Source organism: Moschus berezovskii, chromosome 11, assembly GCF_049115385.1.
Source record: "Moschus berezovskii isolate FMDL1 chromosome 11, NW_MosBer_1.0, whole genome shotgun sequence".
NCBI classification, from domain to species: domain Eukaryota; kingdom Metazoa; phylum Chordata; class Mammalia; order Artiodactyla; family Moschidae; genus Moschus; species Moschus berezovskii.
This window is the reverse complement of record NC_142470.1, coordinates 74,426,066-74,570,244: the sequence shown is the minus strand read 5'-3', so window position 1 is coordinate 74,570,244 and position 144,179 is coordinate 74,426,066. Positions and strand designations below refer to the sequence as shown.

Genomic DNA, 144,179 nt, shown 5'->3' with positions numbered 1-144,179 from the left:
CTGTGCCAAAATGTATTCCAAACATACTCAGGGGTTTGTGCTGCTATAAGATTTTTAATAAAGAATGAAAATTACCATAACCGGTATGTTTAACCCATGCCAATTGATTTACACACACAGTTTTACTTAAATTTTACAATAATTCTAAGCTGTGAAATCATAGGCAGATAGAGGTTCAAAGGTTTAAATTTATAAGAGAGGATAAAATTTAAGTTGCATATCTATACAGCGTTTGTGTTTGAGCCACGGTTTGTCCACCATCATTTCTTTAGCACATAGGGTATAAAGCTTCCATTCCTAGAGAGCACTGGGGCTCAGCTCTTTAGCTGCAGATAACATCACAGGGGGCTTCCCAGTGATAAAGAATCCACCTGACAAGCAGGAGACACTGGTTTGATCCCTGGGTCCAGACTATCCCCTGGAGAAAGAAATGGCAACCCATTTCAATATTCTTGCCTGGGAAATCCCATGGACATAGGAGCCTGGCAAGCTGCAGTCCATGGGGTCACAAGAGTTGGACATGACTTAGCGACTAACAACAATAACATCACAGTGAGTTTTTCTTCCTGTCTGATGTGTTGGAGACAAACCAACATATATATAAAAAGACTTGATGTGATTAGACATAAGTCCCCAGTTACAAACAGTCTTTAATATTCAGTACATATTAACTCATAAGTGAATACATATCATAATTACTTTGTACTTACATACAAAAATCATTTCCTTTGTATGGTATGTTCATTCTTTCCAATGTCTTCATAATTCTAATCCATCCTAGTTATTTATCTCTGTAAAAATACAGCCACAGGCAGCCTTCCCACATCTCTTCCTCTACCCCATTCACATATTAAGAACTTTTATGAGTTCACATTTGTCTTCAAGTTTTGTGCCAAATTCCAATTTTCTTTCTCAGTTTCATGCTGACCCTAAGACCTGGTGTACTCTTGGTGTGTTTATCTAGGTCTTTCCCACCTATCATAATTGCTTTTACTGATAATTAATTTTTAAAAATATTTTAAAATGTTACCCTTGATTCTGGCTAGTTATCTAGTACATATCTTCCAAAAATAATATGTGTACAAATTTCTGGGATAGCTCGATAAAACGTAGATTGTTTTTCAGTATGAATGGGTTGAACATTAAGATTCTGCATCTTTAACAAAATCTCAAGTGATGTTGATGTTTCTGCCTTCTGGACAACACTTTAAGGAATAAGCACTAAAAAGCACTATCAAGAAAAAGTTACATATAAGCTGGATTCATCATTTGTTTTTATATAACTCATCTATATCGCTCAAGGGTGCAGCTATTGATCTAATTCATATGGTGGCTCAGAGGTTAAAGCATCTGCCTCCAATGCGGGAGACCTGGGTTCGATCCCTGGGTCGGGAAGATCCCCTGGAGAAGGAAACGGTAACCCACTCCAGTATTCTTGCCTGGAGAATCCCATGGATGGAGAAGCCTGGTAGGCTACAGTCCACGGGGTCACAAAGAGTCGGACATGACTGAGCGATGGAATGGAATGGAATGGAATTGGTTATGAACAAAGCTATATATTTAGCTACAGGACTATGTAAGTTCTAGACAGATATATTAAAAAGAAAGAACATAATATAATAAATTTGGATTCAGCTATACCATTTGGAGAATTTTGAGCATTTTGAGCATGACTTTACATGCTCAAAATTCTCCAAGCCAGGTTTCAGCAATATGTGAACTGTGAACTTCCAGATGTTCAAGCAGGTTTTAGAAAAGGCAGAGGCACCAGAGATCTAATTGCCAACATCTGCTGGATCATGGAAAAAGCAAGAGAGTTCCAGAAAAACATCTATTTCTGCTTCATTGACTATGTCAAAGCCTTCGACTGTGTGGATCACAATAAACTGTGGAAAATTCTGAAAGAGATGGGAATACCTGAGCTGCCTCTTGAGAAATCTGTATCCAGGTCAGGAAGCAACAGTCAGAACTGGACATGGAACAACAGACTGGTTCCAAATAGGAAAAGGAGTACGTCAAGGCTGTATATTGTCAACCTGCTTATTTAACTTATATGCAGAGTACATCATGAGGAACGCTGGGCTGGAAGAAGCACAAGCTGGAATCAAGATTGCCGGGAGAAATATCAATAACCTCAGATATGCAGATGACACCACCCTTATGGCAGAAAGTGAAGAGGAAAACTAAAAGGCCTCTTGATGAAAGTGAAAGAGAAGAGTGAAAAGGTTGGCTTGAAGCTCAACATTCAGAAAACAAAGATCATGGCATCTGGTCCCATCACTTCATGGGAAATAGATGGGAAAACAGTGGAAACAGTGTCAGACTTTTTTGGGGGGGCTCCAAAATCACTGCAGATGCTGATTGCAGCCATGAAATTAAAAGATGCTTGCTCCTTGGAAGGAAAGTTATGACCAACCTAGATAGCATATTAAAAAGCAGAGACATTACTTTGCCAACAAAGGTCCGTCTAGTCAAGGCTATGGTTTTTCCTGTGGTCATGTATGGATGTGAGAGTTGGTCTGTAAAGAAAGCTGATTGCCGAAGAATTGATGCTTTTGAACTGTGGTGCTGGAGAAGAGTCTTGAGAGTCCCTTGGACTGCAAGGAGATCCAACCAGTCCATTCTAAAGGAGATCAATCCTGGGTGTTCATTGGAAGGACTGATGCTAAAGCTTAAACTCCAATACTTTGGCCACCTCATGTGACGAGTTGACTCACTGGAAAAGATGCTGGGAGGCATTGGGGGCGGGAGGAGATGGGGACGACAGAGAATGAGATGGCTGGATGGCATCACCGACTCGATGGACGTGGGTTTGAGTGAACTCTGAGAGTTGGTGATGGACAGGGAGGCCTGGCGTGCTGTGATTCATGGGGTCACAGAGAGTCGTACACGACTGAGCGACTGAACTGAAATGAACTGATACCATTTGGAGAAAAGCTCAGTCAGATTCTCATAATATACTCAGTGAGATCACACATTTTGCCCAATAATTCTAGTACTGAGTTTGGTGTCTACTTGAGAATAAATGGTATCGAATGGTGTTCCATACTCTGGGCATTTGTGGTACTGAATCACAGTCAGTAAAGGGAGGTTTTATTAATTCCTTTCCTAGGAAGAAAAAAAATGCCCTGTGTCTACATAGGGACAAACATATTTTCCACGGAGGAGGGTTTATTCTTATATATATCATCTGCTACATTTGAGAATCTACAAAATTTTATTAGTTATTAATTATAGCTGAATACAATTTCCAAGTAGGCTTGATGATTAACAAAAAATAAATTAAATTTTAAAAAATAAAGGCAATGTAAGAAATCCAAAGCATTTGAAGAACAAGCTCGCATTTGCCCTTAAAGAAGTTTTTTAACATATAAAGAAGTGATTCTGAAAATACTACTGTTTCCTAAGGTAACAAAATACTCACATCTTTACTTATGTTGAGAGTTCCTCATACTCATATAAAATAATAATTGGAACATATTCTATACTTCTGTTTTGTTCCACAATTAGGATGTTTCTGTAGTTAATATTAACCAAAGGCCTGTGTCCCTTCAGCTTATAATTACCTCTATCACTGTTTTTCATATCCGCCTTCTGACTAAAAGTCTGAGTATCTTCCTGACTCCCCTGAGGTCACTGTTTTCTTTCTTCACAGTTTCTTTCTTCACAGTTGCCAGGCAAACTTTATGCAAGTGCTTTAAAATGCCAAAGCAATTCAGTGATGGAGAATCTTTTAGTATGCATCATGGAAACTGAAATTTAAATCTCCATACATCACAGCTTCTAAATTTGTTAAGTTTTCTTTGCATCCATAAACCCAGTTTTGTTTACTTTGATTTCCCAAAGGAATTGTGTTCAAGCCACTGGGACCTACATCACAAGCTTCACAACCATTACTGGATCTCACTGTCTTTTAAGTTTGCTTTCTTGTGTCAGTAGTGACTTAAACATTAGTTTTGCCTCAGAAATTCTATTTCTGCTATAGATTTTGTCTTCAGTATTTTCAAATTTTCATGAGTGTTGACTGTAAAAACAATTTAAGCTTCATCAAGAAATCAAGTATACCAGTTAGTATGTTAATCTTTTGCTCCCACGTGACCTCAATTTTCAAACCACAGGTGAACTCTTCCTAAGATTTTGCTCATTATCAGTCAACCAGAATAAGTTTTGTATACTCAGCCCTGTAGAAGACATGAGAGAGAGGCAAAACACAGCGAAAATAATCAGAAATGTACAAAGATGGCTTAATCCTGTTATCTGAAATTACACAGTGTCTAAGATAGGTTATATAAATAATTATTTCACAACATATTTTTTTCCCAAGGAAAAGAAATTCTGTTCCCTTCACATTGAGTAAATGAGTGTAGCCTTATTTGTATTCTACATTGACTGAAACATATGCTGCAAGTGCAGAACTCTTTTGCTGTACTTACATCTGACACATCTGACTAGGAATTGCCAATTTAATCTGTTGATTTTAACTTCACCACAGCACCTGCCTGGATGCTCTTATCCATTAAGATTGTTCCAATATTGAAGAAAGTAATGGCCCAGACCCTATCTATCTGAAGGAGAATGATTACATTCTTTTCTTTGTACTTTCCTTCTCTCCTGGCTTCATGACAGCCTTTCTCCTTTTCGGTCTCTCTCTTTCCTTCTTTATTCCTTTCTCTCTCCCCTTCTTTCTTTCATCTCCTGAAGACATCTTACAGTGTGAAAATATACAATTCCTCTAATTCATCTTTATTATGCAGTACTTCCCCCATCTGTTCACCAACAGCCTTATTTATAATTTCTCTTTATTTCATCTTACAAGCATAGAGGACTGAACCATGTGATTACAAACATGTGACATAGAAATTCTTCAGTGATCATTATAAATGGAGATACTGACAGTCTGCATAAATGGGGTACACACAGGCACTCACATGGATGTCTCAAAAGGCAATATATGGTGATTTTCCCCCCACTATTATATAAAGTAGCAGAGAGACTGAATAGGGCCTTACTGTTAAACAGGCACCTCTAGTTTGTTAATGAAAAATTATGTCTTCCCAAAGAAAGTTTATGTTTGAATCAATGGCTATCTTCTATTTATTAAATAGTTCTGAGCCTCTTTCTGTTTACCTTACACAATGCCTTGTAAATATTCAACAATTAAGATTTATTTAATGAATTATTCAATCCCTGCACTCAGCATCATGTCAGTTTAATCTGAGCTCAAATGAATGACACCAGACCAAATAAATTCCACTGCTGTTCTCTTGATAAAAAAAAAAAAAAAATAGAGCAATCCATTCATCAGAATCTCACTTTCTGACTACTATGCAAAAGAATTGGGAATGAAGATACTAAGATCCTGCTATGGTATTTCACCAGGAATCATTATAAAATCCTTGTCATCTGAACTATTGCTACATTTGAATTTGTCCACTCAGTCTGCAAGTTCAGACCACACCAAGAAAAAACCCTTATCTTATTAATCACTTCAAACTTTCTGTCATTCCAAGTCCCATTTTAAAATAAAAGTCAATTATTTTCTCTCATTCTGAGGTTGTCTTTTCTTGGTTACAATTAAGCTATCTTGTTTATGGTTTCCTGTGCTGTGAAAAGCTTTCAAGTTTAATTAGGTCCCATCTATTCATTTTTGCTTTTATTTCCATTACTCTAGTTGGTGGGTCAAAAAAATCTTGCTGTGATTAATGTCAAAGAGTCAACCTATATGTCCATCAATAGATGAATGGAGAAAGAAGCTGTGGTACATATCTACAATGGGAAGTTGCTGCTGCTGCTCCTGCTAAGTCACTTCAGTCGTGTCCGACTCTGTGTGACCCATAGACGGAAGCCCACCAGGCTCCCCCGTCCCTGGGATTCTCCAGGCAAGAACACCGGAGTGGGTTGCCATTTCCTTCTCCAATGTATGAAAGTAAAAAGTGAAAGTTAAGTCGCTCAGTCGTGTCCGACCCCTAGCGACCCCATGGACTGCAGCCCACCAAGCTCCTCCATCCATGGGACTCTCCAGGCAAGAATACTGGAGTGGCTTGCCATTGCCTTCTCCGACAATGGAAAGTTACTCAGCCATAAAAAGGAACAAATGTGAATCAGTTGAACTGAAGTGGATGAACCCACAGCCTGTTATACAGAGTGAAGTTAAGTCAGAAAGAGAAAAACACTGTATATTAATACAATATGGGATCTAGAAAAATGGTAGTGATGAACGTATTTGCAGGGCAGGAATAGAGATGCAGACATAGAGAATGGACTTGTGGTCGCAGAGGGGGAAGGTGAGGATGGGACAAATTGAGAAATTAGCATTGACATATATGCACTATTATATGTAAAACAGCTAGTGGGATGCTGCTGTATAAAACAGGAAGCTCAGCCTGGTGATCTGTGATAATCCAGAGAAGTGCAATGGGGGTGGGGGTGGGAGGGAGGTTCAAGAGGGATAGGAGATATATATATATATATATGATTTGTATAGTTATATGGCAACCAATACATTTTGGAAAGCATTATCCTCTAACTAAAAATAAAATACAGGGCAAGAAGTATTTTATTTTAAGCAATGAGAAAGAAACTTGCAGTCACCTTTAAAATGAATCCATATGTGTCAGGTGACCACTAAATGAATATATAGGTCCCAGTGATTCTGTTAATAGGCTGAAGCACAGAAATCTGCATTCTGTTCATACGTTTCCTTTAAGATGGAGAACACAAAAATTAGTCTGGCTTTCAGTTAAAAGAGAACAGATTTTTCCTTGCCATCAAATGTGTGCTTTTAAAAAATAAAACCTAATTTACAAGTATCCAAATGTATCAAATAATTGTGATCACTTTGTCTCCGAAAGAATTTTACAGTTTGTAAGAAAAGGCACATTGATTTTTTTTTTTTTAACCCAGTTTGGTATCATTCATTTTACATGAATTTGATTGACAACTTTTCATTTAGATACAATTTGCTTCAGGGATGATAATGTGGCAGCTATTCAAAAATGCTTTATTTCGGGTAGATTTTTACCTTAAGGTACATTCTCACATAAGAACACTGTTACAAAATCAGGAATTAAATCTAGTCAGATTCCAACTTCCATTAAGGCATTTAAGAGAATAGTCCTATTGATGTTTCTATGACAGCTAAATGTTCTTTCTTAAGAGAGTTAAAGACAAAAAATAGGCAAAATATTTGGGAGCTTTTGTTGAACCTGGGTTATTCATTTTAAGATAATAAAGAAATAATAAACATAATTTTCAGTTTAAAATTTTACTTTTAAGAGCTGAGAATATAGTGATATGTACTTCTCATCGAACAATGGAAATAAGAATGCATGTGCTCTAAATGTGTATGTGCACATGTATATGATGTATATGTTTATGTTTAATATATTTCATTTCAGTGAAAGACACTATAGTTTTGGGGGCTATATGAATGGAAAATATTAGTTATGCTAATATAGAAAACTTAGAAAAACAGAAAAATAATGCATTGTCCTGAAATAGAGTATATCGTGTTTACCGATCATTTGTACAGGTCTCAGCTTTCAAACTTGCAGATAAAATTCTTTGACAGCTTTCTGCATAAGACTTTTTTTTAATAATGATTATTTCAAATTTATGTTTTTAATTGACTTATTAAAATTTAAGTATTTCGAAAGTGGCTTACAATGATTATCTAATAACCCAGATTACATTTATTTTTGCCTGAATGGTTTAAAAAGCTTTGCTTTCTCGAAGATTTTATGAATCTGTAAAATCTTTTGTGGATTTCTTTGATGTCATGTCAGATTATTGGTTAGCTAAAAGCTATAGTTTTCAAGGCTGACAAGAAATTAGTGTCAGACTTTATTTTTTTGGGCTCCAAAATCACTGCAGATGCTGATTGCAGCCATGAAATTAAAAGACGCTTGCTCCTTGGAAGGAAAGTTATGACCAACCTGGATAGTATATTAAAAAGCAGAGACATTACTTTGCCAACCAAGGTCCGTCTAGTCAAGGCAATGGTTTTTCCCGTGGTCATGTATGGATGTGAGAGTTGGACTGTGAAGAAGGCTGATCGCCGAAGAATCGATGCTTTTGAACTGTGGTGTTGGAGAAGACTCTTGAGAGTCCCTTATACTGCAAGGAGATCCAACCAGTCCATTCTAAGGGAGATCAATCCTGGATGTTCATTGGAGGGACTGATGCTAAAGCTGAAACTGCAATACTTTGGCCACCTCATGCGACGAGTTGACTCACTGGAAAAGACTCTGATGCTGGGAAAGGTTGGGGGCGGGAGGAGAAGGGGACGACCGAGAATGAGATGGCTGGATGGCATCACCGACTCTGTGGACATGAGTTTGAGTAAACTCCAGGAGTTGGTGATGGACAGGGAAGCCTGGTGTGCTGTGATTCATGGGGTCGCGGAGAGTCGGACACGACTGAGCGACTGAACTGAACTGAACTGAATACATTTTATGTATGAACAACCACAATGATACAGTCAAAGGAAACAAAGCTTGTAATATAAGAAAAATATTAAAATATTAATATTAAAATATTAAAATTTTATATAAAAAGTAAAATAGAACTAGTTAAAATGGAACTCAGTATTTATGTTAGTTTTAGGCTTTTTATACAACCATACAAAGTTTTAGTTTTTTACATTTATATGGAACTTCTTTGATGCCAATAAAGGATCTAACATTACTTTTGCATATCATGTTATCTTCTCTCCCACAGAATTCTGATTTTCAATTATTTAAAGTTACACTTACTAAAAATGTAGATTTTTAAGATACTAGAAACTGATACAACATTAGCTTTTGCATATTATTTTTCTTAAATATCAATGAGCAAATAAACTCACCTAATTTTTTTAACTTTCTATAAATTGCCCAGTTATTCTGAACACTTACTATTCAGTACTTTTTGAAAATTAAAACTATATTTCAAATTCATGAAACTCTAAAGCATTTATGCATTTTATTCATATGTGAGCAAATTACATATAAATGTATATATATACATTTACATATAAATGTATATATATATATACACACACATACACATACACACACACACAAGAGTACATATGATTCTTTGCTACTATGAAATGTTAGATGCTGGAAATTCTTAACAGAGCTGCATATAAACCAATTAAATCTTTTGCAAGGCGCCACCCTAGCTTTTCCCCCAATCCCAATAGATTTTTTTAAAAAAATCGAAAACTAATAACATCTACAATTAACAGCATTCTTGTAGCCTGTAGGTCTAGCCTGCTACTTAGTTTTCCCCTGACAATAATGGAAGGCCTTATTATTTTGCTTCCCCTGGGCATTTATTAGACATGATGAGGAAAAGGTTACATCTTCTCTGGAAAAGAGCACAATCTTCAACTATCTTCTGCATATGAGCATCTTAATGGGCATTACATTAGAAAGGCATTCAGTGCTACTATTATGTTACTTCTTCCCAATTAGAATCTCTATTTTAATGTGATTGCCAAAAATTTTAGTGCCTGTCATTAGATAAGATTGAGAGTGGGATTTGCTAAACATCAGTTAATAGAAAATGTGAGACAAATGTTGCATGAGTACACTGGCTTCCAGTGGGAAGAAATGAATGGGTGGTAATGGAAATTAATGGATGGGGGATATCTACTTCAATTTCCTTGGAAAATGTACTGTAACTGCTTTGCATTAATAAATCAAACTTCTATTGTTTAAAAAGTTAATAATAATATATTTTGATTTAACAGGATAACACCTCCTCCTAAACACATAACTGTATTAGCTACTGCTCTGTTGGATATATTCAAGCCATATGCTTTGCTTTGGTAGATCATCTTTTATGATGCTTGGCACTAAATCAGATTAAGCTGTCAACAACTAAGAAAAAGAGCTATTACAACATTATCTTCAAAGTTATTGCTTTAAATAATTAAAATTGTTTTCAATAGGTCACTCTTCTAATATCTAATTTAAAAATTTCTTCTCTATTTTAATCCCATATTAAGTTTTGACCTTTTGCTAATACTAAGTCAGATACATTACTTAAATTTCTGATAATCAAATGGAGATATAAGACACTTGAATTTAAAAGGAAATATAAGCTTACATGGACTATAAAATATAACAAATATACTTATTCAAGCGCATTTAAAATGCTTTATATTTATGTGCCTCCTCCAACATTTTCTTTTGGAGAAAATCTAGTTAAATCTATCATTTCATCCGAATACTGCATTTACTTTTAACTACTTAAATTAAATCCATCCCCCACACAGTGCAGGTAAACCATCAACAGAATATTTCTTATTTAAAAATCCAGAGCTAGCCAAGTTTTTCTAAAGGAACATGCCTGATGATGATGTTGGGAAAACTAGAAGAGGTTCACTAATCACAAAAAGTCCAAAATGCAGAAAAGGAAATGTGCATTTAAAGAGCTGTTATGATTTCAAACAAATTGATTATCCTAAACTAAGTGCAAAATGATAAGAGAGTTTAAAGGACTGGGATAGAATACCTTCTTCTTCTCCTTCTATTGCAATTAAAGGGATTGATGTTAAGTCATTTCACCCTCTGGGCTTTTTCTTCTTTCACAAAAGGAGGTAACTTGCATCATTTCTAAAGTCTTTTCTAGCTCCAGAAATTTGATGAGTCCATACTATTGCAGTTGGTTTTTCTGCTCATTTATTTCACAGTAGGCTAAAATTATGGAATGAAAATATCAAAGGCTAAACTTAGCGTAGCGATAATAGCAATGCATGGAGCTCATGAGTAATGATTACACCTGTCAATGAAATAATTAAGGAACTCCCTGGGGGACAACTTCTTACCTAAGAAACTAAGTAGTTCTAAAAGAAGAGATTTGTTTAGGAATTCAAAATAAAAATAAAATAACACAACGCTACTAATAAATCTTCCTGAATAAATGAACAAAGAGATCTGGAAAGAAAGATGACAAACTTTCTCAAAATGTATGGCCTTAAACATTCTCTTTGACTCTCTCTGCAAAAAGGCTTTTCATTCTGTACGTGATCAAGTCAAAAGATTGTGATCCACAGCTCAAAGTTTCACATAATGGCTGAAACAATTCATTATTAATTGATATGCCTAGTGATGATGCTGAAACCTTTTTACCTGCTTTTCCATTCTTCTCAAATCTGCTATCCCCAGTCCACTCACTTATTCTCAGTTATTATTTACTGAGAAAATGGAAGTGAACTACCTACCTTCTGACCACCAACTTTACAACTATACCTCTATGTGTACCCTCTGATCGCTACATTCCTCTTGGTATGGTAGATAATTTTTATTTATTTATTTACCCATCAGAGGTCAAGGTCAGCTCCTCTAATGGTGATCTGGATTTCCCAGCTCTTTTCTTTGAATCAAAGATTTTGTTCCAGGGACTTCCTTGGTGGTACAGTGGTCAAGAATCAGCCTACCAGTGCAGGGGGCATGGGTCTGACCCCTGATTGCAGAACTAAGATCCCACATGCTACGGGGCAACTGAGCCCTCGATTACAAGGAATGTGTGCCACAACTAAGACCTGACACAGCCAAAAACAAATAAATATTTTTTAAAGAAGATTTTGCTCCTGAGAAGGTGGAACCATTCATTTGAATCACAAATTCTCACTTTTTACTAGATCATGCACACCTACATTCAGAAATGTATTTCTTTCATTACAAAGAAGAAACTACTTTGAACTTAAATTCCCCTGGTGCTGCCCTCTTTGTTGCTCCTCTTCACAGATAATTTTCTGTAGATACTATTTCTACTTTCTCTTATTCTCTTCTCAGTTTGCTTCAGTTGGGTTTTATCTCCATTACTCCCCTAAGCCTTTTAAGTTTCCAATAACCTCTATTTTAACTTCACTGGTCATTTCTTTGTTCCCTGTTGAATTACACCACTCTTCTGCTTAGAATTTGCCAAAGAATTGGCACACCAGTTAGCTACCAGAGAAGCCCAATTTATTAATCACTTACTATATGTATGACATATATAATACAAAGATGAGAACATAAATTAAATGATATTTCAAGGATCTGCTATGTTCCAGGCATTCCTCTAGGCTAAAGGTACAGAAGTAAAATAAATAAGATTACTTCTTTTATGGGTCTCACATCCTTAGGGAAGAAAATCAGTCAGATTAATTACCATATTAATAACCATATTAATTTAAATACCTCAACCTGGTCTATATTTCTATTTCTATTCTGCTTTTATTTCCTCTCTCTCTCTCTGTATCTCCTGCTCCATTTTAGTCCCAGGAACACTCCAAGCCCTTCCCCATCTTAGTCGCCTTGCACTGTGTGTCTCCTCTGATGAAATGCTCTTACTCTGGAACTGCACATGACTGACTCCTACCTCCCTTACAATTATCATGCCCTTATGGAAATCCTGCCAGAATTATTCTTAATTCAAACTTTGACTTTTATTTATTTTTTATTTATTTATTTATTTTTTTTATTTCTAAAAAAGAATTTTATTAAAAAAGCACAAATGCAAAGAAATGAACAGAGGAAAATTTATGCGTCGAACCTGGACTGGTCACTTATGATAATATACATGCTACAATTCCATTCTCTCCAATCATTCCACCTTCACCCTCTCCCACAGAGTCCCAAAGACTGTTCTAAATGCCTATGTCTCTTTTGCAGTCTCTTATACAGGGTTCAGATTACCATTTTTCTAAATTCCATATATATGCGTTAATATACGGTATTGATGTTCTTCTTTCTGGCTTACTTCACTCTGTATAATTGGCTCCAATTTCATCCACCTCATTAAAACTGATTCAAATGCATTCTTTTTGATGGCTGAGAAATACTCCATTGTGTATATGTACCAAAGCTTTCTTATCCATTCATCTGCAGATGGACATCTAGGTTGCATGAATCTTTTATACCACCAAAAATATCATTAAAATCAATTAAAGAAAAATAAATAAATTTTGAAAGATCACTACCTTGACACAGATGAAAAAAAATAAACCCAGGGTTGTCATATTTAAATCAAGTTGTGGGCTTTCTTTGTATAAGAACCTGTTAATCTTTGCATTTTATGCTATCAGATACAACAGAGCTCTTTTAATAAACTTCATCATTCCACAGTCTAAAAATGGACATAATCAGATTATTTCTGTTTCCAGAAATTGTTTCCGCTGAACTTTGCTTTTTATCACAATTACAATTTCCTTCTAGTGCAATCTAAATTATTTGAAGATCAGAATCTTTGGAGTTTCTTAAATTATCCAGTAAAATGGATTATAATATACTACCTTAACCTGATAATTGCACCTTTCGGATCCAACTTTTCATCCCATTTACACACACATACATACACACACACCTGGAGAATGGGCCTGGAGTCTTCATAATGTTCTACAAACATTATACAGCTGATATTTACATTTTGTTCTTCTTAAAATCCCTTCCCAAAATAATATAAATACAAATTAACTAATTCATGAGAGAATTATTTCTCTCATATATACCTTTTAATGGCAATGTCCATGTCCACTGGTCACCCTACTAGTTTACTAAACTGGAGTGGTTGATTGAAAATATGCACATTTTATTTTTCCAAAGAGAGTGGTAATATTCCTTACTTCCTTCAATGAGAATTTCAGTAAGAGCAGAGAGAAGATATGCTGAAGACTCAAAATATCATTTGTGTGTATTATGCTCAGTTGCTTTAGTCATGTCTGACTCTTTGTGACCCCATGGACTGTAACCCACCAGGCTCTTCTGTCCATGGGATTTTCCAGGCAAGAGTACTGGAAGGGGTTGCCATTTCCTCCACCAGGGGATCTTCCCAACCCAGGAACTGAATCCAAGTCTCCTGCATCTGATGCATTGCAGGTAGATTCTTTACCTCCTGAGCCATCAGAGAAATCTCCAAATATCATTAATTATAAATAACTGTCTCTGTAACTTATTTTGCTCATAATAATTTTTTTTGAAACAAATAATTATTTTTAGGAACTCTTAACAATGTGAACACTATAAACAAGAATGTAAAACATATTATTATACACTTCATCTGAAAATATCCATACTCTTAAAAAGTCTTAAGAGACTTATGTTGCTGAGTAAGGAGTGAGTGATAAATTAGAAAAACATGTCAATACTATTGCTTTATATTGGCCTGAAACATGCTTCACCATGGCTGTGATCTACTTTTATGCCAAGGCTACCACTAATCTATAGTCCACCTTTGGGTAATTGATAAATCAGCCACCTCCATGTAGAGACTTGATAAACTGAATACTAGCTGGAAATCAACTGTCATTTGCCTTCTTAGCTAGATGCCCTCATGCAGGCACAATCTGCGCAAGTGCATGTTGTAGCCTTGCCTTTTGCATATATATATCCTCTTCTACATGACAGTTCATCCTGAGGATTTCAGTCCTGGTGCCTTTCATGTCTGATTCCTCCCTTTTGATTGACCTCCTACCCAGTGATCTCTAACAGAGAGCTGGCTACAGATGAAACTAGAAAGTAGGGACCTGATCCAATTGCATCTCATCTAGAGGTGGGCTAGCAAATTCAGCAGTAGCCTGGGATGCAGCACTGTATCTCGAAAAGGCCATAATTCTACCTGAACTAATCAGACTGGCTCCCTCAAAAGTAGTGGCAAAGAGCAAGTGTCCAGAGAGGTGCAGAGAAACACATGAACTACCTCTGTACAAGTCTTAAGAGGGAAGCCAGGCTTCCAAGGGCTAATAATTTTCTAATTGCAGTCCCTGTATAGTAACTCCCATTGGTCTTAAAGATATCTGAGTTTAATCTCAGCCAAAAACCCCACTAAGCACACACTCCTTTTCAAGCTCCTGCTTTAGGAGTCATGCATTCCTTACACTCAACATTTCTTGTTTCTTCAATAACTAACTGTATATCAAGATTTTTTTTTGGTAATTAATTTATTTTTTATTGGAGGCAAATTATTTTACAATATTATATTGGTTGGTTTTGCCATACATTGAAATGAATTCACCCCGGGTTTACATAAGTTCCCCCTCCTGAACCCCCCTCCCACCTCCCTTCTCTATCCTCCCTCTGGGTCATCCCCGCATGCCAGCTCCGAGCATCCTATAACATGCATTGACCCTGAACTAGTGATTCATTTCACATATGACAACATACGTGTTTCAATGACATTCTCCCAAATCATCCCACCCTCACCCTCTCCCACAGAGTCCCAAAGACTGATCTATACATCTGTGTCTCTTTTGCTGTCTCGTATACAGGGTTATCATTTGCATCTTTCTAAATTCCATATATATGCGTTAGTATGCTGTATTGGTGTTTTTCTTTCTGGCTTACTTCACTCTGTATAACAGGCTCCAGTTTCATCCACCTCATTAGAACTGATTCAAATGTATTCTTTTTAATGGCTGAATAATACTCCATTGTGTATATGTACCAGAGCTTTCTTATCCATTCGTCTGCAGATGGACATCTAGGTTGCTTCCATGTCCTGGCTATTATAAACAGTGCTTCAAGATTTTATAGTACCTTCATTATTCTGCCTGTTTGAATCATTTGTAGAGCTCCTGCTAAAGAGGGTACCAAAAACACACAGAATGTAATGCTCTATTTGAAGTGAAACTAACTCGAAGTAGAGCAAAACCATCATCTCCTTCACCTCTTTAAGATCTGCTTATGTAGCAAAATAATTTAAGTATAAGAGAATCTGCATTTCAGCTACAACTATAAGCAACTGTGCTGTCTTTGGTGATTTATAAGGCCTCTGAAATTTTCTAGGTGTCCTAGGGGCAACATAAGAAAAAATTATCTTTCTTCATATCTAACTAGGTATAAAATGTTGATTTAATCAAATCTTTACATACCACATAAGTATTAATGATGTTAGCGTCATATTTTCTGCCATTTATCTCAATCATTATTAGTGGATTTCAAGGGGGAAAACATGGTTATTGAGGCTCTTTGGTTTCTCATATTGAACAAATTGATTAACATGTGCTAACTGAGCCTTGTATGCTCAAAACTATGGCATGTGGTTTAAAAGTAGAAAAAGAATCAAATATGAGGTCCTTGCAAGCATGAGATGACCCATCTGGTGTGGAGAGACACTATTTATCACTACTGAGATGATTTACAGAACAGCCTTCCCAGGCGGCGCATTGGGAAAGAACCCGCCTGTCAATGCATGAGATGTAAGAAACTCGGGTTTGATCCCAGAGTTGGGAAGATTCCCTGGAGGAGGGCATGGCAACCCACTCCAGTATTCTTTCCTGGAGGATACCTTGAACAGATGAGCCTGGCCAGCCACAGTCCATAGGGTCGCAAAGAGTCGGCATGCATGAAGCAACTTAGCACACACACACAGAGAACAGCCTAACGAGTGCCCTCCACTTCGAGTGATTCAAGTTACCCAAGAAGAAAGTGAGGTTCAGTTCAGTTCAGTCGCTCAGTCGTGTCTGACTCTTTGCGACCCCATGAATCACAGCACGCCAGGCCTCCCTGTCCATCACCAACTCCCGGAGTTCACTCAAACTCATGTCCACAGAGTCGGTGATGCCATCCAGCCATCTCATTCTCTGTCGTTCCCTTCTCCTCCCGCCCCCAACCTTTCCCAGCATCAGTCTTTTCCAGTGAGTCAACTCGTCGCATGAGGTGGCCAAAGTATTGCAGTTTCAGTGTAAGAGTCATGCAAAACCCTGTAACTGACGATCACGGAATTATTCAAACTGCCATTTTTTTCTCATGATGTGAATACAGTCTGACTATTTCAATAAACGTTGTAGTGAATAATAAGGACTTTTTTATACAAAATGCCAGACAAGGAACAGGAAATGAGCTTCCATTCCAGATTATTCTCATTTTGACTATGATTCACTCACATCTATAGGACATACACCTGACAGATCTTTAGGCTTAAAAAGCAAAATGAGACCAGTACCTGGGGATTGTGCTTTTCAAGCTTACGCAGCAGGATGTGAAGAAAAGAGGTCAGGATTTGTGCTAAAGGAGCTGCAAAGAATAATGTATTTGTCAGAATGTGAGATACAGTTACATTTAAGGAAAAGTTGACCTAAAATTGCTGACCATATTATTGTCTGATAATGCAGCTTTTGCTTCACTCTAAGCACTCAGACTTCATTCTTATCACAGATATCTGAGAGCTCTTCCTTTTTTGAACAAGTTTGTTATTCATGTTCATGCCATTTTCTTAATCAGTCCCTTGATGCCATGCCTAAGTAACTAGTCTCCTCACTTCTGATTCTTTTTTCCTCCTGAAATCTAATCTTCATACCAATACTGAATATATCTATCATAAATGTAACTTTAAAAGGTGATTTTCAAAGTTTTAAAACTAAAATCCCTAACAAGAAAAATATTTTGCATTATGACAAAATTTGGCCTCATACACATAAATTTCACAAAATATTGTATCTTCATTGCATTCACATTTCCACTGCTTTTCATTATGTTTCATTTTATTTAATTCTACTCCACAAATACTAAATATGAACCACTGAATTATATCATGATCCTCCAAACTATGGTTTCTAAATGTAAGTCCAGGGACCCCTTGGTGTACCCACGACAATTTCAGGAGATCCACCAGGTCAACATTCTTTCTCAATAATGCCAAAACACATTTGCCTTATTCACTCTCACTCTCTGATGAGTGTACTGTAGAGTTTTCCAGAATGTATATGATATGATGATGTCATACCCTGACAGAAAATGAAAGCTATGCTTGTATATTCTTTGGCTTAAATGTTTTTCTCACCTTTGATACAGTAAATATCAATAAATATAACCACATAAACAAAAGCTTTTTGGGTTACTCAATAAAATTTAAGAATTTCAATGGATCATGAAACCAAAAAGTTTGAGAACTATTCAACACTGATTTTAATTGGATCTTTGCATACACACACACACACACACACACACACCTCTTTCTATAACACACTCTGTTGCCTGCAAAGCAAACGTAACCTGGTATAAGGGTTTCAACAACTTCACTATGATTCTGCTGTTTCCTAAAAACAACTCTGGGCTTTCCTGGTGACTCAGTGGTAAAGAATCCACATGCTGATGCAGGTTTGATCCCTGGCATGGGAAGATCTCCTGGAGTAGGAAATGGCAACTGCTCCAGTATTCTTGCCTGCGAAATATCATGGACAGAGGAGCCTGGCGGGCTACAGTTCATGGGGTTGCAGAGTCAGACACAACTTAGCAACTAAACAACAACAAAAAACAACTCTGCTTTCAACCAGGAACATCATTCTAAGTACCCTAAACAAAATTTGTCATTCCTGCTTTGAGCCTTATTTCAAATACTAGTCCTGAAATATCCTTAAACCTATTTTTTGACAAGATAAATCCTATTTATGTGTATATCTGCAATTATTGGCAATGCCTTATGTATTTTTTTTTTAAGAATTGACCATAGAGGACTCCTGGGATTCACATGGGAATGCAATTATGCAACTTTAAATTTTCATAGATATGGAAGCCACACTAGCAATCAGAGTACCTCATATTTGGCATAGCAACTACTTCACTGTGAAGACTGCACAGGAAGGGCCAACCAGAGAGTTATGCAGGAAGCAATATCATCAATGCTAGGAGAAGAAGAAATCGTGTTCTTTTCTTTGAGATTGCTCACTGTCACACCAGTAATGAGAAGACCAGCCTAATAAGCAATGGTTTAGAGCTACCATGGAAAGAACCCCATTTTCATTATTAAAACATTTTATCCAAGTTTTCCCTTGACTAGACATCTGTGTATAATCTCAGTTCCTTGTATGACACGCTCCCGGTATTACTTCTATGCTCTGATGAAGACCTGTACCATCTTCTAATACTTCTCCATCCTGTTTTAATACGCACTATATTATTTTACTTTGCAATTCGCTATTTTTTTGTTTTTTCTCAAAAAATAGCTAAGTGTACTGGGGAATTAATTCTACCTCTTCTACCCCTGCATCTAAGGGTTTGTTGTGTTTTGGTTTTGGTCTTTCTTAGAACACTAGGAAGACTCTATAATTTGTATTGTATTTTGGAATTCATTCATTTGAATGTTTTTTCCTTTGAGGATGATTGACATTTTGAAATCATGTTTATTTCAACAGGCTTTTGTTTTGTTTTGTTAACATTTTCTTGGATTGTTGTGTCATGCACAGTTTTTCTTCATTTATGTTTTGGGAGAAAACATTACCCATTTTTACCTCTAAACGTTATCCATTTATGATCTGAGAAGCACACACGTTACACATGATAAACAAAGGTAAGTTCCATGCCATTTAAATGTAAAGCTGAAAACTCTGTATTAGAATATTAGGGAGCAACTTCTTAATATTCATATTAAAGAGAAAAAAGAAAAACGAAAATCTATCACGATAATGTCTGATCACAGTAATCAGGAAATGAAGCCCTGTGTGAAATCTTAAGAGTACGATGTAGTATACCACAAAAAGTAATCAATTAAATCACATTTCAAACATTCTAAGTGTGCAGACTCTGCTAAACTTGCCTAAGATTCCCAATTAAGACAACGCCTAGAAGAATCCAATGATTCCATTATCTCCTTGCAGAAATTAAAAAGTATTCTAACCAAAGGTCAAACGTGCTTTCTTGTATTGGATTGAATACTTCAACAGGTCATTTAAAATTTTCAAGGCATAACTTAATATTCTTATATTTAGCACTTTTTAAATACCCAAACAGCATAATAGAATTATAAGGGTGAAAAAGAAACTTATATAAAATGACACAAACAGGAATTCATGAAGCTCAATATTTCTTGCTCCAACGATCATAATAGAGTACTTCATTAACATTTAAAACTACCACATACAAAAAGAAGTGGAAAAAACAGGGAAAGAGAGAACATTTAGAACATATTCCTTATACCATCTTGCTTTGTTTTCAAATGTAAGTATAGCCATATTTTGGGGTCAGTGATGATCACTTGATCTTGCATGATGAAAGAAAAATTCCTTTTTAAAACATACATGAAAAGCCTTTAACATCTATTCAGTCATACTTTAATTTGAATCTGTTTTATTCAATATATTAACATAATATGTACTTTACATATTATATATAAGATTTTCATTATTTATACCTTTTGTGAATCATTTGCATATTTTAAAAATATATTCATATATACAAAGACTATACATAACCACGTACAAAGGAATTTAATCTCATTACTTAAATTTTCATTCAGGAACTATTACAGGTTTAAATGAAATACAAGAAATAGTTAATGCTAATGCAAACTGATGTCTCTTTCCAGACAAAAAATTACAGAGCTTGAAAGTAACATGAGCCTATCCACAGCATTAAGCACACTCTTACTCACTTCTTATCTATTTTCCAGAATGTAAGTCAGGATATAAAATTTATATAAGTTATTTTAACCCTCTTATGTTTCAAAACCCAAAGGTGGTATCCATTTATAATGCTACTTAACTCACATCACTTTATAAATCTGATTCCATTAAAAATAGTCATAAGTGAACATGTAAAATAAATATATCTGCCTAATTTAAAAAATTTTTAATCATTAACAATGAAGCATTTATCCTAATTTTCAAAATGTTTACAACTGTAGATTAATAAAAAAAGTAAGAGGGCAAAACTCCCTCCTTCCAGGAATCGTTCTAATATGCACTGCAGATGTTAATGATTTTGCTAAACTAAACAGGCCATTTTCTTGACTCAGATTTGGCCATCAGAAAGCAATGTATCTTTCGACAGGTACTATAATGATCTATGCATGTTAGATTTTTTTAACTGTTCGATTAGCTTTGAAATTTTAAGGTTAGAAAAAAAACAGATGTAAAAAGATACTGCCTATAACTCCATTGCTCAGAAGAAAACACCATTAAAATTTTGTTATTTTTCCTCTAAGAGAATACAACATACAAATGGATAGAACATATGAATATTGTACACAGATTTACTTTTAAATAAACAGACATTTTAAAATATTACTCCATAACCTGCCTATTCACTTAGTAATAGCAAATTTCATAGCATACACATTTATATGATCTATCCCACTGTTTTTAATATCAGCACAATATGCTATTTATGACCACACCATGTTCAAGTTAAAAAATCTTTCACTAGACATTTAGTTTCTTTCCTTCCAACTTCTAATACTGTAAATAAAGCTGGGATGAACATCTAATTACTATAGTTTGCATATCCTTCTAACTGTTTTGAGTACAATGCTAGGCTGATACAGGTTGTCAATATATATTTGTGGCATGAATGATTGGATGGATGAATTAAGTAAGAAGTGTGGGTTTCAAAAATATCAATTTTAGAGACATGTCTGGTTGATATTCTGATTTTGTGTCAAGTCACTTCATACGCTGTTGTGCTTTTCCCTTAGAATTATGATAAAGAGAAAACATGCAGAATTGTTAAATGACTGTCACATTTAACATGCATCACCAGATACTTCTTAATTCGTGGGACCTGGTGGATCCTATCAGTAACATTCTGTGTGATAGAAGGCATCCAGTCTATGTTTGGTTAGAGCAGAGAAAGTAAAGTGCAAATTTTTAACTCACCCTGTAATTTTCCTTTTTTTCCGCATAGAATATCTGCAGTTACAACTGGAACATATCTTTTGCAGCATAATTCAGAGGTTCCATACTCCTCTACTTTCCTAAATTTGATTTAATAAGCAGCTATTCATAGCATTATGGTAGTCATTTAAAAAGCTTGAAACACCTAAAAACATAACCTCATATAGCTGTCAGTGCGTTATGAGGTAACAAACAAAAAATAAGACCAAATTTCCTCTCCATTATGAGAAATGACTCTGGGGTTCATTCTCCAGCTGAGATAAACAGATGCAATATTTATACCAGCTGGAAGAAGACTAAACTTCTCACCAATGGGTGATGTGACAGCAGTTCTATCCCTATTCTCAGCAGTTTCCTCCTTGTTTAACAAACACCTTGGAAACTCGCCAGTTTTCAGGTATTCTCATCTTGGGATGGTGGCCAGTTATTCACAATGACACCAGAACTAGAGACCAGATGTGCAACATACAAGAATTTTTTTTTTTGGATTGCTTTATCATGACAGCAAGGATGCAATTTATATTATAAATTATTTCTTAGCTGACAAAATTTACAAAAGATAAACTGAGCTTAAAATGATAAGAACAAAATTATAGACCAAGTTGTACAGGCTTACTCCATAGTTCAGTTATATCTAGCAATGAACTTTATTCAACTCATAGAACCCCATGCATTTTCACTGAGTACACTGAACTAGATCTCACAAGGAGGGGATTTTATTGCGCTAATGACAAGCTACTCCGTAACAACCAAAACCAACCCAGACTTGAATATACCTAGTAACATTTTCCTATATCATTTATTTTTTAACTATACATTTTCCTAAAAAGGTGGGGGGTGATTAAGAATAAATACTAGTTTCAAGCATCTGCTTGTCATGATTTTAACAAAACTTGCCTCATGATAGAGAGCCAAACATTTTGAGAAATATCTGGCTTGTCTTTTTTAAATAACAGGAAAATAGCTAAATGTAACAAGAGTTATCCAACAGCACAAATCACCCTATAATCCACTTGAAGCTAATTTTGCCTATTAATATCTTAGCTTTTTTTTATTATAATTTTACTAAAGCTGAAGTTCTTCAAGTTATGAAAAATCTGGTTAAATTTTTGAAATGCTGCCACAATCTGCTGAAGAGCATTGTTCTTTAATTTTCATCTTTTAAATAAGTGGCAGATATTAACTGATTAGGAAAAGTGGTGGTAATAAAAATGGTAATGAATATCATTGAAAAATATTATTTAATAATGCCAACTTCATTATAGAGCAAATTTAGAAGACAGAAATAAATAAATGCATGCAAGAGTTCATTTTCTTCATTCAGTCGAGATGATCCATAGACACTAACACTATACATTAAATATCACAATGGTGATATTTAGCAATTTATAAAATTGCCACATAAGAAAGTGACATTTATTAAACTTTTGTCTCAGCATTTTGCTATAAATATACCTATTTTATTTTTTTAATTTTTTTAAAACTATATATTTTAATTGGAGGCTAATTAACTGAGACCATATTTCCTACACATTTGTTCTGTAGGTTATACCCAGAGAGATTACTTTAGTAGATGTTTCTGCTGTCTTGTTTAACAAATTGCCTAAATACTTGCTTTTATCAAACTGCATGTATGTAGTGCCAAGTTCAGTTTCAAATGTGAGGTCTAAACTTTTCTCTAGAGGTAGAAACACTATAAAGGCAAGCCAGACTCTGAAATAAAATGTTTATTCCCAAAATTATAGGGCTTCCTAGGTGGCACTATTGTTTGTCGTTTTAGTCGCTAAGTCGTGTCCGACTCTTTGTGACCCCTTGGACTGTAGTCCGCCCAGCTCCCCTATCCAAGGGATTTCCCATGCAAGAATACTGGAGTGGGTTGCCATTTCCTTCTCCAGGGGATCTTCCAGACCCACGGATCAAACCCATGACTCCTGCATTGGCAGGCAGGTTCTTTACCACTGGGCCACCAGGGAAGCCCACTTGTTCGTTTACTCTATCCCTAAACCAAGGTTTATTGTAGACTTACAGAAGTCTTTCAAGACCTAAAGTTCTTGTCAATATGAAACAATAACATGTCAATAAAAGTCTAGAACACCTGAGTTGATGCACTAAGTGCCTTGAGTTTTTTCACTTTTGCCTCTTATTGAGAATCCTGAGAAAGTTCATCAGGAAAAATACGAGGCAGACAAGATAGCGCTCCTTCAGCCAATGCAGGAGAAATAAGAGACACAGGTTCGATCCCTGGGTGGGGAAGATCCTCTGGAGGAGGGCATAGCAACCCACTCCAGTATTCATGCTTGGAGAATCCCATGGATAGAGGACCCTGGCAGCCTACAGTTCATGGGGTTGCAGAGCTGGACAAAACTGAAGTGACTTAGCACACACGCACACATGCACATTTCCCCAAATTATAAGAAATCTATGCAATATATTCATTTTGAAAAATAGTCTCTTCAGTCATTTTTTTTGTCTGATAATTGAGGTTTTTTAAAATTATGGGTTCTGTTTTTGTCATAAGTACATTGATGATGAACTGATTCAAAGGTTCTTAACCAAAAGAACAGTCTACGAAATAAATCCTTTGAATTGCAATTCCTTTGCCAGCCTTTAGCTCAGAAATTAAGAAGGGAAATGACAACCACCAACAAACGGATTCATTACACAGTTGAGTATGGATTTTCTCCTAGTGACAAGTATTTGTATAAGTCTAAAGCCTAATAATTATTTCAGGAGGGACCTTAAAAATAATTAATATAGATTATTATAATCTTGGAATCTCAAAGAACATTTGAGCTTCCATCTTTCATCTCAGTTTTTTATAGAATCAACTCCAATTTCATCCTGCATGGGGAGAGAATTAAAACACAAATCTCGAAATAACAAACAGGCAAAAGAGTCATGGAGGAAAAAAAAAATACAGATTTATCTTTATCATTTATCCTCCTGACTTTCAAGTTGAAAGTTTGAATGAGTTTTCTAACAAGGATTAGCTAAAAATCTTCCTTATAGTGATTTCTTATTCAAACTGCAAAAGGATTTCTGAAAAACAAATCAAGTTTATTTATTAGGCTCCAGGAATAAATTACTTTAGGCGACTCTGGTACTTTTAGTTTTATTGATGAAAAGCCTATCTTAATGATGCAAGTCATGCACTGAAACCATTCTCTTTTCCCATTTCATCAATAGTTAATTTGGACTTCACAGCAGAATATTCACTGGATAGCTGCTCTTAACCTTGGCTGTCTTAAGAATAATTCTAATCTCTCATCAAAAGAGGTATTTGATATTATTAATATTAATACAACATATTACATACAAGAGATACTTCACAGACAGCAGTTAACGAACAATAATTAAAATTTACCAGAAATCCCCTTTCCAGAAACAGCTAGGAGCATTCTTAACCCAATGGCCCATTCATCACCTCATCTAGTTTCCTTTTTTTCTTTCAGATTTATTAAACTTGCTTTTGGACTACAGAGAAGTTTAAGCAAGAAAAAACTATAAAAACAATAAGAAATGTGTCAGTATTTTCCATATCTTCTTAATCACTTTAATATGTGCATAGTACTTTCTTATTTTAAGCCATCCACTGATAAAACGTTCCAAATTCAAAATTCTCTTATTTTTCCATTCAGCTTAATGGGTTTGGTCTTTTATGGTTTGTAGATACAAAATTCCCTGAAAGTTTCTCACAATCATCAATAATATGTATTCTTTTCCAATTCATTTACTTATCCACTCATTCATTCTTTCTTTCCACTTAAAAATCAAGATATGTTGGTCAGGGAGTTTTGCTACATAAGTCTATGCATTCACCAAATTACTAAAGAAGTGTTTCACAATCAAAATTCACTCTAAATCTGTTATATTGGAACTTCACATTTCCAATCACAGATAACATTTACTGATTATCTGTCCAGATATAGACACTTTGGCTTATACTTTTTGCTATTTGATTAAATCCAAATAAACGTTCTGAAGTTTATGAATCCATGATTACTTCCCCAGTGAGAGTGAATAGAAGCTACTCTTTGCATTCAGAGGAGTGAGGAATCCTTGTCACTTTCTCCTAGATAGCCTCTACGCAGCACTTCAAAAGCTCAGGGAATGTTTCTTCCCTGCTTAATGGGAAGGATCAAGGATGCTTGATCAACATTTGTGTGTGTGTGCTTCATAAAAGCAGTTAAAAGTTCCCACTGATGACACCTGTCTGAGCCTTTTCTTACAATTAGATATCTCTGATATTTCTATCCCCTCGAGTTCTGGGAACCTCCTCAGAAGACAAGTAACACATTGTTAATAACTGCGGGTACTCCTAAGGAAAAGTTCTACATTTATTTGACTATACACATAATTCAGGGTACTTTATCACTCAAAGAGTAGTGGGGAACCCCCAAAATGGAAAATGTTCAGTTCAGTTGTCACTCATGTCCGACTCTGCGACCCCATGGACGGCAGCAAGCCAGGCTTCCATGTCCATCACCAATTCCTGGAGCTTATTCAAATTCATGTCCATCGAGTCAGTGATGCCATCCAACCATCTCATCCTCTGTCATCCCCTTTTCCTCCTGCCTTCAATATTTCCCAGCATCAGGGTCTTTTCAAATGAGTCAGTTCTTCACATCAGGTGACCAAAGGATTGGAGTTTCAGTTTCAGCATCAGTCCTTCCAATGAATATTCAGGACTGATATCCTTTAGGATAGACTGGTTGGATCTCCTTGCAATCCAAAGGACTCTAAAGAGTCTTCTCCAACACCACAGTTCAAAAGCATCTATTCTTCAGTGCTCAGCTTTCTTTACAGTCCAACTCTCACATCCATACACGACTACTAGAAAAACCATAGCTTTCACTAGACAGACCTTTGTTAGCAAAGTAATATCTCTGCTTTTTAATATGCTGTCTAGGTTGTTTATAACGCTTCTTCCAAGGAGTAAGAGTCTTTTAATTTCATGGCTGCGGTCCCCATCTGCACTGATTTTGGAGTCCCCCAAAATAAAGTCTGTCACTGTTTCCATTGTTTCCCTATCTATTTGCCACGAAGTGAACAGACCAGACGCCATGATCTTAATTTTCTGAATGCTAAGTTTTAAGCCAACTTTTTCACTCTCCTCTTTCATCTTCATCAAGAGGCTCTTTAGGTCTTCTTCATTTTCTGCCAAAAGGGTGGTATCATCTGCATATCTGAGGTTATCGATATTTCTCCCAGCAATCTTGTTTCCAACTTATGCTTCATCCAGCCTGGCACTTCTCATGATGTACTCTGCATATAAGTTAAACAAGCAGGGTGACAATATGCAAACTTGACGTACTCCTTTCCCTATTTGGAACAGTCCATTGTTCCATGTCCTATTCTAACTGCTGCTTCCTGACCTGCATACAGATTTCTCAGGAGGCAGGTCAGGTGGTCTGGTATTCCCACCTCTTTAAGAATTTTCCACAATTTGTTGTGATCCACACAGTCAAAGGCTTTGGTGTAGTCAATAAAACAGAAGTAGATTTTTTCTGGAACTCTCTTGCCTTTTCGATGATCCAATGAATGTTGGCAATTTGATTAATGGAAAATGTAAACAAAATAAATATAGTAAGAATCTGCTCATTTTACTGAAATACATTTTCTCCCCTAAATCTACTCGGAATTATCTTGGTTTTGCAAATTGTATGATTTTTTTCATGCTACTCTTCATTTAAAATATTCTAAAGGCCATGAATATATTTTTTCTATACTAAATGCCACAGCACAGTGGATGGACATTACATAACCACTAACAAATACTTGTTGGATCAAAGCTGAAGCAAAGACTGAAAATCTCTGTTTTGTTTGCTTGTTTGTTTAAGGAACTACTTCCAAATGACAACTCTGAAGATCAGGATAGAAACACAAAACTATAACAAAAACCTGAATGTTCTTCCTAAAACCTGGAGTTAGAAATTATAAATTAGGCAAAGATAATCAGCACTTACAGAGTGCTGACAAGTGAAACTATCAGCCAGTTTTATAATATTTCATTTAATGCATTTAAAAAACAAAACGTGAGCTGTGTTCAATAGATGTGGAAAAAGTGGTAAGAGAGACAGATTTTATTTTCTTGTGCTTCAAAATCACAGGAGACAGTGACTACAGCTACAAAATTAAAAGACACTTGCTCCTTGGAAGGAATGCTATAACAAACCTTGACAGCCTGTTAACAAGCAGAGATATCACTTTTCCAACAAATATCCAACTAGTCAAAGCTTGGTTTTCCCAGTAGCTATGTACGGATGTGAGAGTTGGACCATAAAGAACACTGAGCACCAAAGAACGGCTGCATCAAACTGTGGTGCTGGAGAAGACTCTTGAGAGTCCCTTGGACAACAAGGAGAGCAGACCAGCCAATCCTAAAGAAAATAAACCCCAAATATTCATTGGAAGGACTGATGCTGAAGCTGAATACTTTCCAATACTCTACTCTATCCAATGCGAATTATTATTGAGATTGGTACTTTTCTTTTATAATGTTAATGTTATTTAGATGTGTCCTAATGGGGATGACAGAGAATGAGATGGCTGGATGGCATCACCAACTCGACGGACATGAGTTTGAGTGAACTCCAGGAGTTGGTGATGGACAAGGAGGCCTGGCGTGCTGTGATTCATGGGGTCACAAAGAGTCGGACACGACTGAGCGACTGAACTGAACTGAATGTTTAGTTTTCTGCTTAACCTTGTGTTTGAAAATGCTTGTCATGTATGTTGGTGACATCAACTGTTTATTTATATGTTGAACATTTAAAAAATACAATGTAATAGAGAAGATACTTGACTATGGGCCTTTTTGCACTTTGTGAGTAACTTTCCGTATTAGAGATCCACCACCCCTGCATGTTAATATGCCAATTTGAATAGAAGGATCCTTGGATGGATTGAGCCCAGAAGCATGATCCCATAAAACTTCATTTAAATGTGAACAGTAACCATGATTGTGTTTACGTACATCTATCATTGGAATCAAAATCATTTTAATAATGAACATGTTGTCAATCACCAAGTCATGTGAAACTCTTTGTGACCCCATGGACTGAAGCATGCTAGGCTTCCCTGTCCTTCACTATCTCCCAGAGTTTGTTCAAACTCATGTCCATTGAGTCAGTGATACCATCCAACCATTTCATTCTCTGTTGCCCCTTCTCCTTCTGCCCTCAATCTTTCCCAGCATAGGGTCTTTTCCAATGAGCCAACTCTTCAGATGCCTGGCACGTCTCAGTCCATGGGGGTCACAAAGAGTAGCATTAAAAATACTATTATAAATCTTAATAGTAATACATTGGACACAACTACAGCTCAAATTAGCAAATTAATTTGAAGACAAGCCAAAGAGTACACCCCAGAAACTATGCAAAAGATCAGAGATAAACTGTATGAATGAAGAAAAGCTAAACAGGGAAGATGGTTAGCTAAGGAAGTTCTCAAATACATTTATTAAATTTCTAGGTAGAACATATTGAGTAGATATAACAAAATTTCCCAAACTGAGAACCTACATGTTTGATTCAGAGGTTTATCAAGTTCTAATAAACATGAACAGAAAAAGACCCAGACATCTTGAAAAAACTTTAGAACATTTAGGAGAATTAAAATAATGCTTTTCAAAATAAAATAATTTAGAAGCTTTATGATGAAAATCCAAAAAGCTTCTAGAGTGATAGTAGTAAAAGTTATCTATATTAGAAACAAATAAGACTGGTATCAGACTTATCTTCCACACTCCTAACAGACTATGGGGAAGTTGGCCTCAAATATTTAATTTTAAATCTAGCATCGTGTACCCAAGCAATACAATATTCGAGCAGGATGTAAAAAACAACTTTTTTTTTTAATCTGCAAGCATTCAGAAATTTTTATCAACAAAACCACTCTGAAAGTATTAATTAAAGTTGTTCTTCAGTAATTAAGTAAAAAGGATACAAAAAAGAGGGAAATATGGAGTGCAAGCTATCAATCCAAGAAAAAGAAGCTAAAAATAGAAAATGTCAGCAAAAGAATAGTACAGAACTGAGATATGGGAGGTTATGTCAAATAAGAAATACAATTCAAAGCCATAAAGAAACATATTTACATGTTTGTCCATATAAAGAGTTGAAATAAAAATTAAAACTTCTAAAAGAGTAAAGACAACATACACAGTTTTAAAAGGCAGTGTGAAACCTGATAAACATATTTGCTCCATATGTAACTGACAAAAATATCAATACTCAGAGTGTACAAAATATTTTACAACTCCAAAATAAAAACGAACAAAGAAACAGGGAAATTACAAAGGAAAAAAAAGAAGTTCACTATTGGGCAGGAAAATAAAAGTTAAAACAGCAACATACTTTTCATCAGATTGAGACAAGCAAAAAACGGTAGCATTCTGTTCTGGTGCAGTACTCAAAACAAAAACTTTATATATTAATACAAGTAAAAATTGGGAGAGTCTCTTCTGGAGTAATTTGTTGGTAACTGGCTCTTAGCAAATTCATTCTTTCAAATCTATCACAGTTTTTAATGTACATATGAATAGGTATATATCAATATGTTAGTGAAATATGGAAAAACATATATTAGATGGTCATTGTAACATTTATTCTTAGTAGTAAAATAAATGGACCGAAATCTTAACCAATAATGAATTAGTAAAATAAATCATGTTCTATACTTGGCAATACAATATGTAGGCTTTTTTTTTTTTTTTTTGAGGTAGAGCCATCAAATTTCTAAAACATAAGAAATGAGAAAAAGCAATCCACAGAAAAATGTTTGTTAAGGTAATCCTATTTGTTTAAGATAAAAATAATGGTACACATACATAATGGTAAATATACAGAAAGAAAGACTTAAAAACTGGACTCCAAAATATTTTTAACACTTAGCTTTGTAGAGAGTAACGAAAAAAGGACAGGAGTATGGAAATTGTTTCCTTATCAGTATATTGGGAGGAGTTGTGTTATTAATCTTTCAAAACAACAATGTACTTATATGGTTTGTGTAATTAAAAAAGCATAAAGTTAAGCAGGCTAAATTATGACAGAGAAAGAGAAACTATTTGAAAAAATTAAAATTTTCATCTTGTTATTTTCAATGTTATCTTTCATTTTGCCATAATTTGATATTTTAATAATTCTTTATATGCTGATGACTGTTAGACAAACAATTTACTATCAAATATGAAGGACCTTCTATTTAAACCATAAATATAGTTACACAGCATAAATTAAAAGTATTAAAAATAAAATAAAAATCACACTACACAGATCTGGGTGAATTTTAAGTCATGGTTCTCATTTTCTTCTTCCAAAAATGCTCTCCCCTGTTACTCTGAGATAGTTTCAGGTTAGTGTACATAACTTCTTGTGATATGTATGCTTTTTTCCCCATATCCTGGAAGCAGATTTTGTGGTGACATACTTTGAATAATAATGTTTTCAATAGATCCTGTTACAAACTTGGAAAAATGAACAAATGAATCATCCCACTTGAGTATGTCTTACATATATTTTAGGAAATGGGAATCTGACTAAAGGAAAGACTCCAAATCCAGTCATCATGACCACTGAAGTACCTCCCCATTCTAAATTCAATTCCTATGACTAAGGTTAGCTTCTGAGAGAGGATGCATATGCCTTCCTTGAGTTATTTAGGAATATATGCTTTTTGTTTTGTTGGAAGAGTTTGTCAATGAATCAATAAAAAGTTAGGATCTGGGCACTTCTTTGAGGATTAACGGCTAGCTAAGTACAGCTGTATGAGACAAAGAACATTAACCCCAAATGGTCGTTGTCCACTTTGTGGCAGCCATAGGAAAAAAGCACTAAAAAATATAAACTAGATTTTTTTGGACTTCATGCTAATGTTTCCTTAATAAGTATCTTTTGCAAGCAACAAAAAATGGACTGAATTTTTTAAGCCAATCTCACTAAATCTATACAATTCAGAAAATCAATAGGTCCAAATCTGGGTACCTGCTATCAAAATCATCATGTGCTACTCCGATCTATACAGGGACCTGGGAAGGTTCTCATGTAACAGGGTTATGGGATACAGATACTTCCATAACGGTCAGTGATATTTCTAATATTCAGATGATAAAAATAAGCCAGTCCTAATTTATCATGAGTGTCATCTATTCCTTACATGTAATCTGCACACATCAATAAATATTTCTGCAGCTTTCTGAAATTAACCTAAATTTCTAATCATTCTCTTTTATGATGTTAGTCCCATTTAAATATTCAATTGGTAAATACCAGCTTGAAATACTGATAATATGTTTCTTTTGACAGAAACTATTTGCTTTAATTTCCTCCCCAAAGGGACACTTGAGGTGAAGAATATGGTTTCACAGCTCTTGTTACTATGACAAAGTATCAAACAAAAATGCCAGTCAAAAGGTTCTTACTAAGGGAAGGAACCTTTGGAAGATGAGTGTCAGGATATACTTGCTTTAGATCAAACTAAAAAGAAGTAAACAGCTTCATATCACCTTCCTTGTTTCTTATTATTCTTATGGTACATAAACCAATACAAGATAACCAGTACAATCACACTCTGTGTTGAGATGGGGCTTTGCTGATGACTCAGTTGGTAAAGAATCTGCCTGCAGTGCAGGAGACCCCAGTTTGATTCCTGGGTCGGGAAGATCCATTGGAGAGGGGATAGGCTACCAACTCCAGTATTCTTGGGCTTTCCTGTAGCTCAGCTGGTAAAGAATCTGCCCGCAATGCAGGAGACCTGGGTTCAATCCCTAGGTTGGGAAAATCCCCTGGAGAAGGGAAAGGCTACCCACTCCAGTATTCTGGCCTGGATAATTCCATGGATTGTATAGTCATGGGGTCACAAAGAGTCGGACATGACTGAGCGACTTTCACTTTCTGTGTTGAGATCCAATTCACTGAGCTAACTGGAATAATTCATTAAGTAGCAGCATATTACGGAGAAGGCAATGGCAAGCCACTCCAGTACTCTTGCCTAGAAAATCCCATGGATGGAGGAGCCTGGTAGGCTGCAGTCCATGGGGTCGCTAAGGGTCGGACACGACTGAGCAACCTCACTTTCACTTTTTACTTTCACACATTGGAGAAGGAAATGGCAACCCACTCCAGTGTTCTTGCCTGGAGAATCCCAGGGACGGGGGAGCCTGGTGCGCTGCCGTCTATGGGGTCGCACAGAGTCAGACATGACTGAAGCAACTTAGCAGCAGCAGCATATTATACCAAAAAGGTCCATGAAGTGAATCAGAGCTTTAGCAGCAGCTATATCTGATTTGCAAATCCTTTTGCTGTCATTGACTGACTGTGTGAGCTTGCCTAAATTATGTATCTTGCCTAAACCTCAGTTTTCCCTTCTGCAAATGGGAATAACAATAGTATCTATTCCATTAGGTTGTTAGGAGAATTAAACTAGATTATCCATGTAGATTCTTATCACAATTGCTGGTATAAAGTAAGGACTGAACTGCTGCTTTCTGCTGACACAAGAAAGCAAGTTTTATTCTTAGATATTCCCAGGTGGTGCAGTAACAGAGAATCTGACTGCAAATGCAAGAGATGTGTGTTTGATCCCTGGGTCAAGAAGATCCCCTGGACAGGAAACGGCAACCCACTCCAGTATTCCTGCCTGGAAAATTCCATGGAGGAGGGGACTGGTGTGCTTACAGCCCATGGGGCCGCAAAGAGTTGGACATGACTGAGCAATTGAGTGAAGTGAAGTGAAGTCGCTCAGTCGTGTCTGACTCTTTGCGACCCTATGGACTGTAGCCTACCAGGCTCCTCTGTCCGTGGGATTCTCCAGGCAAGAACACTGGAGTGGGTTGCTGTTTCCTTCTCCAGGAGATCTTCCCAACCCAGGGATCAAACCCAGGTCTCCCACATTGGAGGCAGACGCTTTACCATCTGAGTCACCAGGGAAGCAATTGAGTACATGCATTAAATATATGCATTCACCTCATTATCATGAGTACATTTAATATTAGAGTATTTGAATGGTATTGCTAAAGTTAATTTTGAGGTATAATTTACATACAGCAAAATACCCTTTTTAGGTATACAGATCTATGATTCTTGACAAATACTTAAATACTTAACTACCAGTGCAGTCAAGATATAATTTCTATTCTTGCCCCACCAGACAGGTACTTGGCAACCAGCAATTATTTTCTGTCCTACCGTTTTGTCCAGAATATTATATAAATGGAATGATACAGTATTCAGGCTTTCGAGTTGACTTCTTTCACATAAAGTATGTTAGATCCATGTTGCTACATGTGTTATCATTTTGTTCTTTTTGCTGCTGAATGTATGAAGATGTACTCCTGTTCATTTATCCACTCATCTATCGATGGGCATTTGGGTTGTTTTTAGATTTTAAGTGATTGTAAATAGTTACTATAGATATCCAGAGTTAGTTTTAATATTTGCAGCAGAAGTAGGAGGTAGACATGCGTTCATCTGTCTTCACTAAGAATCTAGAAATTGGAATGTTTGGTAGTACGTTCACCTTCATTAGAAACTGTCAGTGTGTCTTCAAAGCGGTTTTACCATTCCTCATTCCTACCAGCAATGCACGACCGTTTCAGTTGTTCCACATCCTTGTCAGAACTTGATATCAGCAGGGTACATTTTTAATATAACTTCAGCCACTCTAATAACAATGATGTGCATTCTGTGGCCTTAATTTAGAGTTATTAATTACTGATAGTATTGAGCATTCATAAATCTTCCTTAGAGAATTTTTTGTTCAAATATTTTGATCACTTTTATATTTTGTTCATTGTTTGATTATTACTGAATTGCAAGAGTTCTTTACATGCTTAGGATATACATTCATTATTAGACATAAATTTGCAAATATTCTTTCTACTTTTTTTTTTACTTTCTATTTCTTAATTATGCCTTTTGATGTCTACAGCTAAAATTTAATTTATTTGGAAGATAAAAGCTTTTTATTTAAATTATTATTTCACAATAACTTTCCCCACATAAATGTCAATGAAAATTCATGGTCTTCTGGCTTACTATGCATTTAGCTCTTCTTACAATCACTTAAAATCTAGCTTCAAAAAATATGCACAGTAAACAGTTCAAATGTTCTGATGAAGCTTTTGCCCCTTACTTTATCTCTAAGGGAAAATACTTCCTTAAATGTTGTTTGCTTTGCAGAGGACACAGGGGAATTTCAGTGATTTTTTCCTTAAATCAAAAAGAGATAGATTTCAACTTCTCTAACCTCTTTCCTTCATTCTTAATACTTTTCCAATTTATATTTGAACGCACATTCTTCTCTGGATCCTATTAAATAATGTGACTTCTATTCTCCCAATTCAATAAGCCAACATCTTGCTAACTTACTTTTTCTTCCACCAGTTCTTCCCCAGATCACATGCTCACATGCCAGCCAAAGTGATGAAACTATCACAGAGAATAAGCTTTCCCAGGCTAACACTTCAACATTTCCAAATCCTTGCCTTTCTCTATGGAATAAGTATAAATGGAGATAGCAGAAAATATAAGGGGAAATACGCACTTTGGGAAATCCAATAGAACTGGATCTTTGTTCTGGATCTACCAATATGCGTTTGTTTATTGATTCTTTCCTTATGTATTCATTCATGCATTTAGCAAATTACTTTCTGACCATCTGCTGTATGTACCGTACTAGAAATTGGAAATCAAGTAGTGTATGAGACAGATTTGGGCTTTCCAGGTGGCGCTAGTGGTAAAGAACAAGCCTGCCAATGCAGTTGATATAGGAGATGTGGGTTAAGTCCCTGGGTTGGGAAAATCCCCTGCAGGAGGAATAGCAATCCACTCCAATATCCTTGCCTGGAGAATGCCATGGACAAAGGAACCTCGCAGGCTACAGTCCATTGGGTTGCAAAGAGTCAGACACGACCAAAAAAACTATACACACACACACGTGACAGATTTAGCTTTTTCCCTCAAATAAATGGCAGACTCTTTCTTGTACTGAAGTGTGTGTTAGTCACTCAGCCGTGTCTGGCTCTTTGCAACCCCAAGGAGTGTAGCCCACCAGGCTCCTCGGTCCATGGGATTCTCCAGGCAAGAATACTGTTTTGGGTTGTCATTCCCTTCTCCAGGGGATCTTCACAACCCAGGGATCAAAACCGGGTCTCCAGCATTGCAAGCAGATTCTTTACCATCTGAGCCAAGGTTGTCCTGAGTAAGCTATAAACTTTTCTGCTTCATTTTTTTCTACTATAAATTGGGGAAATAAATTCTTAGCTCACATACTTCCTAAATATGATAATTAAGTGAACCATATCAAGACATACATACGTATCTGTACTTCTGAAACAGTGAGGTGAATTGGATGCTCTTTTTTACCTTCCCTCATCCACCTTCTACACCAGATATCTCCTAAATAACTTGTCCCTAATGGTGAGAAGAAAAGTCTCACTGACATGGATGCTTAGGAGAATGGAGAGCTGTCTGCAATAGGTAGTGTAGGCAAATCGTCTTTCTGCTGCATTTTCTTGATAGATCATTCAAAGCTACAGTATTATTTCAACTTCTGAATAAACCTTCAGCGGAGCTGGTTGCCTTTCAACATATCGTCACATCTACACTAATGTTTTGTGTATTTTCTCTAGTTTCCATTCATCTATACATCCCCTTTTTAAGTGGGCTTTGCACATGTCAATGAAATCTCCACAATTCAAGAGGAAAGGACTGGAAAATAGGACCAGAAAATAGTTTGACATTAACTACACACTAAATTTCCAGAAAACAGATTACTAATATCTTGGGAATGCAATTCAAGAGGCACATTCTTTTAAGATTAAAAACAGCTTTCACAATACAAAGTATTAAAAGACACTAATGCAATACAATCTTCTAATTGTTAATGCCATTCTCAGAACATCAGTTTCAATAAAGGAGCCCTTTAGAAATGCTTTTTCAACTGGTGACTGCTCTGGAATATCTGCTATTATTTTCCAGGCATTTTATCTATTTCTATTTATACCATAAATGGCCAAAAATAAGAAATCATATCAAAAGTGTACACATGTGAATCTGTCAGCCTAAAAGCCTAAGACTCAGTCCAAAAGACAGCAAAATGAAACTTCAAAAGCTATCCAGTTTCTCTCCATATTCATAAGGTTCTGCCACTAAATCAATTGCGGGGGGAGTGTGGTGATGAATAAACCTGCTGCTATCTCTATTCCCAAAAGTCTCCTCAACCAAATGGTCAGCTTTTATTCTATATCCTTTAATCGTAACTTGGTTAACCTCTGAATCTGATCCTTCAACCAAATAAAGACCATTGAGTACCCAATGCCAGCAGGTATCGAGATGATTTTTTTTATTTGTCTTATATTTCACACAGACACACATAATATATATTCTCCAAATTCTAGCTAATATAACTGTTAATAAATTTATTGATTGCTAAAATTACATGTGATATCTTATCCTTCAGCCAATTACTAAAGAAGATATGGACACTATCTATACTTTATAGAAAACCAACTGAAGCATAAGGAAGTTAAATAAGCTTGTACAAAGTCACACAAATAGCCAGGACTAGAAAAGATTTAAACATAAACATTGTGTTCCCAAAGATTTCTTCAGCTATACATGTCAGGACTTTAAAAAGCTAACTCCCTCATCATATAGCACACAGTAGGCATAAAATAATAAATGCCAACTGGCACATCAGTGAATCTGAAGGCCCCAAAATAGGTGTACTGTTTATAAAAAGCAGAGTTCACTGTAGCCAGAGCACTAGCTAGCTATTACAAAAATAAACTGTTGGCTAGACCTGAAAGAAACCAGGTGCCAGGTGAGAATTAAGGAAGAAGGTATAAAGACAGTCAGGACACTAGTTTAATAAGAAAGAAATCCAATATACTTTGCATCTCCTTCAATTTTTCTGTGTTTGGTGTACTCATCTAGGAACAACTCCAAGTGGTTTTGTTGTTTTTTTTTTTTACTATAGCTTTTCTATTTCACACAATCTAGAACTTTTCATGCTTCTTTAGAAGCACAGGATCAGGATGTTTTATGGGGATGATTACAAAATGGATGGACTATATTATTAAAGGCAAATGGGTCAATATAACATATGGGTTAAATGCAACTAAATATCTTTGGAAGTTACTAATGAGCTAATGGGCTTCCCTGGTGGCTCAGAGGTTAAAGCGTCTGCCTCCAATGCGGGAGACCCAGGTTCGATCCCTGGGTCGGGAAGATCCCCTGGAGAAGGAAATGGTAACCCACTCCAGTTTTCTTGCCTGGAGAATCCCATGGACAGAACGGCCTGGTAGGCTACAGTCCACGGGGTCGCAAAGAGTCGGACACGACTGAGCGACGGAACAGAACAGAATGAGCTAATAGGTACAGCATCATGAAATAAAATTTACCAAGTACATGATTTTATACAATAAGTGAATTTTCCTATGGTCAAAAGCTACATACTAAGTCTTCTCTAATGACTTCTAAAATAACACAAACAGGACAGTCAAGTATAGAGGACATAAAAAGAACAGGAAAAAAGGTATCAAGGAACAGGAAAATATTTGAGATATTGATATATCAATATCTCAAATATTTATATATAAGAAATAAGCGTCTTCAAGGAGGGAAAGTTAAAATGTTGGGTATAGGAGAAAATAGCTGCATATAAATGGTTGTTATTGATCAGTCGCTCAGTTGTGTCTGAATTTCTGCAGTCCCATGGACTGCAGCATGCCAGACCTCCTTGTCCATCACCATCTCCCAGTACTGTCTCAAACTCATGTCCATCAAGTCGGTGATGCCATCCAACCATCTCATCCTCTGTCGTCCCCATCTCCTCCCACCTTCAATGTTTCCCAGCATCAGGGTCTTTTCAAATGAGTCAGTTCTTCACATCAGGTGGCCAAAGTATTGGAGTTTCAGCTTCAGCATCAGTCCTTCCAATGAATATTCAGGACTGATTTTTTAGGATGGACTGGTTAGATCTCCTTGCTGTCCAAGGGACTCTCAAGAGTCTTCTCCAACACCACAGTTCAAAAGCATCAATTCTTCGATGCTCAGCCTTCTTTATGGTCCAACTCTCACATCCATACATCAGTTCAGTTCAGTTCAGTCGCTCAGTCGTGTCCGACTCTCCGCGACCCCATGAATCACAGCACGCCAGGCCTCCCTGTCTATCACCAACTCCCGGAGTTCACTCAAACTCATGTCCACAGAGTCAGTGATGCCATCCAGCCATCTCATTCTTGGTCATACCCTTATCCTCCCACCCTCAACCTTTCCCAGCATCAGAGTCTTTTCCAGTGAGTCATCTCGTTGCATGAGGTGGCCGAAGTATTGCAGTTTCAGCTTTAGCATCAGTCCTTCCGAGAGCTACTGGTAAAACCGTAGCTTTGACTGCTGCTGCTAAGTCACTTCAGTCGTGTCCGACTCTGTGTGACCCCATAGACGGAAGCCCACCAGGCTCCCCCGTCCCTGGGATTCTCCAGGCAAGAACACTGGAGTGGGTTGCCATTTCCTTCTCCAAGGTGTGAAAGTGAAATGTGAAAGTGAAGTCGCTCAGTCGTGTCCGACCCTTAGTGACCCCACGGACTGCAGCCTACCAGGCTCCTCCATCCATGGGATTTTCTAGGCAAGAGTACTGGAGTAGGCGGACCTTTACTGGCAAAGTAATATCTCTGCTTTTTAATATGCTTTCTAGGTTTGTCATAGCTTTTCTTCCAAGGAGCAAGTGTCTTTTAATTTCACGGCTGCGATCACCATCTGCAGTGATTCTGGAGCCCAAGAAAATAAAGTCTGTTACTGTTTCCATTGTTTCCCCATCTATTTGCCTTTAATGGTTTAAAATGAGAATGGAAACCCAAATAATGCATGCCATATGCATATTTATATAGTTAATCTTGAGCTTTTCCCACCACACATTGTCCCCAAGACTTTTCATCAATAAAAATATATACTACTAACTTGCTTCTTTATCTTCTATTTCAGTTTTGCTTTGATCTTAGATTTGCTTTTTTGTTATTTTGTATTTTCATTAAGTCAGCCCTTCATACCTTCTTTTTATTAGTTAGTGGTTGGATTTTTGTTTCAATATAACTTTATTCTATTAATTAAGGCTTATTTCTCCAACTTGTCATGACTACTTTGAATTCTCAGACTATCATCCAAACCATCAACCCCACTGTAAAAAGTGCCAGCACACCCACTGCTCATGCTAGAATATTTTTTTCATTCTTAATCAAATGCAATGTAAGTAGAACACTAGGATGTTTTTAGATTCTACATAAAGGAAGTTTCCTAACATACTATTTACAAAGGATTCTTCACAAAAATAATTATATATAGAATACCCTTTTTTGGTCTCTATTCAAGCCATTCACTGGTAATAACAAGGATTTTGATTATGTTGAAAAAGGGAACCCCAAGCACTTTGCACATTTTTCTCATTAAATGGTAAATATTTTATCCTTCAACACCTATTTTCCTATGTTCACTATTATAATCCATCTTTCTGGAACACCTATTTCAATTTCCAAAATGCATACCAACAAAATCTAAAAAACAGGTTTCAATTTTTGTTTACCATGTTCTCTGTGCCAGACACGGTTTTAAGCATTTTTTATTGTTCATTTACTGCCTCTTTTCAATATAGGGATTGCCACTTTCTCTATGCACATGTGAGAAGAATAAGACTCACAGAGGCTAAACAGCCTGATCACTGTCAGAGAACTGAACCTAGGCAGTATCAATTTAAAGCCTGTACTCTTAAGTACTAGGTTTCACTCATAAACACCCACATACTCCATTTAATGAACTGCATTGAGGCTAAATATCAATTCCATTTCACCTTTTGTTCTTCAAGGAATAGACTCAATTTAAGTAAAACGTACAAGCATACCTCATTTTATTTCTTTTTGCTTATAGCATTTTGCAGATATTGTATTATTTAATTGTATTATTGTATTATTTAATTGTGGCAATCCTACAATGAGCAAGTATAACAGTGCTATTTTTCCAACAGCATTTTTCACTTTGTGTCTCTGTGTCATATTTTGGTAATTCTCACAATACTTCAAACTTTTTCATTATTATTATATTTGTTATAGTGACTTGTGATCAGTGTTCTTTGATGTTACAACTATAAAAACATTATGACTTGCTGAAGGCTCAGATGATGCTTAGAATTTTTTAGCAATAAATTATTTTTAAATTGAGATATGTACATTGTTTTTTAGACATAATGCTATTGCAAACTTAAAACACTATAGATTGTAACCATATCTTTTATATACATTGGGAAACCAAAAAATCTGTGTGATTTATTTTACTGTGATATTCACTTTATTGCAGTGGTCTAGAATCAAACCTGCAATATCTTAATGGAGAAAATATGGAGAAAAATCTATATTCAGGTTTCGGAATTATACTTGATCACTTAGCAAAAGCATTCAGGTTTGCACAGATCCCTACATTATCAGAGTTTATCAAGGTTCTCCTTTCCAGGGGAGAGGACCATAGCCAGAGAGGCAGAGGGGATACCACAAGCGAAAGACCCTAAGCTTACATCCACTCTACAACAAATCTCATCATATTAAAAGAACCGTTTTTTAATCTGTGGCTTTCATATGGAGAATTACTAATTTAGATGCAGTACACTACTAGAAAATGTATTAGTTCTGTGCCATGCATCCAGGAAATGCTCAATAAATATTAACAGATAATTACCAAAGTTATAGTTAATATAAATTATACATGTAATACACACATCTCAGTTTTTTAAGAGCATACATTCAAAACAGGGCTTTAAATTATATACAAGAACAACAACTGCAAAATTAACTCTGTGAAAACTACAGCCAAGCACAGGATACAAAATAGACTGAACCTTACTTGATAATCAAATATGAACAGTGACGTGGTTATATTGGGCTTTTTATTTTTTTCTTCAAAATTCATTCTCAATATGATTTTCAGTTTTAAATATTAAAGTCCCTCAAGCTTGAAGAAAAGTGTTTGCATTCAGTTCAAGTGAAACTGAGTAATAATCTTGAATATAAATGATCATTTTAGAAAAGAAATACATCTATAGGAGCATTTACAATGGAGGTCTACACTATCAATCAATTATGTCATTTATTATCAATTTGGGGGACAGCTGCATTGCTTTAAGGACAAAAGGGCCTAAACAGGGAAATAAATTGTCAAGCTGTAAAAGATCTTAGAGGTCATTGAGTCCCACATTCTAGTTTTCCATAAGGACACTGAGACACAGAGAGGAATAATTATTATCCCAATGTCACACCATGAATTAGGGAGAAGAGAAAAGATGAGAGCTCAGAGGGACCTATACCTCAGGGACTGCATTTGAGTATGGGGGAATCTTAGAAGGTATCACTGGATTTTAAACAAATGTTGCATCCCTTCTAGTAGTTTATCTTTCACTCAAGGATAAATGCAACTGCAGATATTCTTGACTTTATGTAGAGTAGGCCAGCTCAGAGATGCAGAGCAATAACTCCTGTGTGACTAAGAAAAGGTTTCAACTGCTTTGAAGCATGCTTTAATCTCAATACTGTCATCCTGGTCCACTCTCACAGTAGGAAGAGACCTTAGAGGTAATAACTTTTAGCTTTGTTAAAATTTCAGATGATTTTAGTAGACAAGGATTTAAATAGGTTATGTTCTTCAATGACCATATGTTGATGAATAAGGCTATTATAGAGGAGAGTCTTGGGTATGTGGAATATGTAAGATTTTGATAATGAATAGTGAACAGATTCTACAAGATATATTAGAAATACTGAGGTCCCATGACTAAAATGAAGACAAACAAAATAACCACCTCTCTGGAAAGATGATAAAGGGCAGTTTATGGGAGGAAGGTAGAGGTAATGTTTTTAGTCCCTTTTTTGTGTTACAATGCTACAAATGTGTGTGTACCCTGTTTAAAGAATACAGAGTTAGAGGAAATTATCATCTTATATCATCTTCCAGGAAAAGCCTAGACAGAAATTGGTAAGCTGGGATGAGGTAAGAGAAGTGGGTTGATTGTCCTTGCCAAACAAGCTGGATCATTTTGATTAAGCACAAGACTAGTTTATGCCAGCTTAAATCTGTGTATCTGTGTGTATACATATATATCTGTGTTTGCATTTACACATGTATTTATTTTTCACATATTTGATTAGTGTCAAAGGTAGCAGTGATAATGGATAGGAATCCTGGAATAAAAACCAGAAAAACCTGAGTTCACATCCCAGTTATGCATTTTATCTGTCTTCTGGCCTTCATCACATCAATTGCTTCAGGATTATAGGATTAGAAAAACAAAATCTCAGAAGGGGAAACTGTTTTTAAGATATTTAAAGCCAGAGATTGTGGTAACTAACTGGTTGAGTAAAGGCTCCCTCTGTATTACCTTCTGAGTGAGTGAAGTCGCTCAGTCGAGTCCGACTCTTTGCGACCCCATGGTATGTAGCCCACCATGGCTCCTCTGTCCATGGGATTCTCCAGGGAAGTATACTGGAGTGGGTTGCCATTTCCTTCTCCAGAGGATCTTCCCAACCCTGGGATCGAACCCAGGTCTCCCGCATTGCAGGCAGACACTTCAACCTCTGAGCCACCAGGGAAGCCCTATTATTACCTTCTACTAGTCTGCAAACTAGGGGGGGGAAAAAAAAACTTTCCCTTGAAATTAGGATTTTTCACATGACCAAGGTTTCATCATTCTCACAAGTGGAGGAAGTAAACATCATGAGTGGACCAGCGGAAAGGCGGAGTTTCTCTGCCTTTGTTATAATTACCCACCAGTAGGTTGTATTTAAGGAGGAAAATGAGTTGATGAAGACTTTCTTCTCTTTCTTCTTTTATGAACCATAGAGATTAAAAGTTGCAATAAAACATTGAAATATATGATGAAGTCTATATACTGTGCACAGAAATATGTCATAAATCCTTTCAATACATCTGTTTTAAAAATTGTGTTTATTCAATTTTGTGACCATGTTTTTCCCCCAAGAAATCTGTTTTAAATATATAAAGAGCACACTTTTTAATTCAGACAGTTTTAATTTAGAACAACCTGAACGATATTTCTGAGAGTCAAAATGTAACAAAGATACTTTCTTAAATAAAATGTGGATTGCTTACACACTTATATGTATTTATAGTTTGAAGTACCAAGAAGATTTCAGAATTTTCATAAGAGACAAAATCAGAAAGGAGGCTCAGAAGAAATGTACTCTACAGAAAAGCCAAGGCTAGTCTGGAAATCGAAGCAGGGTCATTGTCCACAGAAGCCAGAAGACAACAGACCACAGGATGTTTATATCAAGGGATCTTTCCTGTTTGTTGAAAGTTAGCATCCCTTCTTTATTTAATCCTGTTTATTAACTGTGACATAAACATTTTAAATGAGGGTATTCAGTCCAAAAACTCCAATATGCTTATTAGACATAGACAATACTGACATGTATTAAATTGCTACTCATCAACACACAAACACTAAGGTCAGATACACTTTAGCTGTGTTTGAATGAATATTCTCATTCCAAAATTAAGACCTCCTGTGACAACTAGAGAGTTATTGCAAACAGGATGTTGAAATAGAAGAGCCATTTCTCATTAGCATCCAAGGAAAATCTTCCACATTCAAATTGCCTTTCACATTAATGAACATGATAAAAGGATTTGCATTTGTTTATACACAAATCACATGTTTAATACTTCAAAAACAATGGACTGAATTCACCCCTTATCATGTTTAATTCTGACCAGATTTTCAAAAAGGAGCTTTTGGTGGACACAACTTTGATAAACATTATCAAGCACATGAATGCATGAAGATATGTATGTGGAATGTTTAGAATATGCCTGGCACATAAATCCTCCATTAAAAAAACCACTAGTGTTATGAGTATAAAATAAATCTGCAGCAAAGTGGTATTGATGACAGAAAAAAAATTTTTTTTAATGTTCTGCAGGTAAGTTAGTGGCATTTCAAAGTATTTTACAAACTTCTGTACAATACATAAATCTACCAGATTAATGTGAATTCCTTCAAAACAAGGACTTTGTTTTACACAAAAATATAGTATCAATTCAATAAATATATGGAAAATTAACTAAGAAGTGAATGAATTAAAAGCAGTTAGCCGAGTGTTAGAAACTACTGTTCTTGGAACAAACTTAGTAGTCAAATAATAAATACAAAAATATGCTTAGACTAGTAATGATAACAAGGTCTCCTCAGAAAATTAAAACTAAAATTGACTAAAATACCTAGTATTTTATTGGAAAATATTCTGTAAAATCAAAGCTTACAGTGACAACTTAACTTTACAGAAAAGTGTGCTTTTGAATGTTTTAACTTAAAGAGTGACTGAAATATTCCTCTAACATGCCTACATACCCCCATCACTGGTATTACTCCCCTGTGCAATTTGCTAGCATGGTGCCTAAGAGTTGACAGAGGAAGACAAATACCATATTAGCTAAATAATTCATTAATCTATGTTACTTTACATTTTTTTTTTGGTCTACTATAATCTCATTTATTGATTTTACTTATTCAGTAAATATTTACTGAGATCCTATCATGGGCAACACAGTAGATATTCAATATCAGGCTTAACAGATACAACCCTCAATTTCTCTAAGCTGAGTTTACAATGAAAGGTTGCTGGGAGTAGGATGTTTGTATGAGACTGAAGCAGACTAGAGTAGCAGAGAAAGAAGCCATGTATATGGAGCATCTCCTACAAGACCAGCATAGGTGCTCCACCCCTACCCCACCCCACTGTTCCTCCTTCCAGTCATCCCTATAATCAGATCAGAAAGTTTAATTTTTACCACCCTTTTGGAAATTATCTGAAAATATATCCAATTATATAATAAAACAAAGATAATCTGTTGCAAAATGAAATTCTGAAGTAAAAATGGATCAATATCTATAGCTATTTATAGTATCTAAGAATGAGATGGCTGGACGGCATCACCAACTCGATGGACATGAGTTTGAGTGAACTCCGGGAGTTGGTGATGGACAGGGAGGCCTGGCGTGCTGTGATTCATGGGGTTGCGGAGAGTCGGACATGACTGAGCGACTGAACTGAACTGAACTGAAGGTGACAATATATCAGAGAGAAATTTTAGAACATGTATGACATTTAAAGTAATAAAGGCACTAGGCTTAGGTATTAGGGATATATTTGTGATCAAATAGACCTGGTCACTACTCTTGTGGGGTTTATAATCTACAAGTTAATACAGACGTGTAGAAGATCAAGTCTAATGCAGAATGAACACTAGTGAGAGGCAGGTCAATCATTTTGGAATCAACTCTGATTCTTCTCTTTCCCTTCCACCCTACTATACAAACCACCAGCAAATTCTGTTAGCTTTCCTTTCAAAAAATTGACTAACAAGAACCAGATCTCCCTACCTCCTTCACTACCACTCCAGTCCAATATCACATCTGCCAATAGAATGGTTCCTCTACTCCCTCTCCTGTACCTACAATCTATCTGTTCTCTCTAGCCTGGGTGAAACGGAAATAATACTGTTCTTTGTTTCAAATACATCAATGGTGTCTTGTTGAATTTAGAATAAAATCCGAAGTTAAAGTCGTGGTCTGCCAAATTCTATCTAATCTGGACTGCAGTTATCACATCAAACTCTCTCTCCGCCTCTGCTCTGCCCATTGTGTTCAATTTTTCTGGCTTCCATCCTCTTCCCTGAGCATTCACGCATACTTCCACCTCAGACCTGAGCACTATACCTCAGAGTTTCTTTCCTGTTTCTTGAAAAAAGTGAAGTGAAAGTGTTACTGCTCAGTCATGTCCAACTCTTTGTGAGGTTCCTCTGTCCATGGAATTCTCCAGGCAGAGAATACTGGAGTGGGTAGCCACTGCCTTATCCAGAGAACCTTCCCGACCCAGGGTTCAAACCCAAGTCTCCTGCACTGCGGGCATGTTCTTTACCATCTAAGCCACTAGGGCATGTTTCTATGTTCACTCAAATGTCACCTTCTCAGGAGGCCTAATGTGATCACCCTAATAATAATAATGTCCCATATCCATTCTCTATGCCCCCATTCTGCTTTAATTTTCTTCATAGCACTTGCCATTTTGGGGCATCATACTACATATATAACACCCTATTGATTTATCACCTGCTTTATCACCTTAAAATACTCAAAACAGCAGGGTTTTGTCTTTAATGGCTCAGCATCTACAGTAGTACTCAGGATATAGCAAGAGCTAAGAAAATATTTTTTGAAAGAATGAACTGTCATTCAATAACTATACTCTTTGAAGTTGCTAATATTATTCCTACTAATAATACAAATAAGACAAAAAGAGTAAAGTGCAAAGGGATAATGCAACCCTTTTAGAAATAGACAGAAGGATCCAGGAAATGGGGCTCTGTGGTAAAGGACTAGATGCCTAGTTCAGGATTGAAACAATGAGGAAAGAAGTAAAAATAAAAGAGATTAGCTATTTTTGCTTGTTAATTTCCCATTTATTTAAATTTTAATACTACAAATAAATATCTTGGAAAAAAGTTGTACCGTGATTCTGCAAACTCAATGTGCTTTGCTAATTTCAAGTCAAAAAGTAAAGACTAAAAGCAATGGTCATTATTTACAAAGAATGAGAAATGATCAAAAATATATAATGGTCACTGCTTAATTACTCCTCTATTCTTCTGTTTCCCTATCTGACATATGCCTAGTTTCTGATACATGTTAGGCCAGGCACAAATTATAATTTGAATGTAGGGTATAGAATTGGAACTTGCAAGGATGCAAGAGCTAACAGCCCAAAGAACATTGGAAAGTGTGATGAAAGCTAAAGAGGATTATAATGCCTTTCCTGATTTGGTGGATGAATAGGTTTTGTGTTTTGTTTTTAGCATATCTTCAGAGCTGAATAAATGCTTTGTGTACTAAACAGAGTAAAGCTCAAATCAAGTTTACTGTCTCCATATGCTTCCAACCACATATGCACAATGGTAGATTCACTGAAAACAAAAAGGATAAGTCGTTTTTCCTAGAAAAGGCCATTGTGTTACTAGAACTTTAAAGAGCAAGAGTTCAAATGCAAGCCAGGGCAAAAATAAAATCAAACTTAGAACTTAATTTTGCTGGTGCCCTTCCAAAACAGCAATTCAATAAAAGAGTGTCTGCAAGTCTTTTATCTGCAAATTTAATTTCATTATTGCACTATACGGTACTTAAAAAAAAAAAAAAAACCCAGCAAATTTATTAAAATTGTAATGAATGGATCACTTAGACTTTGATCTCCTACACCAGTTTTATTGTAATCTCGTAAAGGGAGATCAATTAAGAGGACCTTTTTATTTTTATTTTTTTCCCTCTTTTCAAATAGTACTCTCAGACTGTACATTTGAACCTGATTTTGTCAAAATTAGGCGTGGCACACATTATTTGAAAAATGAACTCTTCCCCCAAACATGCTATTTTTTAATATGGGCAGCAGTCATTTCATTCTTGATTTGAAAAAGTAAAATACTACATTTAATGACATTTCCTAAGGCTTTCTGATATACTAAAAAACTCTTTTATGACACAGACAGAAGCACTATTAAATGCAGTGTTTCTAGGAAAGTACTCTTTAAATCAACTGACATGTCTTTCTAGAAAACAGAATCTTATTCCATACTGTGAGGGTTTTCATTTATTTGTTGTAGTACACCATTGCTTCTGATTTCCAAAATACAAAGTAAGAGGTTTCTATAATTAAGAATTTGTTAAAATGATTTTCCATAAGCAAAATACATTTATTTTCTAGTGTATACAAAGAACTTTGTTATGAATCTGAAAGCCTTTTCCATGTACCTAAGTATATGGACAGGGAGGCCTGGCGTGCTGTGATTCATGGGGTCGCAGAGAGTCGGACACGACTGAGCGACTGAACTGAACTGAAGACGAAAGTTACTCAATGAGATTAGATAGGGAAAATAATTCTCTCTAAATATAACCAAGTTTTTAAAGAAAACATGAATAAAGCTCAGTTATACAACCTGGTTTCTACAGTTAAATCAGGGAAGCCCTAGCTTAGGGCCTGGTTACCACTCCCATGGATGGTAGAACTGATGTTAGGAAAACTACTGCTCATACACCTACCGTGAACAAAGTCTTACATAGATTAAAAAGGACACATTAATACACAGATTCTGGGTGAAAAAAACAAAGGAAATAGGCAAAGCCCAAAAGAGACAGAGCAGTCACAGCATTGAAAGCTTGCTTTCAATACTGGTTATTTCTGAGTTTTGCTGCTCCTCATTCTCTACTCTCTCCCATTTGACAATGTTTTGTATTTTCTTTGGGCATTTCATTGACCTGGTTGATATTTCATAACATAGAAAAGGTCCATCTAGTCAAGGCTATGGTCTTTCCAGTAGTCATGTATGGATGTGAGAGTTGGACTTTAATTGATGCTTTTGAACTGTGATGCTGGAGAAGACTTTTGAGAGTCCCTTGGACTGCAAGAAGATCCAATCAGTCCATCCTAAAGAAGGTCAGTCCTTGGTGTTCATTGGAAGGACTGATGTTGAAGCTGAAACTCCAATACTTTGGCCACCTGATGCGAAGAGCTAACTCATTTGAAAAGACTCTGATGCTGGGAAAGATTGAGGGAAGGAGGAGAAGGGGACAACAGAGGATGAGATGGTTGGATGGCATCACCGACTCAATGGACATGAGTTTGGGTGAACTCTGGGAGTTGGTGATGGATATGGAGGCCTGGCGTGCTGTGATTCATGGGGTCACAAAGAGTCAGACACGACTGAGCAACTGAACTGAACATAGAAAAATATATATATTTTACAACTTATGAATTTTTAGAATATTAACTTTCATGAAAGTAATTTTAAAGTACATGATAAATAAACATTTATTTTAAAAGATTTGGAAGTACAGTACTTTGGGTTTTTTTCTTCATTTATAAATTTTTATGTAAATGTATTATTTTGAAAATGAGAGGAGTATTACTAACTGGGAGAACTGCTTCTTTGCCCATTTAGAGAAATACTTTTCTTGTGCCATGATAACTGGAAGTTTGTATCAAAATGAAAAATGTGCTTGGTAAGCATGGAAACAAATCAAAGGGGAAAAGTACTGAGGGACAGTAATTTTAGGTAATGGTGAAACTTTATGAATAAATTTTGTCCCACAAGAGAGTACATACTGAACAGTCACTAGAAAATTCATCCTTGCCTACATCCAGCTGTGTGCAAAAATCAGCCAAAATTTTATTGTGATATTTTCATTTATGCCACTTCTGGTTTCTTTTGATTATTTTGTTAACAGGATCTACAAACTATATCTTTCTCTGAATTTCACTCTTGACAAGTCCTTCTCTTTCATTCCACATCTTCTCCATCTTAAGGACTCATTGCGGCCCCATGAACTGTAGCCTGCCAGGCTCCTCTGTCCATGGGATTGTCCTGGCAAGAATATTGGAGTGGGGTGCCATGTCCTTCTCCAGGGGATCTTCCCTCTCCAGGGATCAAACCTGGGTCTCCTGCATTGCAGGCGGTCTCTTTATCAACTAAGCCACCAGGGTAGCCCTGACTGTTAGGTTATCCTTATTCCAGTTACTCAGTTCTATGCCTCCCTTTATTTCCTGAGAACAAATCTACACTTTTCATTGGGATTCTATTCATTATGGAAGCTAACAGTCTTCAAAACATGTCTAAAACTATTGGCAGTCATAAGACCCTGACATGTCTTAGTTTCACTTGGGTCTTGAGTTACTTATCTCCAACTTTGCTTTCCATCCAAGATCTATCATTGTAGTCAAAGCAGTCTCTCTAAAATTACAATCTTACATTACTATCTGTTCTTATTATTCTACCACAAACTCGGAAGATAAGGTCCATGCTCCTTAAAAGACTTAGAAAGCTTGGTTTGCAGATTGCATTTAGCCACTTTAACCATTTTTCCTTCAAGCATCAAAAATTCTAAAACCTTCAATGAAGCATGGTCTCATTTTTCATGCTCTATTCTCTTTTCCTTCCGGTTTCCTTCAGTTCAGTTCAGTCGCTCAGTTGTGTCCGACTCTTTGCGACCCCATGAATCACAGCACGCCAGCACTCCCGGAGTTCACTCAAACTCATGTCCATTGAGTTGGTGATGCCATCCAGCCATCTCATTCTCTGTCGTCCCCTTCTCCTCCCACCCCCAATCCCTCCCAGCATCAGAGTCTTTTCCAGTGAGTCAACTCATCGCATGAGGTGGCCAATGTATTGGAGTTTCAGCTTTAGCATCAGTCCTTCCAATGAACACCCAGGATAACTCTTATTCACATTCAAGTCTCACCTAGCTGTCTTTTTCTCTAGGAAGCTTTCTCTGCCACCTAATTCTGAGTTGCATGTACTCTATCACTAGCGTTCACTCTGCATTAGAGTTGACCTTCTACACATCTGTATTAATTTGTAGATTATAAACCCCTCAAGAGTAATGACCAGGCCTATCTGATCACAAATATATCCCTAATACCTAAGCCCAGTGCCTTTATTACTTTAAATGTCATATATGTTCTAAAATTTCTCTCTGATATACTGCCACCTTAGATACTATAAATAGCTATAGATATTGATCCATTTTTCTTCAGAATTTCATTTAGCAACAGATTATCTTTGTTTTGTTATATAATTGGATATATTTTCAGATCATTTAAAAAAGGTTGGTAAAATTTAGAACTTTCTGATCTGTTTATGGAATGTATACATACTAGTCAGATAAATTACTGCCCAACCAAAAATTGGTGGCATTACTATTTGGGAGTTTTGAAACCTAAGAAGGGTCAAAAAATGTGTGTATTGCACTAAAATTTTGGAATTACTTATAAATGTTTTGGTGATATAAAAGGAAAACTAGAAATGAACTTTTTTATGAATCATTTATGAGATCAAACCCAATGTTAAATTAAGTTACTTGGAAATGTTTAAGGGTTTAAGAAAAGTCTGTAAAATATGTACTAACATTATACATTTAAGAATGTACTTTTCCTTTATGTTTTAATGTGTCATTTCCCTTTTGAAATATTATAAAACTATCATCTTGATACATTTTTTGAAAAGGAGAAAAGAACAATATTTGTTAAATATTTTCATGGGATGCATTTATACATGAATAGTCATTCCTTAAAATGAGTAAATTCTGAGTGAAATAACCTCAAATATATATTTAGCTAAAATGTGGACAACTTTAAAGAATTATGGCTTACAGAGGATAGTAGAGTTCTGTATTTCCTTCTTTTCAATAACTATCATCTTAGTAGGTACATAATTTGAATATTTTATGATGAAAAATAAGCCAAAATATAATGAAAAAATCCAAAAATGATACAGCCCAAAGAAAAGAAGAAACAGTAAAATAAAAAAAAAATCTCCTCTCTTACAGAGTAGAAGGAAAAGACATATAACCAGAAACACACTAAAGACCACATGACAACAATAATAGTAGAAACCATGGAACCTTCTAAACATTTTGAGGTCTGCCTATACTCTTCCTATAACGTCTCTGGAAACCATATTTAGAGGTTTCTTGTTAGTCATTACTAATATCATTCAGCTAGGAAATGCATCCACATATACATAAGAGATGAGGTAAAAAGAAAAAGAACAAAAGTCAAATTAAATAAGGCAAACCTGACTCCAAATCAAAGACATAGTTCCAAAGTTTGACAGCCGACCAAATGCTAGTATTTTCTCTTAGAAGAGAAGGCTGACTCTTGAGGTTTGTATCAATGACTCCAGAGTCGACACAAGGTCTTTTAAAGCTATCAGTGGTGACAGCGAGGACACAGGGGAAAGACTGTGGTGTAGAGGCAAAAGAAGCCTGTGTTCAAATTCTCTGCTTATCACACAGATTCTCTGGACCTTAGTTTTCCTATAAGTAATATATAAGCATCTGAATGCAGTGATCCAAAGAATAGCAAGGAGAGATAAGAAAGTCTTCCTCAGCAAACAATGCAAAGAATTAGAGGAAAACAACAGAATAGGAAAGACTAGAGATCTCTTCAAGAAAATTAGAGATACCAAGGGAACATTTCATGCAAAGATGGGCTCAATAAGGACAGAAAGGGTAGGGACCGAACAGAAGCAGGAGATATTAAGAAGAGGTGGCAAGAATACACAGAAGAACTGTACAAAAAAGATCTTCACGACCCAGATAATCACGATGGTGTGATCATTCACCTAGAGCCAGACATCCTGGAATGTGAAGTCAAGTGGGCCTTAGCAAGCATCACTACAAAACAAGCTCGTGGAGGTGACAGAATTCCAGCTGAGCTAATTCAAATCCTAAAAGATGATGCTGTGAAAGTGCTGCACTCAACACGTCAACAAATTTGGAACACTCAACAGTGGCCATAGGACTAGAAAAGGTCAGCTTTCATTCCAATCCCAAAGAAAGGCAATGTCAAAGAATGCTCAAACTACCGCACAATTGCACTCACCTCACACACTCGTAAAGTCATGCTCAAAATTCTCCAAGCCAGGCTTCAGCAATACATGAACTGTGACCTTCCAGATGTTCAAGCTGGTTTTAAAAAAGGCAGAGGAACCAGAGATCAAATTGCCAACATCTTCTAGATCATTGAAAAACCAAGAGACTTCCAGAGAAATATCTATTTCTGCTTTATTGACTATGTCAAAGCCTTTGACTGTGTGGATCACAATAAACTGTGGAAAATTCTGAAAGACATGGGAATACCAGACCACCTGACCTGCCTCTTGAGAAACCTGTATGCAGGTCAGGAAGAAACAGTTAGGACTGGACATGGAACAACAGACTGGTTCCAAATAGGAAAAGGAGTACGTCAAGGCTGTATATTGTCATCCTGCTTATTTAACTTATATGCAGAGTACATCACGAGGAACGCTGGGCTGGAGGAAGCACAAGCTGGAATCAAGATTGCTGGGAGAAATATCAATAACCTCAGATGTGCAGATGACACCACCCTTATGACAGAAAGTGAAGAAGAACTAAAGAGCCTCTTGATGAAACTGGAAGTGGAGAGTGAAAACACTGGCTTAAAGCTCAAGATTCAGAAAAGATCACGGCATCCGGTCCCATCACTTCATAGCAAATAGATGGGGAAACAGTGGAAACAGTGGTCAACTTTTTCCAAAATCACTGCAGATGGTAAATGCAGCCATGAAATTAAAAGACATTACTCCTTGGAAAAAAAGTTATGACCAACCAAGACAGCATATTAAAAAGCAGAGACATTATTTTGTCCACAAAGGTCCATTTAGTCAAGGTTATTGTTTTTCCAGCAGTCATGTATGGATATGAGAGTTGGACTATAAAGAAAGCTGAGAGCTGAAGAATTGATGCTTTTGAACTGTGGTGCTAAAGAAGACTCTGAAGAGTCCCGTGGACTGCAAGGAGATCCAACCAGTCCATTCTAAAGGAGATCCATCCTGGGTGTTCATTGGAAGGACTGATGTTGATGCTGGAACTCCAATACTTTGGCCACCTGATGTGAAAAGCTGACTCATTTGAAAAACCCTGATGCTGGGAAAGATTGAGGGCAGGAGGAGAAGGGGAAGACAGAGGATGAGATGGTTGGATGGCATCACTGACTCAATGGACATGAGTTTGGGTGAACTCTGCGAGTTGGTGATGGAGAGTGTGGCCTGGCGTGCTGCGATTCATGGGGTCAGAAAGAGTCGGACATGACAGAGCAACTGAACTGAAGATGACATAATTAAACACATCTCGTTTGTGGTGGTAGGTATTAAACGAGATAACATACAATTGATGAGTGGTATACAGTAGAAATCAGTAAATAATTCTTTCTTCTTTTGCACATTACCACTCAGTGCATTTTAAAAGCATACTATTAAAATTATTTCGGGGCTTCCCCGGTGACTCAGTGGTAAAGAATTTCTCTGCAATGCAAGAGCCAAAGGGGACACAAGTTCAATCCCTGGATTGGGAAGGTCCCCTGGAGTAGGACATGGAAACTCACTTTGGTTTTCTTTCCTGGAGAAGTCCATAGAGGAGCCTGGTGGGCTACAGTCCATGGGGTTGTAAAGAGTTGGACACAACTGCAGAGACTTGGCACGTAATTTTACTTCACATAATATATAATTTTAATTATGTATAAAAGAGTCTCAGTAAATACTAAAATCCATCAACATAGTGAGAATTTCCAAACTTAAAATATTCTCTACTAGCAAATGGTCATAGCCAGAAAATGTTTATTAGACTTTTCTTAAAAGCTTGTGCAAAGATATTTATATCTTTCAAGACACTGCCTTTAATTTAGTGACAAGCTTAGAATTATTTGCTGGGGTAAATCATATTATTGTTTTTACATCAACGTGTGTATGTTTTCTTTTGTTCTTTTTTTTAAACAATAAAAACCATGCATATTCAGTTAAGGAAACCAAGGTGTAATAAGGCATAGCTAATTTGTGGAAGTGCAAAAGACACAACCCATAAACTAATTATTTTACTGAATACCATTAGTTCTCAAAAAATCTTGAGCTGGAAAATAATCTGGATAGTCTGAGTAAATTCTTGTCACTTCATTCCAACATTGCCCTTAGAAATTTCAAGGATCTGACCCATAAAAGCAAGATCCTAGTTATAAATTTGACCAATGGTAAGATCTAAGCCTCCCCTTTCAATCTTTTAGCATTTTCTATATAAATTCAGTTCTGCAAGCAACTGAATTTAATATGTGGTTGGTTCACACCAGCTAAATTTTTGAGGAAGAGTTAAAAGAGCCATTTGGGGCTAGATATGAAAAACTTTATGCAACAAATGCATATTTGGAAACTGCAAAATGAGCATGCAAATCAATTTATACGCATGGGTGAATGAATATAGATGAGCTATTTTCAAAGTATAGCCATCCTGGTGTAGCATAAGATAGCTGTACAAAAGGAATGGGAAGGAGGTGAATTGCTCAGCTTAGTCACCCATTGACAATTTTCACAGGAAAATTGCATTGTCAGTTTCCATTATGCCTGCACAAATTTGGACAAATTAAGGAGTCAACGAAGTAATTATTGATAACATACATGTGTATGAAGTAAAGCAGGAAAATCCTGCCAGTCATTTGGAACTTCTCAGATGTTGCGAGGATTTCCATTAGGAAGAGGAGATATTACAAAAATGGTAATACACCTGACTGTGAAACCAGTTTGAGACACAGCCATCTCTCTAATTTGGTATTGGAGATGGTTAAGAATAGCAGGAGACATTGTAATTGGGACATTTAACAGAAATCACTCTACTGAACTGAATTATTACATCTGCTTACAGTCTCTAAGATCCTTTTGTTAATTACCAGGAAAATTGTCATTCAACCTGACAAATGGGTCTAAGTTAAAAAAAAAAAAAAAAAGAATCCTTGGAGTTACACAGGAGTTAAATTCTATAATTCTATCTTTCATGATTGTCTTTCAGAATACATCCTGTAAGATCAGTGCTATATTCATTTCTGATAATATGAATATTCTGTTTTTACTTCTATACTGGAATGTTCAACCTAGAATGATAATATAAAACCTTGGAAAGTCATTACGAGTCTGATCTTCTCAAATAGACTATTAGTTTGGCATTTCAAAATCAGATTGAAAATCCCATAAAATGGAGTCACCAACTTCCTTTATTAATCTGGTCTTGTACTTGCAAATATATCCTGCAAATAATTTAAAGGTTTTTCTTTATTCCCTCCATGAAAACAGTGTAATACCTGATCTTTACAAATTATTTACCTTTTGTTACATAAATAAATACACATATGATACTATTTTTTTTAATATATGTGTATACGCATGTGTATATATGTGTATTTGCAATTCATGCTTGCTAAACAATATATTTTAACATTTTCATTCCCACTTAAATAGATATACCTCATTCAAGTTATGTTGTTAGGTGCTATATAAGGGTATAACATGGTTTATTTAGCCAATTAAATGTTAATTAATACTTGAGTTGATTCCATTTACTTGATTTCAGCACTACAAACAACAGATAATGTTGTTTGTTGTATATTTATGATATATGCTCAGGTATTTCTGTCAAAAAAAAAAAAAGTCCCAAAATAGGAATTGCTGGGTTAAAGAGTATATCCATTCATATTTAGCATAACTACTGCTAAACTGCCTCTACAAACAGCAATGTACACTCCAACCAGAAATGTTCAAGAAGATTTAATATAAGAGTGCCTATATTGCCATATCTTCGCCAATACTGTGTATGATGGTGCCCTTTAATCTTCTCAATTAGCTAGGCAAGAAATAATACTTCAGTTTAATTTATATTGCTCAAGCCACTCCAGTACTCTTGCCTAGAAAATCCCATGGACGGAGGAGCCTGGTAGGCTGCAGTCCATGTGGTCACTACAAGTCAGACATGACTGAGCGACTTCACTTTCCCTTTTCACTTTCACACATTGGAGAAGGAAATGGCAACCCACTCCAGTGTTCTTGCCTGGAGAATCCCAGGGACGGGGGAGCCTGATGGGCTGCCGTCTATGGGGTCACACAGAGTCGGACACGACTGAAGTGACTTAGCAGCAGCAGCAGCAGCACTTACTACAGAGATCAAGCTTCTCATATTTATTGGACATTTGTATTTCTCTTTTAAATAACTGCTTGTTTTCTTTGACCCATTATCCTTAATATTCCCTTCTTAATAACTTGAACTAATTAATTAAACTAATAATTAAAATTACTAACTTTGTGAAGAAAGCTGAGCACCGAAGAATTGATGCTTTTGAACTGTGGTGTTGGAGAAGACTCTTGAGAGTCCTTTGGACTGCAAGGAGATCCAACCAGTCCATCCTAAAGGAGATCAGTCCTGGGTATTGGAAGGACTGATGCTGAGGCTGAAACTCCAATACTTTGGCCACCTCATGTGAAGAGTTGACTGGAAAAGACCCTGATGCTGGGAGAGATTGGGGGCAGGATTAGAAGGGGACGACAGAGGATGAGATGGCTGGATGGCATCACCAACTCGATGGGACATGAGTTTGAGGGAACTCCGGGAGTTGGTGATGGACAGGGAGGCCTGGCATGCTGCGAATCATGGGGTCGCAAAGCGACTGAACTGAACTGAACTGAACTGAACTGAACTTGTTTAGCTCCTACTATAAGCCATATAGATAGATAGATAATAGAACACACAGAAGTATAAATGTCCCTAGACTTAGAATCACATGAAGAAATAGGTGGGATGTTAAATAACCATAACAAAATATGTTGAATGTCATGTTAACTATACCATCAAGAGTCTATGCAAATCCAGCATTGGTTCTGCAGGAGGACTACACGAGGATGTCAGGGAGGACTTCACAGAGATTTGTGAAGGATGGGTGAAATTTCACTCAGTAGAGACTGGACAGAAGGTTTTTGGTCCAACAAAAATTGCAATAGAAAGGTCCCTGAGACATATAAATGTAATAATTAGTCATAATACAAATAATGACTGGCTTAGACCACAAGGTTTCAATTAAGATAAAATGGTAAGAAATGAGACTGGGAATATCACGAGACATTTAGAAAAGTACTCACCTTCCACAATTAAGAATGTGTGATTTATCCTTAAGCCAAAGGAGAAATATTATTTTCAAAGGACCACTGCAGCAGTTCTTTACTGAACTGCTTCAGGTGGGGGAATATGGAGAACAGCCTGGGATTTGTAACAGGGGTAAAGAGATTATAAAACAATCCTTTTGGGTGAATGTGAGAGCCTGAAACAACATATCAATAGAGTTAACTGAACTTGGTCACTGAAGGTACATGATTAGTGCCTTTATTTCCTGACTTAGTAGCCCTAGATATTCATCTCTGTGACAGCATTTAATGCATTATATTGAAATCATTTATGGATTTCCTAGGTGGAGCTAGTGGTAAAGAATCTTCCTGTCAATGCAGGAGATGTAAGAGGTGTGGGTTAAATCCCTGGTGGGGAAGATCCCCTGGAGAAGGGCATGGCAACCCACTCCTGTATTGTTGCCTAAAGAATCCCATGGACAGAGGAGCCTGGTGGGCTACAGTCCACAGGGTTGCAGAGAGTCGGACCTGACTGAAGTGACCTAGCACGCACACACAAAATCATTTATGACAGCCTACTCCACTAGAATGTGACTTCTTCCCCTTTCAATTCTTAGACCAGTGGTGACCAAACACAGTGTCTCACAGGAAGAGAAAAAAAAAGTCAGGTTTCTGATTTTCCTTGCTGCAGAGGAAAAAACAAACTTGTTTTTGCTATCAAGTGTTTTTTCTACCTATTCTCTATAACTTGCTAATGACGTACTACAAATTATTTCCTTTTAATATGAACGGATCCAGTGATTAGAATAATTTGAAATTATGGTGACTTAATTGAGAGTGTGAAACGATCCATTAAGTGTAATTTTTAAAATGATCCATGTTTCTCACTCTTTATAGGCATACTGCATTTTTCAAAAAGGCTTATTTTTACCACAGCTGAGGATATCATTAATAAGATCACTAAAGGTACACATGTACACTCTATTATAGATCTCCATATACTATGATTAATAGTGAGATTTACACACATTTTTGATCCCCCCTTTTTTTTTATACTGTATTTAGGTCTCAACACTTTCAATTGTGCTGCCAAATTTCAAAAGTACTGAGAACACAAAGGTGAACGAACAACTCTGAGATGGTATGAGCTAACATCTTGTCTTATGTTAGGATAGCTTCTTAGTAAGTGGTTTAGGAATTATGAATGAATTCATGAATGGACAAAAACATAGAAGTCAGAGATAAGCTAGATTTCTGGTTTGTGTAACTGTTTATACTAAGAAACCAAGGACATTACAGTACCCATAAATAAATGTGAATGGTTGTTGTTTTGGTTTTGTTTTCTTTGTTTTGTTTTTAACTCAAAGACTATTTTTTCAGCCCTATCATCTCATCCTTCTCCAGGAAGAATTCACACTAGTGCTAAAACCCCTTTTATCCAAAGCTGTATTTCCCAGAGGAAGAGAAATAACAGAATAAAAGGTTTGATATGGGAGTGACACCACTGGAATGTGCTGCAGTGAGTCAGCCAAGCAGAAACATCACAAATGGTGGAGGTGAATTCCATGCCGGAAGGGTGCGATGGAGATGGCACCATGAACAGAGGTACAAGGTGAGTTGAGGTACAGGCAGCAGCTGTAACTTGAACTCGACCACGTCGAAGGAAACATGAAACTGGGGCAATCCACTGGGTAAAGAGGACAACAAGGGCTAGTGGCTCAAGGCAAACACAAGCAGATGGGCAAAGAGCCCATCTAGAGGGGATTCCAGGGACTCCGATGCACAGCACAGCAAGTTAAGGCAACTGGGGAAGTAGTTTATACTCTGCAGCAGTCGGTGCTATGTTTTACTCAAATGCATCTGTGAATTATAACTTCAGACCCTCTTAAAATGGGTTTTCTGGCTTTTTTCCTTTTTGGCAGGGGGTAGTTTGGGGACTTTCTTTTTTAGGGGTGGGTGTTGTTTTAAGCTAATTCTGTCATACTTGGAAGATTTGAATGCTAAAAGTTTTCCCAAAAGTATAATTATTTACATAACTATGAGCTAAAAATGTATTCTGAAGGTTATTTAGTCCAGGTCTCTGACCAGAAGAAGGGAAATCAAACAGTTTAAGAGGGCATGTGTCTGTCTAAGCCATTGTTAAGAATCTCCAGGAATAGAGATTTGCCCACCACTTCTGCTGGCCTGTTCTCACATTTACAATAGAATTACAAGCAAATATCGTTTTCTCTTTCCTTGGGCCTCAGTCAACACACTGTTATTCATATCCATTTCTACTGGTTAGCCTTCTGTGGACCAGACTTCCACTGCCCATTTTTCTTAGTCCAAATTATTTTTTCTGTTTGTCAGCTCATATTTTTCTGGCCTACTTCTCTGGCTTAAAAATACAGTGCTATCAAGACTCTTCCCTTTACACCATTCTGGACTGCTTGATCTACCGACAGGAGCGACAGAGGCTTTTTTTTAAAACCACCAAGTAACAACAACCTACTAAGGATTTTTACGAAGTCCCTGCCTATGCCATTTCCAATGTATAATAGGAAATTAGCTAGTCAGACAGAGAGGAGAGGAAGGGCAGGGAGTCAATGAAAGTGCAAGGATGCTGATGCTACGATGAACAGACCAAGAGGATTGCGATACATTTTGGGAACTAAACTTTGGGAGAGTATAAGTGAATCGGAATGATAGTGGGTAAAATAAACATAGCAGGAAGACTTCCCTGTAGCTCAAATGGTAAAGAATCTGCCTGTGATGCAAGAGACCAGGGTTCAGTCCCTGGGTTGGGGAGTTCCTCTAGAGAAGGGAATGGCAATCCACTCCAGTATTCTAACCTGGAGAATTCCATGGACAGCGAAGCCTGGCAGGCTACAGTATGTGTGGGGTCACAAAGAGTCAGACATGACTGAGTGACTAACACACATAACATAACAGGCAGCTATTAGGAGAAGGAGGCAGAATGTCAGACCAGTTTCACAGAAGGGGGACTGAAATGTTTTAGCTCAGTGAAGACAGTACTCTTTCTCTTAGGTAGAAAAAGATAACTCAAGGAAATACTGAATACATGAATTTTATTTCCACTGATGACTTAACAAGAATAAATTAATTTATGTCAACAGAGAAAGGATTTTCATTAAATTTAAAAAAGAAATTCTGCCCAGAAAAAGTTATTAAATATTTAACATGGAATACTAAGAGAAGGGGAGTAAATAAATATGAAATGGCATTAGTTTATTCAGGCATCTTTTAAACGCAGGGCAGATTCTTACACATGAAGGAGTATATAAAGAATACCCAGTTATTATTTTAATATTAAAAAAGAAGGAATTACAAGTCCAAGGCATGGCCTCAGGAATCATGCATGCAGCCTTCATTAGAATGCCAGCTTTGCAAATTCCTAGCAGGCCTCAGTTTTCACATCTTTAAAACAGAGAAGAGTGAGGAAGAGTAAATGAATTAATGTGTGTAAAGAACTTAAATTAGGGCCTGACACACAGTACGAGTTATGTGCGATTTTGCTCGTTTTTGTTGTTCTTACTGGTATGAGTAGGAAAGAGCCCAATGACACATTGCCAAAGACAAAAGATGATTATAGTTTCTTTGACTGAATTGTAGGCAAGAATACGGTTATATTTGTCTTTTTCTTCCTCCTATGTTTGCCTTCAGCTCAATTCCAGGGCTAAAAGTCAAGAAATGCATATTCTTGTCCCTTCCTCCACTAACCAGATATGTAATATTTTGTAATATTTTGAGTCACTAGTTCACAATGTTCTGATCATTTCAAATTCTATTAGTTTTCCACTCTCTCTCAAACTTTTCTCCAACACTCCTTTTTCCCTAATCATCTTCTTCTTTCCCTATCTCCTGTTCTTCTTTCTCAGCCTTCTATCTCATTTTTATTATTACATATTCCAAGCATCACAGCTTCTCTGAGGCCTCATTGTCCTTCCATTCTCCATCCCTATGGGTGAAAGACTCTAAAAAATTAATATCTGGCCCCAATGCAAATCAACATTACCTCTGTTTTAGGATGAAACACAACATTTTCTGTGTCATACAAACAGGGACTTTGTCCAAGATGAATAACATCCTGAGTCTAGGGGAGGAAGATGTGCCCACCATTTTTCTTTATTTCCAGCGACCTCTGGGGAAATGGACAACTCTCAGCTAACAATCAGAGAGGGGGAACTGCCATCTCTGATGAAGAATTATTCTAATTCATGAAGCTTTACCTTTGCCTATATTTGAGGAAGGAAATCAACGTAGAGAGCTGAAGAAGGATAAACAATGTATAAAGCCCAAAGGGGGGTAAAAAAACTTTAAATGTTATTTGAAGTAAAAAAAATATAAATTGTGGTAGAAGATAGTTTATTATATTCTATTTATTATATTATTTTTTATCGTTCTAATCTGAATAAAAGTATAAAGGGCTTCCCTGGTGGATCAGATGATAAAGAATCTGCCTGGAATGCGGGAGACCCGGGTTCAATTCCTGGGTCGGGAAGATCCCCTGGAGAAGGAAATGGCAACCCACTCCAGTATTCTTGCTTGCAGAATTCCATGGACAGAGTAGTCTGGCAAGTTATAGTCCATGGGGTTGCACAGAGTATAAGAGGCCAAAGGTAAAGAGATTAATAATCCATATATCAAAAAAATACCCATATAATGACAAAAAGTAAACAATGAGGCACGTTCTGAACCTTATAAATGACTCGTTTGAATATTAAAAGCAAAATTTTGTAGAGATTGATACCTACTCTGGTAAAGGGTTTTGGTGCTATTATTGACTTTTTAAAACCTGGCTGACTGTTTCAAAATATTCCTGTGGTGGTCTTAGCTTACAGGAAAATCACTAGGGGTTCAGTAAATAAGTTTAACTCCCTGGTTTTCTTAAGTATGAAAGTTTTAAAAAGTCATTATCAATATTAGTTTAACTTTTTTCACATGTTTGAATATAACTGTGGCTCATTCTGATAGATATTTAAATAATAATTATCATTATTTTATAATAATAAAGTTTCATTAAGTTAGTTACTCTTGGTAACTGTCAGAGCAGTCTTAGAGCAAGACTTAATATAATTTGTTTTTAATACAACCCCCAGGAACAGTTGGGGTTTTAGTTAATAATATGAAAGTGCTATTTTGCAAAAACCTCAAAAACCTCTGACATTATGCCTGATCAGAGAAAGCCAGTTGTCATAATTTAAGAATAAATGTTTCAAGTTTCTAAGGTCTTCTATAGAAAAATATATAAAGAGAAAAATACATAGAAAAATAAGAAAATATGTTATATAGACTATTTTAAAGAATAAAAACATTATGTTTTATTGGTATGTTTAACCAGTATATATTTTTGAGGGTTTCAATATGATTTTCAAGACTTCAAATAAAATCCTTCTCTGTTTATATTATGCATTTTCTTTTACATGTCATATTTTTGTGTATACATATCTCTGTTTATATACATGTACTTTTTTATGTATCAAAAACAAATGTTTCATGATTTTAAAAAATCTCGATACATTTTTTCACAGAAAGTTGACTCAATTTTTAAAACAGGGGTTCATAAACGTATCCTCCTACACATGTAATTGTGAAATTGGGTCATGGAATACAATATATAACTTCCTATTTTTATATTGTCTTGATCAGGAAAAATTAAACATTTAGTACCTTAAGCATCACATACAGTCTTTTCAAATAAATAATTACATTGTTTGCAGGGAAAAAAAAAATCAGTGCTGCACTCAAGATGAAAAGTTTAAGTTGGAAGGTAGTATCTTCCATACAGCAGCTATAGTTATATGCTGATATGCCAGCTTTTTCCCTAAGGAGAGTCCAGGCACGCTTAATTATAGAGAGACATCATTACTTAGAAGAAAAACATGAGTCTTTAATTTCCTTGCCTCTGCTGGACTGGAGTGGTTCTTTCTGCTGAATCTAGCGATGTCTGAGTAACACCCAAGTTTAGCTGGCTCTACATACAAGACCAGGTATTGTAAGGTAACAAATGACAGTAACTGTGATCAGTACTGCTTCTGTTATGGATTGCCATCCACACAGAATTCATCATGTCTATAATTAAACAAAGGGAGACCCACCTGATGTTAGCATGCTAGTGAGGCAACTGTTCTTCTTAGCAGTGCCTCTTCTAACTTCTGAACCACCAGATCCCTCCTGGGAATCAACCTGAGAAAGTGCTATTTGAAAGCAGCACGTGTTCCCATAATGTGACATCGGTGTCTTACTAAATACAGTTCAGACAGTTTTGAGCACAAGTGACTAGACAAGAGTCCAGGTCAGCACTTTGTCTTGCCAGGTCAGTCTTGTTTTCTTCCCATTTCTTTTCAATAATAGTGTTTCATATATACCAGAAACAGCATTGAGAATATACCTTACTAACTCTAAGAACTACTTCCAAGTTCAATTTTAGGCAATGTGTTGGGAAGCCAAATTCACTTATTCAGAAAGAGACACTACTTTCTCATTATGTAATTTTAATTAAGTGCCCAGTGTACCATCACCTATATCTTCAGCAGAATCATGTTCTAACTCAGCAACTCTCACTAACTGTATACTTAGGGGACCAGCCTGGGTCTTTACATTTGTGCTGAATCACCATGGACTTTGATACTTTTAATTAACTATATCTCCTAGAATCTGAAACAGATGGAAATTGTGTAGCTTGTTTTTGGAAACTTAATTTTCATTCAAATGATCAAGAATTAGTTGTAATATTCTTTAGATGCAAGATATTGGTTCTTTACTTCTGGTTGCATCAGAGTAGAATCAACCTATTAAGCAACAATAAAAGCAAATACACAAGCATTATATATACAGAGTGTGGTGAATCCTGACAAGCTAATCCAATTCTTTATTATCATGACATTAGGAAATGGCACTAAATGTAAGGGTCTGCCACAATCATCAATTCTGAAGGCTTTATTAAAAATCACCCATTCAAATTGGCACCAAGTTGACAAGTAGGGAACACATTTTCAGCAGCTCTCACCTGTCTGTTAAGTGACACACACAGGTTTTGTCATATAATGGATACAGTTGCCTGCTGGGACAAAAAACACACCTGGGCTCAAGTTTCATCTCTGCCATTGAGCTATGGAATTTTTAGCAAGCTAGTTTTTCTAGTAGAGTTTTCTCATCTGTACAATGGGCATTTTACAAAACCTATCAAGTAGGATGTTGCAGGAAAAAATAAGGTAAAACAGATAAAGTACACTGCACAATGCCTTTCACTTAGTAAACACTAAAAGTGAAAGTGAAGTCACTCAGTCATGTCACTCTTTGTGATCCCATGGACTGTAGCCTGCCAAACTCCTCCACCCATGGGATTTTCCAGGCAAGAATACTGGAGTGGGTCGCCATTTCCTTCTCCAAGTAAACATTAAATAGTAAGTATAATAAATGTGATTCTAAACAGAATGATTTTAAATTGTATTCAAGAGGTACTTATAGCACCAGTAAAGTATGAGGGCGTAGTGTACCTTTTGAAATAAACTGATGCCTAATATTTTTGGGGGGGGGAGGAATCATGTTATTTATAGTTTAGAGAGTATAACTCGACTAATAATTTTTTTCCACTATCCACTCATTCAAGTATTTATTGAGCTTTTACAATACATTCATCATTAATTACCCAAAATACCACAGTTGGGTTGCTCTAATTGGAAAACATATATTGCTTGAACGTATTGGTAAGATTTTCACTCAAACAGATACAAATGTAAAATAAGACCGTATGTTTTATTTCCAATATAATGGCACAAGAAATTGGAAACCACATTAAAAGTTGTATAGGAATTTAAAACAATATCTCTCTCCTTTCTCTTAGATGCATTCATATAGAAATCCACTTGTTTCCTGGAAAGGTCACTGGATTTATGTTGCAAATGTCTGACTCTTGGGCTAAAATTTGTAAGTATGCATTTCCATTAAGGATTCGTTTGCAATTTGTTTATACATAATCAGTGCATTGGTATTCACTGAGAAGCATTCCTTTCAACACTTCTGAAGGAATTATTTTGGGGGAGGGTGGAGCTTATATACAGTAAAGTACATAAATCTTAAGGGTTAATTCAGTGAATCTTTACTTATACATATACCCATATAACCACCACCAAGACTATGTCACAGGCTCCACTGTGTTCTCTTCTAACTCAACACCACTGAAAAGGAATCCCTATTCTGACCTCAATTACGCAGATTTAGCTGTCTCTGTTTTGAACTTCACATAAATATAATCATACAATATATACTCATACAGTTGCTACCTTATGTTACTAATTCCATTTGTTTGGATTTTACATAGGAGGAACAAGGAGATCTTTCAGTTCTTTAGGCAGTTTGTCTATATTAATGTCTCAATATGTACTAAGAGAACTCTACCAAATCTCAAACCTACTATTGGGTGTAAACAATCTAAAATTCATCGAAAATGACTTCAAAGTAGATTTACAGAAACAAGTTTAACATTTTCACTATTCACATCCACAACATCCTAGAGCCACTACCCTACTGCCACTGGATACTTCTAAAGTTTCATGTTTTTTTGAGACTTCACGTCTATTACCTACTCACAAACCTTCTGTGAGGTAGGTTAGCCGGGTCTGATTAGGTGTTTCTCAAAGTGCAGTCTTGGAAACTGAAATTAGAACATCAGCAGCCTTACTCTACTTTTATCAGAACTTTGAAGCAATGCCACATCTGGAATTTAGCTCTGCAGATACCACACCACCTTCTGTTTACATGCACTGTGTAAACAATAACACTGTTGGAAAATAATCTGATCGAGCACTGTAGACATTCCATATGCACGTGGAAATGCATGGAATCCATGCTTAAGAGTGAAAACCAAAAAGCCATGCAATTTCTGAAGAGCTCTAAAGCAACTAACCAAAGTAACTTTTCTCCCCCTAAAACTTAATTCAGACATTTTAAGACTTCCTACTCAGCAAGGACCACACACACTTACCAATTTCTACACTTCCAAGTAACAGCAAGGAACTGAGCCATACAATCATAGAGAAGCACACAAGGAAAAAGTAAAAGGACTCTACATAATATTGTGATGCAGAACAAATTAAAATCCTTTAGAATGCAAAAATGATTTATGCTGAATTATGTCAAATACTTGTGCAATTTTTGAAAGTACAGTTTGCCTAACAGCTTCTAATAATAAGTTTATCATCTCCGTAACAAAACAAAACCTGGATATCTACAGTAAGGCCTAATTTTCAGTGTATATTTATAGAAGTTAGCCCTACGAACAGAGTAGTCACCAAATGCTCACTGAGAAAGTAATAAGGAATGTCAGTCCTGTTTTCAGAAACCAGTGTGGTTCAAGGTTCTAATACTCAGAATGCAGCTAAGAATAAAAGAAATATATACTACCTGTCCTTTTGTAGTTAATCAGAGATTTCTTAAATAATCATTTAATTATCAAATTTAATTTAATGCTAACCTAAACTAGAACATGATGTTACTAGTATATATGATTTTACACTAAAAATATAATCTGTTCATGCAACTATAAGGAATCTTTCTTTCAAATATATTAGCTAACTTCTCTGTAACATACAGACAAATAACTTGGCTTACAGATGAACTTCAAAGACCAATTATAAATAAGACAGATTCATTAGATACCTATATATTAGGATAAATATTGTAAAAAATCACTAAGTATGGGATTAGGATGGATAAAAGTATTTATGTAGAAAATGATAGTTTTTACAAATGCTTTTGTATTAAAGATTCACTTAATTACAATAAAATTTCTCAAGTAGAATGTTTTAAATATTTTTAATTACAGCCAGACATGAATAACATTAGAGCACAGCTGTGTAAAACAGAGATAAAGGTTCACTGTGTTTACTCTGCTTTTCTTCGTAAGTTGAAACTTTAGGGCTAATCAAGCAAGGATCATTATTACACTAAAATTCCTTTTAAATTTAAAAAAAAAAAAGGTTCCATATTTGAATTTTGCCTACTCAATGTCTCAGCAGGTAAAGTATCTGCCTGCAATGCAGGAGACACAGGAGACAGGGGTTCAATACCTGGATGGAGAAGATCCCCTGGAGGAAGAAATGGCACCCCACTCCAGTATTCTGTGGAGAAGGAAATGGCAACCCACTCCACTACTCTTGCCTGGAGAATTCCATGGACAGACCATGGGGATGCAAAGAATTGGACACGAATACTTTGGCCACCTCATGCGACGAGTTGACTCACTGGAAAAGACTCTGATGCTGGGAAAGGTTGGGGGCGGGAGGAGAAGGGGACGACAGAGAATGAGATGGCTGGATGGCATCACCGACTCTGTGGACATGAGTTTGAGTGAACTCCGGGAGTTGGTGATAGACAGGGAGGCCTGGCGTGCTGTGATTCATGGGGTCGCAGGGAGTCGGACGCGACTGAACTGAACTGAACTGAACTGAGCGACTAACACACACACCAGTATTCTTGCCTAAAAAACTCTCTTGGACAAAGAAACCTGGTGGGCTACAGTCTATGGGGTTGCAAAGAGTTGGACACAGCTGAGCATGCACGCATATATTTGAATTTTACTTGACAGTAGCCCTGAAGAAACTGGTATCAGTAGAAGCAGTGGTGCTAGTGGTAGTGGTGATAACAGTAACAAAAATAACAAGTTGATACTTTAGAATATTTACCATGTGCCAGAAACTGTTCTAAGAGCTTTACATGAAGTGAACTGCTTTTTTTTGAGAAGAGCCCTTTGAAGCAGGTATTATTATACCATTTTTACAGATGACAGTATTGAGGAATAAAGTTTGAGTGAGCCCACTGAAACCACGCAGTGTGGTCCCACAGTCTGTGTAATTCAATCTTTATACTACAAAAGCATCTCAGCATAGTTAAACAAACACATTCGACTTCATTTATGGCATTCTAAAATGGTCAGTTTTGATTACTATTTTACAGCCAACATAAGCTTTTTTTGATAGATCAGACAGATGCTTTTCATTGTTATGCTTCAAACGCTTCTCAGAACAAAAATAAAAATTATGAATTTCTCCATTCCCCTCGAAGTTTTTTTCAGCATAGGTGATCCACCTTTCCTCTGATGGTAGACTTCAAACAAAACTCTGGCAAAAATCTCTGAATCATTTTTGTCCAGTATTTACCTATACAGTAACTACTTAATTTTTTTAACCTTATGAAGATTGTATCTATGTAGTATTTCCCTTTATTGGAGAAGTTAAAATACTGAAAACCTAAAATCTATCTATCTATATAATCACAAGGAAGGCATGTTGAGCAAGGTCCTTGGGAATATAGTTAACTAGGGCACTATCAATGGGCTTCAGAAGCTTACAGATTCAATGGACATATCTGAAAGAAATCACATAATAATCCACATAAAGGGTTCAGATAATGCATTTTACAGGTAGAACCAAAGTGTTCCAAACAAGCGGCCTCAGAGTTCTATACAGAACCAAACTTACAAAGATTCTAACTTCCTCAGAAAAAGAATCTTGCTTCCCTCTATATCCCCTGGCTCAGTCTACAGTCTACAGTGTGTGCTTAACAAATGTTGTTGAGTGACAAATAGAAATAATGCTTTTCTGGCCTCCTATCAATCTGGTCTCTACACTATAGTCAGACTGATCATTCTGAAATGTAAATTTGATAATGATGTCCTCCCCCTTACCTTCCAGACTAAACTCCTTCCATTGTTTTTCCATCATTTTTTCAATAAAGACTAAAATTCTTAACACTGTGCTGGAAGGCCCTACAGGACCGCCCTACTGCGCTAAGAGTTCCACATTCAAGGGCCCTCCCTTAGCTTCCTGAATGTGCCATGTCAGCTCCTACACCAGGCTGTGATCTAACATTTCTCCTCTGTCTTTATCTGGCTAATTCCTTATATCTCAGATTTTGGTTTAAGTATCACCCCTCAGGAAAACATTTTTTGATTAATTCGGTTCACACTATTTTAAGTTCTCATAGTACAATGTACTTGTCCTTCAAAATATATACTATTGTTTAAAGTTTTCATGTATTTACTTTTTTAATTACTGAGCCTCCTCACTGGAATGTGAGGCTTTTACCTTCCTATGAAAGCAGGAACTATTTCTAACAGTTTACTCACAGTTGTATCGCTTAGGCCTATGATTCAGACACAGGCAAAGCACTTAATACTTGTTGAATAAAGAAAAAAATGAATGAATGAGTGAATATGGTTGTCTATCTGGCAACATTCATAAAGTCATAGAAAGCAGAGACTTCATTAAGTGGTATCTATCACACTGTTATGTTCAGTAATATTAAATAATCAGCCATCTCAAGCCACTTGTGTTTCAGGCTATTTAAATAGAGGAAGTGAATAAAATTGATATTACATCTAGTATGACATTTTCATATAAGTGGCCCTAAAATGAATAAAACCTGGATTTGGAAATAATGAAATGTATAAGTTAAGTTCTCACTGATCAGCTTTTTATTCTCATTTTTAACTGGGTGGCCACAGAATTCACTAATTCTTTCAAGCTGCTAGGAAACTATTAGTGATCTTAAGTAGAAACTTATTAAATAATAATGATCCCAGGACACTTAGATGGGTATGATTCACTGAAAAAGCTATGTATCCCATAAGTATCCATCATATACATTAGTTCTGTGTGTGTGTGTGTATTCTCTTGAATAATCACTGGACCTGAAAAAATGATCAAATCTAATAAAATGGAAAGCATATTCAGCAATCATGATAAATACAGGGCTTGAGAGTAAGAGGGTTGGTCCCAAGCTCTTCCACTAACCTGATCATGACACATAACCTTTCTGCTTTCTCTTTCCATCACCACATGAATAAATAAATAAAACTTGCCAGGCTATCTGAACAAATGAGTAAGGATAAAAGTGAGCTCATTAAATGAAAATATTCTAGAAATCCATAGGTGCATAAGTTGTTTAAAGGCATTCTAGAAAGAAGAGAATATTCCTAAATTTTCTTTTTAATAATTCTTATTGCATTTGGAATACAAAGGCAACTAAAATATTGGACTTTTATCAAGTTAAAAAAAATTGTAGTTGGGACCAGATATAATTTGAAAATTATTTAACGTTTGTTGTTAATCTTTTTTTCCAAATTTTCTCAAATGATTACGGGTTTGTTTTTAAATTACAATGTTTTTTTAAATGTGGCAATCAGTGTAACCACTGGCTACAGGCAGGGCTTTGTTTATATTTCATCTGAATACAAATCATCTATTCCTAGCCATCAATACATGATTGGTGTTAGGAGAGGCATCCATTCTCAATTAATTATTTAATAGTCACTTGACACACATGAAACAGAGAAAATAAGCAAAATGGAGCCAATCTTTCTAGGGAGACTGGCTTTGCCTTTATCACTCCATTTTCCATTTCAGAGATATGTAATTCTGCTTTTCTTCAAAATATTACTTTTTCCATGCTTCCTCCACTCTTAACTGTTCCTGATTATGCACATCCCTGGGTTCCTACGTTAAAAATGCACAGAAAAATAAAAATTTTCATTTAAAACACCCTCCCACACAGAACAAGCTGTCATTGTGTCATATTTGTTTCCTAATTTAAGGAAGGAAGTTATATTTCATGTGTTCTTCCTTAAATTGTCTGCTCTGTATTTTAAAGCAGCATTGGGATATTTAGAGCAATGTGTTCCATAAAATAATGTCCATCTTTTATTCATTTCTATGCATCAGTGCAGAGGTATGCAACTTCAAATTATACTATAGCAAACCATCAAATGTAGCTAACTTATTCATGGTTTATAATCAAGTTAGATTTGGTAGAGAAAAAAGCATATACTGTTTCATTTTTCATAAAACAAAACTACAAAACCTGATATTAAATCCATGGAAATTTACCGATCAAGCTAAAGTGTAGTATAGGCCATGGGATACACAGTCCTCTATAATTATTTAAGCCAAAATACATGAAAACAAAAACCTTCATGGAGGCAGAAAGCAGTAAAATCACACCTTACTTTTTTTTCATAAAACCATGAAGGCTACAGAACTCTCCTAATGACTACATGTTTTTTCCCCTTTCTGTTGTTTAAACAATTACAAATTTTATCGAGTTTTCATTTCTCTTAAAGTCAGGTAAGAAAGAACTGCCATGTCTAGTAAGATTTACAAGGGCTGGTTCCCCTTAGCAGTGTCAGCAATAAAAAAACAAAAAAAGTCCAGAAGATATTATACAATAAAATACAGCCATACATAGAGTTTTTGTCCTAAAGCTTTCAAAATAAGATTGAATAATTCACCTTTAAAAAACAGCCATAAATGCCATTTATCCATATGTTGTTGACTGCCTTGATTTGACCCGAAAGCTATCTACTTTAAACCCTGACATCTCTCCTGCTCGGCCACAGATACATTCATATTTCTTTTTCATATCATTCACTTTTTGTTCACAGGCTTTCCTGTATTTATACAACAATATTTTTCCTTGGTCATTGTTATGTAGCAACATTTGAAAAACACAGTAATGACTGAATTTTATGTATAAAAGGGAGAAAATTAAACTTAGAGGTATGAGGGGTTTTTGTGTGTTTTTTTTTTTTAATTCCACAATTTCAATCCCTAGGAACAACAGCTTGGCCTCCACTACTCAGGTAAATATCATTAGCTCAATATCCTTGGAAAATCTCTTGCAATGCTTCATATGCATCCCCTGTTTATTAGCCTGCAGAAGCTTCCCAGTCCAACATCTAAATCTCTCTACTCAATACATTCCCAAGTCATCTGATTGAGAAATACACTATTTAATCTCTAACACTTCTAAACATGAACTGACCTCTCTCCCACTTCAAGAAACCACAGAAATAACTTGATTAAACCAACAAATGTTGGACATAGCCAAAGAAACTACCATTAATTCCAAGAAACCTCTTACTAATCAAGAAATTTTGCACAAGTCCTGCCCTACCCCACCCCCCTTTCCCCACAGGAGCAGGACTGGCCACTCTACTTGTAAAAGACACAACTGTGTCTATGAATCCTGTCTCCCTTGCCCATTACCAAATATGTGGGGATTCTCAACCATGGTCAATTTCTCCTGACTTCATTTTTCACCAAAGGTATGCCCATTCTGCATCTGATGGGGGAAATCTGTGCATTACAGACAGTGGTGACAGAGGAAAAGCACACTGTATGTTCTGATGGGCCCCAGTCCAGTGAAGAGAGGGAACGGCTTGTCAAAGAACCCGAGGACTGAAGAAGAGAGGTCATTTTACTTGCCACTTGGAAGGAAGTAGGACTGGTGGAAAGGGCTCCAGGGAGGAAACTGAACCTGGAAATGGGGGCTGCTCAACTTTTCCAAGAGGCCACGGGAGGGGCTGTGGGAGGTGAGAAGGCGAAGAGGCCCGAAACAGGTTTTCACCTGGACCCTAAGCGACACAAGCTCTCCAGAGAAGGAAGCCCGCATGCACAGGCCCCGGCCTGCCTCGCCCTTCCTCCCCGTACCCTGCCCAGGCCAAGGCCCCAAGGCTCCAGCGACTTCGGGCCTTACCTTGGCTGCAGTCCTTGCCGCGGAAGCCGGTTCGCGAGCAGTCGCACACCGCCTGGTCGTCCACTACGGAACACACGCCCCCGTTGAGGCACACCCCGCCCTCGCCCTCCTCGCCCGCTTCGCACGGGCTCCCGCCGCCGCTGTTGGGCGGCTCGTCGTCCAGCTTGACCTCGCCGCTGTCCACGGGCAGGGCCAGAGAGGAGTTGACCCGCACGTCGCGGATCCAGCCTTTGAAGGGCTCTCGCTCCCGCACGGAGGCCAGCGTGAGCTTGAGCGCCGCGGCGCGCAGTTCCGGGGGAAGCCCCCCGACGAAGAGGCCGCTGAACACCGTCATGTCCCGGCGCTTGGACTTGACCTCCACCCACTTGGCCTCGACCTGGTCGATGAAGAGCGTGGTGTTGCGGAACTGCCGGCGGATCCGCACGCTGTGCCACGCGCCGTCGTTGACCGGCGTGTCCGTCAGGAGCGTGGCGGGCTCGGCGCAGAAGATGGAGAAGCTGAGCTGCAGGCGGCCGCCGCGCGTCAGGATGAGCTCCAGGAAGTCGCAGAAGCCCTCGTCGTCGAAGTAGAGCACTAGGCCCCGGGCGCTGCGCGTCTTCAGCTGGAAGCTCATCTCGCTCTCGCAGCAGGCGTTCCACTTGGGGAAGCGCGTCCACTGGCCCTCAGCACCCGGGAACTCCAGCCCGCTGCCCAGCTCCGCCCAGCAGCCCAGGAGCAGCAGCGAGAGGCACAGGAGAAAGCAGCCCCCGCGCTGGAGAAGCGCCGTCCCCATGCTCGGGGCTGGGGTGCGGCGGGGGGGAGCCGGGGCCGACAGGGTCAAAATGATCTTGGACACCGTGATGCAGAAATAGGGGTCCGGAAAGAAGTCGGGTAAGGGGACGGGCAGGAGTGGGAGGGATGTCCCCTCCTTTATCTAGCTCTTTTTTTCTTCTTCTTCTTCCAGCAACCCCTCCCTCTCTCCCTATAGTCCCCTCCCAACTGGAAAACGTAGACCCCAGTAGCACAGGGCAGCCACAGAACTTCCAGACCAAAGGGAGGATACACTTTGGAAGCAACGTTCTGGAAAAAGGTGTCAACAGAAAGTCAAGGGAAATCACGCATCCATTTGAATCCGATGAACTAGTCCAAGGGCATCGGTGGGATCGATAGATACTTCAGTCTTCAAATATCATCGTCTGCCAGGTATCAGCAGTGGTACCAGGCAAAAGGGAAACGGTTAGAGTCAGGTAAAAAGCAAACACTTTCCAGGGAAGTAAGATGCCGGCAATAAACCAGGATCCTTGAATGCTTGGTAACACCTCAAGTGTTTCTCCTCCAGATGCAGTGTCCAAACCAGTAAGGCACCACTTATCAACCCCAGAGTAGCTTCAAAGGCCTCCTTCTTCTGCCATTATCATAGACTTCCAGTACTACTGTAGCCAAAGCAGAATTCCTTGCACATGGCCTCAGGGGCTGGGTTTTACTTCTCTTTTTCCCTCCCCAACAGTAGGGTTCAAACACAGAAGCTGTGAAATAGCCAGAAGCTGTTAGAGGTGGAAAACACACCAGCTCCTCTTCTCTCCTCTCCGCCTCTGCAAGGCCAAGCTAACATGCCAGCATATCAATTGGTCGTGTGTTGGTGATGCATTTTGGTTTGATTTTGTCGTTTTATAAGGACCCAGAAATCTGCAGAGAATTAAAATAAAAATTAAGGTCTAAAGTTTGAGTATCATATAATCATTATTCATCCCAGAAATCAGGTATGTAATTGCTGTTATTAGCAAGTCAGAGTTAACCTTATTGGAAGGAACTTATTTGTCCTGATCTATAAGTCAGAAGAACTAATGTCGCCTAATAGTTAATATCACACTCTTACAATCAGCCATTACACCCTTGTAGCTTATTATAACCATTAATAAGTAACCCTCCCAAGGTTTTTCTTTTAAATAGAAATTTGGTTAATGTTATATTTTAATGTTTCTGAGAAAGTTTAAAATATATGGAAAGGAGAGGGGGGAGAAAGACTCTGTTAGAAACTTCTGCTTATATGTGCACTGGCTATATGGACAATAAAAATACAGCCTATTAAATCTCAGTTAATAGCTGATTTTACAGCAGGCGAAGCATACCAAACTGTTGACTGGAAGCTGCCAGCATGGATTTGTGTAGCATTCCTACTCTTATTTTTCTCAGAGAGAGAAGAACACTGATGGTTTCTTGGGATTCTTAAATTTCAAACAAGTATTTTCTTCCTTTTTATTGAAGGAATCATTCGTTATAGGAGAAAATACCTCACTGGAGTCAGATGTCTGTTTTCGGCAGCATTTGTGTCTCAACTGCCATAATATTAACTCCTCTAAAGTCGAGTATTTAATATTTTGCCTAACAGTGCAGTGATCTTAACTCCTCTTCAAGTCCTTTTTGGCTGTCAGCTCTTAGAATTTGTGTGGTTAGAATAGCTACTGTGTCACCTTAGCTGCTGTGGTTTGGGGAAGCTCCATTTAAAATCATATCTTTGAATTACTCACTATACTATTTTTAATCTCTCTTTATTCAACTCTAATCTGACAGGTTCTTGTAATGGTATAGAACTCATATATAGTGAATTGTTTTTCAGGGTTTTTTTTTAATCAAAAATTACTCTCATATTTTAACCAAGAAAATCACAATGTATCATCTGGTCCGGTTCAGAAAATATATGTATTTCCTTCACCATTTCCATGTCTCACTATCTCCCCCCACCCACACATACACACACAACACACACAGGCACAGACACCAGTTTATTGCCTAGACACAGAAACTCACTATCCAATTAACACTTTTTTTCCTACAAGCTGAAACTAGCAGTAATTTATGGCACCGCATTGTGCTGCTGCTCCTCCATGAAGGGAACTGAGAACATTTGTCTTCAATACAGAGCAATCCCTACAGGTGTCATCTGAGAGCCACCAAGCTAGGGGATCCCACTTCAAGTTCCTCCCCAGATGAAATTGATGACCAGTTCTCTCTGTTTCAGCACACACACAACACACTACACACACTGCCCACTAGCAAAGGGAAATTAAAATCTCAGTTGCTTATTTATTACAGCTGATACATGCCACACCATCAGTAATCACCAGCCATATCTTGTCTACTCCTGCTCCAAACCCAAAGAAAAGTGCTCTTAAAAACCATTCTAAGAAACATATTATTCAGAAGAATTTCATAATTTAAGTGGACTCAGAAATCTGTGAAATTTTCAGTCATTGTGAAATGAACCTGAAATTTCAAGATCAAGTGCTTTGAAACCATTTACAAGCTCCTGTGTTAGAAAACCATTTTTTTGTTGTTAGTCAGTTGGAATCAATTGTTTTATTAATTGACATTCCATAGATCATAAAACCTTTCTTTACACTGCTCTCTTGCCCTCCTCCAACGATGCATATCTTGACAATTTTTTTTTTAAGGAATGTAAGAGAGGGAGGAAAACATATATATTCTTACCACAGGGGAGGTCAACTGACTCTCCCAGTTCTTAGAGGAAGCTCATTGTGTGTGAAAGAGTATCTGTATTTATATGGAGAAAAGGATTCTCTCCAGGTGCCGGGAAAACCTTGCGAGTTCACAAATTAGAGGATAAAATAAAAGGATCTGAAAAACAACCTCACTGCAGCCAAAGGAAGAAGCGCTCTAATTCAAAAGCAGACTAACAGCCTCATTAATCTTTTCTTTCATTTCTAGAATCAAATTCATTCCCAAGCCACTGGAAGGATCGATACAGTATGCTCATGGGCTGCAGTTGAATTTATTTTAATACGTTTATGGTAACACACACACGCACAAACATGCACACACCTTTCCATGCATCATTCAATATATCATAATAAAGAACCTGAAATCTTTGAGAGGATTTTTAGAAGTGCCTATCATTTCCCCTTGGATATTTCAAAGTCCCTTAATACCAATGCACACCCAAAATTCTCCCTGGCTTTCCCGCCCAGTCTCTAAGCCCCATCTCTAATACCAGTGCAGTTTCTTGGCGCCTGGAGTCGACTGCACAAATTAAGGCTAGGCACAGCATGGGGCTGATGGGGAAGGGAAAGATGTAGCTCTAGATGTATTTTATTGCTTTGGTTTCTAACTTGCCCGTTTTCTTTTTCTGCTAATAAATCACTGCATTCAGTCTTCAAGTTACTACCCCAGCTCGACCATCTCATCTTCTTGCCATTATTTAAAAAGCTCCATGCAAAACAACCAAGATCTATACTCCTCCACCCGCCCACCACCCATCCTTCCCTGTGCATTTGTGGCAGATCCTGGCTCAATTACAATGGGGAAAGATATCCTTCTCCAGCTAGCCTCGCCCCATCCCCTCCCCTCCCCCCCAACACAAATTGAGCTTCTTTACCTGCCCGGTTATTCCCCCTTAGCTCGAGCCAGAGCTTGAGGCATGCAACGGTCAAAGCGAATTTCCTGAGGTCTGTGGATAAGGCGACTGCTGCTGCCTTTTGAGAGGCGTCAGGCTTGAGCGTCTATCTCCAGGAGTGCGGGAGGGGAGAACAGGCAAAGGAGGGGAGCAGAAGGAGGAGGAGAGGGAAAGAGCTGGGAAGGAGGAGGCGGTCGTGGAGCCCGAGAAGGCTGGGTTACGTGACGTTGGGTGCTGTCCTTCTGAAAGAGAAGGGCGGAGCTGAGCTCTCCGCAGTACCATGGAGAGCGGCGGGCCGTCCCCAGACAGGGATACTGGTGGGCTCAGCCCGCCGGGCGCAGCCCCTCCCGGTAGGGATGCTGCGCAGTGAGGTGTGTTTCTGCCTTTGCCTCGTCCTCTTGCCGGGGGAGCCCTATCCTGGGGGCGGGGACCTAACGCAAGTGCTTCTAACTTGTCACCACCCACCCTCCTCCATGAGAGAGAGGGGCGGTGGATATAGAAAAAGAGGAAGAGGAGAGAGCGGGAGAGGGAGAGAGAGAGAGGGAAAGAGAGAGAGAGAAACACGTACCCTACTGAGCATGCCCAGGCCCCTGCTAGACCCACGGAAAGCTGTGGGGAGATTCCACTTCTCCGGGGTTTAGTCGTGATTGGGCAAGGGTATCTGAGAGGGTTGGTTCCAGGGCCAAAAGGAAGGGGCCGAGGAGTCGGTGATTAAGATGAGCTCTCGCTTTACTTGTGCACTTTGGTCTCTTGCTTGGAACCCCAGAAAAGCTGCAGCTCTTCGAGGAATGCAGAGACAGGCAAGGTTCACACAATCGCTGGCATTCCCCCAGATCCACGGTCCCTGCCCCACCCCTTACAGTGGCCCTGGGATGAGTGATCACCAGATCTTCACGATCTGCCCAAGCTTTGCCAAAAAGATGCAAAAGAGACCCACCAAGTTAACGTGCCAGCTTAAGAGCCCAGACTCATCTATTGGACAAGGTACTTTGGTGGTAGCGTCTCCTCATCCTTTCTCCTCCCCCAGCTTTCTGTGCTCTGCCATGGACATCCGGAGCTGAATCAAGTTCTGTTCCTGTTTAACTCTTCGCTCTGTCTCCTCCTTCCTTTTGCAGCTGGTAAAACCTGGATGAAATGAAACTTGATACAAAGCACTGACCATATCACTGGGCATGCCCAGTAGGCATTGCTGAGTTTGGTGACAAAGGAGTTAAATCTAAAGGAAGCTTGCAAAATAGGTGGTAGAGAAGTCTGAGGTGTGTGGCTTAATTATAGTTTGAGTCCTATGGACATTTAAATTTCTAACCCTATTATATTCCTAGTCTGGGTTAGTTTTAGAGCAGAAAAAGCAGACATATTTATTTCAGTACACAAGCCTAATAGTTTCAGCCTTAAATACCGTTAAGGTAGGACTATTTTCTGCATCTCGTCCCTATATAGCAAAACTGTAAAAAGTAGACAAATTCAGGAGTACTAAAATAATATACATTCCAAATCCGATATCCATTTCCTGCCAAAGAAGCCAGAACTCATTCCTTTTGATAAGCCTATTTATACTTTCACTGCTTGTCTAAGAGTCTAAATAACTTGGAGACAGAAATAAATTGTATTATTTTTATTGGCTTCAGAAAGGCAGTGTGGTCAAGTAATTAAATGTGTGGGAACTAGAATCAGGTTGTCTGGACTTGAATTTCATCTCTGCACTGTATCAGCTGTGACCTTAAGAAAGATACTTAATCTTGCAATGCCTCGGTCACCTCATCTGTAAAATGGATACATTAACAGTTCCCGATTTATCTATTTGTTGTTGTGGAGGTTAAATCAATAAATAGATATAAAATATTTTAGAACTGTGTTGAATAAATGCTAGTTTTTTTCTATTAGTTCCAAGCCCATTCTGTTCTCTCTGACCCAATGGAAGTCACTTTTCTGAAATCCAAATGTAAAGTATGGGTCACTGGAAAAGACTCTGATGCTGGGAAGGATTGGGGGCGGGAGAAGAAGGGGACGACAGAGAATGAGATGGCTGGATGGCATCACCGACTCGATGGACATGAGTTTGAGTGAACTCCGGGAGTTGGTGATGGACAGGAAGGCCTGGCGTGCTGTGATTCATGGGGTCGCAAAGAATCGGACACGACTGAGCGACTAAACTGACTGAACTGAACTGAAAGTATGGGTACTAGTGAGTGCCAATTTATTCCACAGGATTACTTTGGGAAGGTAATGAACTAATAACTGCTAACATGATTTTTTTAAGTGAATTATTAAATAATGTAAAGCTAAGTCTCAGAAAAATACCTTATCTAAGGTTAATCAGTCATTAAGTGAATTTGGACCACAAATATACTCTACCTAATTTAGGGCATTTTAAAAAAATTGTCAAAATATTCTAGAATAAAAAGCATATAAGGTGTGCCTACATATGTCTCTTTTAGAGGTAAGCTTACTACAAAAGTAAGTAGAAAGGACAGCTAATTTATAAGAATTGAATCTAAAAAGGTTCTACAATACCCTTAAGATCTGTGTACATTCCTCAGTGAATCTGATGATGCTAGCAGATTTCTAGAGGCTCTCTCAAGAGTCAAAGTCCTGTCTTTTACCTGGACTCTTCAAACCCATTGATTGCCACCAGTGTGTAAGACCTGATTAATTATTTAGTTTCTTTTATTTTACCTTTGTGAATTTGGATCTTATCTTCAGTTGGTCTACACAGTGTTTCCACTGGACTGTAGTTTTCCACAGGCCGTCTTCTGTGATTTTCTAGTTCAAAGATATATTAAAATTCTTATTCTTCATGCATAAGTTTTAAAACAAAAAGTCCTATGTGCCTACCCCTTACACACAATCTAAACTGTGAGGCAATAAATTGTGTGTTGCCATAATCCCCTTTTCAGTTACCAGATTTAAAGCAACTACTGTATCTAGTCTAAGAGATATGGACAGACAAAAGATCTCTTTCCTTCAGTAAGTATGCAGAGAGAAAACTATCAGTACGTGTATAGAATGGGGGGAAAAATCACAACATAATTTAGTGAAAAAAACTCTAAAGTATGACTTGCTGTGTTGTTTCTAAATGTAAATTGCTTCAACTCTCTGAACACTAGTTTCCTCATCAGTAAAATAAAGATAATGACACTTTATTAGATCTGGTGAAGACAATGCCGATATCTAATGATGAGTGTCTACACCATGCCAAACTGCTCTAGCATTTTACTTACATTAACTTAGTTTATCCCTCACAGCAGCCCTATAAGAAAGAGTCTAGGATTTCACTCATATTACCAATGAGAAAAGTGAAGCACAGAGAGGTTAACCAAGACAGACAAGGTCACAGCTAGCAATATAAGAGCAAAGAAGAATTCAAACTCAAGACTGTGATCTTAAACACCATGCTACACTGCCTCTCATCAAATGACTGAATATGCCTAGGACACTACTTGACACAATACAGATGCTAATTAATGTTCATTCCTTTTTTAAAAGTTTCATCAAGAGGAATTTAGAAAACTACACAGTCAACTTTGGAATGTATTAGCAATATCTTTTCTTAATGGCAAATACTATATAAAGTATCTTAATGAAAACAGATGAGGTGTTTTTAATGTTATTATTTCTTTTTTTGTTTGTAGGTAAGATGTAAAATGATTCCTATTTAAATAAATTTGAGACAATTTAATATTTTTAGGGGCTTCCCCTGTGGTTCATACAGTAAAAATATCCACCTTCCAAGCAGGAAACACTGGTTAGATCACTGAGTCAGGAAGATCTCTTGAAGAAGGGAATGGCAGGCTAGAGTCCATGGGGTCACAAAACGTCAGACAGTACTGAGTGATTGACAGTTTCAACATATGACAGAAGAATCTCATACTTTTTTTTTAGAAAGGTGGAAACTAGGATTAATTCCTCTCCAATCACCTAAAGGAATCTACCAATTTTAGGCTATAGTACTGTGTGAAGGATTTTAACTTCTGCCCCTTTCTACTACTCAGAACAAATGAGATAATTGTGAAATCAAGGTGGTTGTTTATGCTTATGTCTGATTGGGAGAATTCCTAACAACCCAAATATGGAAACATAAATAATATCTCATACCGTAAACTGGTAAACATTTTGCAACAATGAAAATGGAAAAGCATGATCACCATAAACAAATATATTTCCATAAGGTATTAAATATTAATGAGCATTCTAACTTAGAAGCTTGCTCTACACTAAAAATAAATGAAAATAAGCGGTAAGATTTTTTTTTGACTGAGAAATGAATATAGAGACACTCTGTGTTTATTGCCGCAATCATAGCTTGTGCTTTAACATTAGGAGATCAGTGTAAACACCTACTTTCTCAATTAACATTAAGGCAATGTGGAGGTTTTGAGATACCCATGAATTCCAAGACTGATATCAATTTGGAAGAGGGTTTTAGCTTTACAAATATGTGATTGAGAAGAAATGTATGGTAATAATGAGGGAAAATATGAGTTGATATGTATTAAATACCTTTCCACTAAAGATGGTAGATAATTTAAAAGAGCAATAAGATTTATCATTTTGAGGGATTTTCTATTTACTGTGATACAAGTGATCAAAATGAAAGCCATTTTTTCCTACTGAAATAATGGTATTACTAGGGAGAGATTAGATTAAATGATATTCTCAACTAAATTTCAGACTAATAGTGAATTCCTCTACTTAATGACAGTATCAGTGTTGCATAATTGGATTGCTATTGTTTAGTTTACAACTTATTTATTTTAATAGTAAATACAACACTGTTATTTGGTTTGTGGCTAAATGTCTAGCTGGTTTCCTTTGTGTGAATCGACATGGTTTCTTAGTAACAAAAGTTGATGAATAGTTATTGAACATGCCACTATGTAAACCTCATTTTCAACAAAACGTCTTAGAGGAGTTTTTAAATGCAAGGAAATACAATAAGTCTGGGTCTTTGGACTCAGCTATAGAATGGGAAAAAAAATACTAGAAATTTCATATAGAAAAAGACCTATAATTTCTCATGAAGTTTACTAAGTTACTTTCAAGAGAAATAAGCAAACTCAGCATGTTATATTGTTTTGTACTACTTGAAAAAAAAATCTTTGGTAAAGTAAAATTATGCTACTTTCACATGAGTATATAATTTTTCAGTAATTAGAATATAGACTGATTTTTAATGGCTACAAATTACTTGAACAATGATAATTATTAGTGTGTCAAGCCACAGTGGAGAAAGCACATGAATAGGTACTTGAGAATAGTACTTTAAGTTCTAACTGATGCACCTGCTAGAGAGGTTTCAATATGGGATCCCTGCAGTGCTTTTGATGGGTAGTGTTCTTAAATCTAGGGCACCACTAACACCTGTGTATGTTTCTTCATGCCTCCCTCCCACCTCTTCTTACCCCCACAATGATGAAAAATCTTTCTGAAGAAGAATAGCAGCTACTAAACTAAATTTGTGAGAAATCCCTGTAGGGGTAATCTTATTCCCTGATTAGTCACATATTTGAGCCAGGGATCTAACCCGAGGATACTGCAAGTCTCTGTGTTGCAGGCAGATTTGATAACACTGAGCTACCAGGGAAACCCACTCACATCCCTACTCACAGTAAATCCCTCCCATTTCCGATGGCTAGACTTCAGGAAAGGAATTTTCTCATCCATCAGAATCTAGCTTTACACTTATTTTCATGGAGCCCCTGCAGCCAGTGTGTTTAATTTAACCAATACAATTTATTTTCCCTTACTGTGACTTTTGAGGGAAGATCAAGAGTTGTGCTGACGTTCTAGATGCTAGTGAGACTCAAAACCTTAGTGTACCTTTGCTTAATTTCAGCCCCCCTCAAAATCTGTGGAATCAATTCTCCGTGCGGGCATATTGAAATAATTTGCAGGTAGCTTTTAAGGCACATCTTGTGTAAATTATTGTTTGTTTATTGTTTATCTGTTTTCCATCTTATCATAAACTAACCCCCCTCATTTTTATATGTATATATTTAAGCCTCATTATTCTTCCAGGGCTCTCTCCCTCTCCTGTACTACTTAAGTTTACCTTTCATACCCAGTTTTTTCTCTACTGCATCTGTTTAATACGGTTTTTCATTTAATTATGTATCACACATACACTTAATCATATATCACCCACAGATTTAATCATACACACACAAAAGCTAAGTATATTAAAGATAAAGACAATGGTAGATATTCAGTACACACTACTGGAATTTCACAAATTAGAGATACTGACTTTTTAAACAAAAAATAATCTTGGGCTTTTGAAGTTACTTGTAAAGCCAAACTGACAAGAATTTTACTTTTAGAAGAGCTTTTCTCCTGTTGAAGGAAATATAACAGTAAAATGGAAATGAACTAAATCTTAAAATGTTTACACTTGATCTAGACATCCCACTGAATTAAACTATGGTACAATACTAGACAATTTAATTCTCTGTAGATCAAGGAGAGCAGACAGAAATGTAAGCAAGTCCAGCATGTGACATACATGAGTGAGGTAAACCGAACTTGGGAAACAATGAGGCTGGGTTGGCACTGTGGCCAACTACAGATTGCACACTTTTCTAAAAAGGGCACCCACACCCCAGCTCTAGCAGATTGTGGTCAGTTGGGTCCAGTATTTCCAGATCATATCATTTTTCAGAAGCTATTGGAAATTTGGAATTTTATATAAAATCTATTGCTTTCTAAAATCATAAATCATTAAAAATAATAATAACCTCCACAACAACATTGTATAGGACAAAGAAGATTTCTTCACCACTTGGAACTGGCACATGGGCTGCCAATTTGTCACCTTCACATTTATGTTCACACATACACATGCAAACTCACACTTGTGCATTATTTTTGTCTGAGTTCAATATTTCAAAAGATGTATTTATATGCTCTAAATCTAGCCAAGAATATAAAGTGAATACACAGATAAGATCAAGATTAAAGTTTTATCTACTGGAATCAGAAAGATGATTTTTTAAAGTAGCTTGGTATATGGGAAGAAACACTGCATTCTGAGTAACGTATGCTTCCTAGCTCTAGCTTTGTTATGAACTATGTTTAGCACCCTAGACAAATCCCTTAACTTCTGTAGTTTAATCACTGCTTAGCTTTGTTATGGGTTGAATTCTGTCCCCCAAAAAAGATATGTTGAAGTTCTCACCTCTAGTATCTGTGAATGTGACCTTACTTGAAAATAAGTCTTCGTAGATGTACTAAAGTTAAGATGATGTCACACTGGATTAGGATGAGCCTTGCCTGGGAAATCCCATGGACATAGGAGCCTGGTGGGCTACAGTCTGTGGGATCAAGAGTCTCATACAATTTAGCGACTAAACCACCACCACCAAATCCAAAGATAAGTGTTATATGGAAAGAAAAACTTGAAGACAGAGGAAATACAAGGAATACATCCATAACGACAAAGAAATCAGAGTGATACGGCTACAAGCCAAGGAATGCCAAAAATGCCAGCAACACCAGAAGCTCTGAGACAGATATGGAACAGATCCTTTCTCAGAGTTTCAAGAAAGGACTAACCCTGCTCACATTTTGGTTTCAGAATTCTAGACTCCTGAATTGTAAGAAAATTAGTTTTTGCTGTTTTAAATCACCTAGTTTGTGGTAATTTGTTATGATAGCCTTAGGAAACTAATACAGTATATACATGCTAGAGTGGTTTGGGAAAATACACATATGGGGAAAATTAGTATAAGAAGCAGTCTGCTAGATGATTTTATGTACGTGTTACTTAAATCCATATATGACCTTGAGCAGCAGACATTCATATTCATTCCCCTTCTCTCACTGTTTCCTCCCTCACTTTCTCCCTCTCACTCTTGTTCTTGCTCTTACTTTTTCCCTCTCTCTTTTTCTCTCTCTACCTCTCCCTCTTTCTCTGTCCATCTGCCTTTCAAAAAGATATGGCTAACAGACTCAGATTAACTTGTACCCAAATCCATAGATTGCTTCTGGATGAACGACACCCAGATCTAAGACTAAAGTCCACATTCTTCTTCACTATGTCCTTCTGTTATAACATTTTTCAGAGAAATTTCAACAATATACTATAAAATTAATATTGTGGCACGTAATTTTGAAGAAATTAAAAATATAAAAATGTCACAACAGAGAAAGCAAGAATACCTCTCTCAAATATATACATCTCAATACATTTTATGTATAATACATAGGTCTTGAATAGGATAAGAAAAAGGAATATTGTAGTTTTTTAGTGATTTAATATCAGTAGTATTTTAAAATTAAACTTTTTATTGTAGTAAAGAATAATAAAATATAGAAAACCTAAGTCTAGAGCTTGATGAATTTCAAAGACATAAACACATCTGTATGACTTTCATCAAGATAAACAGTAGAATATGACACTCATTTTTCTTCCAGCCATTTCCTATCCCTTCCTCCATAAATATCTTTATTTTCCAACCTCTCAAACTAATTTTGAGCTTCCCAGGTGGTGATAGCAGTAGAGAATTTGCCTGCCAATGCAGGAGATTCAGGAAACAAGAGTTCAGTTCCTGCATCGGGATGATCCCTGGAGTAAGAAATGGCAACCCACTCCAGTATTCTTGCCTAGAAAATTCCTTGGACAGAGGAGTCTGCTAGGCTACAGGCCATGGAGCAGCAAAGACTCAGACACAACTAAGCACATATGTGCAAACTAATTTTGGCTATTTTCCAATGTATATGAACTCTGTAATTCAGTATGTTCTCCTTTACATCAATGTTATGCTTGTGAGATCCATTCATGTGGATGAACACAGTGATAATCTGCTCATTTTTCAATGCTGTAGTCAGTTTTATAAATATATTAATATTTATCTATCCAATTGTTGATAAACACTTGGATTACTTTCAGTATCTAACACAAACAATGTTATTAATATTATTATACAATTATGTGTTGCAAATATATACACAGTTCCATGAGTCCATGTCTAAGTGTTGCATTGCTGGCTTATGAGTTATCTTTAGTAGTTGCTGCTGAAAAGATTTCCAAAGTTGTAACAATTTGTACTCTGAAAAGCAGCATATGAGAGTTTCTCACTTTCTGGCCAACAAATACTTACCAATCATTTTAATTTTAGATAATTTTGGTTGATTTTAGTTTTAGTTGTTATCTTATTATGGTTTTATTTTTTTAGTTTCCATATGACTAATGAAGCTGACCACCTGCTCTTAAATTCATTGGTCATTACATTATCATATGGAAAGCTAGCCTATTCAATTACTGTGTCCATTTTTCAACTTGTTACCTGTCTTCAAAATTAATTGTAAGACGTTTTAATGCATATGATTTCTTTTAAATTTATGCATATTAAAATATCTAACCTCTTAGGGTAAGCATGACTATGTGTCTACTTCATGATTTCTTTTGACAAATGGGAAACTTAATTGTTAATGTTGTCCAATTTTTAAAAATATTTTCCTGTTTGGTTGTTTTGTGTATAGTATTTAAGAAAACAGTTTTATATCCTAAATCATTATATTACCTTGTAGTAATGTACTTTAAATTTCAAAATATATATATATTTCATATTTAGATCAATATTACATCATGGTTTAACTTTTTTTCTTGAGCAGAATATCCATTTAACTCAGAACTATATATTGACAAGACCAAAACTTCCTCACTGTTCTGAAGTATCTTTTTTGTCAAAAATAATCAAGTGTTAATATATGTGAGACTATGTCTCACATTTAGTTTTAATGGTCTCTTTGTTGTCTCAGGTAATGAACCTTTATAAAGAAGTGAAATATCTAGTAGCTTTTAATAATTCAGCACTATGTGTAGTGCCTATTGCATTTTAACAGAGATATTATTTATTAGATTGAGTAAATTCTTTCCTAATCTCAGTATACTAATATTGTTGAATTCCATAAAAAGCCATTAATATTTTGACAACCTTTTATACAATCATACAATTTTTCTGTTAATGTGATTAACAGCATTGGTTGATTTATAAGTGTTACCCACTTAAATTGCTATTATATCTCCAGTTTGTTCATATTTATTATACTTTTATTAATTTTGCTTGGTAATACTTTATATAGAAATTTTGCACCTAAATTCATAAGGAGAATGGCCTATAATTTGGGAAGAAGGTAAATAATGCTATCTATATAAAACAAAACAAGAATTTTTTCATTTTTCCCTATTTTGTGGATGGACTTATGTAATGCTGGTATTGTTTTTCATTAAATGCATGGTAGAATATACACTAATGAGGCCACTTAAGATAAGACTTTGTAATTTTTCATTCATAGAGGATCCTTACAGATGTGCTATTCTTTCCTAGTATTAGTAAATCTTATCCTCCTCTCTTTTTATCTTCATAATTCATCATAGGGAGTTATCAATTCTAATCATCTTTCCTAAGAATCAGTGTTTCTCTTTGTTTACTTTTTGTTTTGTATTTGTTTTCCATATAATTGAATTTTATTTTAAAATTTATCTTTCACTACGTTTCTTTGTGTCTAATGCACTCATTTTCTAATTTCTGGCTAAATTCTTTATACCTTAATTGTCACTTCCTTCATTTTTAATATCTTCTTTGAAGATTATATATTTTCTTCTTAGCTGCATGCCACATATTCTGATATGTGGGATTTTCATTATAATTCATGTAAAATTATCTTTTTAATTTCTGTGATTTCATTTTTGACCCATAGATAGTTAGAAGCATATGGCAACTTTCAAACAGTGGAAGATTTTTTTCCTAATATGTATTCACAATTCATGCATATATCAATATTTTTTAGGTCTGAAAAGAATGTTTGCTCCAAAACTGTTGTGCATGTGTATTCTGACTGTTGATTAAATCAAGTTTATTCACTGTGTAATTCATATAGTATATATTTTTCATGTTCTGTGAAATTTTCTTTATGCATTTTTTATAAATAAGCAGATATATTTTTTATATTTTGATATATGTTGCCATTATATATACACATCTATTAATATAACTGCTTGATTAAAAATATATTTATTTATTCCTGTTAGATGCATGCTTTAATAATCAACATGCTATATCTCTTTTTATCTCTATTATTGCTGCTTGTCTTAAAGTTTATTTTGTCAGATATCAGTGTAACTAGTCCAGTTTTGTTTGGATTAGTTTTTGTAAAATATCTTTTTATGAAATATTTTTAGTTTAACCTTTCTATATATTTATTTTAAAATGTTTCAATTATGTTTTAAATTTCTATATGAAAATCATGTCATGGAGTTCGTTGTCTATTTAAAATAATTTTGTAACTGCCCTACCTAGTCTGTGCTTTCTTTTCTCCTCCTATTTTGAATATGTCGGATTAATCAATTTTGTATTCTTTAACATTTTTCCCCTAGCAACGTTTAGTGGTTTCTGTGGACTACAACATACATGCTTAACATAAGCAGAATCAAATAAAAATTACTATGTCCAGGAAATATAAAGACTTCTTGAACTTTTAACTTTTTTTCCTGTTTCTAGCTTTTTTGTTATTGTTGTCATGTATTTTGGGGGCTTCCAAGGTGGCACCAGGGGTTAAGAACCTGCCTGCCAAATCAAGCTAGACTTAAGAGATGCTGGCTCGATCCCCGAGTCAGGAGGATCCACTGGAAGAGGGCATGACAAGCAACTCCAGTCCCTATGATACATTACTATTATTATTTTAGGTCAATGTTTATAATTCTCCACATACTTAACTTTTCCACAGTTCTTCATTCCTTCCTGCATTGTTTTCATTGAATTTACTTTTTTTATATATAAAAAATATGCTTTGCTATTTCATTTAGTGTGGATTTACTGATGGCAAAAATCTCAGATTTTGCTTCACAATATACTTACTTTGCTTTCATTTTTAAAATAATATTTTAGGTTATAAAAAATTCTTGTGTGGGAAACTTTTCCTTCAGCAGTTAAAAAATATTACCTCATAGAATAGCTAGAAGAAATTCTGCATAAAGCTAGCTATTCTATGAGGTAAAACATTCTCCCCTCTGTACCTATTGGATGAAGAATGAAGCCTTGGTATAAATATAGACACGTCTTTATATATTTCTAAAAGTCTAGTTTAAAAATACTTCCCTTGACATGCCATGACTTGTTTTACTAACATAGAGAAGGGACAGTCTTTGACGTTCCACTTTCATTGAAGATGGAATGGTTTATATAGACTAACAGGCCCACCAAAAACAACTAGAAAAAGCTTAAAACATGTTTATAAGCCTCAGAGAGCAACCAAGAGTTGATGGATAATACTATTTAACAGAAGATAAGTGTATATTCATTAGGAAAAACCATCTAAGTAAATTAAAAACAAAACAAAACTTAAATGATTTTAGGTTAGAATTGGCAAAAGAAAATTTTAGTAAACTCAATATTAAAGCAAAAGAAATATTGAGACTAAAGCATAGAAAGAAAAGTAGAAGAGAGAAAGAAAAATCACTTGATACACAGAAAGTGGTCAAATTATATGAAATTGCACTTCAAGCAAAGAAGATCAGAAACAATTGAAATTAAGCAATATGTGATTAGATACAAGCCAAGAACTGTCCAGAATTTATGAACAATCTCAGTTCACAAATGTAAGAAGACCATAAGCCGGAAAATGGAATGTGAAGTCAATTGGGCCTTAGAAAGCATCACTACGAACAAAGCTCATGGAGGTGATGGAATTAATCCCATGTGCAAACAGACAAGCTTTCCATTATATTTGAAAATTCTGAAACATTTTAAATGCATGCAAATGAGGCACAGTTGTCCAATGTGTATATTATTCACATATGCCTAGATGCATAGAACTATTTCCTCTAAAGTATAAATCATGAATGCATTTGACTTAAATATTAAAACAAAATTGTTATATGACATTATCATGGTTATCATTACTGGGCTTTATTCAAAAAGCATTCATCATTAGTTGAGTAAGAATGAGCATGCATTTTTCCATTTTTGTCTTGCATTATTCCTCAAATTAATCTAGAAAATTCTAACAAAAAAATTTAAAGTCCTTTGAAAATATTATCTCCAGGGTTGATAGATTGTAAAATAACTATGTCCAGAATTATAGGCAAAATATTTTGAAATTTTCAACTTGTTGGTAATTTTTTTCAAAAAAATTGAGGTGAGCCTATAGCATTTGTTTCCTGAGGACAGTAATTAAGACTAACTTCTTCACCTCTCCTCAGGATCTCACAGAATGTCTGCTAAGTCACTTCAGTCGTGTCCGACTCTGTGTGACCCCATGACGGAAGCCCACCAGGCTCCCCCGTCCCTGGGATTCTCCAGGCAAAAACACTGGAGTGGGTTGCCATTTCCTTCTCCAGAATGTCTACCACATGGTAAAAATACAGTAAATACTTCTTTTTAAATAAATGAATAAAAGGAAGAATGACTAACTAATCCTTAAATAAAATATTATTAGTTAAGTTTGGGGTAAAATATAAGTGGATATATGACATAAATAGTAGTCTTCATTTTTCCCTCAAAATTATCAAAAATATTTGAGGCAAAGGAAATAATTACATACTCTTCAATACTTTAAAAAGTTGCTATTTATTTATTCTTCTGAAATGGACTATGTTTCTGGTATAAAATGTTTACTTTCTTAAATTAGGAAAAATTGTATATGGCATATATAAAATTTTCATACAAATTTATGATAAAAATGTTTTCTACAGTAATTTATGCATTCTTGTGTGCTCAGCTATGTCTGACTCTTTGCAACTCTATGGACTATAGCCTGCCAGACTCTGTCCATGAATTTTCCAGGCAAGAATATTAGAGTGGATTGCCATTTCCTACTACAGGGGATCTTTCTGACCCAGGGACTGAACCTGCGTGACCTGCTTCTCCTACTTGGCAGGCAGATTCTTTACCACTGCACCACCTGGTTAATGAACCAGTAAAATCCTCAAGAATTTACTGTAGTACTCTACGATATTTTTGAAAAAGCATTTCAAAAAATAGAATTATGAAGCTTAAAATGATGTAAGTAGTATTCCTACTCATTTCTCCACCATTGTATAGGACAATATTATAAATACTTTCTTAAAATAACAACTTCAACTTTTAATGTCTGAAAATTTTATTATATAAAATGCAATTATATGATGCAATTAAAAGCTTTATAGTTGTTATAATGCAAAACAGAAATTTCCTTTAGATAGGTCCCAATTCAAAACTTTCCTACTGACATTAATATTTGAATACATATATTTAAAAAATGACCACTATTATAATCTTTGCATGTAGATAAAATAGTCCCATCATAGAAAAATCAAACATTGCACTTTTTTTATAGAAAGATAAAAGGATGCAGATTGTATTTCTAGTGATAATCTCTATCAAAATATTGGTGAATCTCTCCACTGCAAATCATACTCAGCTGCAAACTTGCTCTTTTTTCTTTTGGAGACAGGACTGGAAAAGGTCAGTTTTCATTCCAATCCCAAAGAAAGGCAATGCCAAAGAATGCTCAAACTACCACTCAATTGCACTCATCTCACATGCTAGTAAAATGATGCGTAAAATTCTCAAAGCCAGGCTTCAGCAATACGTGAACCATGAACTTTCAGATGTTCAAGCTGGTTTTAGAAAAGGCAGAGAAACCAGAGATCAAATTGCCAACATCCGCTGGATCATGGAAAGAACAAGAGAGTTCCAGAAAAACATCTATTTCTACTTTATTGACTATGCCAAAGCCTTTGACTGTGTGGATCAGAACGAACTGGAAAATTCTGAAAGAGATGGGAATACCAGACCTGCCTCTTGAGAAACCTGTATGCAGGTCAGGAAGAAACAGTTAGAACTGGACATGGAACAACAGGTTCCAAATAGGAAAAGGAGTATGTCAAGGCTGTATTTTGTCACCCTGCTTATGTTACTTATATGCAGAGTACATCATGAGAAATGCTGGGCTAGATGAAGCACAAGCTGGAATCAAGATTGCCAGGAGAAATATCAATAACCTCAGATATGCAGATTCACTACCCTTATGGCAGAAAGTGAAGAGGAACTACAGAGCCTCTTGATGAAAGTGAAAGAGGAGAGTGAAAAAGTTGGTTTGAAGCTCAACATTCAGAAAACTAAGATCATGGCATCTGGTCCCATCACTTCATGGCAAATAAATGGGGAAACAGTGTCAGACTTTATTTTTCTGGGCTCCAAAATTACTGCAGATGGTAATTGCAGTCATGAAATTAAAAGACACTTACTCCTTGGAAGGAAAGTTATGACCAACCTAGACAGCATATTAAAAAGCAGAGACATTACTTTGTCAATAAAGGTCCATCTACTCAAGGTTATGGTTTTTCCATTAGTCATGTATGGATGTGAGAGTTGGACTATAAAGAAAGCTGAGCACCGAAGAAATGATTCTTTTGAACTGTGGTGTTGGAGAAGACTCTTGAGAGTCCCTTGGACTGCAAGGAGATCCAACCAGTCCATCCTAAATGAGATCATTCCTGGATGTTCTTTGGAAGGACTGATGTTGAAGCTGAAACTCCAATACTTTGGCCACCTTATGCGAAGAGCTGACTCATTTGAAAAGACACTGATCTTGGGAAAGACTGAAGGTGGGAGGAGAAGGGGACGACAGAGGAGAGGATAAGATGGTTGGATGGCATCACTGACTCAATGAACATGGGTTTGGGTGGACTCTGGGAGTTGGTGATGGACAGCGAGGCCTGGCATGCTGTGGTTCATTGGGTCAGAAAGATTCAGACAGGACTGAGCGAGTGAACTGAACTGAACTGAATTGTAGAGATTTTTGACAATGTATTGCAGTATAATCACAATGATTACTTTCTCAATTAACCAAACCCTGGCTCCTTTAGCTGTGTTCAAAAGACTAGCTTAAGTTTATGTTTCAGATTTCTTATTACTTTTTAGTCTGCAAATCTATGTCATGTTTGAACAGTTTTCAAAAGATCCCTGCCATGTGTAGGTTTTAAACAAGCTGTTTTAGTTTAATGAAGACAATAGTAAAATTCTGCAGTAGTAAAAGAACCAGTATGACAAAATCTGCTTCTTTGAGTGTATTGTCACAACAAGTACTTAGTAGACAATCAAATACTTGGCTTGGGTTTCTTCCTCTTGGTCATGGGATTTCAAACAGATTTTCGTCAGAGAAACTATCCATCCAAAATATGATAATAGCAAATCGAACCTCTGAAGACATTATTTGTTGCTGAGGAGAGAATTATAATTTGATCAGCTCAGAATTATTATTATTATTATTATTATTATTATCTTTCACTTTTTACTCAAAGCTGGATACAGGCACTCTAATTTATCATGTTTGCCATTTGTTTTCGTTTTCCCTTAATATGTACTCCTCTCCACCTTATCTCATTATTTAGTACATTAGTTAATTTTTAAAAAAATATTGACCAAACCATATTTTTAGGGCATGCCCACTTCATTCTCAATCTCAGAAAACATAAGTTCATTTGGCTTCATTACATAATGAATCTGACTAAATTTGGGGAGCAAGATTGATCTTACCTCCAGGCAGAAGCATATTTACCTAGGAGATGCAGTTGGAGGGAAACAATTCACTGTGCTTGTATGTTAACATGCTTTTAAATAACTGGAGCATTTCCATTCTGCACAATGCAGAGAAGCATATCTGTAACTACAGTGAGTCATCTGCCTCTTATCCAAAAATTAAGGTGGTGCTGAAAAACTCAGTAATCAAAATAAACAGTATTTTAATGCATTATTTAAAAAGATAAAAGTAATGCAAAACTATCCATGATGAACAAGAAATAAAATTTTAAATTAAGGAATCAGTATCACATTTCTTTTAAGTATTACTTATTTTATTTCAAAATTCAATATGGTTTAGCAGAGCTAAATTGCCCCTTAGTTTTTGCACCCCAGGTAAGCACTTTGTTCATTTTATTTTAACCTTGGCCCTGCACTGGAGACTCTCCTTTGTCACTACTGAAAGTTAAAGTTCCAAAAATACAGAGGAAAATTCAAACTACATAATATTTTTTTTTCCTTTTTGTTATAAGGACAGAATTTTATAACATCATTGTGCTATGCATCTCAACCTGTAAAACTGGACATTATTATTTACTTACAGATATCCACAATCATCTTGGTACACCCTTGGAACTTGATCCATAATATGTATATGGTGGGGAGTCTATGAATCTATACTTTATAGTAAATACCAAGTGAGTCTCTTGCAGATTTTCTCATACTGCTTGGCGAAACATTTGGCCAAACTCTAACAACCGTTCACTCTTACTTGTGTCTTTCCTGGCAGTGGTCTCTTTGTGAGCCCTATGTACTATAGCCCACCAGGATCCTCTGTCCATGGGGCTTATTGGCAAGTATACTGGAGGGAGTTGCCATTTCCTCCTCCAGGGGATCTTCCCAGATCAGGGATCAAACCCTCATCTCCTGCTTTGTCAGGCAGATTCTTTACAACCGAGCCACCTGGGAAGTCACATGATTTAAAAACCAAAAGCACAAAAACCTGAGTCTGTGCCTGCTGCTGCTGCTAAGTCGCTTCAGTCGTGTCCGACTCTGTGCAACCCCATAGACTGAAGCCCACCAGGCTCCCCCGTCCCTAGGATTCTCCAGGCAAGAACACTGGATTGGGTTGCCATTTCCTTCTCCAATGCATGAAAGAGAAAAGTGAAAGTGAAGGCGCTCAGTCGTGTCCGACTCTTCGCGACCCCATGGACTGCAGCCTACCAGGCTCCTCCGTCCATGGGATTTTCCAGACAAGAGTACTGGAGTGGGGTGCCATTGCCTTCTCCGGAGTCTGTGCCTAGTTATATTCAAAACAAAGTCAAATAATTTTAACAGACACAGTATTCTTACATCTTTTTAAGTTTTCATGGGATTTTCACAGCTATGTGACTTTTATTAAGTTGTACAATTTAGGAATTTACATTAGAATGTATTTGGTGTGCTGAGAATGATGATAATTGGTGAATCCTATGCTTAGTTGATTTGAAATTTAATTTTATTTACTATGTGGGAAATTTACCATTTCAACTATTTTGCCACTTAAAAAATTAATACTTGAATAAGAATATATTACATAATGTAGATCTATATGTTTATAAATACATCTACAAATTCTTACAGTGAGAATTTATAATCTCTTGAAGCATACATGTAAGTTTTGTAACTTCTACATCTTTTCATATTGTATCAGTTTATTAGTATTTATGACAATCAGGTTCCAGGAACTACACACATTGAAATCACCTGGACTGTTCTGTACAATACAGGTTCCTGAGTGTACTCCAATATCTCGTGATTTGGAATTTTCTTTATTTTTTTCTTCATCTCCATATAATTCGGCTGCATCTTAAACCTTGATTGGGTTTTAATCCTTCCACAGCACTTGGTATATATATTTTATGTGGTTTTGGCACAGTAATGTGGGATGATCCACTCTTCTAATGAATTCTGCCCACTCCACAACTGGCCCCCAAATGGAGAGGAATATATGACTAATCTTCCCCAATTCATAAGTAGCAAAGTAATGAAACAGCATAATTAATAATAAGAGTTGAGGCTGGGAAAAAAAAAGCAAACTGTAATTCAGTTTTTTCTTTGATGCTTTTTCTGGAGAGTTTACAGCTTATAACTTTATGGCCCAAAGTGTGTGCCATCAGGCTTCCCTTGTGACTCAGATGGTAAAGAATCCGCCTGCAATGAGGGAGACCTGGGTTCAATCTCTGGGTTGGGAAGATCCCCTGGAGGAAGGCATGGCAACCCACTCCAGTATTCCTGAAGAATCCCCATGGACAGAGAAGCCTGGCAGGCTATAGTTCATGGGGTCTTAAAGAGTTGGAAACGACTGAACAACTAAGCACACACACAGCACACACATAACACTCTTAGAACTAACAGGAGGTAAAAGAAGGACATGTTCTTAATTTTTATAGTACTGTTACCAATTATTTACTGATTTTTTCCCTAAAACTAACAGTATTTAAATTTTGGCCAACTTAGCCAAAACAAAACAAGTTCTGTGAGTATATTGTCATCTACAGACAATGCAAAGGAGCACTTCCACTCATGTATCTATTTAAAATGCTCTACATCATCCCTCCTTCCTTCAGTATCTCTTGGTCTCTTTGTATCCCTCAACCCCATCTGTTTCCCTAATCTTTACGCCTTCAATATCCATGTGTTTCAAATTGAAGAGTTATGTTTTACTAGTTGACCTCATACACAATTCAGCGTATTTAACATATTTTCTAATGCCAAGACATCACATTGCCCTCAGTTAAAAAGCATAATCAAAGTCAATAAATATAATTATGTTGAAGCCACATATCTAAGAACTACTGGCTTTCCCCATGAAATCAAAGTGTAGAGAAATCAGATAAATATTACAACATATGGAAGCCCCATTTTCAAATCAGAGTCCCTATAGTTAAAGCAATAAGAACACTGATAAATATTTCTTAAGAGCAGTCCTTGAACATTTTTGTTTGGAGCCACATTGTTTTTGCACTATTAAAATTCTTATTAGAATACTCTTAGAGAGGTTTAACAACATAAAGGTAGTAAGATAGTTCTAGAAAACAGAAGTCTTGTGGCACACACAAAAAAGCTGATGTCATTTAATGCTAGTCCTTCATGAGTGCTAAAGGAATATACATGACAGCAGGAAAGAATCACCATGTTCCCATCTCACTTCCTTAATTTAAGTATCGGTGGCAATTCATTGACTGTCTCTCATCAGCAAGAGTTTCTTTTTTATGGCATGTACAATTATTCATGAGGATATGACAGCATAAGTCATTTATAAAGATACTCAGAATGTCTGATCATCAGACACACAGGAAATATGCTTACTGCATGAATGTGATCACATAGGTGATTTTATTTTTTTAATAACTGTTCAATCTCCTAGGAATTTTAGGTACTGCACTGGATGACTAATTAACTTCTGAATTTTACAAACTAGCATCCATTTTAGTTTTTAAGTAACCTCTGAATGTCATTGACATGCTGATAGTGTTTGTAGGGGAGCTCAATGGGACACAGAAAATGTCAACTAGCCATTGTCACTCTGGTTCTCTAGTCATACAACTTAAGGATAACATGGGCTCTACACCCCAAAATGAGACTTATTCTTCCTCTTTAAACACACAATTTTTAAAATATGCCTAGCCTGATTTACCTTAGGAAAAAAAAATACTTAAATTCAGATAAATGCAAAAATAGAATTTGAAACTGACATGTTCCTTAACCCAACTTCCAACAATTATCAATTAATGGACAATCATTTGCAGATTAGTTTCTGCATTATACTATCTTACACGCTGGGTTTTGTAATTTTCATCCCATGGTTCAATGTAACATATTTCTACATCCCCTGTGTCTCATATAAATTAGAGGTGAGATCTAGAGACTTGATTAGATTGAAGTTAGAAGGTTTGGAGAATACTATTTTATGGGTGTCATTACACATTTTATTCAAGAGATGTATTTGGGTAATGTTAGATATCGTTACCTAAACCTATTATTACTGGTTTTAAAATAGTTCAGTTCAGTTCAGTCGCTCAGTCGTGTCTGACTCTCTGCGCTAATATCCTAATTTATTCAATCCTTATAAATCTAATAACTGAAATACTTACATAAAAGAAAACTTTCAATTATCAACTATTTGGTTACCCTGAGTTATAGCTTATATAGGAAAATCTGGACCAAAGCCTGATTGTTTCCTTTATTTTCTATGTTTAAAATAATGAGTTGATATCTATCACCCAAATGTCACCCATGTTTTATTTTTGCTTGTTTGAATTTTGTTTGTGTTCAATATATTTATGATTCATGCATTCAAATATTTTAATGGATTTGATTCATTGCTATTTGTCAGGAAGCATCGCACAGAGGCTTCCTGTGTGCTGTTTTGGATCTGTCAGAAATTCTCTGTTCCTTATTAATTCCTGAATAGTCAGGAATCAAGAGGAGAGGCAAGCCTCTCCCTCTCCTGGGGGTAGAGGAATCCAGGCATTTCCTTCGTTAGTTTTTCTATACTGTGATACGTACCCTCTTCCTTTTTATGAACCATATGGTAAAAGTGATTATTTACAACTCTCTCTCTTTAATATGGATCGCCTCTGTTTTGTAAGTCTGGAATTTTAATCTCTATCTTTACTGAGAATAACTACAGTATATATGCCCACACCATGTTGATTAAAACGCCTTTGCTCCATCAGAGCTTTGGTCCCTGTGTCTTGCTTTCTTTCTCTCTCTCTCTCCCCCTCTCTCTCTTTTCAGGCTAATTCCTGGAGCGTAGAGGCTCTCTGGGTTCACTTTCCTGCCTGGGCTTCTAAGACCCTTTTGAGAAGGCGCTCTGTGCTTTCACCCCATCAAGAGGGCGCCTGAGGCGTTCCTGAACAGAGCAAGCCCCGTGCCAGGGGCTTTATTGGCTTTCTGGATAAACCAAGGAATATCAGCGTCTTTCCCTCTCCTTCACTTTCTCATCGGTCAACTCCTGACCACCATGTACCGGTCCATTAAAGGACCTCAACAGCTGTTATCATGCTCAGTATCAGTGCCAGTTCAGTTGCTCAGTTGTTTTCAACTCTGTGACCCCATGGACCACAGCACTATAGGCCTCCCTGTCAATCATCAAATCCCAGAGTTTACCCAAACTCAAGTCTGTTGAGTCAGGGATGCCATCCAACCATCTCATCCTCTATCGTTCTCTTCTCCTCCTCTATCGTCCTCTTCTCCTCCAGCCTTCCATCTTTCCCAACAACAGGGTCTTTTCAAATGAGCCAGTTCTTCGCATCAGGTGGCCAAAGTATTGGAGGTTCAGCTTCAACATAGTCCTTCCAATGAACACCCAGGACTGATCTCCTTTAGAATGGACTGGTTGGATCTCCTTGCAGTCCAAGGGACTCTCAAGAGTCTTCTCCAGCACCACACTTCAAAAGCATCAATTATTCGGCTCTCAGCTTTCTCTATAGTCCAACACTCACATCCATACATGACTACTGGAAAAACCATAGCCTTGACTAGATGGAGCTTTGTTAATGAAGTAATGTCCCCACTTTTTAATATGCTGACTAGGTTGGTCATAACTTTCCTTCCAAGGAGAAAGTGTCTTTTAATTTCATGACTGCAATCACCATCTGCAGTGATTTTGGAGCCCCCCAAAATAAAGTCAGCCACTGTTTCCCCATCAATTTGCTAGCTTCCCTGGTGGCTCAGAGGTTAAAGCGTCTGCCTCCAATGCGGGAGACCCGGGTTCGATCCCTGGGTTGGGAAGATCCCCTGGAGAAGGAGATGGTAACCCACTCCAGTATTCTTGCCTGGAGAATCCCATGGACAGAGAAGCCTGGTAGGCTACAGTCCATGGGGTCACAAAGAGTCGGACACGACTGAGCGACTGAACGGAACGGAATGGGACCGGACCATGATCTTAGTTTTCTGAATGTTGAGCTTTAAGCCAACGTTTTCACTCTCCTCTTTCACTTTCATCAAGAGGCTCTTTAGCTCTTCCTCACTTTCTGCCATAAGGTTGGTGTCATCTGCATATCTGAGGTTATTGATACTTCTCTGAACAATCTTGATTCCAACTTGTGCTTCATCCAGCTCAGTGTTTCTCTTGATGTTCATCCAGCCCAGCATTTCTCATGATGTACTCTGCATATATAAGATAAATAGGCAGGGTGACAATATGCAGCCTTGACACACTCCTTTTCCTATTTGGAACCAGTCTGTTGTTCAATGTCCAGTCCTAAGTGTTGCTTCCTGGCCTGCATACAGGTTTCTCAAGAGGCAGGTCTGGTGGTCTGGTATTTCCATCTCTTTCAGAATTTTCCACAGTTTATCGTGATCCACACAGTCAAAGGCTTTGGCATAGTCAATATAGCAGAAATCGATGCATTTTTCTGGAATTCTTTTGCTTTCTCCATGATCCAGCGGATGTTGGCAATTTGATCTCTGGTTCCTCTGCCTTTTCTAAAACCAGTTTGAACATCTGGAAGTTCATGGTTCACATATTGCTGAAGCCTGGCTTGAAGAATTTTGAGCATGTCTTTACTAGCGTGGGAGATGAGTGCAATTGTGCGGTAGTTTGAGCATTCTTTGGCATTTCCTTTCTTTGGGATTGGAATGAAGACTGACCTTTTCCAGTCCTGTGGCCACTGTTGAGTGTTCCAAATTTGTTGACGTGTTGAGTGCAGCACTTTCACAGCATCATATTTCAGGATTTGAAATAGCTCAATTGGAATTCCATCACCTCCACTAGTTTTGTTTGTAGTGATTCTCTCTAAGGCCCACTTGACTTCGCATTCCAAGATGTCTGGCTCCAGGTGAGTGATCGCGCCATCGTGATTATCTTTGTCATGAAGATCTTTTTTGTACAGTTCTTCTGTGTATTCTTGCCACCTCTTCTTAATATCTTCTGCTTCTGTTAGGTCCATACCATTTCTGTCCTTTATCGTGCCCATCTTTGCATGAAATATTCCCTTGATATCTCTAATTTTCTTGAAAAGATCTCTTGTTTTTCCCATTCTGTTGTTTTCCTCTATTTCTTTGCATTGATCACTGAGGAAGGTTTCTTATCTCTCCTTGCTATTCTTTGGAAATCTGCATTCAGATGCTTATATCTTTCCTTTTCTCCTTTGCTTTTCGCTTCTCTTCTTTTCACAGCTATTTGTAAGGCCTCCTCAGACAGCCATTTTTCTTTTTTGCATTTCTTTTCCATGGGGATGGTCTTGGTCCCTGTCTCCTGTACAATGTCACGAACCTCCGTCCAGAGTTCATCAGGCACTCTATCTATCAGATCTAGACCCTTAAATCTATTTCTTACTTCCACTGTATAATCATAATGGATTTGATTTAGGTCATATCTGAATGGTCTAGTGGTTTTCTCTACTTTCTTCAAGTCTAAATTTGGCAATAAGGAGTTCATGATCTCAGCCACAGTCAGCTCCTGGACTTGTTTTTGCTAACTGTATACAGCTTCTCCATCTTTGGCTGCAAAGAATATAGTCAATCTGATTTCGGTGTTGACCATCTCATGATGTCTATGTGTAGAGTCTTCTCTTGTGTTGTTGGAAGAGGGTGTTTGCTATGACCACTGCGTTCTCTTGACAAAACTCTATTAGCCTTTGCCCTGCTTCATTTCGTGCTCCAAGGCCAAATTTGCCTGTTACTCCAGGTGTTTCTTGACTTCCTACTTTTGCATTCTAGTCCCCTAAAATGAAAAGGACATCTTTTTTGGGTGTTAGTTCTAAAAGTTCTTGTAGGCCTTCATAGAACTGTTCAACTTTGGCTTCTTTAGCATTACTGGTTGGGGCATAGACTTGGATTACTGTAATATTGAATGGTTTGCCTTGGAATCAAACAGAAATCATTCTGTCGTTTTTAAGATCACATCCAAGTACTGCATTTCAGACTCTTTTGTTGACCATGATGGCTATTCCATTTCTTCTAAGGGATTCCTGCCCACAGTAGTAGATATAATGGTCATCTGAATTAAATTCACCCATTCCAGTCCATTTTAGTTCTTTGATTCCTAGAGTGTCTACGTTCACTCTTGTCATCTCCTGTTTGACCACTTCCAATTTGCCTTGTTTCATGGACCTAACATTCCAGGTTCCTATGCAATATTGCTCTTTATAGCATGGGACCTTGCTTCTTTCACCAGTCACAACCACAACTGGGTATTGGTTTTGCTTTGGCTCCATCCCTTTATTCCTTCTGGAGTTATTTCTCCACTGATCTCCAGTAGCATACTGGGCACCTACCGACCTGGGGAATTCCTCATTCAGTATCCTATCATTTTGCCTTTTGATACTGTTCATGGGGTTCTCAAGGCAAGTATACTGAAGTGCTTTGCCACTCCCTTCTCCAGTGGACCACATTCTGTCAGACCTCTCCACCATGACCCATCCATCTTGGGTGGCCCCACACAGCATGGCTTAGTTTCATTGAGTTAGACAGGGTTGTGGTCCATATGATCAGATCAACTAGTTTTATGGGATTATGATTTCTGTGTGTCTGCCCTCAAATGCCCCCTCACAATACCTACACTCTTATTGGGTTTCTCTTACCTTGGTCGTGGAATATCTCTTCACAGCTGCTCCAGCAAAGCGCAGCCGCTCTACCTTACCTTGGACGTGTGGTAGCTCCTCTCGGCCACGCTTTTGCACGTGGTCGGTTGTGCTGAGCTGGCGTCTCTTGCGTCTGCGCCGCCAGAGCCGGCGTCTTTTGCCTCTGCATCATCTTTTAGGATCTGAAATAGCTCAGCTGGAATTCCATCACCTCCACTAGCTTTGTTCATAGTGATGCTTCCTAAGGCCCACTTGGCTTCACATTCTAGGATGTCTTGCTGTCTGTGAGTGATCACACCATCGTGATTATCTTGGTTGTGAAGATCTTTTTTGTACAGTTCTTCTGTGTATTCTTGCCACCTCTTCCTATTATCTTCTGCTTCTGTTAGATCCATACCATTTCTGTCCTTTATTGAGAACTTCTTTGCATGAAATATTCCTTGATATCTCTTATTTTCTTGAAGAGATCTCTTGTTTTTCCTATTCTGTCGTTTTCCTCTATTTCTTTGCATTGATCTCTGAGGAAGGCTTTCTTATCTCTCCTTGCTATTCTTTGGAGCTCTGCATTCAAATGGGTTTATCTTTCCTTTTCTCCTTTGCTTATCACTTCTCTTCTTTTCACAGCTATTTGTAAGGCCTCCTCAGACAGCCATTTTGACTTCCTGCATTTCTTTTTCTTGGGATGGTTTTGATCCCTAACTTCTCTACAATGTCAAATCTATTTCTCGCTTCCACTGTATAATCATAATGGACTTGATTAAGTCATACCTTAATGGTCTAGTGGTTTTCACCACTTTCTTCAATTTCAATCTGAATTTAGCAATAATAAGGAGTTCATGATCTGAGACACAGTCAGCTCCCAGTCTTGTTTTTGCTGACTGTATAGAGCTTCTCCATCTTTGGCTGCAAAGAATATAATCAATCTGATTTTGGTTTTGTCACCTTTGGCTAACGGGAATCTGTTTAGATTGGTTCTCAATTACTTCTTGGCAACTCTGGTATTTGATAGTATCTTTGTTCCATAAGCTTTTCACATATGTTTTTATCAAGCAATGATGATAATGTGCCAATATAATATTTCATTACAGGTAGGAAATGGTGATATTCTAATTTTATTAAAAAATGGTGATATCTAATTTTATTGTTTCTTTTTTCATTTTTTAGTTTTAAAATACATTCTCCGTCAACTCCTTTAATATATTCATGTATAGTTTGTACTGGAAAGGTGGGATATATACTTCTAAAGTCATTTTATTTACCAGTATTTAGAATATTAGTTAATTCTCTAGAAAATGTCCTATTAGTGACTCTGGGAGATTAAAATTATTGACATTAATTCTTCATCCCATCTGTGTCTACATTCGTGCTGTGTTACTTTTCAGTTCATTTTAGCAGAAGCTGAGTGCTCTTCCCTCTCTTGACTTTGCACTCAGTCATGAGGCTTACTCTGGCTAACAGCAGCCAAACAATAAGCAGCTTGACATGTGCTTGTGTGGTTAGGCTTTCTTTCTTTTTTGCTGTCATTATCATGAGAAGAACATGTCTCATCAGTCTGTTCCTGACCTGAGGAGGATGACAGAAATACAGAGGAGATCAGGACTCCATCTGCTGCTTGGAGCAAAGCCCAGACAAACCCAAAGTAGAACACCTGACCTCTGGGAGCCACAAACACATATGAGCAAGAATCCTTGATTTTCATTTAAACCACTGAGTTTGGAGAAGTTTATTTCACAAGACTATTGGTAACACATGACCGATACAGAGACCAGGGAGGATTTTATATTATTATGAACTGATGGATTACTATATTATTATGAACTGATTGATTTTAAGAGGTCCGCTATGTTTCAGTCCATTTGTTTTATTAAATATTCTCCAATGTCTCACTTTCATCCAGTCAATGTCTTTTTAAATTGTTTCCTATATCTGCTTGATCTAACTTTAATAATATTTGATACCTTTATTGCTTTCTGTTATAATCAGATCTTTCAGGCTCATTTGTATGTTTTCTCCCTCAGACATGGAGTTAGCCATTTCTCCAATAAGCCTGTATCCTTTTAGTACAAAATGTTGCTTGATGCAAGCAATTAGAGATGTTACTGGTGCCATGTTGATCAGTTCCTAAGCTGATTCACTGGACAGACAAATAGTCTCTGTGTGCGCAGGTTTTTCCAGTGAAAACATGCCATGAATTATATGGTTATTTCCAATTAAAATGTCAGGATTTAAGATTATAAGGTTTTACATAATGTCTTTAGTTTATAAACAATCTTTTTGCATTATATATAACATGATTTCAGAACAATACTGATGTTATTACTAAAATATGATTAGTGAAAATACCTTAATTTTGTAGTTAATTTTGGTTTTTATGCTATATCCTCCCTGCAAATTCATCATCAAATTGCCATATTTAACAGTCACTTAAAATAACTTTTCACTGTGTGGTTGAGACACCAACTTGATGCATTGCTTGGTTCATTTTATCTTTGATTCTTATTGGCTTTAGATTTTTCCTGTATTTGAGTAAAGTATTTACATGTTTCTCAACAAAAGTATTAAGTAAAATATTTTCTGTGAAGTTTGGTTTCTCTCCCTGATTCCTTCAATCTATTCTCCCCTCTTAGATAATTTACATTATTTTACTTTTTTATTTTTAGGATTATCCTTCATTTTCAAAACTACATAACTATATATCAATATTATATATTTTTATTGTGTTTTCATGCACTTCCTTATATAAATGGGTACATATTGTACACATTTTTCTCCATGATAATTTTTTGTTTACTTAATAATACATTTTGAAGAACTCTATATAGCAGTATGTACATATATTCCCAAATTTTTTAATAGCTATATAGTACTCCAGAATGCAAATGAACCATAGTTTATACAGACAGGAGTCCTCAATTGATGATGATTGTGTTATTTCCAATCTTTTGCTATTATAATAGTGCTATGATAAATGGTCTTGTGCAATGGTCTTTTATATTGTTTCATTTAGGAAACATAATTCTAGAAATCATTTTGCTGGTTCAAGGGTAAATGTATAAATAATGATGCTTCATATTGCTGAATTCTGTCTGCAAATGCTCGAATTGGTTTTGCATTCTCACCTGATTTACGTGTTATTAAATCATAGTAGTAGAGTAGAAAGCTGAGAATTATACATTTGAATAAAAGAAAAGTTTATGAAAATTAATACAGTATCACTTAAGTGGCATCTGTTTAACACTATTAAGATTTAAATCCTTAAAAATGAATATCTTACATATTTTACAATAAATATAATATCCTTTTAATCACAAAGTCATGACATATTTCTTTCAATGTCTTTGCCTAAAAAATAAATGTGTTATATATATGTTGTCAGTGTTATTTCTATCTTACCTAGTAAGGAATCGATGACATTCTCAAGCTTTTTGAATCACAGAAAAGATTCAGTTCTCAAAAGGAGTTAATATAAGTTGAAGTGGATCATATATTTAAATGTAAATATTAAATCATGAACCTTCTAGAACAAAATAAAGAAAATCTATGCAATCTTTGTTCAGCAAAGATTTCCCAAAAAAACAAAATGTAATATGCATAAAAGGAAAAATGATGAGTTGAACTTCATTAAAATGTTCTTAAAGAACATTAAGAAAATAAAATTAAAAACCACAAACTGTAATAAACTATAATGCATTTGTCTACAAAGGGTTGTATTCAGACTATGTAAGACATTTTCACAACTCAATGTTAAGAATACAAGCAATCCAATGAAAATATGAGCAAAATACTTATATACATATTTCAGAAAAGAAGACAATACTAATGACCATAAAACAAATGGAAATATCTTTACCATCATTAATCATTGGCAAAATTACAATTAAACCAAATGAGATACCAAAACACCTCCATCATAATGGCTACAATACTAAGTGTTGGAGAGGCTGTGGAGCAATCAAATCTCATACATTTCTGATATGAATGTGAAGTGGTACAATAACTTTGAAAAACTAGCCACTTTTTAGGGTTTAAGGTACACTTACATTTGATTTAGAATTGCACTTTTAAGTAGTCACTTAATGATTTTATTTTGTATTTAAATGAAGGCTTAATGTTCTTAAATATCTACCAAAAGTAGATTACAATGCATGAAGATTTCATGCAAAGAGTGAGCTTCATTTTCAGCATCACAGATATTTGGAATACAAAAAGTCCAGGGATGGATATTACAAGGAAGAAAGGTACAATTTTTTTTTTCTTAAAAAATCTTAAAAATTGATTTCCCACTCCAAAAATCCAAATAATGGTAGCCTATGTTACCATGAGGGCAAATGTTTCATATGTTCAATACCCAAAAATTTACTTACCTAAGTATCCACAAAAATATATGCAAGTAACTACAGTAGTTTATTTATAGTAGTTATAAACTGCAAAATAATGTTCATAGGCAGGTAAATGGATAGATACATTATATATCTCTACAATGGAAAGCTACTTTGCATTTTAAGTGAATGGACTGCTGATATACACAATATATATGAGTTTCATATATATTTTGCTAAACAAAAGGTACAGGTATAAAAGAGTAAGTACATTATGCGTCCGTTTCTCTGAAATTTTAGACACGACAATCTGAACTTTAGTGGGAGGAAGGGAAGAAATTGTTGCTTGGGCCTGGGATTGAAGGGACTATGTAAATATTTTAAGGAAGTGGAAGAGTTCTATACTTTGATTCTGATGGATTTACATGAAAGTATGTAATTTCAATATTTATCAAATAATAGTCATAAAATGGGCATGGTTTGTTACTAAGTTATATTCCAATAAAGATGATTAAAAGCATTTAAATAAAAATAGTCTCTTGTATTTGAGGGACTACACTTTAAGCACAATTTGTGTGCCATTGAGAGACTGGCTTAAAATGAAGGCTGCTGCTGCTGCTAAGTCGCTTCAGTCGTGTCTGACTCTGTGCGACCCCATGTACGGCTATTTGAGGGCAAAATCTATAATTTAGAGATAGTAGTTAATCAGTTTCAGCTGGTAAAGGATCCGCCTCCAATGCAGGAGACCCCAGTTCGATTCCTGGGTTGGGAAGATCCCCTGGAGAAGGGATAGGCTATGCATTCCAGTATTTTTAGGCTTCCCTGGTGGTTCAGACTGTAAAAAATCCACCTGCAATGCAGGAGACCTGGGTTCAGTCCCTGTATTGGGAAAATCCCCTAGAGGAGGGCAAAGCAACCCACTCCAGTATTCTTGCCTGGAGAATCCCCATGGACAGAAGAGCCTGGTGGGCTACAGTCCATGGGGTTGCAAAGAGTCAGACTTGTCTAAGTGACTAAGCACACACACACAAATCAGTGGATGTGTGAATTAATTATTGATTTGATTACCACTGACATTATGCATTCAATAGCTATAGAAAAGTCTACTGAAAAAGATTCCATGCAAATAGTAAAAAAAAGAAAATTTAAACTAGTATCAGACAACATAGACTTTAAGTCAAAATCCATTACAAATAAAAAGGAAGAATTATATATTGATAAAAGAATTAACTTATCCAGAAAACAAAATGATTATAAGCATATACACATGAGACAACAGAGCCCCTAAAGATATGAAAACAACACTACAGACTCGAAGGAGAAAAGCATTCATTTCAATAATAATAGTTGGTAACTTCAATAGCTCACTTTCAATAACAGGAAACATTTAGATAAAATATCAGTAAGGAAATAGGGGACTTGGACAACACTATAATCCAGCTATACCTAACATATATATATATATATATATACACACACACACACACACACACACTATATAACAAGCATAGAATACACATTCTTCTCAAATGCATATAGAAAATTCTCTAGAGTAGACTGTATGTTAAGTCACAAAATAAATCTCAATAAGTTGAAAAAGATTGAGATTGCACAAAGAATTTTTTCTAACAACAACACAGTAGAGCTAGAATCACTGATGGCTCAGACGATAAGGAAGGTAAAGAATATGACTGTAATTTTAGGAGATCCGGGTTAAATCACTGTGTCGGGAAGATCCCTGGGTGAAGGGAATAGCTACCCACTCCAGTATTCTTACCTAAAGAATTCCATGGACAGAGGAGCCTGGAAGGCTAAAGTCCATGCAGTCATAAAGAGTCAGACACAACTGAGTGACTTTCAGTTTTTTCAGAAAAAAATACTAGAAGGAAAATTTTAAAAACCCACAAATATGTAAAAATTAAACAATACATTCAAGCAACTAATGGGTCAAAGAATAAATTGCAAGGCAAATTAAAAATACTAAGAGATGAATGCTGGAATCAAGATTGCATATCAATAACCTCAAATATGCAGATGACACCACCCTTATGGCAGAAAGTGAAGAGGAACTCAAAAGCCTCTTGATGAAAGTGAAAGAGGAGAGTGAAAAGGTTGGCTTGAAGCTCGACATTCAGAAAACAAAGATCATGGCATCTGGTTCCATCACTTCATGGGAAATAGATGGGGAAACAGTGGAAACAGTGTCAGACTTTATTTTGGGGGGGCTCTAAAATCACTGCAGATGCTGATTGCAGCCATGAAATTAAAAGACGCTTGATCCTTGGAAGGAAAATTATGACCAACCTAGATAGCATTTTAAAAAGTAGAGACATTACTTTGCCAGCCAAGGTCTGTCTAGTCAAGGCCATGGTTTTTCCCGTGGTCATGTATGGATGTGAGAGTTGAACTGTGAAGAAAGCTGATCACCGAAGAATTGATGCTTTTGAACTGTGGTGCTGGAGAAGACTCTTGAGAGTCCCTTGGACTGTAAGGAGAACCAACCAGTCCATTCTAAAGGAGATCAATCCTGGGTGTTCATTGGAAGGACTGATGCTAAAGGTGAAACTCCAGTACTTTGGCCACCTCATGAGACGAGTTGACTCACTGGAAAAGACTCTGATGTTGGGAGGGATTGGGGGTGGGAGGAGATGGGGACGACTATAGGGTGCATGGCTGAAAAAGGACACATGGCAAAGGCGCACCCATAAAGATGGCGCCTGACGAATGTCAGGAGGGTGCAGCCCCAGATAATCACAAAAAATTGTGATTGGCCCCTGAACACTTCCCCTTGCGTGAACAGTGCATGATCACCCTAGACCTCTGTTGTGACGTCAGCGTGTGATGACCTGACCCTTAATATGATTGGAGCCAACCACAGAGAGTCCCTTGCAAAACCCCCATGCTTGCCTTTATATACGGAGGGCTTGTAACAATAAAGCGGAACTGTCTTGACAGAACCCCCCTGTGTCTGAGTGTCCTTCTCCGGGCGAGGAGGGCTGCGGGGCGGGTGGCCAGCTCACCCTTCCCCTGGGGTTTCTTCCCCACCATTCTGGTGCGGGGAGGCAAAACGGGCTCCACATCCGAGGCCGAGGATTTGCCAACGCCTTGCTCTCCCCCGCGGCGCCACCGGGGGAGAAGCAAGGGGACCCCACATCTGGTGCTGTGACTCGGATCCCCTCGGAGAAAGAGAGCCCTCATTGCACGGTCTTGAAAGAGAGATGATGAAAAGGTTCCACGAGCCTCTGTGCGATGCTCCCATTGAGGAGTGCAACCCAAAGGCAAGTGTATTAAGGTTGAAAAGAAACCTTCAAGGGTGGGTGTTATGATCCTTCTCTCTCTCTCTCCCCCCCCCACGCCCCCCTTACTCAGGGAGTTCAGTGAACGGCAATCACTCGTGGGCGTATTTGAGGATACCTGCCGAGGGCACTCCCCGGGGGAAGTCAAAGACCCCTCGAGCTGAGAACTCAGTAACGGGTGCCCAATTGGGTGAACCCCCCCCCTTTTTTGTTTCCCTTTCTTTCTCTCACTTCTTGCCGAGAGTGAGGCCAGAACCCCTGAGGGCACAGGATGGGCACTTAAAAGCTGATAGGGCGCCCGCCACTTGAAGACTCCCGTGACAGGTAAGGGGGTCACGGAATGGGCTAGAGGCCCCTAGGGCGCCCGCCCCCATCAAGAAAATTTCCGTGCAACAACAAAGACACACAGTTCCATAAGCATCACACAGGCCCAATTACTCGGCCACCACCGCTCCCCATAGGACCTTTCTCGGTGGACACTCTCGGCAAACGTGCCTTCCTCTGTCTGCTCACCATGGGGACTGCCATTAGCAAAACCGATGAGCCCACTCTGAAGGCCCTGAAGTACATGCTTAAAAGTAGCGGACTCGAAATCTCCGACACCCAGGCCATCAAAGTCTGGGGGGCTATTACCAGATTGACCCCATGGATAGATTCGGCCAACCTATTCTCATGGGATACCTGGGATAGGGTCCAAACCCTAGCTAAAAAAAGAGAAATCCAAGATGGAGAGGAGCCACCCTTGGGGTTATACCCCACAATCTCTGCCCTTAAGACCTGTTTCGCCCCAGAAAAGGAACAGGTAAACGAGGGAGAAATCACCACCCATAATACAGAGAGGCAATGGGAACAATTTAATGATGAACGAGCCACCATAAATTCCGGGGAGAAAGAAGGAAAAACCACTATAGCCAATAATTTATGGCCTCCCTCGGGGGAAGAAAAAAGGTCCAACCAGACTGAAGACTTCCTTAGCACTCCCAGCGCCCCAGAGGCCCCAGCTTATAAGTCTAACTTGTATCCTCCTCTAGCCCTCCCTTTCAAGGGGGGACTCAATAACGCTTCCCCCTGGAGACTGGAGGAATCCCCATGGAGAGGAAGGACCTACCCTGAGGACACCATAACCATTTAATACAGACTCAATATAGGCCTTCCCCATAAATGTAAACCCTGAGGGGAACCGGCCGGCGGCCTAAAAGAGCTCAAGAAGGCGGTGGCAGAAGATGGCCCCAATTCTCCATGGATGGAGACTATTCTCCAGGGTCTATCAGCCTTGCATGACCCAAGATTGGAAAATGCTATGTAAGGCGGTACTCCCCAGTAACACCTACATTAAGTGGTGTGCTTTTTTCAAGGAGGAATGTCATGCCCAAGCAGAAAGAAACCAAGCTGCTAGCCCTGTCATCCCTGTAACTTTCGGGATATTATCCGGGACGGCAGATCAATGGAGCACGGGACCCCAACAGGTCACTATCCATGCTCCTTATACAGACCAGGTGTGAACCATATGCCTAGCCGCCTGGAGAAAATTAGCTGAAGGTCCCAGCGAACCCCCCATATCCAGCATTACCCAAGAAAATAACGAGGACCTCTCCACCTTCATAGATAGAGTGGAAAAAAGCATGCAAAGAAAATTCCCCCCAGGTCCCTTAAGAGATCAATTTGTCAAAATGCTGGTATGGGAAGGGATGAATTCCGACCACAAGGTGGCCTGTCCAGGGCAGAAAGATCGATCCATGGAACGATAGGTAGCAGCCACCAAAGATATTGGGACACAGCACCACCAAACTCAAGCGATGGTGGCTGCAATGGAAGCTCAAACCAAGGCGATAGCTGATGCCCTCGCCTCTGCCTTCGGCAAGGTGTCCATGGCTCAAGGTGCCTCCCCTGAAGGGACCCTCAAAAATCAAAAAACAGGCAATTGTTTTCAATGTGGAAAGGAAGGGCACTTTAAAAAGGACTGCCCCCTGAGGCCGGGGAGAATTGGAAATAGAGGGCCACCTACAACCCCCTGTCTGCGTTGTAAAAAGGGATACCACTGGAAAATAGATTGTAGGTCCAAATTTGATAAAGACGGAAAACCTTTACACTAAATGAGGGGCACTCCCCAGCCCTGTCATCCCAAGGGGAAACTCCAAGCCCTCCTCCCGGGGTATGCCAGCCTGAGGTTACTGAACTCTCCCAAGAGATGTCTGATAAATTAGAAAAGCCCTTCCCTGGGTGCAATTCTACCAAAAGGCCCCCTTACCAACTAATGGGCATTAATAAGCCCCAACCTACCAAGCAAGAGATCAAATGGACTGTCCCTATAGTACCAGGGCTGAGACCAAAAATGGATATAACAATAGGAGGGAAAAGATTTAGATGTCTAGTAGACACTGGGGCAGACAGAACTATACTGAGGCAAGAAGAGGTTCCTCCCATGTGGCTCATGGCCGAGGGACCTCAACTGGCGGGCATTGGGGGTGTTACATCCTCCAAGGAATCCTCCAATTGGCTCAAATGGGAGGATCCTGATGGCTCTGAGGGCCTAGTCAAGCCCCTCATCGCCACAGGACTCAATGCCAACCTATTAGGGCAAGACATTCTAGGGCAAGCCGACGCCTATAAAACCACTGACTATCGGGGTTTTTACCAAGATTTATTAGATGAAGAAGAATATCAACAGCAATTCCAACCTCCCGGAATCCCCAACTACCAGGGGGATCCAGAATTTGAAAAGATAAGGAAGGGAGAACCACTAACTCGGTGGAAGCCTCACCCCCAATCCTAAGGGCCACTGCTCCCTCGGCGCCTCCTATCGTTTGGACGCCGGGACCCCCTATATGGGTGGAGCAGTGGCCACTTCCCCTTCCTAAACTCCAGGCATTACAATCTTTAGTAGAGGAACAACTTAAATTGGGACATATCCGGCCGTCTAACAGCCCTTGGAATACCTCCGTCTTTGTTATCAAAAAGGCCTCTGGGAAATGGCGCCTCTTGCAAGACCTCAGAAAGGTTAATGAAAGGATGAAAATTCAAGGGACACCCCTAAGAGGGATGCCCTGGGTCCCCGCCATTCCTGTCGCCCTGCACCTCCTGATAATAGATATTAAAGATTGTTTCTTTTCAATACCTCTGGACCCACAAGATTATGAGAAATTTGCCTTTTCGGTACCTTCTGTTAATTATGAAGTTCCGGACAACGATATGAATGGGTTGTCCTGCCTCAAGGGATGGCTAACAGTCCATCCTTCTGTCAACAATATGTGGCTAATCTTACTCAGCCCGTCCAACTGCTATCTAACATCTTATTATACTTATATACGGATGATATCATTCTTGGGGCGCCCAATACCACCGAGCTTACACGGGTCTCCAAATTACTATTTGATTGTCTCACCCGGGGGCAACTCATAATCTCTCCTGACAAAATCCAGCATGTCCCGCCTTTCAAAGTCCTGGGAACCCAACTTACCCTTGAGGTGATCTCCCCCCTTAAACCACAGATAACTATCAAAGAAACTTATTCCTTGGTTTAGCTCCAAAGCCTTCTGGGGGAAATCAACTGGCTATGGCCCTGGATCCCCATATCCACAGGGGACCTAATACCCCTCTTTAATTTACTAAAGGACAAACTCCCCCACGAAAAAATATCCCTGTCCCCGCCCCATAAGCAGGTTATTAAAACGATTCAACTGGCTCTCGATACTGCTCAACTCTCTCGCTACGACCCCACTCAAGAGCTTCAATTATGGATCTTAGCCTCCCCGGAAACACTCCTGTCCATGCTAATACAAATAGACAAATCCTTACAATGGATCCATGTCTCTCGAGGGGGAGGACCCTGAGTCTACACCTGCCTAGACCAGATGGCTGATCTGATACAAAAGGGAAGGGACACTTCAATCAGGTGCTTTGCCCATGAACCCAATAAGATTGTTGTCCCCTACAGATTAGCTGACTTCCAATGGATTCAGAGGAACAACAACCGAATGGCCTTAGCTTTCGAAGGGTTCTTGGGAAAGATTGACTGTCACTATGGGCCTCACAAATGGGCTTCCGCCTTTTGCTGGTTACCCTGGAGGGCACCTCAATTGTTTCCTTCCAAGCCCATAGTAGATGCCTCCAACGTCTTCACAGATGGAGGAAAGCACGGCTCAGCCATTGTCATCTTTGAACCCTCCTCAGCCCCTACCGGCGCCCCCCACCGACACCATTGCCCATGCCAGGGCTCAGCACAATACAAAGAACTCTTCGCCGTCATTCTGGTGCTCTCTAAAGTCCCAGGTCCCATGAATCTTTTTACCGACAGTCTCTATGTGAAAAATCTGCTCCCTGGGCTTCCCCAATCTCATATTCGGTTAGATGATAATCCTATTACCCCTCTTATGATACAGGCACTCATGCTTCTTCAGGCAAGGGATCAACTTATTTACATCGCCTCAGAGGCCACCAAAACCTGCCTGGAATGCTATCATTAGGGAATTCCATGGCAGATCAGCTGGCATCTACCCATGTATACACACTCCAACAGGCACAGGATCTCCACAACCTAACCCATATTAATTGGAGAGGCCTGCACCGAAGGTTCCCACAAATACCTATCAAGGATCTAAAGAGGATCATACATACCTGCCAGTCCTGTATCCCATTCTTTCAGGTTCCTCCATTACAATCACCAGGGGTTAACCCTCGAGGACTAAAACCTAACATAATATGGCACAAACAGATGTTACTCACTACGCCCCCTTTGGTAAACTAAAATATATCTTTGTATCTGTAGATACATATTCCCATACATGCTGGGCCACCGCCCATACAGGAGAGAAGGCTCAACATGCCAAGAGTCACTTTCTCCAATGTTTTGCTACTCTGGGCCTCCCAGCCCAAATAAAAACAGATAATAGCCCTTGCTTCGTAAGCAACTATTTGCAAGTTTTTTTAAACAATAGAACATCCAACACACTACAGGCATACCCCATAATCCTCAAGGGCAGGCTATAATAGAACGCCAAAACAAAACTTTAAAACTGCAACTACAAAAACAAAAAGGGGGAATAAACCCTCATCAACAATTAGGAATAGCTCTCTTTACTCTAAATATTTTAAATTTTTCAAAGAATGAACCACTCACCTCATTCCAGAGACACTGGTCCAACCAAGAGCCAAGACCAGAGATAACAGATGGAAAGATCCCCTTACAGGGTTATGGAGAGGGCCAGACCCACTCTTAACATCAGGAAGAGGGTTTGAATGCGTGTTTCCCACAGGGGAAACAAGACCCATCTGGATACCAGCAAGGAATCTTAAATATCTACATGATAACCACCAATCAGCCCAAGAACCATGAAAGTTCATGAGGCCACCTTCTACTTTTGATCTCTTACAGATTGGCAACTAAGAGGCCTTGTCAAAGGCTTAGATGAACTCTCCCCTTGCCACCTGCAAATCCCAGGATCGTCGGCCTAACTGTGACCTGCCCTCGGACCCCATAGCTGATTTCACGCAGATAACAAAATGACCATTGTGTTTGTATTAGCTGCACCATTAAGTGTGCCCTTTGCTATAGGCCTTGCATCTGTTGCCCCAGAGGAGTGGCCTCCTGCACTCCACTTCTCTCTGGCGCTAGGATATCTTGCCTGTTGCAGCTTACTATTGATAGCTTATTCCTTTGTAACGACCTATCACTCTCGCTTTCTGACCCGCCCACTAGCATAACGGTTTAGCCATGATCTTCCTGTGCCTTACCCTGTTGACACTCCCTGGGCTTTTAGACACTGCTTCCTGTCCCTGCTCAGAAATTTATAGCTATGTCCATTCATTCCTCATGCTACTGCACGACCCCTACGCCATGCACCATGCGAGTCAACAACAAACACACCAAGTCCTTACTTACTGTTATGGTGCAAAAGACAGGGAGCCAAACGAGCAACTGCTATAAGCCAAATGGGAAAAACATATGTTTTTACACCCACACTCACATTGGATACTCAGGTGGAGGTGGGATACAAGATACTAACGGACATAAGGCACAACAGCAATAAATAAATAATTACCCAACTAAAGGCCACTCCCGAACCTTACAAAAGCATAGACCTACTCACTCAGCTGAGGCCTCTCCTGCACACCGCGCCCCCCCGCCCCCGACGATCTACATGTCACCCGCCTCCTCAACTCCTCCTTCCAATATTTTCAGAGTTCACAAAAAAAGCCCTCTGAGGCATGCTGGATATGCATGTCACTAACCCTCTCACCGCATATCGCAGTCCTTTTGCCTGACATCTGGGTATCAGCAGGCAATTACACTCTCAAAACCAACAATACCACTGAAAGTATCACACAACTAATTGGGCCAGTCGCTGACGATGTCTTGCTTGCCGCCTCCTCAAATCTAACTTGCCTTCTTAATACCTCATCCTCTAATGCTCCCTATTATAATGACACCCACTCTTACACCTCAAGGGTCCCATGGAACAGTACAAACAACTGCACCAGCCCTGGGATCTTTCTCCTCTGTGGGACCTATGCCTATTCCTACCTCCCTCCTGACCCTACAGGGTGCATCTTGGTTTTCATAGCCCCAGGGCTAATCTTCATCAATGAAGGGGATATGGATCAAATCATTGACCATCATGAGAGGTTACCAACAAAGCCTCCTCACAGAGGACGGCGGGCTATCATTGCTCCTATCCTAATCGGGACTGGCATAGCGACGGCCCTAAGTGCTGGGATCGGGGGCATTTCAACTTCTGCTCATTTTTATTACAAATTCTCAGGAACTTAATGAAGACATGGAACAAGTGGTAGAGTCCCTTGTATCTGTTCACAGACAGATTAATTCACTGGCCGCAGTAGTCCTACAAAATAGACGGGCCCTTGACCTCATCACTGCAGAAAAGGGGGGAACCTGTCTCTTCTTGGGGGAAGACTGTTGTTACTTTGTTAATGAAATGGGCATAGTCCAGGGAAAGGTAAAAGAGTTAAGAGATAGAATTGAACGCCGGAAAAAGGAATTGCAAAACTTTTACAACCCCCAAGGCCTATGGCATCAATTCCTCCCCTGGCTGCTCCCCTTCCTGGGACCAATAATGATCATTGTTATACTTCTTTTAGTTGGACCCTGTCTTGTCAACCTTTTCCAGAAGTTCCTGCAGGAGCGGATTCAGACCATTTCCCGGGAACAAGTGAAGACCATCCTCCTCGCTCAAATATGCAGGACAGACCCAAAATCCCAAAAGACCCCTGGTGACCGTCTGCCAATAGGCTACAAGCCTAAGATGGAGGGCACTCCAGCTGCCCCAACGAGCCAATCTACTCGCCCGGGACATATAGGGCCCAACAACCTCAACACACGATGGGTCTAGGGCCCAATGGGGCTTGCTCAAGGCCCTTTACTAGTTCTACCCCTGTCCGATACAATATACCTCCATCCAATGCCATCCCAAAGATCAGTTATAGGCCAAGACCCTCGCCACAAAGCCTAAGTCCGGCCAGCCCTCCAAAAGACCTTCAGCCAGGTTTAAGCCGCCGGGGCCTATGCTTGACTGGGTAGCCAATGACGGGTAAGATCCCCAGAGGGGGACAACCTAAGACAGGCATAGTCACTGAGTCTCCGGCAAGGCCATGCGGGTGGCCCCCAGTGGCTCCCAGGAAAGACCCCACAAATAAATAAAAAAGGGAGATATATAGGGCTCATGGCTGAAAAAAGACACATGGCAAAGGCGCACCCATAAAGATGGCGCCTGACTGATGTCAGGAGGGCGCAGCCCCAGATAATCACAAAAAATTGTGATTGGCCCTTGAACACTTCCCCTTGCTTGAACAGTGCATGATCACCCTAGACCTCTGTTGTGACGTCAGCGTGTGATGACCTGACCCTTAATATGATTGGAGCCAACCGCAGAGAGTCCCTTGCAAAACCCCCATGCTTGCCTTTATATACGGAGGGCTTGTAACAATAAAGCGGAACTGCCTTGACAGAACCCCCGCTGCGTCTGAGTGTCCTTCTCCGGGTGAGGAGGGCTGTGGGGTGGGCGGCCAGCTCATCGTTCCCCTGGGGTTTCTTCCCCACCGCTCTGGTGCGGGGAGGCAAAACGGGCTCCACATCCGAGGCCGAGGATTCGCCAACGCCTTGCTCTCCCCGGTGGCACCACCGGGGGAGAAGCAAGGGGACCCCACAGACAACAGAGAATGAGATGGCTGGATGGCATCACCGACTCGATGGACATGAGTTTACTTGAACTCTGGGAGTTGGTGATGGACAGGGAGGCCTGGCGTGCTGTGAGTCATGGGGTCGCAAAGAGTCGGACACGACTGAGCGACTGAACTGAACTGAAGAGATGAATGAAAATAAGTACACATAAAACTTATGGGATGTAGCCAGAGCAATAGTCAGATGAAGTTCTTTTTAGCAGTAAAAGCTTGTGTTAAAAAAGAAGAAAGATCCAAAATCTATAACCTAAACTTAAGGACCTAGAAATAAAAGAACAAACTAAACCCAAAGCTAGGAGAAGGAGAAAAAATAATGAAGATTCAAATGCAGATAAAAAAATACAGAATGTAAAATAATAGTATCAGGAAATCCAAAAGTTAGTTTTCTTAAAACAAAACTGACATAGCTTTAGCTAGACTGACAGAAATGAAAGAGACGATTTGCAAATAACCAAAATCAGAGGTGATAGTGGGTACATTACCACTGATCAAACAAATATGTTATAAAAAAAATACTATGAACAAATGAACACCAGTGAATTAAACAATGAAATGGACACATTTCTAGACCCATACAAATTACCAAAGCTGACTCTAGAAGAAATATGACCAGACCTATAACAAGAAGAGATGGAATCAGTAATAAAAAATATTCCAAAAAAGAAAATGCTAGGACCAGATATCTTCACTGGTAAATTCTACCAAACATTTAAAGAAAAAATAACACAAATCTTTTCCAAACTCTTATGGGGGATGTGGGGGGTGGGGGGCACTTTCTAACTCATTATGTGAGACCAGCATTATCTTGAAACCAGATAAAGATGTCTCACACACACACACACACACACAAACAGCTCAACTGATACAGCAAAAACCTTTGACAAAATCAGCAACAAAAAAATCACAAAACTAATATAAGGAAATTTCCTTAATATTATAAAAGGCATCTATGATATATGCACAGATAACATCATACTCAATAGTGAAAGACTGAAACCTTCCCTCTTAATATTACAAGGAAGACAAGAATGCCAGCTTTTACCATTGCGATTAAATATTGCACTTGATGTTCCAGCTAGACCAATTAGGCACCAAAATCAGTCAATCAACCATTGAATAAAAGGCATCCAGATTGGAAAAAAAGTAAAACTATTCCCCTTGGTAGATGACATGATCTTATAGGAAGAAATCCCTTCCAAATCTAAAAAGTCTAATAGTGTGAAAAATGAATTCAGCAAAATTTCAGGGTAAAAGATCAATACTCCAAAATTAGCTGTGTTTCTGTATACTATCAATAAACAATAAAAAGGAAATGATAAATAATTCTACTTGTAACAGTGTCCAAAAGAATAAAGTAAATAGAAATAACTATAACCAAGGAGATGAAGACTAGTACAGCAAAAACTAAAAAACATTGCTCAAAGAAACTAAAGACGACTTTATAAAATTGAAAGATATCCCAAGTTTGTGGGTTAAAAAACTCCATATTTCCAAAATGTCAGGACTCCCCAATGTGATCTTCTGATTCAATGCAAGCTCTATCAAAATCCCAAGACCATTTTAACATAAATTGAAAAACTGGTCCTCAAATTCATGTGGAATCCTTAGGGGCCCCAAATAGTCAAAATGATTTTGAGAAAAGAACAAGTTTAAATGAGTTAAAACTTAAAAGTTTCAAAACTTACTACATAGCCATAGTAATATAATTATTGTGGTAATGGCATAGGATAGACACATGGAACAATAGCATAGGATTGAGAGTCCAGCAATAAACCCATATATCTGTGGCCAGTTGATATTTGACAAGAGTTCTAAGACAATTCAATGGGGGAAATAACAGTCTCTTCATAAATGGTGCTGGGACAAGTGGCTATTCACATGCAAAATACTGAAGTTAGACCTCCTATCTTAGAACATATACAAAGTTTAATTCAGAATGAGTCAATCACATAAATATAAGGGCTAAAAATCAGAAAGCTTTTAGAAGAAAACAGATATTAATAAATCTTCATGACCTCAGATTTTGTAATAGGTTCTTAGCCATGAAAACAAAAGCATGAACAACAAAATACAAAATAATTTAATTGGATGTCATCAAAATTTAAAACTTATTCATTGAAGAATACTATCAAGAAAGTGAAGATAATCCATAGAGATTGGGAGAAAATATTGTCAAATTATATATTTAATAAAAGTCAGATTATATAAAGAACTCTTATAGATCATTAAGAAAAATACAAACAACTCAGTTTTAAAATTTGCAAATCCTTGAAGAGATATTTCTCTAAAGAAGATATACAAATGTCCAACAAACACATGAAAAGGTGCTTAACGCTATCAGTTGTTAAGGAAATTGACAATGAAGTACCACTTCACACTCAGTAGGATGGATGCAATAATACTTAATTAAAAGAAAAAGAAAATTAAAAGTGTTATTCAAGATGTGTGATAATTGAAATCTTCATATACTGGTAGTGAGAACACAAACTGATGCAGCCACTGGAAAATAGTTTGGCAGTTCCCCAGAACAGCTCAACACACACAGGATTACTATATGACTCCACAATTCCACTCCTACTTGTTTACCAAATATAGTTGAAAACAGGTACTCATGGAAAGCACATGCACTCTCATATACAGAGCATACAAAGCAGCTGTATTTAACATAAACAAAAGTGTGCAAACAGTATTAATATTAATCAAGTGGTGAGTGAATAAACAAATGCATCAAGATCCTTCACCAGGAAAATGATTATGTTATTGAAGGCTCAGTGAATATACATACATATATATATATGTATATGTATATATAGGCCTACCTCAAAGTTACAGCAGGTTCAGTTCCAGGCCACCATAATAGAGCAAATATGGCAATAAAACAAGTCATATGAATTTTTTGGTTTCCTGTTGCACATAAAACTTATGCTTTCACTGTATTGTTAAGTCTATTAAGTCTGCAATAGCAGGACCAAAAGCACAATGCACAAACCTTAACTAAAAATATATTTTATTGCTAAAAATGCTAACCATCATCTGAGCCTTCAGTGACATAATCTTTTTCCTGGTGAAGGATCTTGCTGCAATACTGATGCTGCTGACTGGCCAGGAAGATTGGTATGGTTCTAGCAATCACTTAAAAGAAAACAATGAAGTTTGCTGCATTAGACTCTTCCTTTCATGAACAGTTTCTCTGTATCATGCACTGCAGTTTGACAGTTTAACCCACAGAACTTCTTTCAAAATTGGAGTCAGTTCTCTCAAACACTGCTGCTTGATGCTTGATGAAATTTCAATTTTCTTAAACTTACTAAGGTTTGATTTGTGACCCAAGATGTGGTCTATCCTGGAGAATGGTCTATGTGCACTGAGGGTGTATTCTTCAGCATTTAGATGGAATGTGGTGAAGATATCAATGAGATCCTTCTCATCTAATATATCATTTAAGACTTGTGTTTCCTTATTAATTTTCTGATTTGATGATCTGTCCATTGGTGTGAGTGGAGTGTTAAAGTCTCCTACTATTATTGTGTTACTGTCAATTTCTCCTTTTATGTCTGTTAGTGTTTGTCTTATGTATTGAGGTGCTCTTGTGTTGGATGCATAGATATTTATAATTGTTATGTTGTCCCCTTGGATTGATCCCTTGGTCATTATGTAGTGTCCTTCCTTATCTCTTGTAATCTTCTTTATTTTAAGGCCTATTTTGTCTGATATGAGGTTTGCTTCTCCAGCTTTCTTTTGTTTTCCATTTACATGGAATATATTTTTCCATCCTCTCAAACTTTCAGTCCATATGTGTCTTTAGTTCTGAAGTGGGTTTCTTGTAGACAGCATATATATAAGTCTTGTTTTTACATCCATTCAGCCAATCTGTGTCTTTTGGTTGGAGCATTTAAGCCATTTACATTTTAAGTATTGATTGATGTATATGTTCCTATTGCCATTTTCTCAATTGTTTGGTGTTTGATTTTTTGGATCTTTTTCTTCTCTTGTATTTCTCGACTATATAAGTCCCTTTAACACTTGTTGTAAAGCTGGTTTGGTGATGCTGAATTCCCTTAAATTTTGCTTGTCTGAAAAGCTTTTGATTTCTCCATCAATTATGAATGAGATTCTTGCCAGGTAGAGTAATCTTGGTTGCAGATTTTCACCTTTCAGTACTTTAAATATATTCTGCCATTCCCTTCTGGCCTGCAGAGTTTCTGCTGAAAGATCTGCTGTTAAACATATGGGGTTTCCCTTGTATGTTACTTGTTGCTTTTCTGTTGCTGCTTTTAATATTCTTTCTTTGTCTTTAATCTTTGTTAGTCTGATTAGTATGTGTCTCAGTGTGTTTCTCTTTGGGTTTATCCTGTATGGGACTTGATTGACTGTTTTCTTTTCCATGTTGGGGGAATTTTCAACTATAATCTCTTCAAAAATTTTCTCATACCCTTTCTTTTTCTCTTCTTCTTCTGGGACACCTATAATTCAAATGTTGGTGCATTTGCTATTGTCCCAGCAGTCTCTGAGACTATCCTCAGTTCTTTTTATTCTTTTTACTTTATTCTGCTCTTCGGAAGTTATTTCCACCATTTTATCTTCCAGCTCACTGATTTGTTCTTCTGCTTCAGATATTCTGCTATTGATTCCTTCTAGAGTATTTTTAATTTCTGTAATTGTGGTGTTTATTTCTGTTTATTCTTTAATTGTTCTTGGTCTTTGCTAATTGATTCTTGCATTTTCTCCATTCTGTTTTCAAAGATTTTGATCCTCTTTACTATCATTATTATGAATTCCTTTTCAAGTAGTTTGCTATTTCTTCATTTTTCTGGATTTCTGTGTTTCTAGTTTGTTCCTTCATTTTTGCAGTATTTCTCTGCCTTTTTGTTATTATTTTTTTTTAACTTATTGTGCTTGAGGTTTCCTTTTCCCAGGTTTCAAGATTGAATTGTTTCTTCCTTTTGGTTTCTACCCTCCCCCCCGCCAAGGTTCATGCAGTGGTTTGTATAAGCTTCAGATAGGGTGAGATTTTTGCTGAGTTTTTTGTTTGTTTTTCCTCTGGTTGGCAAGGCTAAGTGAGATGATAATCCTGTTTGTTGATGACTGGATTTGTATTTTTGTTTTATTGTTGTTTGGATGAGGCATCCTGCACAGGGTGCTGCTGGTGGTTGGGTGATGCTGGGTCTTGTATTCAAGTGGTTTCCTTTGTGGGAGTTCTTACTATTTGATACTCCCTAGGGTTAGCTCTCTGGTAGTCTAGGGTGTTGGAGTCAGTGCTCCCACTCCAAAGACTTAGGATTTGATCTCTGGTCAGGAACAATGATTCCACAAGTGGTTTGTTATGGCATTAAGTTAGATTAAAACACATACCCAAAAACGAGAAACGAAAGATGAACCCCAAATGGCAGCTACAAAATCAGGCAAATAATGATTAAAATAATGAAATATACACATATCCGTATACATCCATAAGAAAAATCAAAACACTTAGTTTTCTGGAATTGAGCTGCAGGAGCTGCTTGTATATTTTGGAGATTAATCCTTTATCAGTTGCTTCATTTGCTATTATTTTCTCCCATTCTGAAGGCTGTCTTTTCACCTTGCTTAGAGTTTCTTTTGCTGTGCAGAAGCTTTTGATTTTAATTAGGTCCCATTTGTTTATTTTTGCTTTTATTTCCAATATTCTGGGAGGTGGGTCTTGGAGGATCCTGCTGTGATTTATGTCAGAGAGTGTTTTGCCTACATTGTCCGCTAGGAGTTTTATAGTATCTGGTCTTACATTTAGCTCTCTAATCCATTTTGAGTTTATTTTGGTGTATGGTGTTAGGAAGTGTTCTAATTTCATTCTTTTACAAGTGGCTGACCAGTTTTCCCAGCACCACTTGTTAAAGAGACTGTCTTTTGTCCATTTTATATTCTAAGTGACCCAATCAAAAAATGGGCCAAAGAACTAAACAGACATTTCTCCAAAGAAGACATAAAGATGGCTAACAAATACATGAAAAAATGCTCAACATCCCTCATCATCAGAGAAATGCAAATCAAAACCACAATGAGATACCATTTCACGCCAGTCAGAATGGCTGCTATTCAAAAGTCTACATGCAATAAATGCTGGAGAGGGTGTGGAGAGAAAGGAACCCTCTTACACTGTTGGTGGGAATGCAAACTAGTACAGCCACTATGGAGAACAGTGTGGAGATTCCTCAAAAAACTGGAAATAGAACTGCCATATGATCCAGCAATTGCACTCCTGGGCATACACAGTGAGGAAACCAGAATTGAAAGAGACACATGTACGCCAATGTTCATTGCAGCACTGTTTATAATAGCCAGGATATGGAAGCAACCTAGATGTCCATCTGCAGATGAATGGATAAGAAAGCTTTGGTACATATACACAATGGAGTATTTTTCAGCCATCAAGAAGAATGCATTTGAATCAGTTTTAATGAGGTGGATGAAATTGGAGCCAATTATACAGAGTGAAGTAAGCCAGAAAGAAAAACATCAATACAGTATACTGACGCATATATATGGAATTTAGAAAGATGGAAACCTGAAACCTGTGTATGAGACTGCAAAAGAGACATAGACATATAGAACAGTCTTTGGGACTCTGTGGGAGAGGGTGAAGGTGGGATGATTGGGGAGAACGGCATTGTAGCATGTATATTATCATAAGTGACCAGTCCAGGTTCGACGCATGATGCAGGATGCCTGGGGCTGGTGCACGGGAATGACATGGAGGGAGGATATGGGGAGGAGGGAGGTGGGAGGGGGGTTCGGGAGGGAGAGCACATGTACACCCAGGGCGGATTCATGTCAATGTATGGCAAAACCAACCAATATATTAATGTAAGGTAATTTGCCTCCAATAAAATAAATTAAAAAAAAAAAAGAAAAATCAAAACAGTCTAACAAAAATAAAGTACAATAGATTGACCTGGTGAACAAATGAAACGAAAAATTGTATCTACCAGATAAGAACAAAATTAACTAAAGTACAAACTGGAAAACAAAACTAAAGCAAGGTGCCCAGTGGGGAATAAAGCAATGAAAGCAAAACTAACAAATATGTTGTGGGGAAAGGAAAGAAAGTAAGGAAAAAAAAGAATAGATATGCAAAGTTAAATAGAGGTAGATAAAGAAAATTTATTTACATTAAAGATTAATTGCAAAGGTAAAAGAACAGTAAGAAAAGCAAACAAAGAAATAAATGTAAAAAAAATTAAAATTAAAAATTGCAGAAAGAGGGGAAAAAAAGGAAAGGAAAACTCCACAGAACTGCAATATCAATCACATGGATGGAAAAAAAAAGACTCAAAAGCTTAATTAGATTTCATAGGGGCAATAAAATCGACAACTACAACAGTACAATAGAATGGGGTTGTGGGGAGAAGAAAAAAGAAAAAGAAGAAAAAAAAATCCAAAAAAACTACAGAATGTCAAAACATAAGTATAATAAATTTTTTTCTTGTGTCATTGCTGTCAGAGTCCTTTCCCTCACTTTGAATCACAGTCCACCTTACCTCCCTAGGATGCCCTCCAACACTTTGCTGGTCTCTGGATCTGCTGGGGGTGGGGGAAGGGCAGCTCTGATTCTAATCTATCCTACTCCTATTTGTTCTTGCCTCCAATGTCCACAGCTATCGGAACTAGTGTGTTTTCTTTTGTGGGAGCTCTCAATGTCCTTTTATATATTTCGTAGACATAGTGTCTGACTAGTTGAATGAGTGGATTTTATCTGCAGCTTGTACAGCTGGTGGCAAGGTTTTGGGTCTTCTTCCTTAGTCACACTGCCCCTGGGTTCCAATGATGGTTTTATTTCCACTTCTTCAAGTGGGTCGTCCACTGCTGTTTGCTCCTGAAGCTGTCCTGGAGGACCTGGATCTGCTCTAGTGAAGGCCAGGTGCAGAGGTGGTGCAGCTGCTTGGGTCGCAGGGGTTCTGGCAGCACCAGGTACTCAGGGGAGTTGGCGGCTAGGACAGCAGGAAATATAGTGCTCTAGAAGGGTGTGTCAACCAGTATTGGCCAATGCACTCCAGTATTCTTGCCTGGAGAACCTCTCTGACAGAGAAGCCTGGCAGGCCATAGTCCACAGGGTTTCAAAGAGTTGGACATGACTGAAGTAACCCTGTGTGCACAGACACAAGACATTTTTTTTTTTTTTTTCTGCCTGAGGCAGCTCTACCCCAGTGAGGGTTAAGTTTGAATGTGGGTGCACTTGCTTGGGTTGTGGGGACCCTGGTGGTGCCAAGTGTGCAGGGACATGGACTGCTTGATTTGCAGAAGTTATGGCCCTATCAGAGTCTTTTTTTGATCATCTGGTAGCTGGTGATCAGAAGGCCTCTTTGGCTAGTCTTTCCTCATAGCTCACCTGTCCAGGCACTTAGAGGGCTCCTTTGCCTGGGGGCCTTCTCTGTTGTGAGGCACATCAGGCACATAGAGGGGATCCCCCTGGCTAGGGTCCTACTCTGTGGATCAGTGCACCAGGCACTTAAAGGGGCACCCTGAGTGGGGTCCTACTCTGTAGATGGGCACATCAGGTACTTAAAGGGACACCCTGGCTGGGGTCCTACTCTGTAGGACATTTGATTTGATGGGCATTTGATGGGCCAGCCTTTCTACTGTTCAGCTGCTGATGCTGTTGTGTGGGTAGAGAGTGGTTATGGTGATGGCTCCACCCTCTACTCGTGACTCAGCCATATTGCCTTGCTTCCATGGCTGCCTGGCTTTCCTCCACAGGTATTTCCCACCACAATCTCCTCCGTCACATCCTCTCCATCCCTCTCTCTGCAGTCAACAGCAGCCCACACCCTAGGATTGGTCCACAATCCCTAAGCTCTAGCTCCCAGGCTCTGCACCTTCTAGGGGACCTGTGTACCTGTCCCGGGTATATATGGCTGTGGCAAGGACTCTCTGTTTCTCATTCCATTTAGGCTGCAACAGATCAACTGTTTTACTCTCAGCCTTAAATATTTCCCCTCTGATGCAGACAATTGCCCTGATGTAGGGATTGGACCCTGGCTTCAGTTTCCCCACCTGCTGAGGGCAGGTCCAGTTCTAGTAACACTGTTTTTCCCCCTAGTTCTTTCATCCTACCGAGTTTTTTGTGGTTCTATATATTCTTTCCCACTGGTCAGGAACTCCTGTCTGCTCTTAGCTGATGTTCTGAATACACTTCTGGGTCTGAAGGTGTATTCCTGATGTATCCATGGAGAAAGATGTACTCCACGTCCACCTACTCCTCTGCATCTTGTTCTGATGCTTATAAACTTCCTAGTGGATAAATTAAAAAGTATTCAGCTTCCTTGGTCACTTTTTTTTTCCTTATTAGTTGTAAGGCATCTATTTATTTCCCTGAAGTTATGGAAGGTCATAATATAGAGAATACATAGAGAGGAATTTACAATTTAGTGGCAAAGAATTTATATATATATACCTCTGCCTCTATGTCTTTGTCTATAACTGTTTAGAATATGCTCTTAATCTTTATCCATAACGATGCTGCTTGGATTGTACATTTCCTCATGAAAACTTACAATAAAAGATCTTAGAGATTTTGATGGGTTGATGTAGGCAGATTTGGATACGTCTTGCCTTTCACTGCTTTGAATTGACAATAGGTCTTGGATACTCAGAAATATTCTTAGAATCGTTAACCTTGCTGAACCCTTAAATCTTACCAAGCCACATTAAAAAATAAACTTTCATTTGTACCAAATTCCTTAATAATGATTCTCTTTTAGTGTGGGAATAAAAGGGTAATTTTATTGCTGCTTGCCATATTTCAATTGCTTCTGAGTGAATTTGCTTGAGGTTGCATGCTAAATTTTTAGGTATTTTTGCATAGTTTTAATTTATAATGCATGCCACACTTTCATAATGACATGCATGTTAAAATTAATCTGTTATTATTTTATAAATATCATATCATTCTATTGAAAAAGAAACTTAGTCTTTTAGAGGAAAATCTAAGAATATGTGAATAAGAAAACAACTTTATCATTCCAAAAGGAGGAAGTAGAAGAAACACTATAGTTCTCAAAACAAAACATAACCAACCAAAGAACAACAAAAGTAGCAGGAAGAAAAATATAGCAAAATATCAAGTTTGTTTTAGTTCATTCTGAAGTACTATGGGTTTTATGTTTGGTGAAGATGAAAGAATCCCATGTCACAGACAATATGACCTTAATCTAGCAACTCAGTACCGATTATTACCTCCCTTAAGACTAAGCTCCTCCCTTGAGGATTCACTCCATTACCACACCTATTTTTAATTTCTAGGGAAGTGGATGTACTAAACAGTTTATTTGATGAACATAATTCAACCAAAATAATAAAATTACCTAACAGGGGAAAATAATTGACAAAATATTTAAATAAACATTTACTGTTTATTTTTTTATGTACCAGACCTATTTTAAAAACACACTTCCATCATCTTTTTTAGTCCTTGCAATTATCACCATGTGTTTGGCAGGTCTTGAGCAAACTAAATGTTGGTTGAATACAGTTTGTATGAATTATCCCCACTTTATGGATGAGAAGGCTGAAACCTAGAATGGCTAAGGCATGTCCCCAGAACCCACTCACTGTCAATGACAGAGCCAGATCTCAGACTCATGTCAATATGCTGACAAAAATTTCATTCTTAGTTCTAAAGCCTAACATCCTTTTAGTGTCTAACAAGTCAAGTAGAGATTCTTATTTCTCCTGTTGAGCAGATCTCTAAAATCAGTGATATGTGAACAACTTGTCCTTTTAAAAGAACTGGATGATCTCCAACATTTACTCTAAAATTGCCATCCTTGCAAATAGTGTCAAATTTAGCCACATTCTATATGGGCCATACTGTGCGTATTATATGAAGTTGCCCTTACTCTTTCTGCAGTCTTAAGTAAGAAGAGAAGGGGAATTTAAAAAGCACTACCAACTGAATGCCAACACTGAGAAATGATTAAGAATTGCCTGTGCAGTTTCCAAATAAAGACGTTCATCTTCCTGAAATGCCAGGACTTCAACAAAGTTTTATAATTCTGAAAAAATGAAGTTTGGGGAGGGTAGACATGTATAGCCATTTCTTGCCTCAAGCTTTCCTTCATGTGTTTGGTTTCATGTGGGAGAGGCTGATGCCTGTTTCTAGTTGTGAAACTCAAAGTATAACTGTAGTAAAACTGTGAGTATGTACTGTTTGGAAATTTCACTGAGTGACCCTAGACTTGAAGTAGTCTGGACATATATGGTAAAAGATATCTGGGGGTGGTTCCAGAACCAGTGCCAGACTCTCCAAGGAAACACTTTCTTAAAGAAGAGAAAAATCTATCTTATGATCTCCATCAGAAGATCTAGAGATATAGCTTCCTACTTTTTATGTTTATATGTGTGTAACATATGTGTCGGAGAAGGCAATGGCAAGCCACTCCAGTACTCTTGCCTAGAAAATCGCATGGACAGAGGAGCCTGGTGGGCTGCAGTCCATGGGGTCGCTACTAGTCGGATGCGACTGAGTAACTTCACTTTCACTTTTCACTTTCACACATTGGAGAAGGAAATGGCAACCCACTCCAGTGTTCTTGCCTGGAGAATCCCAGGGATGGCAGAGCCTGGTCGGCTGCCGTCTATGAGGTCGCACAGAGTCGTACACGACTGAAGCGACTTGACAGCAGCAGCAGCAACTTATGTGTGCTATGCTATGCTAAGTCGCTCAGCCATGTCCTACTCTTTGTGATCCCAGAGACAGTAGCCCCCCAGGCTCCACTGTCCATGAGGATTCTCCAGACAATAAATACTGGAGTGGGTTGCATGCCCTCCTCCAGGGGAGCTTCTCAATCCAAGGACTGAACTTAGGTCTCCTACATTGCAGGCAGATTCTTTACCATTGGAGCCATATTTATAAATGGATATATTTTAATAAAATGTAATATTACATGTATATGTCAGAGTTAATAAACATAAATTATGTAATATTTTATGAACTTCTTTAGAGACAGTACTGATGTAAGGGCCAGATGCTTTCATGCCCATGGCCTCATTATAATTCATATTAACATGCTAGTGTGGACATCTTTAAAAAGAACAGTCCTAATCCCAAAGTACAATTTTTTTTAACAATTGCCAAGATTATTTTATATTTTATTAACTTTCCTTATGAAATTTGAACCTCAGAAAAAAATCCACAGGGAAAATCTATTTTTTTCATTCTGTCAATGAAGTTAGAATATTATTATCTATGTGTGAACTGTAGGAAGAAGAGAAAGTGGGACAACAGCACTTTTTCTCAATGTGTCTTTTTATCTTATGATCAACAATTAATAATAAAGTAACTAAGAATTCATAACTTTGGCGATATTATAACAAAAAGATCTAGCTTTTTACCCCGTCTTTAATTTTTGTTCTTATCAGAGCTGTACTGTGTTTTAATATTAAGAAGTAAATTGGCTGTATTGTTACCATTTCATCACTGAGTTACTCAAAGTACAAATACCAATATGGCCCAGATTTAATACAAGTCAGGACCCAAAAATGATGAGGACATTGAATTTTGAGCTTTCGACAAGGATTCCCTACTTCAGCTTAGATTCTCTTCATTCAATGAGTAGAAGAAACTAGCTGTCTCCCTAATAGCCTGTGAAAGGCGAGCTGGTATCCTTATAATAGACAAGTCTCTCACATTTTAAATTGGTAAAATTTAACAGTTCCAATTGTATCCACTTCAAACTTTAAAGGAAACATCATTTCACAATGAAATATTTTGTCTTCATTTCTCACATTTGGCTTGGATTTAAAAGTGTGTCCTAAGTTTGTTAAAAATCTCAAGATTTCAGGCACAAAACCAAATTGTGTGTATAGGAAAGAAGCTACAAGTCTCAGATTCTTGTCTTTCCAACCTAGTTCTTTTAAAAAAAATATGAACCATCAAGGAAGATACTTTTCTTTAATTTCACTGAGTTCATTAACGTAATTTTAAATTAATATCAAAGGGATGAGCAATAGCATGATGACTCGTCGGTTCATTTTACATAACTTTAAAAATCATTGTTTTTCATTAAAAAATACAACAATCAATTATTCCAGAATTAACTTCTAATTTTTTAATACCTCTGAGATCTCCTTTGCAGATATAATTAAATAATGAAAGTAAATCAAAGTTCTTGTCTGGGAACAAAATATAGCTACTTACCGGAACAATATAATACTAACAAACAGATAGGATTCTTTAAACATTATTTTGAATAACAAATATTATACCAGACTCTGCAGCTCCATCGTTTATTTATCTTGCCCTCTTGGTGCTAGCTTAATTTGTGGGAATAGGATGAGTAATTTTAGCCTGCGTAATGAAGTGTGGTTCTATAAAAGTAATCATCACACTCATTCTTGGTTTAAAAAAAAGAAAAACTTGTATTTAAGAATCATCTAGGCAACAAGGTCAAAAGGCACATTTCCAGGCTCTATTCCCATAAATTTTATGTAAAGCCTGGCATGAACATTAATTTTAAAGTAGTATACCCAGGCGATAAAGAAGAAGGTCCAGAACACAGTTTGAAAGTCACTATTAAGGCTTCCTCCAAGCCGAAATCTCTCCTTTTTCTAGGACTGCTAGGACTGTAACATACTTGGGATGCATTTGTAGGCCATATTCTCCTGGGTGTTATTGCTCCATTTATAGAAACTGTTAAGATTTATCCAGTACCTTGATGGCAGAGGGAAGATGAAAATCAAGGAGATTTGCATAGTCATTCCAACTTCCACATCTTTTAAATAAAACTAATGAATTATACACAATTCATAAGAACTCATTGCCCTACAAGATTTTAAGTTCAACATTCAAATAAAAAGAGCTCTTTTATGGCAAGTTTACTTAATAACTACAATGATCTTTTTTCTGAAGGTACACCCACAGGAAAAAAAAAATATTTTACTGACATTTCCACACATTTTACCAGCATTAAGTGGAAAAATTGCTCATATTAAGGAGGCACGCATAAATATTGTATAAAATTCTTATTTAAAATTAAGAACCTCTTTCTTCAACAGCAGTGCTCAAAGAAAAATATCAGCCCTATGTCTAGTCAAAACAAAAAAAATCTTAGAATCATTTCAAGCTCTAAAATATGTCTAGCTCTTAAGAAAAAAAAACTGACAGTAGCCATAAGGAAGGAAGTTAAACATATTTTCCCTCAAAATATAGCTACCTAATTATAGCAGCTGAAAGACAGAGAGGCATTTTCCACTACTTTTTCAACGACTGTCATTCTACGTCATACAGAAGCTTCTTACTTGAATGAGGTACAATCCCTGTAGTCTGAGATGACTGGTATGCCAAAAATACCTCTCTGCTGGATCTGCTTAGTAGAACAAATTGTAGGCTTTCCTGCTTTGCCCAATTATTCTAGAAAAACTTCTGGCACATAATCTTTTCTCTGGGCAATTTCTTTACCTGTAGTTCATCAATCTATTCTCATTCCCTATCATGTGTATTTGAATTAGCAACATTAAAGTCAGAATTTTAAGAGATAATAGTACAGAAGATAAGATCATTTTAGTGGCAAACAAACTATAGAAATCGGAAGTTATCCATCAAGAAAACAAAATTTTAGTTATATGTATGCTTGTATATGTACATATATGCTTTTCATATATGCCCGATAATACTCTTATCATACTACTGGCTGAAAACTCAGCATTCAAAAAACTAAGGTCATGGCCTTCAGTCCCATCCCTTCATGGCAAAAATATGGGGAAAAAAATGGAAACAATGATAGACTCTATTTCTTGGGATCCAAAATCACTGTAGACAGTGACTGCAGCCACAATTTAAAAGCTGCTTGCTCTTTGGAAGAAAAGCTATGACAAACCCAGACAGTTGGACCATAAAGAAGGCTGAGTGCTGAAGAACTGATGGTTTCAAACTGTGGTGTTGGAGAAGACTCTTGAGTGTCCCTTGGACAGCAAAGAAATTAAGCCAGTCAATCTTAACGGAAATAAACCTTAAGTATTTATTCATTGAAAGGACTGATGCTGAAGCTGAAGCTCCAGTACTTGGCCAACAGATGCAAAGAGCTGACTCGTTAGAAAAGACCCTGATGCTGGGAAAGATTGAAGGCAAGAGAGGGGGATGACAAGGATGAGATGGTTGGATGGCATCACCAACTTAATGGACATGAGTTTGAGTGAACTCTGGGAGTTGGTGATGGACAGGGAGGCTTGGTGTGCTGCAGTCCATGGGGCTCACAAAGAGTCAAACACAACTTAGCGATCGAACAACAAACCATACTACCATTTTAATTATTTTAATTAAGGCAAAACAAACCTATAGCAAAGTACACAAAGTTATCTAACCTTAATTGTTCTGTTCAATAGTTTTTACTCATATTTAAAGATATTTATTTAGTAATTTCATTATTTATTTATTTATTGGCCATGCCACACAGCATGCAGGATCTTACATCCTGGACCAGGAATCTAACCTGTACTCCCTTTCAGTGTAAGTGTGGAATCTTAAACTCTAGACAGTGAAGGAAGTTCCTACCCATATTTTAATGCACATAATTTTTACTTGTATGACCACCAACTAAAAAAAATTTTAATAACATTTTATCATTTTTATCATTATATATTAGTATATTCTTGAACTTCATATAAATAGAATTACACAGTATACACTTGTTTGTGCCTGGCTTATTTCACTCAGCAAAATATTGTTAAGATTCAATTATGTTGTTTAGTGTACCACTACTTAATTTTTTATTGTTACATTGCACTTAATTTTATAAATTTATCACAATTTGTTCAGTCTCCTTCTGAACATCTGAGTTGCTTCCACTTTGGGATTATTATCAGTAAAAATGATATGATTATTCTTTTGTATATATTTTGTGAAAATACACATTATTTCTTTTGGATCTATAATTTGGAATAATGAAAGCTCTCAGCCTGAACTGAGTTTAGTTCCAAACATTCTTCCTAAGTAATCCATGTCTCCAAGAGTTGGATACTAAAATGTGACTAAACATATGTGTGTGTGCTAAGTTACTTCAGTCATGTCCGATTCTTTGCGATCCTATGGACTATAGCCTGCCAGGCTCCTATGTCCATGAGATTTTCCAGGCAAGAGTACTGGAGTAGCTTGCCATGCCTTCCTCCAGGGGATCTTCCCGACCCAAGGATCGTCGAATCCATGTTTCTTAGGTCTCCTTGATTGGTTGGTGGGTTCTTTACCACTAGTGCCAGCTGGGAAGTCCGGGACTAAACATCGTTCCGTTCCGTCGTTCAGTCGTGTCCGACTCTTTGCGACCCCGTGGACTGTAGCCTACCAGGCTTCTCTGTCCATGGGATTCTCCAGGCAAGAATACTGGAGTGGGTTACCGTTTCCTTCTCCAGGGGATCTTCCCGACCCAGGGATCGAACCCGGGTCTCCCGCATTGGAGGCAGACGCTTTAACCTCTGAGCCACCAGGGAAGCCCGGGATTAAGCATACAAGATACAATGATTATTAGAAAACACCTATGAGAGCCAATGCAGAGAGAGAGAATCAGGAAAGTCTGAGGGAGCTATCAAGTGACAATGCAAGTCTGGACTCCCCACAAAGAAAGAGGAGAAGGAAAGTTGGGAGGAAGAATCTTACACTACTATACTGTCTAAGGGAATTTTGGCTAGGCTATCATTCTCATGGCTCCTACAAACTCCATCCAGAAATGTGTGACAGTTCTAGGTGTTTTATAACTTCACCAACATTTGGTATTGTCAGTCTTTTTAAATTTTAGTTGTACTGATCTGTGTATAGTAGAATCTCATTGTAGTTGCGGAGAAGGCAATGGCAACCCACTCCAGTACTCTTGCCTGGAAAATCCCGTGGACGGAGGAGCCTTGGAGGCTGCAGTCCATGGGGTCGGACACGACTGAGCGACTTCACTTTCAGTTTTCGCTTTCATGGATTGGAGAAGGAAATAGCAACCCATTCCAGTGTTCTTGCCTGGAGAATCCCAGGGACGGGGGAGCCTGGTGGGCTGCCGTCTATGGGGTCACACAGAGTTGGACACGACTGATGCGATTTAGCAGCAGCAGCAGCATTGTAGTTTTAATTTGTGTTTGCTTGATAAGTAATAATCTTGATTACCTTATTTGGATACTTATTGGCCACTTTGCTATCCTCTTGTGAAGAAGCTGATCAAATGTTTTGTCCATTTTTTGGATTACATTGTACTTTTTTTTCCTTTTGATTTGTATAAGTTCTTCATACATTCTGAATAAAAATCCTTTGTTGGCCAAATATATTTTCAATACCTTACCCATCTATCATATCCCTATTTATTCTCTTAATGTAGTTTTGATGATCAAGGATTCTAAGACCTATCTATCAAACGTATTTCTTTAAACAGAACTTGGATTCTGTTTAAGAAAGTTTTGTCTATACTAAAGGCACAAAGACTTTTTAAAATAGTGTCTTTTAGATTATATAATTTTGCCATTTATACTTAGATATAGAGTCCATCTCAAATATGAGCAAAGGACTAAGGCTTACTTTTTTTTCCACATGGATATCCAAACATTCCAGCATCATTTATTGGAGAAAAAAAAAATTCTTCTTGTTGCATTACATTGGTATTTACTGTTAAATCAAGTAAACATTTATTTATTAAATACTAACTATTATTCATTATTTTAGATGCTTTCTAAATAATTTACTCTGTACTAACTTACAAAGTAAATTCTACTCTAGCCATTTTACAAATGAAAAAGCTGAAGTACAAAAAGGATAAGTAAGTATATGTCACTTACTAACCAAGTGGTAAAACCAGGATTCCAGCATAGCTATTTCAACTCAAGGGTCTGTTTGCTTAACCACTAGTTCATGTCAACTTTCAGATAACCTGAATCTAAAACTTATGAGAACTCATATAATACATTATTTTAAATTAACTCAAGATGATTACTATTCAGTTCAGTCGCTCAGTCGTGTCCGACTCTTTGCGACCCCATGTATCACAGCATGCCAGGCCTCCCTGTCCATCACCAAATCCCAGAGTTCACTCAAACTCATGTCCATCAAGTCAGTGATGCTATTCAGCCATCTCATTCTCTGTCATCCCCTTCTCCTCCTGCCCCCAATCCTTCCCAGCATCAGAGTCTTTTCCAGTGAGTCAGCTCGTCGCATGAGGTGGCCAAAGTATTGGAGTTTCAGCTTTAGCAGCAGTCCTTCCAATGAACACCCAGGATTGATCTCCTTTAGAATGGACTGGTTGGATCTTCAGATGATTACTATAGGTACTTTATAATTAATCAGAAATACATTTATATGTTATATGATAATTATTAGGGATTAAATTATACAAATGTACACAAGGGAGGCCTAATTTATATGAATTTTAAAATGTTTTGGAAGTGTTTATGAATTCTTATTAAAAAGATAAAGTATTTTATAAAATTAACAAAGTAAAACATATAAAACAAAGTTCATAATTGTTAAATGGCGTATGTTTTTGCACTATATGAGAATGGGGGCAGTATAAAAGCAACCAAAATTTTTCATATATTTCCAAAGAACCAGCATTGAGTGCCCAAGATCTGCAACACACATGGGAATATAAAGATGGACTAACCATAACTCCTTATCTCAAGGAATTTATGAATCTGTGAAATCACACTTGACATCACCAATATGCTGTATGCCTAATTTGGGGAACATTAATGAGAACTAGAAATTAAATCTTTCAAGCTAAAGTAAAAATGTTTCTGTCTGTGGGAGGAAACTAGCCTATAGCAAGTTAATAAGTTCTGTCTTAAAGAGGGTATATCATATCATTTGAGAAGGAAGAAATTGTTAGCCGTTCATGGTGAGGTGTTATAGTGAAGTAATAGGCCTTTTTTTCTCTCCCCGTAACAATCTTTTAATGGGGACTTCCCAGGTGGAGCTAGTGGTGAAGAATCTGTCTGCCAATGCAGGAGACCTAAGAGATGATGGTTAGATCCCTGGGTTGGGAAGATCCCCTACAGGAGGGCATGGCAATCCACTCCAGTATTCTTGTCTGGAAAATCCCATGGACAAAGGGGTCTGGTGGTATACAGTTTATAGGGACGCAAAGAGTCGAACAAGACTGAAGCCACTGAGCACACATGCATGCACAATCTTTTAATAATGTTTATTATATTTAAGTATCAAATTAATATGTTTCTTTATATAATCATGTAAATATAAGCATAAAGAAGAAAATAGTAAACATTTGTATATGAATTCATCACTAACCATTACTATTATGTTGTATTTTCTTCCCACAATTATATTTCTACTTATATATTCATACACACATATATATATTTATACACAAAATTGATGTATATTGTATATATATTTGGAACTTGACTTTTTTCACTATTATTTAATGAGCACTATAAATCTCAAAAATAAACTTTTAAAATAGGCATATGATAGAACATTATGGATCTTCAATCTAATCTTTCACTGTTTCTATTGAAGTCCTATAAATTATCAGAATTTTAGACTCCTACACAGTCCAAACAGTAAAAAAAATCCCTTCTAAATGTAAATGATTTTCAGCTTCTTCACATTTCCTTATTAGCACAATAATCAAACCTAAATGAAAATAAAGAAGTCCTATGTTATGGGCCTGCACAGAATTTATTAACCTGTGAAACCCCAAGAGAACTTATTATAATTCAGAATGTACATTTTTCTAGTACAGTGAGTCCCAACATGGTATCTCTGGTCTCCTAGGGTTCCATGAAATAGTAATAACAGCCTTTGAGCTATTTTCAGTATTTCAAAAAGCTGAATATAAATCATATATTTATCTACAGCAAAGCAAAGTGCCAAAATGGCAGAAATTGTACAACTTAGTATGGTAACACTGGCTATTATATTCTAAAACAAAAAAATGATTCCCTGATACATCATTTTAATTAACTGAAAAAGGAAAATAAGTTAATCTTTACTTCATAAATTTACTCTTTAGTAGATAAAATCTTTTAAAAATATGGCAGATGGGCAGAATTTTTTAAATAAAAATGTGTCATGGTGGTAAAAATAACAAGTGAATCATCAAGTGTGACCACACAAGTGGTCACAAATGTAATTTTAAACCATATCTTTCCCATATCTCACTGAATTTAACGATCACTAATTATCAGATGGCCTTCCAAGGTGGCACAGTGGTAAAGAATCTGCCCACCAATGCAGAGATGCAAGAGACACAATTTCGATCCCTGGGTAGGGAATATCCTCTGGAGGAGGAAATGGCAATCCACTCCAGTATTCTTGCCTGGAAAATTCCATGGACAGAGGAGCCTGGCAGCCTACAGTCAATGGGGTCACAAAGAGTCAGAAATGACTGAATGATTGAGCATGCACAATTATCAAATACATCTTAATATCATAAATGTACACATGAGAAAAGTAGGATTGTAAAAATTGTCAGGTATTTTCAATTATGATTCACATCTTGATTTCATAGATGGCAAGACATATTGCCTAGAAATCAAGGTTAACAATATCAGTACTTCTCATGTTGTTAGAACAATAACTTAATTAAAACTATACCATGAATCCTATAGTTAAACTCATGAATTAAATATATCAAAGGTGATAAAACCCACAATTCCTGAGACTTAATTAATAGAAGAAATGAATTTGCATAGTGAATCTTTGGGGTTCTTCCTGTTGGTGTTACGCAACATAGATGTCATCTGAGCCCACTTCACACCACTACACAAGCAGGTTGATTAAATGCCTGGTAGGGAATAAGACAAAACCTGGTGGCATCCAATTGGCTTTCATTTCTAGAGACAATTTTTTAGCCCATGCAACAATGATTTTCAAACAAGCATATTTTATGTTTGTAACACTAGAACTATTGAACAGATCAAGATGTGTATGGAAATATTTACATATGATTTTTCCCATTTGATGAACCAGGAACCTGAAGTTCAGAGAGGTAAGAGACTTACCTAAGGTGGGCTATCCATTTGATAAATGAGTCAAAACAAATATTGACCAGTTTCACCTTATCAATGTGTTTGTGAATACCTGTTACTTATTACTTGGGAAGTTTAGATTTTTTTTAATAACATACTAGTATATTCCCTTTAGCAAAATCAAGTTATTAAATCAGGCATGCATTCTTTCAACAACAACAAGATGATGCTGTTTTGTTTTAATATACTTATTTGATATGGCCTTGTTGCTCTGTTTCCTATTGGGAAGAATTATTCTCTTGAAAAATGTATGCACAGCTGAAGATATGCACAATAAACAAATTGAATATATATTTACTATTATATATATAAGTTATTTATAAATGCCTCCCATTGTCTCTCAGTTTCAAGCGTACCTGGTAGATTTCAAGAGACTAAAAATAATGAATAGGTGAATTGAATAATAGGGAAAGATAACTTGCATTGAATATGGAAGAAAATTATTTCAATACCTATTCCTTCTGCATATGTTCTCCAATCAAGGGCTCACTAAAAATAATTTAACTTCATGAAACTGAATCTTATATATATATATTTAATCTTAAATTTCTTCATATTTTTGACCTTTGCAACCTCAAATTCATCTTTCAAAGACTTCAAGAAGATCAAACTTACAAAAAATTAAGTTGAGTATTTAGTCTTCCTTGTATCAGTATTATTGAGGGGGGTAATACCACTTTTGTCTTCAACTGACAATTTTAATGACAAAGAAATAATGGGCTTTAACATTCATTCTATGACATAATAACCTTGACTATGATATTAAATTTATGTTTTATGATACTTTGATTCATTATTTCATCAAGTTGCTTTATTTCACATCTTGAAGTGAAGTCGCTCAGTCGTGTCCGACTCTTTGCGACCCCATGGACTGCAGCCTACCAGGCTCCTCCGTCCATGGGATTTTCCAGGCAAGAGTACTGGAGTGGGCTGCCATTTCCTTCTCCAGGGGATCTTCCCGACTCAGGGATCAAACCCAGGTCTCCCGCAATGCAGACAGACGCTTTACCGTCTGAGCCACCAGGAAAGTCCCAAGTTAATCTTAAATGTTTACATCATTAAACTTCCAAGGGCAAAAACTTTAGAATCATAAGGTGACTAATTCCAAGTGGTGAAGTTAAAGTTTAAATTCCAATTTGTTTCACCTTTTTCATTAGATCCTTTAGTCTTCTTACAATTATAATTTAAAATTTTAAAAATGGTATTATCCGGTATAGTCATCTCATTTTATTTTTTATGTAGAATATTCTTGCCAAGAAAATAATGATGGGATAACTTCCTACTACCATGCTCTTTCAATATTGCAGTGTCTCCTTGACAAAATATATAACATGGAACACAACACAGACAGTAAGTACACCAAACAAAGCTATGTCATCATTATTTTATTCCAAATTCAAAGTTTAGCTCCCAGTTATCTTGCATCAGGATTTTCAGAAATGTGTGTGCTGCTACTGCTGCTAAGTCACATCAGTCGTGTCCGACTCTGTGTGACCCCATAGACGGAAGCCCACCAAGCTCCCCCTTCCCTGGGATTCTCCAGGCAAGAACACTGGAGTGGGTTGCCATTTCCTTCTCCAATGTGTGAAAGTGAAAAGTGAAAGTAAAGTCGCTCAGTGGTGTCTGACCCTTAGCGACCCCACCGACTGCAGCCTACCAGGCTCCTCCATCCATGGAATTTTCTAGGCAATAGTACTGGAGTGGCTTGCCATTGCCTTCTCTGGCAATGTGTGTAGCATTCTGAATTTGCAATTCCTGTATCTAATATTACCTTGTGATCATTAATTACTAATTTAGATAAACAAGATAAAGAAATATTGAGTGAAGCAGCAAAATTATTAAGAGAGAAAAACAATAGAAAATTTGGGGGACTTTTGTATACAATACAGACTGCAAACAATTGACTATATACTGTTAAAAGACATTTCAGAATTCCACAGAAACAAAATATTTGAAAATCATGTATAACACACCATGTGATTTCTTTTTACACATATAGGTTTTCACTCTTTTTTTCTAAATAATTGTTTTTATGCCATAACTTGAAATGAGGACTTATCTCCATCCTGGTTCTTGATTAAGGAAATGGAATATATCTATTCCATCTTTGAATATAATTTATCATAAAATTCTCTGAATAATATCCACCTGTCTCAAATTATTAAAATATCTTTTAGATTTTCACATTGACAATTATTTTATGACTTCTTTTGGAAGTGGCCAGAAGCAACTTTTCCAAGTCTGAACACTCCAGGTTTCCTCCAAATCTATTCCATCCTACCTCTTGCACATGTCAAAAATGCGCACTGCATCTACATTTCTTCCTTAATTTCTCCTTATTAATTTACTCTTCTCTCTCTACCACATTTCTTACATTCAACTCTCTTGTTTCACCATCCTCCACACTGTACTCTCAGTGTGACATTTCCCTTGAACACAGAATGTGATTATAGCTTCCCATGGTCAAAATATATTGCTCATTATAGTAATAATCCAGTTTCTTGGGCATCCCCTATATGTTGCACTATCCTCATTACCTTATATAAATTTATGCAGCTATTCCTCACCATAACCCTAGGAAATGGGTATCTTCTTGTTCCACATGAGAAACTTGAGCTATAAGGATGTTAAGAAATTTTTACAAGTTTACACAACTAATGAATGGCAGAGACAGCACTCAATCTTAGGCAGTTTGACCTTCACACATTGCTGTAAGCCTCCTCCACATGATGCTTTCATAAATATTCTGTGATCTACAAACTAAAAATAAATTTAATTGCATGAAGCTGTTGGCACCCAATACATATGATCTTGTCTTACTGCTTCAGTGAAAACAATTGGACTACCAACTCTCAGAACTTGCATTTATTTGCCTGAATGCCTTATTTGCCCTTGAGAGGCCAATTTCCTGCCTGGTTGGAAGTAGTAACGAATTAGCTCCCACCCTCAAACAATGACCAAAGGGAATTGATATATAAATGTACCAGTCGCTTTAGTCGTGTCCAGCTGTTTGCAACTTATTATTACATGTGGACTGTAGCCTGTCAGGCTCTTCTGTCTATGGGATTCTCCAGGCAAGTATACTGGAGTGGGTTGCCATGCTCTCCTCCAGAGACTCTTTCTAACCCAGGAACTGAACCCATATACACAGTGTCTCCTGCATTGCAGGTAGTTTCTTTACCCACTGAGCCACCTGGGAAGCCCATTAGCATATTGCTGCTGCTGCTGCTGCTGCTGCTAAGTCGCTTCAGTCATGTCAGACCCTGTGAGACGCTATTGACAGAAGCCCAGTAGGCTCCTCTGTCCCTGGTATTCTCCAGGCAAGAATATTGGAGTGGGTTGCCATTTCCTTCTCCAATGCATGAGAGTGAAAAGTGAAAGTGAAGTTGCTCCATCGTGTCTTACTCTCTGCGACCCCATGGACTGTAGCCTCCAAGGCTCCTCTGTCCATGGGATTTTCCAGGGAAGAGTACTGGAGTGGGTTGCCATTTCCTTCTCCCATTAGCATAGTAAGAATGCCTAAACCTTGTTCCCATTCAGTTCAGTTCAGTTCACTCCCTCAGTCGTGTCCGACTCTTTGCGACCCCATGAATCATAGCACGCCAGGCCTCCCTGTCCATAAACAACTCCCAGAGTTCACTCAAACTCTTGTCCATTGAGTTGGTGATGCCATCCAGCCATCTCATCCACTGTCATCCCCTTCTCCTCATGCCCCCAAACCCTCACAGCATCAGGGTCTTTTCCAATGAGTCAACTCTTCGCATGAGATGGCCAAAGTATTGGAGTTTCACCTTCAGCATCAGTCCTTCCAATGAACACCCAGAACTGATCTCCTTTAGGATGGACTGGTTGGATCTCCTTGCAGTGCAAGGGACTCTCAAGAGTCTTCTCCAGCACCACAGTTCAAAAGAATTGATTCTTCGGCGCTCAGCTTTCTTCACAGTTCAACTCTCACATCCATACATGACCACTGGAAAAACCATAGCCTTGACTAGACGGACCTTTGTCAGCAAAGTAATGTCTCTGCTTTTTAATATGCTATCTAGGTTGGTCATAACTTTCCTTCCAAGGAGCAAATGTCTTTTAATTTCATGGCTGCAATCAACATCCACAGTGATGTTGGAGCCCCAAAAAATAAAATCTGACACTGTTTCCCCATCCTTTTCCCATGAAGTGATGGGACCAGATGCCATGATCTTAGTTTTCTGAATGTTGAGCTTTAAGCCAACTTTTTCACTCTCCTCATTCACTTTCATTGAGAGGCT

The 144,179-nt window shown here is 37.5% G+C and overlaps 1 pseudogene; it reads right to left on the bottom strand.

The window, feature by feature from the left end:
- Positions 1-73,537: 73,537 nt before the first annotated feature.
- LOC148776199 (neurexin-1 pseudogene) lies at positions 73,538-74,477 on the bottom strand (annotated as a pseudogene).
- Between the last annotated feature and the right edge of the window lie 69,702 nt (positions 74,478-144,179).